This window comes from Acartia tonsa, chromosome 8, assembly GCF_053477335.1.
Source record: "Acartia tonsa isolate MP-2025a chromosome 8, ASM5347733v1, whole genome shotgun sequence".
NCBI lineage: Eukaryota > Metazoa > Arthropoda > Copepoda > Calanoida > Acartiidae > Acartia > Acartia tonsa.
This window is the reverse complement of record NC_137267.1, coordinates 45,757,616-45,901,794: the sequence shown is the minus strand read 5'-3', so window position 1 is coordinate 45,901,794 and position 144,179 is coordinate 45,757,616. Positions and strand designations below refer to the sequence as shown.

At 32.0% G+C, this 144,179-nt stretch overlaps 1 protein-coding gene across 2 annotated transcripts; it reads left to right on the top strand.

The window, feature by feature from the left end:
- Positions 1 to 24,465: 24,465 nt before the first annotated feature.
- On the top strand, positions 24,466 to 110,857 carry LOC145327100 (poly(rC)-binding protein 2-like). 2 transcript variants are annotated; one of them, XM_080170626.1, is made up of 17 exons: positions 24,466 to 24,697; positions 44,415 to 45,175; positions 54,295 to 54,351; positions 56,380 to 56,463; positions 59,738 to 59,797; positions 60,468 to 60,534; positions 65,648 to 65,703; positions 72,933 to 72,984; positions 74,303 to 74,358; positions 81,339 to 81,710; positions 85,285 to 85,384; positions 89,244 to 89,403; positions 93,540 to 93,625; positions 94,351 to 94,396; positions 100,489 to 100,525; positions 105,842 to 105,947; positions 109,131 to 110,857. In XM_080170626.1, exons 2-16 carry the CDS (start codon positions 44,516 to 44,518, stop codon positions 105,935 to 105,937), a joined length of 1,989 nt encoding a protein of 662 aa, XP_080026752.1. In that variant the 5' UTR covers positions 24,466 to 24,697; positions 44,415 to 44,515; the 3' UTR covers positions 105,938 to 105,947; positions 109,131 to 110,857. The 2 variants fall into 2 exon arrangements, with proteins under 2 accessions (XP_080026752.1, XP_080026753.1); XM_080170627.1 differs by lacking the exon at positions 100,489 to 100,525 and having other exon boundaries at positions 109,131 to 110,853.
- Positions 110,858 to 144,179: the final 33,322 nt, after the last annotated feature.

Genomic DNA, 144,179 nt, shown 5'->3' with positions numbered 1-144,179 from the left:
CAACCAACATTGCGGAGCCAGAAGTCCTGCGGCCTCTGCCGTTCGGCCTCAACATGATGGTAACCGTCAGACCGCGTCCCCCGAAGGAGGAGGTAACCCCTGTCACCCCCAGCGAGAGCCGAGGGGCGCTACCCAGCGCCACCGGGACGGTGTACGGGGAGGCCCTGGCGGCCGCCGAGCGGGAGAGGCAAGAGGCGCTAGCCAGCGAGTCTGAGTCGATGTATGGGACGCCAACCGGCGTCGCCACCTGGGAAGAACGAGAGGTGCTTCCCTGCACCACCAAGCTGATGTCTGGGGCGACAACCGTCGCCGCCACCTGTGAAGACTGGGGGGTGTTATCCAGCGCCCCACGCTGGTGCCTGGGGCGACAACCGTCGCCGCCACCGAGAGACCTGGACCCCTGTGAAGACTGGGGGGTGCTATCCAGCGCCCCCCCGCTGGTGCCTGGGGCGACAACCGTCGCCGCCACCGAGAGACCTGGACCCCGGAACGAGCCCGCAGCCCCAGAGGAAGGGGTGACACCCGTCACCCCCAGTCAGCCAGAGCCCCCAGCCAGCAGGGAGAGTCCAGCTGTCCCTCACCCTCAACTGCGTCCAGCTGTCTACCCCCCTCAACCAAGCCAGGGTAATTGTATTGCATTGGTGTACCAGGAAGTTTGTGCTTGGTCAAACTTGCCTGCGCCTCCTGCATCTGCCCCAGGAACCAGGATATCAGCCATTACCAGCCAACCTGAAGAAGCTTTGGCCGCTGCCTGGGGAGTAGCTCAACTAGATGCATCAAGTGCCGAGCCTAACCATAGAAGTAGAGGATCCCCAACAATTATGCCTACCCAAGATGGAGACGATGTGCCTGGACACCTTCATGCTAGGGGAGGAAATCCGGGGCCTTGTGCCTCCGGTCCACCAGCAGCAGTGGCCGTGGATTGGCCTGTCCCCCAGCCAATTAGAGCGGAGCCAACCTTGCAGATCCAAGACAGCCTCCGGCACAGGGGATGGACTGTTACCTTCCCCTACCCTGCAGGTCTGACTGCCATGCACCACCCTGCCAATGTCCAGGATGAGCCTGAGGGAGGCAACGTTCCTACAGTATGGCAACCACCACCTGCCCGCGTTGACAGAGACCCTGGAAGCAGAATGAACCTGACCAACCCCGAGGGCAAAGAAGCTGTGCCTGCATCCAGTAACCAGCCTGCCAGCAGCAAGGTGACCAACAAGATGGAGACCACCAGCCCAGTAGAGAAACCTGGAGAGAGGTATACCATGCGGTTGTTGGTCCAAGCCCCCTCATGTGCTGTGCCACCCCTGGAGGTTGCCAGGGTGGCCTCAGAAGTACACATCCAACGGCCAGAACATCCAGCAGAACCAGCTACTCCAGCAGATATAGCAGATCCCGTTCGACCTGGGGAAGGCTGGAGTCTACCACCGTTCAGCAGCTGGTGTCCTGGCGGACCCATTCCACAAGGAAAACAAACTGAAGGCCTCAACCACTGTCGGAAGTCTGGGGGTGCAGACAACCCCTCCCAGCCTTCCGAGGGGAGAGTTGTGGTATTCGGCAACTCTGGGCCATGCGGAAACCAAGATATTATAGTGATGCTACGCACCCAGCTAATTCTGTTATTCTACAATTGTAAAGCCACCTGCAAATATGTGAGATAACGGTATTGATTTCATCTCTCAGTTGTCCTGCAAGTGGAGGGAGGGGTGTGACCCCTCCCTCTCCCTTCTTAAGCACTGGAACCTTCCCCTTCAACCACCAAGTTATCAGCACCACCTCAGCCCTGAGGATAACGGTTCTAAGCCTTCCTTCACCCGATAGATTCACCACCCACACAGACTGTTGTTGTCATAGTAATCATCAAACCTTCCCTTTTAGTACCCAGACCTACTACTCAACCCCTCTATTCTTATCTACCTATTGTGCTGTTCCATGGGCTATCCTGCCTCCCCCGGACAGGGATAGCCATCTACCTAACCATTGCAACTATCTATGTTTTACTTGTATGATTTACCTTTAACTATCTCTATTCCTAATCCATATGTATTTATATTATGTTGTACATCTTTAGTAAACCTTAGACCCTGAATAAAGGAACATCTGAATAGACTCTGTTTATTATTTAGTGATTGCTAGAGAAGCGTAGCTTCTCTATAATATATGTGTCCACGTCTGTTCGCACTGCCGTAGTCATTTGAACTCGGGTGTCTGCCATTTAACCTAGGCGGATACCACAGATACACGCTAAAATTATTTTGCTAGCCTAATTCATATTATTTTTGACTCAGACGTGCAAAGGGTAATAGTAAGAGAGATGTTTTGCTTTTAACATTGTAACTTGTTGTAATAGTAATCAGTATTCCAAAAATCAGATGAATAGGAAAATTATATCACATAAAAAAATGTTGTTTAAAAAGCAACATGTTTTAAATGGATGTACGGACTTTCTGGTAAAGATTATAGATTTGCTACGCTTCTAGAATTGTACCTGTTATTGTAATTCTCATACAAAGTTTGAAATCTATTGGACAATATTAACATGTCTAAATTAACAAAAAGAGCTAACCTTTACACGAAAAAGGCTAACTGTCCCGGACGGAAAACTTCGCTTTTTAATAAAAAAAAACTTAGGTTGAATATTATTGGACTAATTATAAAGTTTGTCAAAAAATAATTTGCAAAGATTCCTTTGGTAGATTTGGATATTATGAATCGATATATTATTACTTGGATGTTGCACCATATTTTCATGTATTCTGATAAAGTGATGCTGGCAGCTGCCTAAAATAACGTTACCCCCCCCCCCCATCTATCCTATTAACCCCATCCCCTTCCCTTCTATTAAATGAACGAACTGACTAATAAAAGTTGTCCATATTAGCTATCCAACTTGATGACAACTTTTCCCCTGTAATAATAGCCATGTTTATTCTATATCCATAAATATAACTATCTTTCTTGGAGCAGCTTATAGTGCCTAATAAAAAACTAATTTTGATAGGCACTATAAGCTGCTTTGTCTTTCTTTGCCCTATGCTCTTCCCGCTATAAAAATGGCAAGTTTTGATGTATAGAATAGCTTCGCTGTTAAAATGTATGTACCAGGTACCAGTGGAAAATTGTCGTCAATTTAGCTCATACGGACCTCATTTATTGGTCAGATCGTTCATCCAGTAGAAGGGGAGGGGATGGGATAAAGGTGGTATTGTTATTTTAGCCAGCTGCGAGTCCTTTTCTATAGAATAGCTTCGCTTTGAAAATGTATGTAGCAGGTACCTTGAAGGTGTCAGACTTTAGTATGTAGTACACTTTGCAAAAATGCCAACAACAAACATATATAACTAACAAGCACGATTATTGACCATGATATCGTAGATAATAAGCTAACTATATACCAGAAGAAATAAATAAGAAGATTAAATTATGTACATGCATATTTTAGCTGGACATTGGGCTGTTTATTGCATTACTCCCCAAAGTTTTATAATAAAGTTTGTTAAAAAGTTTAAAAATCAACATGTTTAAAATGGACGTACGGACATTCTGGTAACGATTATAGAGTTGCTACGCTTCTAAATCGTACCTAACTACTACAGGAATCATCATGCAAATTTTGAAATCGATATTACAATTCTATCATGCCTAAATTAACGAAAAAAGCTTACCGTAACGGACGTACGGACTGACCCTAATTATAGAAAAGCTTCGCTTTTAAAAATGGCGTATTTTAATAAAGAAAGTAAAAATGGAAATAGAATAATAAAAATAGGAATGTATAGGCGTATAAATTTGTACGGAATGAGATATCAATATTTTTGTATGTTCTATAATGTCTGCCTTATTGATATCTATTGGACTATAAATACACACATTCACACACACACACACACTCACACACACACACACACACACACACACACACACACACACACACACCTTCTATTCTATTCCCATTATTCCCCAATTACCCTAAGCCTTCCCTTTTTTAAAAGTCTACTATAAGAACCCTTTTTTCTCTTCAGCAAAATGAATTTGTATTATAAAGACTAAAATAAGGCGAAAATTATTAGTAAGGTAATACAGATACTTTTATATAAATAAACTAACGGCTAAGCCCCTAGAAGCCTCTAGGGGCACTTAAGTTAGGAGGGGGAAAAGTCGACCTCATCCCATATTAAATTTGAGTTTCAAAAGAACTAAAAAATATTTTTTGCAGGGCTGGGGGTGAAGACACCCTTCCAAAAATAGTTTAAAACCTTCCCAGGACCTATACGAAGATTCACTGTAAAGGGGAACAATATCGGTTCAGCGGTTAGCGAGATCTTCGGGACAGACAAAAAAGCTTACTACTTTATTTAATAGGATAGGATGTATAAAAATAGATGTATAATCCAGACTTTTTTTGCCTCCTAGAAAATTGATTTATGTTCTTATGGTATAAAACAAAAAAAAATAATTTTACTTATCCTTCCTAATTGTGATAGACAAAATGAAACCCTTTTTAAGATTAAACTTATTTTCAATGTAAGTTTTAAAAGTTAAAGTTGAAAAAAAATAGAGGGGGGGGGTATTTTCCGGAGCGGATTTTCTTTGGAGGGTAAAGATAACCTCACCCAAAATAGTTATGAATCTCCCATGAATCTATAAGAATGAGAACCATATCGGTTCATCGTTCAGCGAGATTCTTCGCTACAGACAAAAAAAAAGCATACTTCTTTAAATGATAGGATAATTTCTATCTTATTTTGCAGAATGTCTATCCTTGTCCATGGTTTTATTCCTCTGCTGCCTGTCCATTCAAATTTATCATTCCAAATTCGGTTAAATAGGGTTAGTGCAAATATTTAAAACGTAGCTTTTCTTAGGGTTGTTACGTAGGTCCGTCCGTATTGGATAGCCATTATTGTTAATTTAGGCACGTTAGAAATGTACTATCGTTTTCAAATTCGACATAAGGATTTCTCTCATAGTTTGAGACAAACAGAAAGCTTAGCAACTCTATAATCATTGCAAGAAAATTCGTATGTACATTTTACACTTTTAAGAATACTTTTTTTAAAACAAGTACATTCTTTTTGTATAAAATACAGAAAATTTGAATTATCGAATATTTGATAAAACCTTGAATCCTAGCGTTAATCCAATCTTGTATTCTTATTCTCCGAGTGTTTTTGTTGGTTCTCTGTATGTGTGTATTTGTGTGTGTGTATGTGTGTTTGTGTGTGTGTAGGTTTTGAATATAGAAATATACGTTTTATTGTTTAGTAGCAAATCGTTTATCAATTAGGGCGTGTCTGGAGGCCCATCCTTACGGCGAGATTGTAAGATCTTACTTTATATTTATCACTAGCGGCTTCGCCCCTAGCCTCTAGGAGCTTAAAAATTAAGTACCTCAGGAGCTGCAACCATTACTTTTAAATAATTAACTGCCTAAAAAAATTTTGAGGATTTTTTGTTTTTTTGGGGGGTGTTAGGGGTGTCCCACCCCCAAGAAAATAGCCTAAAACCACCACAGGACCAATAGACATATTCCCTGAAGAGTAGAATCCAATCGGTTCAGTGGTTACAGAGATCTTAAGGGACGGACGGACGGACAGAAAGACGGACATGTATCAAGCTACATTGTATTATAGATATAAAAAGGGGCGTCGTAGCTCAGTGGTAACGCACTGAGTTACGATGATGAGAGTTCGAGTTCTAGTCCCCATGTGGCAACTCGAATTTCTCAGTTGAATACATTCACGCAACTTCCCCTGGTTGTGTAAAAAGGGGATTATTGAGTAAGTTTGGATACTCAATAGTCACGTACATGATATCAGTACTACCCTTATCCCAAGTTCCTCTGCGAAGAGCGTCATTCATTACGGTGACTTAATTTGGAACACCTGCCATACTCGGCGAGGGTGAGGTAATAATGAGTAGCTCTCATGAGTTAGCGGGTCAAGTCATAATGTGCTTGAACGTGGAGCTTGATAGCCCTAGTGGCTATACAAAAGTGTCTCAGCCTACTCCATGACTACTTAGGTCCAAACCCTAAGAAACTATGGCTAATCAATCAATCAATAGATATAAAAAACATGAAATTTCAGAAGTTTTTTAAGGGATAAGACAATGATGTAGGCACCAAATAATAATAATAATGAATACCTCTTTTGTAGATTAAAATATTCGTTGTAAAGTTGGACACTCCTAGTTAATGAACAAACCAATCAAAAATTAAAAAAAGTACCCAAAGTTTTTCAGCCAACTAATAAGAATGCATGAATATAGATTCTTGCAATTCCAGACTTTTATCTTAAATATCAACCGAAAATATTTCTCTATCAGCGGAGATTACATCTAGAATTGAAGATAAGCTTTGTTGCTAAAATAGGAGAGAAGGTAAAACTTTTAGGTTACACAATAAACACATTAAGCCTCTAAGATAAAACAAAATCTTGAAAATAAAGTTTAAGGATAAGAATTCTAGAAAAAATTTTTTAAAAAAAAGTGAAATAGAAAACAAATTGACGTACAAAGCAAATTACGTGTGAAGCTTTACAAGGTGTCTAAAAAATTCAGCCATGCGACGTCATTAAAATGAGGGATTATCCATTTTTTTAGCGGTTTTTCTTCCAACCTCTCCTGTCATTCCTCATTTTTATTACGTCACATGGCTGATTTTTAAGGCAATTTGTAAAGCTTCATTACCTGTAATTTAATGTTCATGGGAATTTGTACAATAAATATCTGACATCTATCTCTGATAACAGCGAAGAAAATCAAATTTCTATTTAAGAATTAGATATTTAATAAAGCTTAATGGACCCACTGCAGACAATGTTAGTTACAAAGTAGTAGATGTCCATTTTCTCCTCTAATAACCTTCTATTTTTAACAATCATATTCTTTTGCACCTATCCTTGAGAGAATCATAAAATATATAAAGATTAAGAATGCATAACCTGAAATTTCATGCACGCCTCTAACAAAAAAAAAAAAACAGGGGTAAAAACTCACCATGCTCAAACAAAAATGTTATGAACATTATATCTTCTTTTAGTTATAAAACCGAACCCTTAAAAAAACACAACAAAAATTTATCGAATTGCCAATTTAAAATGTAAGAATGTTTAAAATATATTTACTCTGTTCAAGAAAGAACAAATAAATATCCCCCCTTTAAACTTTGAAACGGGGTTAAAAAATTACCATATTTGATAAAACGCTTCTGCTTTTTTGTTAAACGGGCGCTATTTAAAACCTGGAATTACCCAACTACCTGGCCCTCTTTGTTGGGACCTCTTTCGTCTGCCATCCTGTTACTTTGTGCTCTCTTGTAGCTGTGTTAATATTTCCAACGCTTTTGGCTGATATTCAAAGAACCAATTGAAAGTCGGCACCATATGTAGATTTACATATGGCTCGTGACCCTCTATTATTTTACTTGAATCACAAAATGATTCATTGGCAAGTAAATCTAACTGAGGGTTATGACGCTTTTATTTTGAAAAAGTGAGAATGAAACTATGTCTCGTAAAATGCAAATTAGAAAGACTCTACAAACAAATTTAGTTTCCATAAACATTAAAGTATTTTTAGTGGCTAAGCTTCTCAGTAACTTCATTTATCCGTTTTTGTGTCGTTTATTATATAGACTGTTAAAAATGAAATAATTTGAATAGATTTAAATAACTTTAGGATGCTAGCGGCCAAACGGCTATTGTACATGTTTTACCAGCATATCGCTTTACGCGGCATGAGAAATAAATAACACGAAAAGTTAAGAACCAATTATACACAGGGAAAGCTTTACTGAATGAAACACGGTTAAAATATGGATGTTTCGCGCATTTATTTACGCTGCAAGATAATTGTGCATTGTTGAGTCATGGCTATTCCGATTATTTGTAAGCATCCTCTTATCTTAACCAGCTACATGTCTTACTTTATTAGAGTACATGAAAATCTTGTGTATGATCCAATTAATTGTAAATCGATTATAGCAGCCCATTATACAAACATATCTTTATGTCAAACGCTATTTTAAAGTCAAACTGACATTAACTGCATAAATTAATTGCAATTGTTTTATTGGTATAAAGGAATGGATAATAATATAGGATATTTCATGAATATATTGACAAAAAAAATGTTGTCAATCGCTTTCTTATATGGACCTCATTTATTGGTCAGTTTGTTCATCCAGTAGGAGGGGAGGGGATGGGGTAAAAGGGATTGATGGTATGGTATCGTTATTTTAACTAGCTGTGAGCATCACTTTATCAGAGTACAAGAAAATCTATAATACAAAGAGGAATGATGTCTGTCCGTCTGTCCGTCCGCCTAAATCTTAAGATCTCGGTAATCACTGAACCGATTCAGAAAATATACCTATTGATACTGAGGTGGTTTTAAGCTATATTTTTGTTTTTGTTTTAGTTCCCCATTTTTTGACTGATCAAACCCAGTTCATTATCTCATGGGGCAAAACCCCTAGAGGTCAAGGGCGAATATTTATAGATTTATATAATTTTAAATGAAAATATTTAATTAAATGTATATGATTTAGATGAATAAATTTTATATTTGTTTATTAGCATATTGGAAATTACAATTTCACCCTAATCTAATTTTACCATCACCAAAAACAGTAACATGGACAAATATTCTGAAATCTGGTAAGGTTCTGGAATCGATTATTTGTAACAGGAATTTTAAAGGCTGCCCTCCCCCAAAATAGTTATAATCCTTTTCATAGAATCTTCACTGTAAAGGAAAACCATTTCGGTTCTGAGGTTAGCGAGATCCTACGGAACACACTGACAGTAGACATCCAGTTACTTCAATATAAGGATTATAAAATTTAACAAAATATAATATATAAATTTCCTTATTTCCCTCCCCGAACCAGTTAATCTAATTAGTATTTAGTTCTTTAGTTTCAACCTTTTAAACAAACACATTTCCCTACATTAGGGATTTTATTTTGAATTTATAGATTTCTTCCGTCTAAAAAAAGATTTGGATCATGGAAAGAAAACGAAGATGCCGGTTTCATCGCATTTTCACAGTAGCTTTTGAAGGGTTATTTTAGGTTAGGTTAGGTTAAGTAGATGTTAATGATTGCCCCGCAGGATTAGAAAATATGCCCCGCATTATATTATTCGGCCAACATTTAGATAAAGTTAATATGAAGAACCAATGAAAAAAAGCGAATGGGGAGTGATAGTTTTTCTTTTGTTTGTGTATGACTTTTTGTTGGGTTTGGGTTAGGTTATATTTGGTAGCCGCATATGGTTATGACCTAGCAGGGTTATTGTTAATATGCAGAGGTTAGCCATAAGAAAAGCCATCTATTCCAAATTTTTTCAGTGCTCAAATGGCACTTTGTCTGAAACACTTTTGCAAAGGGAAGATGGATAGATTATGTTTATGCTTTGGTGGCTGATGAACATGCTGAAATTGGGTGGCAGCTGAATTTGCTAAGATTTGGTGGCTGATTTCGGCTGTAGCTGCAAAATGACGGTAAAATAATTATACAATTATTTCCAAATAAGAAGAATTTGTGTGTGTTTGATAGTAAATTGTTGAAATTTGAAAAAGAAGAAAAATATATTGGAACGGAAATTGAGATCCAGCATTTTTGTTCCGGTTATAGCTACCTACCTAACAATGGATGTAGAATATACGTGGATATTACGACAGGTAAAATTGGTCAGTAGAGAAAGTGGCTCAAAAAAATTTCTGAGGTCATAAAAATGAGGGATGAGGAGAGGAGGAGTGGGAAAGAAAACCCCAGAAAAAAGAGATGGATAATCCCTCATTTTTATGACGACACATGATGATTTTTTGAGTAACTTTCTTCACTCACAAAAATTAGGTTGCTATTTACCTTTTCATTTGTTGGTCAGTTCGTTCATCCGGTAGGATGTGAGGGGTTGGTGTAAACGTGAGGGTATTGGATCGTTATTTTAGCCAGCTACAAGTTTTATTTTATAAGAACTATGATAATCTGGTGTAAGATCCAAATAATAATAAATCTATTTACCTACCCATATATTCTTTAGCCAATTCTACAGTAGTTTTGTATCATTGTATCACAGTAACTATGTGTAATTTGTTTTCGTTTTTCCATTGGGTTATAAAACTATATAGAACTTCATATTTTTAAAGCGTATATCAATTTATATAGTTGTATATATTCAGTAAGAAAGGGTGCATAAACAAGGATGACAACATCCATAGAAGATAAGCTCTAAAATCTGACAGTAGGACACACGTATTATAACACTTGTAGAGTGTTAAAATATAATAAGCTGAATATAGATAGATTTACAGGACTAAAGAATGGATATTACGAAAAGTTACAAGGTTAAAACCAACTTTGTTAGCCCTAAGGGGCCGAAGGCTTGGGCTAACAAAGATGATAGTAATTTTATGATTTTTATTTAATTATTTATGGAAAATTGTTTGTAATAGTAATACAATGCTATACATGAATTTTCAGTATGGCTAAGAACCATTTTATTTATATTATATTTCTACATTGATTTATATTCTGCTAGCATAGAATAATAAATTTTGTGTCTTGTTTGATTGGATATATTATTACTTGGATCTTGCACCAGATTTTCATGTTCTCTAATAAAGCGCAACTTGCAGCAGGCTAAACTAACGATCCCCCCTTCTTCCGACCCCTTTACCCTATCCCCACCACTCCTACTGGATGAACGAACAGACCAAAAACGAGTTCCATGTTAACAAGATAAATTGAAGACGGTTTTTCCCCTGTCATAATATCCATGCATATTCTACATCCACTGTTGTTTGGTAATAATTCTTTTTGTCAGAGCATGCATAAGGTGTTCATTTGTTTAAATATTTCATTCAAAATTGCATATTCTTGTAGTACAATTTTTTAGTAGCGCAGCTACTCTTCATATGATTAGAGTACGCCTCAACCCACAAACAAGTTATTTTACAAACACTTACAACTTTATAATTATCAATGATTGTTTGGTTTGCTAATTGTTCCTTGCTATTAATTTTTACTATTTTGTTTATGAATTAGTAGCAACAAAATGAACATTATACAATTAAAATGTCCAGGAAAATCTAAAAATATAAAGATGTGCAGAAAGGGAAGGGGGAGGGAAGGAAACCTCATTAACCCATCTAAACCCCCCTTGACAAGGGTCGACACCCTCCCCCCCCCAAAAAAAAAAAAAATATTAAAAACTACCAGCGCAGCTACTCTTCATTTGATTAGGGTACGCCTCAACCCACACACAAGTAACTTTTACAGACACTTACAACTTTATAACTATCAAAGATTGTTTGGTTTGCTTATTGTTCTTTGCTATTAATTTTACTATATTGTTTATAAATTAGTAGCAACAAAATGAACATTATACCATTAAAATCAACCCATGTCCAGTAAAATCTAAAAATATATAGGTGTGCAGAAAGGGAAGGGGGAGGGAAGGAAACCTCTTATACCCATCTAAACCCCCCTTGACAAGGGTCGAAACCCCTCCCCTCCCAAAAAAATATTTAAAACTACCAAAAATTTATGCGCTGCGCTTGTAAATTTATCGATTAGATTGACGCTAGCTTGACTTTTGACTATGTTTTCTGTATAACAACCACCTAAAAACTCGCACGCCTTTTCTCTTTTCATTTTAATTTAAGTGGGTGTCAAAATTTTCGGAGGCATTTTGCGCACCTCCTTGGCAAGACCCTGTTCAATCCACTTCAAATAAACGTTATACAAAATAAAGTTACATCAAACTGTTAAATGTTTTCCTATTTTGCAATCAATATCTTAATTCCAGGGATCTAAAGGGATAAGACAATGGCCGATAAAATTATGTAAATCACCAATGAGGATACACAAAGTTACTCCTTCTTTTGATTGCAATTTAAGTTTGAAAAATTTTGACACTCAACTTGATGAACCAACCAAACCAATCAAAGTTCAATAAAGAAACCAAAATTGTTGTATTCCATCGAATAAGAGAACGTTATTATAAATCTTTGGGGACTTGTGTCCCCTCTTTCCCAGTCTTAATTCACTAAATTGACATTGCATTATGAAAAATAAAAATGAAAATCCTTTAAATGATTTCAATTTCTAGTTTTGAAATATCTTATTTGTTTTTGTTTGGAATAAGAATATATATTTGAATTTTACAAATGGATATAGAATACGTGGATATATTGACAGGAAAATTTTTTTCGTCAATTTAGGTTGCTACAATGGTCTTCATTTATCGGTCAGTGTGAAAAGAGGGGATGAGGTAAAATGGGTGGATAGGGATTATCTTTATCTTAGCCAGCAGCGAGTGTCACTTTATTAGAGTACATGAAAATATGGTGCAACATCCAAGTAATAATATATCGATTATTATACATCAAATATTGTTAAATATTGCTAATTTATTTTTATTTTCTATCAAGAATTTCAAATGTTTCATTTCAAAATATTTAACAAATGAAAAGAAAATAAATATATAATGTCTAGATGAACAATGCCTTGATCAGACCTATAGTAACACAGTGTAGAAACAATTTCACCAAATTAATGGCTAGAAAGTGTACCCTTTTCTAGTTATTATGCTATCGGTTTCCACTCTAGCACCTAGGGACTCAAAAAAGAAGGGGAAATGCACAAAAAAGCATAAATTCAAAGATTAAATAGCCTAAAACCATCCCGGGACCGGGAAACTCAACCGGTTCAGTAGATACAAAATCTTAAGCTTCAGACAAATACCTTACTACTTTATGTTATAGGAGAAGAAATTAAATTTTTTAGGATAAACCTTTAATTATAAATCCTTTTTTATGTCTCAATGAATATTTAGAGTAATAAATCTATTGAAAGGATATCTAATTAATATTTTATAATTGAGTAAAGGCATGTATGTTTTATATGGAGCGAAGCTAATTTACAAGAATGCTTGTCATTTTTGACACATCAGATTAGGCTATTCGGGAATAGTCCCTGTCGTAACATCGCCCCATAAGGGGCGATTCGTCGTATTTTTAAAATGGCTTTTTATAGGTTATTTTAGGTTAGGTTAGGTTATATTGCGTTAGATGATTGCCCCCCGCAGGGACTAAAAGTAGGAGAAAAGCTACTGTGAATAATACGAAGAGTCGCCCCATAAGGTGCGATGTTACGAAAGGGACTATACCCGGCTATTCTATATGAAAACTTAATGAAGACAAAACCATAATTAAAAGATTAGTAGAGGTCTCCCCAATATCATAAACGAACTATTAATGATTATATAATAAGGTTAGGTTATGTTTAGTAGAGGTTAGTTTCAATGAATAGCACTCTGTAAAGATAGGGCAACGTAGGGTTAGAAAAATGTCTAGAATTCAAAACCAACAAAAATATGCCGATGGATATCGGATATACGTGGATATAATGACAGGGTAAAATTTGTCTTCAATTTAGCTTGCTAATATTGACCTCATTCGTTCATCCAGTAAGAGGGAAAAGGATGGGGTAAAGAGGGGTGGATGGGGATATTATTTCAGCCAGCTGCGAGCATCAACTTATAAGAGTACATGAAAATCTGGTGTAACATCCAAGCAATTATATATCGATTAATATGCTTTATCAGGAATTACTAATGTGAGATAATTCAAATTTTAGTTATAGAAAAGCTCTACTTCTTAAAGTTATCACATAGAAACAAGGCATGTATTGATTTGTAATATTTTTAACTTTTCTTGTAATTTAATATCTATGAATTGTATAATACAATAGTTTGTCTATTTTTTCCTTTTTAATTGCCAATTTTGTACCTACTTTGTATTCTACTAGTTGCTTCTTCCCTAGCCTCTAGGGGCTTTGCCGCAAGAGGTAATTTAAAAATAAAATTAAGTACCACTGATGCTGCCTCCACTAATTTCAAATAATTTTTTTAAAATTGAGAGATTGTCCCACCCCCCAAGATAGCCTAAAACCACCACAGGACAAGTAGGTATATTCCCTGAAGAATAGAATCCGATCGGTTTAGTGGTTACCGAGATCTTAAGGGACAGACAGACGGACGGACAGACAGACAGACATCAAGCTACTTTGTATTATAGATAGAAAGAATATTTTAACAGATTTTGAACTTGTATTTGCTGAGTAACCTAGGAAATTTAAGTCTTGGGATGGTTTTAACCTAATATTTTATCTTTTAATACAGAGCCTCTAGATGCTAGAGGTGCAGTCACAGTAGATAGAGCAGATAAAGCAGATAAATGTACATAATGTTTGGACTTTTACAAAAAGATAATGTTTTTTTTCCACTATGGCTTCGAAACAGATTGATATCCGCTGTATTAGATCCGTTTCTCAGCCATACTGAAAATTCATGTATAGCATAGTATTACAGAAAATTTTCTACAAATAATAAAGATCATAAAATCAATTCCAGTTCTGTATCTCTGTCCTTCGGCCCCTCTGGGCGAACAAATGGCTATTCTAAGAATTTAGAATATTCTCAATTTTTATCCCCATCTTTGAATTAACTGCACCTTACCAAATATATTGAGTATTTAATTTTTAGTTACATGGATGGCTTAATGTGTTTTTAAGTACGTAGGGTTGGAGCTGAAGTAAATTTTGCTCTTAAAATGAGAATTAAATGGATTAAATAGGATTTAAAAGCCAAAAAACGCTGTCTAATTAGATAAATACGAAGATGATAAAAGCCCCTCAACAGATTATGACGCCATACGATAGAATAGCCAATGAGAGGCAAGTATGCACTGTAATTGACCAATGGTAAAATTTATGCTGGCCTCTCATTGGTTATTTTATCGAATGACGTCATAATCTGTTGAGGGACTTTAATCACCTTAGATAATTTCTCATGAGATATGCGATTTTATAGTAAAAAGACCTTATAACTTATTGTCTGTATAGTTGCCTTTAAAATTCCTAGTCGATTACAGAACCCCTCCACCATATTATGGAATAAATTGAAAATTTGGGAGGAAATGGGGGTATATTTTTATTACTTTAGTTCGGTCAGGTTGAGTTAGTTTATATTTAGTACTAGGTAACCCCGCAGGTATAGGAAAAAAAATTACACTCCTCATTGATTTTAATTCATTTCAAAAGTGACGGGGAATGGTTTTAAGTGCTCGATAGGCACTTTAAGGGAGAGCACCAGCTTTTCTCTTGATAACCTAGTACTCTAACTCCCTTCTCCGTGTAGGTGCATAATCTTATACTGTTTGTATCTTGCATGCAATAAAACTGTTCTACAGTTGTTTTACAGCAATAAATTTTCATATGCCCCATAACGGAAGTAAAAAAAAGTAGAAATTGTATCTTCTACGATTTTTATGCTCTTTAGCAATATATAAACATGTAAATAGCCAATTAGACATTAAAAAAGAATTATTTTTTTGGGATAGAGGTGGAGTTCGGCAGCCGCCAATTTTCAGTGCAGCTATAACTGCGGATTGTTGTAAAAGAGGCGGATTTGTTGCAAATATTTATAAATTGGTAGGCTTGGCGGTTGCTCAATAATAAAATCCTTATTTAAAGTAAAAGAATATCTCTGAGTCTGTCTGTCTTTTTGTACAGAGGTATCTCAAAAATCGCTAAACCTATATGATTTTCCCTTATAGTGTAGCTTCTCATATAACTCTCAGGGATAACAAAACTGGTGTTAATTATATGATTTTTTATTTTATTATTCGTGGAAATACGATGAGCAGCTTATAGGTACTACTTACAGGTTTTACAGGTAGAGTTGTATAAAAATTTACCATGCAATAATTATAAGATTAACATTCTACTATACACTATTTGATTTTATTTTTTTGCATTTCTAGGAATATGGAAACTTATTATACAAAAAGAAACACTAAATTAGTAAATATCATATTAAGATGTGTCCTTTTTATAATATTTTTACTAATGAAGGCATGCAGGCCACTGTTATAAATAATCCCAACTAAAATAAATCATTTACTTTATCATTTATGTTTCTAAAATTTCTCCTAATGGTGATTTAAAATTTTGATCTAATATTTTTTAGAATCCTTATTCGTTGTACTATTCCTTTTCAACCTTGTGCTTTTATCTTTCAAATGAGTTAATCAAAATCTAGCGGACTTACATTCACTTTACCTTTTTATACAGTCTATCTTGGTATTATTATCCGTTAGGGGAAACATCAAAATAGAGGAAATTGTCCACGAATATTAAAATAAAATCATAAAATTAATATCAGTTTTGATAGTCTGAGCCCCGGGCTAATAAAACTGGTGTTAATCTTATATCATTTCATTTTAATATCCACGGAAAGCTGTCTATAATACGATGCTATAAATACCTATTAGTAAAGCAGTAATATATAACTGTGTGACCTTGGGCCAAGATATTAGTTAGTTCACACATACACATAAATATTTATACCAACAATTTTAAAAAACAAGATCAACAGTTGACCAACAAAGCGAAAATGTTTTCAGCAAATGGCCAATAAAACTATTTTTAGAATAATTTACATCTAATGGTAAATAAAGTCATTGTTCAAGTCCCTTAGAGGCTTAAAAATATGCCCGAATCACAGAAATAATTGTATATTTTAAATTCTTAATTGTTTTGTGTCGTTTTTAAATAAAATTTTAATTTTTTGATGCTTTTAAATGTAAGCGTAAAATTTCTATAAAAAAATTTCCTGATTAATGAGTAATAGTATCTACTCTATAATACATCCATCCATGCATCCATCACGATAAAGTAAGAGGGGAATTTTCTTCAGGAGAAATATGATTTTTCTTTTTAACACAATATTTTAGTATGTCTGTCTATTTGCGCTGTTTTATATTTAGTTCTACCTGCATGCAGAGCATAAATAATATACAAATAAATCCCTGCAAGGGCTTGTACCACGTTTTTGTTGGTTTCTTTCACACAGACCAATTTCTTGACCACAGAAGACTCTCTCCCCCTTATTATATATATTTTCGGATCATGGATGGAAAGAAAACGAAGTTGCCGGTTTCATCGTATTTTCACAGTAGCTTTTGAAGGGTTATTTTAGGTTAGGTTAAGTAAATGTTAATGATTGCCCCGTAGGGCTAGAGCCCCCCGCAGGGGCTAGAAATAAGAGAAAGGCTACTGTGAAAAAACGACGAAATCGGAAACTTTGTTTTCTTTCCATGATCCATATTTTCTTTTTAAAAAACTTATTGCTAACCCTTGCTTTGGGCTATATTCCTAAGGGTTACTATTCCTGTGAATCTCTTCTAACCTTACTTAACCTAAAATAAGCATTAAAAATAAGTTTTTTTTGCCCTATAAAAATTCGATTTGCAATTCTAGATAGTAAGAAAACCTCATTTTGTTGCATTACTGAATTCTATCCAATTAAAACAAACAGCTGTTGCTTAAAATAAAATATTATCCAAAAGTTAAAGAGTCGCTGTAGCTCCTAAAGATGCAAATAAAATTTGTGTAAATATGCTATTGCAAGGCTATGCAGCTACTTTAACAACTCAAATGAATATTTATGTTTCTCAAATTGTAAAATTTAGAATATTTTCAATGCTTTTCCTAATTGTTTCTACTAATTCACATTTTTTCTTACCTTTCATAGAAAAATGCATACATATAGAATAAAGGCAGGTAGTGAAATATATATGATAATTATTTATAAACAAGATAAAAACTATTTTTAAATTTTAGTTTTACTGAATGTTTTTGGTTGGTAGGGGATGGGAGGGTTCAGTTTTCATTGGCGGGGGAGGGGGGTAGGTTTCAACCCCCTTTAAAAATAGCTTCAAACTTTGGTGTGACTAGTAAGTAAATACTCAGAAAAGCCCAATAGTTCCAGCTGTTACCGAGATCCTATGCTTCATTCGGAGAGACAGACAGACAATTTAATTGTCCGAATATTCCTGTTGATTGTGAAACTACACCTGAGCGCATAACACACATACATTTTTTGTAGCGAAGCTTCTGTATGTTAAAACATGTATTTTCCTATCTTTTTTGTGTTTCTATTTGTATAATATAAATTTATTAACATTATAGTAGGACACCTTTACAAATGCCCTGTTATATCCTATCCTATTTTAAAAAGTAGTAAGATTTTTGTCTATTATTACAGAATTCAAGTTGAATGTAATTTCTAAACTAAAATATTGTTTTCTTTTTTAGCTCTAATTTTATTTGACAAAATGATCCTTGTTAACTTTCTTTTATATCTTGCAATAAGTGCTCTCATCCGCATTTTATTGTCTCCTAAATGCAGTTTCAAAAGGCATGCAATCATCATTCTATCACAACACAGATTTTTCTTTTGATTTTATGGTTTCCATACATATAAAAACTCAAATTTGTATAGTTTTAGTATTTTCATTATATTTTCATGATGTAGAAAGATATCATAAAGTTAATTACATGGGCTTTTAAAGAAACTGTTTAAGTATCTTAGGTCGAAAAAGTTCTATTTTGAAAGCATTTTTGACAGAGTTATGGCCAAATACATGATCGAACATATAAAAACTAACAGACTTTATTTTATACTGAGCTGGATCTTTAAATCATTTTAGTGGTGAGCCAGATCGGGGTGAGCCAACTTTCCACCAATGAGAGCACAGCATTTTATGAAATGCCGCGCCGTGATTGGCTGAAATTCGGCTCACCCCGATCTGGCTCACCACTAAAATGATTTAAAGATCCAGCTCTGATGTAATAGCAAACTATAATTAGTGTAAATTTGCCTTTTAATTTCTTCTAAATTATAGCCAGCATTACTACTATGAACCTATATCTACCATAAAGCGCCATTCCAACAATGAATATGATAATCTTTGTATTACTATTTTATATGAATAAATTGCCCAGTTATGTCCATAATTTTAATTGGAATTTTATAAGTCCAGCCTCGCATTACTTCTATTGTTGCGTTTAAAAATCATAACATAGCATTTTTTGTAGCTCTTTATGGTGCCTAAAAAATATGACGTCATACAATACAAATGACCCATGATAGGCAAATACACAGACTAAATTATCAAGCATGCCTTTTCCAATAGATAATATTTTTTTCATTTTATCCAGAATGAGAGGGGACAATGGGCTGTTTATTACACAAGTCCCCAAAGTTTTATAATAACGTTTTCTTATTCGTTGTCTTACCAACATTGAGAGCTTTAGTAAATTGTGATTGGTTGGTTGATTAAGTTGAGTGTTCAAACATTTTAACCACAAGTTTAACTCCACATAAGAGGTAACTTTGTGTATTATTATTAGGGGATGTACATCAATTTACTAGCTTATTAGTCTTATCCTTTTAAATACCTGATGTTTATTCCTTATTCTTTTGTTGTTGTGTAACTATATAGTTTTACACAACTCTAGAACCCGTATCTGGAGTCCTAGAATGTGTATTTCAGGTTAAAATAGGTAATAGTCCGAATATTACGAGTTTTTCCCCCTTAATAACCTTTAATTTACCTAGGGTTATAGAAAATCCTACCTCTACTTAAATTCTTTTAAAAAAGACATTATGTGTTATCTGAGTGTAATACCGGTTGTGCTCCTAGCATTTAGAGGCTCCATATTTGATGGGATAGGAAAAAGCCTAGTAAAATAGCCTAAAACCTATCATCTAGGGGCTCTTATTGAATAGGATAAGAAATGTTTATTAAAATAGCCTAAAACCTAGCATCTAAGGGCTCTGCATTCGATGGAATTGGAAAAATCTTAGTAAAATAGCCTAAAACCAAGCATCTAAAGGCTCTGCATTTGATGGGATAGGAATATGCTTAGTCAAATAGCCTAAAACCTAGCATCTAGGGGCTTTGTATTTGCTGGAATAGGAAAAAGCTTAGTAAAATAGCCTAAAACCAAGCATCTAAGGTATCTGTATTTTCTGTAATAGGAAAAAGCCTAGTAAAATAGCCTAAAACCTAGCATCTAAGGGCTCTGTATTCGCTGGGATATGAAAAAGCTTAGTAAAATAGCCTAAGACCAAGCATTTAAGGGCTCTGCATTCGATGGAATAGGAAAAATCTTATTAAAACAGCCTAAAACCAAGCATCTAAGGGCTCTGTATTCGCTGGGGTAGGAAAAGGCTTAAAAAGAGCCTGAAACCTAACATCTAGGAGGTCTGTATTAGATGGAATATGAAAAGGCTTAGTAAAATAGCCTAAAACCTTGCATCTAGGGGCTCTGTATACGAGGGATAGGAAAATGTTAAGTGAAACTGAATCTAGTTCCCCATCTTAGAGAACTATTAGCTAACTGTTGAAAAACTTCATTATTTCATTATCATAAGAAAATTACAAAATTCTTCTACAAAGTTCAACAACTTTTTTTGTAGCAAAACTACACTATATGTTATATATGTTAGTCTATCTTTCGTTTCCAATCAAGAAAAGTAAAGATATTAAAATAAAAAATATTAGGATTGGAACTTAGTACCCTTTTGGCCAAATGTTCTTTAATAGCTTCTGATCGGAGGAGGAGGAGGGGTCCTCCTATACCCCTCCCTCCCCAATCAAAATATTCCAAAAAATGAATGTTGGGTTAAGGGAAGGGACTCTTGGGGCTAAGACACTTGAATCTTGGGGTCGAAGCCAGAAGAAGATTTGTAAAGAACAATTTTTATCTGTCTATATATGGCGCAGCAAAATATGGTAACAATGTATTTTTAAGAAAAGAGGAAATTTTGATGTTAAATAGAGAGAGAGAGAGAAATAGCATCGTATTACAGATATTTTTTCTAGTTTTAATCAAATAATATTAAATTTAATATTATCCGCGGAACGCTGTCTATAATACGATGCAATGGATATCTATTATAAAACTTATAATTGAGGAAAATGGTAGGAAATAAATTCAAACAAGAAAGAAAAACTGTGTCAAAGCGAAGGTTAACAAAGTCGGTGAATCAGGATGCTAGATAAGAATAAAAAGTGTCTCAAAAATCACCCATGTGACATATATTTGGGATGATAAGAGGAGAAGTGGGAAAGAAAACTCCTAAAAAAGAGATGGATAATCCCTCATTTTTATGACGTCACAGGGCTGATTTTTGAGACACTTTGTCCGCTTACAAGATATTGTATTTGATTGTAAATTATAGATATTGTTCGTTTAAGTGTGATAGTTTTAGAAATCTAACGACACAAAAATTAGAATTAGGTTTCTAATTTTAAAGTTTAAGAGAAGTTAAAGATACGCAGAAGAAGAAATTTTATTCTGACCCTATACAACCATATTTTTCTTCAAGTTGTTTTCCATTAAAGTACCGTGTTGAGTACAGATCCCCCCCCCCCTACATCATTTTTAATGAATTGAAAATAATGAGGGGAATAGTTTTTCTTTTGTTTTTTATTACTTTAAGTTAGGTTATATTAAGTACTAGTTAGCCAAACAGGGTTAGGGCACCGCAGGTTAATAATAAAAAACACAAAGGGGGGTATTTTTGTTGCTCGATAGGAATTTTGTAGGAAAGCACCTTTCCTTCTCTAAAATATTCAACCCATTCCCTTTTACTAATTGATGGATAAATCAAAGACAAGGACAGACAATCTAAAGGAAAAAATTTGGCTGCAACTGTCTTGCATTCAACTTTCACTTTTAAATAAAACATATTTGTTATATAATACGGTTGGCTCTAACCCTGCAGGGCCCTATCCCTATAAGGTACTAATCCTAGGGGGATTCTGCTAACCTTTACTTAACCTATACTAATTTAAAATAAACATTTAAAGTGTGTTTACACACATTCTTTTCGTAGACAGGTATAATTTTTTTTAATAAATCTTATAATGGTTGTTTCAACTAGAAAAGGTAATATTTAAAATCACTTGGGATGTACAAAAATGTATTTTAATTGTCTTATTCATTGAGATCCTTCATATAACCCAAATGGCATTTTTTTGTTTACAAATAAAATAAAAATTTTGTTACTGTTAGTAATATTTTTCAGAATGGAATTTCCTTTCCCTGGATAAAACCATTTTGCCGCCAACTTTCCTTCTTTTTTCCAAAGTTATAAATGCATCTCCAGATGGCTTCAGCTGGCAGGCATCAAGTCCACCTCGGATCTGGACCTGCAGTCTCTGAGCTGGACCAGTATCACACCACATTTATAGGATGTTTTAAAAACAATTTCTATTGTGATATTAATTCTCAATGGACTGAAGACCCAACCGCATGGTTCATGTGAAAATCTGTCTAATTCTCTCTCAGGCAATGTTCCACACTCCCCTCTCCTATTCCAATTCTTTCAGCAGTGCCTCATCTTTAACCCTTTTCTATCCTCTTTCCCGTACATCCTTGCCTAACTTTTATCTCTTCTTTTTTTATATCTCATGACAAGACTGTTTGCAGCAAATTTTATTGAAATAAAATTATCAAAATCAAGAAAAAATAAAATGACAGAAAGTTCTCTTTATCATTATGTAGAATTTTTTTTTATTTTCTTTATAAATTACTTTTATAATCAGATCAATATCAAATATTAGAAAAAACTCAAATAAAGAAATTGTCATGAGGTTTATTAAAAGTTTAATATTTTTTTTGATACAGTCCCATTTTCTATCCAAGTCCTATTGTTAAATGCCTACCATACCTTCCCCTCCCCCATCCCAAATTTATTTTATTCCCACATCTGTCTTTTAAAAATCAAGGTAAAAAATGCAGAAGTCAGGACAGGACAGAAAAAAAACTTTTGAATAGTTTCAGGTAATGTTACTTTTCTTTCCTAAGGTAAAGGAAATTAAACTATAATAAAATAAATTTGAAAACCAATTTCTGTATTTATTTTAAAATAAACCTTATAGTTTTGGTCTAAAAGTTATAAAAATTAATCTAATTCATGCTTAAATAATGACAATCATGAAACAATATTGAATAGCAAATCTGGTTACCTCCCCAAGGCCCCGCAGCTTAAGTCCCAGCTCTATAGAAGAGTTTTTCTTTACAAAGCAGAATATAATTTGGGCTAAAAATGTTGGGTTTACACTAAAAATGAGGAGTGTTTTTTTTAAACACCCTTCAAACCTTACTTAGAGTAATTAAACCTAAACCAAAACCCTTTAAGGCCATACTGGATAATAATTCTATAGACCCCCCTTTAATCTATACTTAATATACCCTAACCTAAAATTAACATTACACATATGCTTTGAATTCGACGTAAAGAATAGAGGGTCAGAAAATTAGTTATACCATTCTAAAATGGGATACACAATCCATCATTGGATAGGAAAACCTGAAGGACTAACAAAAATCCTTACTACTTTAAATAAAATGATTGGATCTTTCCTTATACCACTTAAATTTGGTTTGACTCTTTTAAAGATAGGTGTATCTTCTTTTTCGTTTACCTAACACATACATATGGATGGTTAGTTATTGAATAGTCTTACCCTTTTTCTCTTTCTTTTATTTTAAGTCTGCCTTTAACCCTTCCCTATCAATTTTCATCTCCCCCGTTTCTGCCTTCTATTATATTCTGTTATGGCATGGTTAACCAGTAGAAATCCGGGAATGCTTGCGACTCCGCTGGTGTGCACATAATTAAGCAAAATTTTGGTTGAAAAATCTGTTCAATTACTTTCACGATTCTTAATTTTCTAGCATAATAATTAGTTTTAAGCAAAATCAAATTTGTAAATAGATGTCTTTAAAAAATATTTTATTTTCTATTTAATTTTTGTTGTGATATTCCCCAACAATGTCCGCCAATATCTCCATTCCCCTTCAATTATTCCCTCCAACCATTTGCAATTCCTTTCCATTTTAAGAGGATTATTGTATTGTTACCCCTTTGTTACTTTTTTTAGCTCTCTCTCTCTCTCTCTCTCTCTCTCTCTCTCTCTCTCTCTCTCTCTCCTCTCTCTCTCTCTCTCTCTCTCTCTCTCTCTCTCTCTCTCTCTCTCTCTCTATTTCATTGTGTTTCCTTCTTATATTCTCTCCTCTCTTGTTCTATCATTTACTTTGATCTTAACCTCTGATTACAAATTGGAGGATTTATTTTTGGGACCTACATAAAAAATTATTCTATTTCTGTATAAGAAAAAAATGTAATCCAACATTATCCGTAATTTTTTGGAGAATATTGTTTTCGAATCATAATATTTAATTGTTCAACATATTTTTAGAATCCTCATAAAAACAATAAAGGGTGAAATATTTCGACTTTTTTATTATTTGACTGGGCCCTATGCTTGAATCCCCTCAAGACTTTCCTTCCCTTTATTTTATTATCCTGGCCCACCCCTTTAATGTCCTCGAGGCCCCGCCTTCCCAATCCCCGATTGTGCGTTGAGACCGGGAACGTCACACCTTAAACGGGCCTTGGCCTCGCATCCTCCGGTTACAACAACCTGCATTTCCCGCGCTTAAAACAATCGTCAGAGAATAAACATAAAACAGGAAAAGGGGAGGTGGGGAAGGCCAAGGGGGAACGGAAAAAAGTCCAAGTTTTGTATTTGCTTGTCAGTTGAGTCCTGTGTTGACCCTGTACCTGTATCCTTTGTGTGTGTTGACCAGCTTGTCATCGTAGCTGCGTGCCATAGTCCTGGCATAGTGCAGCAACACAGTACCATACCACCCCGGGTGTGACAGATTATCAACCTAGGAACCGCCCTTACCCTTTATCTTGCGACAGAACAACCCTCTTGTTTACCATATATATAGAATATATATTATTATAAACATTATTTACCCCAGGTAAGTTATTTTATTATTAATTTATTTAGTTTTTTTTATTAATATTACTAGTTTGTACAGTGTCAAATGCATTGTTTAAGTCAAAGAAACAAAAATTATTACATATTTAGTAGATTTTTGAATGCAGCTATTATTCAATTATCATTCTTGATTTTAAAGCTGGGATAAAAATGAATTATTTTTGTTTACAAGTTAATGCTAAATGTTAAAGATACCAACTATTACATTAAAACTTATTCATTTATTTATCTGTTTTGAATAAAGTCCAAGCTTAGAAAAAAAGGTTTCATACCAATACCTTGAAATGATTAGAAAATCTCTAAAAAATTTGCTCATAAAAAGCTCATTAACTTATTTTTACGAAAGTTTACTAAAGATTGATTTATATTATTTAAAAACGAGAAAATAACTATTAAGATCTACAATTCATGTTTCATTTTATCCAGAAATAATTTACTAAATAAGCCATTACTTCTTGCAAAGGTTAGTCACGCTACAAAATTAAACGTAAACAACAGACATTCAACATTTTTTAGCAGCTTGTATTCTAAACCATAACTTAAAAAAAGAAAAAAATAGTTTTAAACTACATTTAAGAGAAGCAAAGCAATTTTTAAAATTAAGTTTTTCCTGTTAAAATTTATTTTAATAAAATTAATTTGCCCTACAATTAGTTACATAATAATTAGTGCCAAATAAGCTAACGGCACAAAAGTTATTCTTTCAATAGGAAATCACTAAACTATTAATGCCAGAAAAAGCCAAATTGTACAATTTACCTTGAATCATTCGAAAGCATTGTCTAGTTACGTACAAAAATTTCTCACCTTTCGAAAATGTTTGAAAATGACAAAATATGAAAATATTAAGGAAAAAGAAAAATGAATTTTCCCCTCATTTGTGTGTCCAGGGTGGGAGGGGACAATCGTTCTTTTATTACACTAGTCCCCAAAGTTTTATAATAGTGTTTTCTTAATCGTTGGCTTACCAACTTTTAGGACTTTTATTAAATTTTGATTGTGTTTTTCCTTGAGTTGAGTGTCAAAACGTTTCAACCATTAATTGTAATCTAAAGAAGAGATATTTTTGTATCATCTTTTGGGATGTACATTAATTTATAGGCCATTGTCTTATCCCTTTAGATCCCTGGCTTGTATCTCCTCGTCTTAGCGCTCCAACAACGATGGACGTAGTAGGACTTGAAATGTCACGGAACGAATTATTTTAACCGAATTTATTTTTTTAAATTCATGTTAGTTACCCCCTCCCCCCTCCTTCATTCAAGCATTGTTATTTATCGCATCGTATTATAGGCAGCTTTTCGTGGGTATTAAAATGAAAAATTACAAGATTAAAACGAGTAAAAATTTTATTATTTTTATTTTAATATTCGTGTGAAATTGTCTATAATATTATGCTATACATATTTTTTCAGTATGACTTAGAACTGGCTGTAATCCTACGGATATTGATCGGTTTCAAAGCTATACTGGAAAACCAATTATGTATTTACAGCCAATCCAAGACTTTTAAACTCTAAATTAATACTTCCAACTGCTTTTATCTGTCTATCTGTCTGTCTAAATGCAGTAAAAGATTCCATTGCGGACAAGACTGTCGTGAAATGTTTAAGATGTTTTTCTTATTCTCCTTCGAATATTTTAGTTACTGTTCTTCTAGGAGTTTGGGGTTAAAGTTCATAATTTCAAATAATTTATTTTTCATTTTCTTTTAATTACGAAAATCCGCGAGAACCCACGTAATATTCCTACTACGCGCACGCCACTGAGAATACAAAGGTCTCCTGTTTTTATTTTCAAACTAAATATTCACTAACATTTTCAACTATATTCTTAACGATTCTTAACGTTTTGCATGGATATAGGTATAGTTATGTATTATTTTAAACCTTTTCTAATAAAGTTTCTTAGGTTAAAGTTTTGTGGTGTTTTTAATCATCAGCGGCTATAACCCTAGAAATCTTTAGTAGAACAGTTGAAAAAATACCTCCTCTTTAAACAGACTTAATAATTTATGTTTCTGATATTTAAATAAAACTTAGAATCAAAGTATGATGTTAAGATTGTGTTAAAAAATAAAGTATTAAATGCCAAGATTAAATGAGTGATCAAATAATGAACTAAATCAATTTTTTTGTACTTTTTTCAAGTCTTTATGGGAAGTTTTGATAGATTAGAAAAATAGCCTAAAATCATCCCAAGATAATTAAAAAATTAATAAAAATTACATCCAATTAGAATTGTATCTTCCAAGATCTTTAGCTTCTGATAAAAAACCGTACTACTTTATATTATTTTCAATAAAACATAGCAGTAAGCTGTTTGATAATTTAACATTTTAATTTACCAATAATCTCTAACAAAAAATACAGTTTTCTTTTATATCTACATAGAACATAAAAAATATTCTGAGTTGAATCTCTGAACTGCATAAAAAGCGTCTGTATTCATCACAATAAGCTGCAGAAACCTGAAATTTTTGCGCAAAAATATTTCGCTGAACGTATTTATCGTTCGAAATATTTAAACTGCTGTCGACTTGTTAATGACTAAGACAATGTTTTGAGAAATTTAGAAGAGATTTTATCTTTCTCTTTTGAGGAAAGATAAGTTTAAAGATTATGAAGGTTAGACATTGACTTAGTTTTATATTTTTAAAAGCGAAGCTTTTCTATAATTAGGGTCGGTCCGTCCGTCCGTCCGTACGTCCGTCCGAGATAGTTAGCTTTTATTAATTAATTTAGGCATGTTAAAATTGTCCTATCGATTTCAAACTTTGCATGGTGATTCCTGTAGTAGTTAGGTACGACTTAGAAAGCGTAGCAACTCTATAATCGTTACCAGAATGTCCGTACGTCCATTTTAAACGGTACTACGTCAAACCCTAGATACGTCAAACAGTAGATGCGACAAACGCTAGTTAGACAAACAGTAGACAGACAAACCCTAGACACGACATACGCTAGATACGACAAACGCTAGAATGCGACAAACGCTAGAATATGACAAACACTAGATTTTTTCTAAAGGCGACAAACAATAGACACGACAAACGCTAGAATTAATCCCTCCACCCCAACAAAAAAATTTATCAACCTCTTGGGGAAAATCTGCAGGGAAAGGGCAATGATAGCAGAGCGAGAGAAGACAATGGGCTGTTTATTACACTAGTCCTCAAAGTTTTATACAAACTTTTTTTATTCATTGACTAAAAACTTTTGTTATGTGAATTAATTTTGATTGGTTGGTTTAAAAAGTTGAGTGTTCAAACGTTTCAACCACTAATTTTACGGTATGTACATAGATTTTTCGGCAATTATCTTATCCTCTTAGATCCCTGCATTGATAGATTTTTGAATTTAGTATTTATGAACAAAAATATCTATGAATATTTTATAAGTTTAAATTCTAGCGTATGTCGCTTCTAGTGTTTGTCGCACTTTAAAAATTCTATCGTTTGTCGCGAAATTGAAAATTCTACTGTTTGTCGCAGTCTAGTGTTTGACGCATCTATTGTTTGTCTGTCTAGCGTTTGACGCATCTACTGTTTGTCTGTCTAGCGTTTGTCGCATCTACTGTTTGACGTATCTAGTGTTTGACGTAGTACCATTTTAAACATGTTGATTTTTGTACTTTTTTAATAACAATTTTATATGTGATAAAATCATCCGATCGATCTGATTTTTTGATTACTAATTCCTATTACAATAAGGTACAATATTATGAGCGAAGCATCTCTATAATCAAGTATTAAAAATGTCAGTATGTCTTTAAACAGAATTCTATATTTAAGAAGTTTTGCAACAAATTTACGTATAATTTTGTCAAACCTTTTATTTTCATATTTTGTATATTCAGTTCTGACACTCAACAAAAGTTAATGTTCGTTTGTCATATCGTTTCAGAGCTTCGCTTTTATGGATGTTGTCATCCTTGTTACAAAGTAAACATCTTGATAATTATGTTTTATATTAACTTTCTTTAGATTTGTAAAAATATAGAATATACGTGGATATTAAGAAGATAGGGGGAAAATTGTCGTCAATTTAGGTTGCAAAAATGGACATAATTTATTGGTCAGTTGGTTCATCCAGTAGGTGGGTAGGTGATGGGGTAAAGAAGGCGGTTGGAAGGATCGTTTAGCCAGTTACAAGTTTCACTTTATTAGAGTGCATGATAATCAAATTGAAACTTATCTTATTTTTTCTCATGCTAAATGAAACGGGTGAAATTAGAGCACAGACTTTAGAGTTTGAAAATAGATTAAATAGTGCATAATAAAGTTTAATGCTTTGATGTGCTAATGACCCGAAAAAAACGTTCTTGTCAATCCTTGGAGCGAAGCAACTCTACAATTGTTTCTGCCATTAATGGTTTAAATCTGCGGTTTCTCTCAAAGTACCAAGTCCAGCACAGCAAATTTTTATATTACAATATTAAAAAGAGGGGATGTAGTTTTTGTCTGATTGTAGTTTTCTTTAGATCAGGTTAGGTTAGGTTGTATTGGATGCAGGGTAACCCTACAGGGTTAAGACACTTCATGGGTATTACTATTATAGAATAAGAGTGAGGGGGGTCATCAGTGCTCAACAAGCACTTTGTGTGAAAGCATTGTTGCAAATGTAGAATTTCGCAAATTTCAAACATACTTTTTCTTGTTTTAACGAACCTAGTAAAAGTGTCTGACTCTGATTATGACGTAAAAAAATTAGCCAATGAGAGGTTACTATAAATTATACCATAAGCCAATTACAGTGTATACTGGCCTCTCATTGGCTAATTTTTTTACGTCATAATCAGAGTCAGACACTTTTACTAGGTTCGTTTTAACTGTACTTAATTACAATTCAATGTTATTTTAATTTGGCAAAAATTTTGTATCTTGTAAACCTAAAAATTCCCCGCCAATTTGTCGTTCAACTTTTTTCATTCAGGAAAAATAAGTTAAAATATTTCTGTTTGTCTGTCATGTTTAAAGGCGAAGCTTTTCGATAATTAGGATCCGTACGCCCGTTCGTCCATTTAAGATCATTTTAATGTGATATGATTATCCTATTTACATGTTTTTTGGATACTGATTCCTATTACAACAAGGTACAATGTTATAAGCGAAGCATCTCTATTATCATGTCATAGACTTATACATTTACATACTGCTCATTAATTTCTGACACTAAGAGGTTCGCTTTTATGGATGTTTTGATCTTTGTTTAAAAACTTTTTTGGTTTTATTTTATTCAGAAGTTGTACTACTATTCAACTTAATCATCTTTGTTAAAATTACTTTAAATTACATGTTCATAAAGTCCGTGTTAAGTAAATGTTACAGAACACAAATTTTTCTACTTTTTGTTGATTTTCTTGTAACGTCATAAAAATGCATACAAGTAATATCAATTCATCTTTAAGTGCATCCTACTCACATACAGACACACAACTACCGACAAAAACACATAAGATAAAAGAGATTTTGATTCTAATTAAAAAACTTTGTTAATTGTACAGTTATTCTATATAAATAAGACTTTAGTGTACCTTCTCTTAAAGTGGTTACCGAACACTAAATGTTTTTAAAATGTTGTTTGTCCTAGGCTTAACCCTGTTTTCATTTAGTAAAAGATGCAAAACTTTAAACTCAACCCCTGCAATGGTTAGACACCCTTAAGGTCTACAAAAGCTGCAATTACTTAGTCTTAAAACTTTAATGAAACAAAAATGAAGAATTCAAAATTCATGAAAAATGTTTCAATATTTTTACAAGAAAACATGTCTTTTTTCTTCAGCAATCGCTACACAAGAATAAATTTTTAGAGCAAAACTGAATGTGCATTTTATGGCACTATGTCATGCCTAATTTCACAATCAAACAAAAAATGCAAATTTTTAAATTTTTCAAATTCTTATGCACCCCCAAAAAATCAGACGGATTTTTAATTGTCGCTATTTTAATCTAATCAATCAAAATTTTATTTTTTAGTTGAGATAATTGATTAAATTGTTAAAAAAACGTTGAAGATGACAAAAATTTTATTTAAAAGCAAGGATAACAAAATTTATATGCAGCGAAGCATTAGTCTGAGGATTATCAAAACGAAAATGACATTTTTCCCTTATGATTTATCAACAGACCATAGATAAATTTTAATTAAATTCTGTATGGTAAATAGTAACATAAAATCTTTAAAATTACCCTTTCTGTAGATTACAATAAGTAATTGAAACGTTTAAACACTCAACTTAATGAAGCAGCCAATCATAATTACGTTTCATACGGAAAAACGGAATTTATAGATATAATCATAGAGGATCTTCGCTACTAATAAAAGATGAAATTGAAATGAAAGTGAAAAATACTTCTAATTTATGAACTATATTAATGCCAGTGCAATGCAATGTACAGTTAATAAATGAGTTTCTATATTTTGGATGTGAAAAAAAAGTTGTTATTTTTCTCCCCTCATCAAACTATCCCTCTCACTTTTTTTTCTCTCTTCAAGTCTCTTTCAGTTTTTCCTTCCTTCTACCCTGTTAACAAAATTTTTTTAAATAAGGAGAAGGGGGGCATGGATATCATTGCTTACTAGGGTACTATGTTTGAAAGCGCTAATTATGCTGTAATACTGTAATTAATTTTAGGCGGTGTCATTTTTTATCACCAAGCTAGATTTCAATTTTAATTCTGAAAAAGTATATAAAATCATATACAAGGTAGAAGATAGAATAAAACACAAAAATAATAAAACAATAAACCATAAATAAATATAAAATAACTTATTTCATAAACAGCTAAGAGAAAATTTTCATTTGGTTTCAATTGATCTTGAAACGGGTAAAAGAAAATTGTACAATTTTATAAATAGTAAACTGCTATGTAAATCGGATGTAATTAAATAGGTAAAAAAAATGTTAAAAATTTATGTTTCACTTTACAATGTCAACAGGGAACACTCTCTGGAAAACACATGAAATATTAAAATTGAAAACTTTTTACATTTCTCAGTTCTTATTTTTTTTCTTTTCTTACTAAACAAAATGTTTTCTACATTTGTTCCGAGAAACAAAACTTACTTTTTTAGTTTGTTTGTTTGTGTTGTGCATAAAATAGTATGAAAACAATAGATTGGTCATATTTTTATATCAATTTCATAATCATATTTTTATGTATTGAATATATATCAAAACGATTTAAACTTGTTGAAAAAAACCTTATTTTTTAATCTTAAGAACAACTTTTTTTTTTTTTTAGTTTAACTAATAACTATAGAAGCTATGAACCTAGGGTTTAGGGGCGATGTATTCAAAGAAAGTATAAAGAGCCAGAATAACATAAAACCACCCAAAGAATACAGTTTTCTTGGGCCTATGTAAAGCTTCCTTAAAATGGAGAACTCAATCGGTTCAGTAGTGTTCAAAATCTAAAGTTCCAGAAATGCGCCCCTAGCTTGTAATGGCTTTATATTGGAATATTTATAAAATATAGCCTATAACCATACAAAAAAAAATAGCCCAAAACCATCAGAGGAGAGTATTATACAATGATTTATTTGATGCTTATTATCATTATTTAATTTATTTTCCCCTATTAGATGAGAAGGTAAATTTTTTTAAGAAAAAAAGGCTGGCGAATTTAAGTTTGTTATGCCAAGGGAATATTCATTCTAGTTGTCAGTTCATTTCAGAATCTAGATAATGGGATTGGCTTATAAACTAAAAATCTTTACTACTTTTTACTTAACTTAACAATTATATTCTGTGAATCTTTTATATCGACTCTTTTTCAACCTCTGCAAGTCATGGATCTAAAGGGATAAGACAATGGCCGATAAACTGATGTACATCCCCAATCATGATACACAAGGTTACCCCTTCAGTAAATTGAAATTAGTGGTTTTAACGAAGGAACACTCAACTTAATGTTTCAACTATTCCAAATTCACTAGAGTCCCCAAAGTTGTTAGGCCAACGATTAAGAAAACGTTATTATAAACCTTAGGTTACTATTAAAATAAACAGCCCATTGTCCCCTCTCTCTCTGTCTGAAAGTGCTGTTATAATATCAACATAAATTTGTTGGTTATATTAAATTTATCTAAGAGATTAAAATAACTTTAATATCAATGCTAAAAATGGTATCATAGCACAATGTCAGTATGTCAATCATGACCATTTTCTTTTCCCCATCTTTTTACTTGTTCCTTTGTCCCTGATTTGAAAAGAGTATAGAAAAGTAAATCTTATTGTCAACAAAAGGTTAGGCAAAATCTTTGTAAAAATATCAGGAATTTAAGAACAATTGATTTTTTAAAAAAATATTCCTCTTCTCCCTCTTAGAAAAAGTCTATGTGAAAAGTTGGAAAACTAAAATGAAAATAAATCCTTATACTATAATAACAGGACGTCTGTCTGACTGTCTGTTTGAACAAATTGACCGATATGGTTTTCCTTTACAGTAAAGATTCATTTCTGTCAAGGGAGGGAAGTTTTAGAACTTTTTTGGTGGAGGGTACCTCCACCTTCCAAAAGTTTCCCCTGGAAAAAAATCTACTCTGCTCCTAAATTTTTTTTAACTTTTTCTTTTAAAAAAAATTTATAGTGGTGGGTTGACTTACCATGCCACCCCCATCTCCCCCCACTTCTTCCATTACTTCCCTAAAATGACCTAAGAGGCCTCTAGGAGTGTAGCCGCTTGATGTAAGTTAGAAAATCCTGAATAATACCTACCTTCCTGAAAAATATAGGGAAAGCCATTCAGATACTTTTGTTTCAATTTTAATCAAAACAAATTATCTCCTTGTTTGTAGTGCAGCTACTCTTTAATTAGAGCCTCTTTTTTGTTTATTGTACGACTTTAAAAATATATAAAAACATATGTTGAGTGAAAAATAGTTAGCTATCCATTTTGAATGTAATTTCGGTAATCTATAAAATATTTCTTCAAAACTTTTAAGCATATTTTTTCAAAATTATATATCAATGTATGTTGATCATTTATTCATCAAGGGCGTTAAAATTATCTGTACGTACTACGCATAGATGTTTTTTTTACCTAAACTATTATTGCTGAGCTTCATTTTCTTATCTCATGACTCATTTAATTAGGAATAAACATGATAATACCTTCATTCAATGCAAGTCAAAATTTCAAAGTGAGTTATTTCAAAGCATAGATGATCAAATCGAGGGGGGTGTTATATAGACAAAAGACAAGTGTCACTTAATTTTCAAGCATTCTTTTATTGCGGGGCCAATTACCTAACCCTGTTGGGCAATCACCTAACCCAATGTAACCTAACCTAACCTAAAATAACCTATAAAAAGCCATTTTAAAAATACGACGAATCACTATTCCCGAATTTTCGGGTATAGTCCCTTTCGTGACAACGTTCCTTAAGGGGCGATTCTTCGTTTTTTTCACAGTAGCTTTTCTTCTATTTCTAGCCCCTGTTGGGGGCTCTAACCCTGCGGGCCCAATTACCTAACCCTGTGGGGCAATCTAACCTAATATAACCTAACCTAACTTAAAATAACCTATCAAAAGCCATTTTAAAAATACGACGAATCGCCCCTTAAGCGGCGTTGCCACGAAAGGGACTATTCCCGAATTTTTCTGTTCTATAGCTGCCAGTGTTAGTGTACTAAAACTATGAGAAATTTGATCTCTTTATAGAAAATTGAATTTAGATGAGACATATTGACATGGTACAACTTTGTTTTAAAACAAAACTTTCTTACACCCCGACCAAGTTCAGAGTATTCACATTTTTCATAAACTTTTGCTGGACTTACATCTTAAATTATTTTGTAGAAAATGCAATTATCCTATAATCCTATTATATAAAGTAACAAGGTTTTTTGTCTGTAGCTTAAGATTTCGATAACTATAAACTGATTGAGTTTTCTTTTTTTTAAATGCGTTACATTAATACTGGGATGATCCGATTTGGTTCTTTATTTTAACTGCTGACCCGCATTGATTTTTTTTAGGGAGGCTTTTTGAATATCTTTGGGTGTTTTTAGGCTTTTTTCCTGACTACCTACACCCTCCTCTAGAGGCTAGGGGCGAAGCTACTAGTTTGTATACAAAGTAAAACAATAAAAAACAGTGAATTGTAAACAAAAATAGCTTGAAGCTATTTCAATTTTACCTTTTTTGCGCAGATATTTCATGTAAATCACTGTGGATGACTATGCTTTATAAATAAACTAGCGGCTTCGCCCCTAGCCTCAAGGGGCTTTGCCCTATGTGGTAATGTTTAAAAAAAAAAAATTCTGGTGCTGCGCACCAAAGTCTCCCCAGAGATTTTTTTTTTTTTGGGGGGGGGGAATTTTCATTTTAGGTGGGGTTGGGGTTGTCCCACCCCCCAAGAAAATAGCTTAAAACCACCAAAGGACCAATAGGTATATACCCTGAAGAGTAGAATCCGATTGGTTCAGTGGTTACCGAGATCTTAAGGGACAGACGGACAGACAGACATCATTCTACTTTGTATTACAGATTGTAAAATCAAAGAATTAACTACAAAAAAAAACAATGTACTAATGTTCAGCTTTTCAAGACATACACTATAAATAAACTATAAAAGCGGCAACTTTCTTTTTAAAAGACAGCATTTATTCAAAAATTTTTCCTTATAAAGATTGTTTAACAATCTGTTTTTACGCTTTCTTTTGTGTTTATTACCTGCTTAACTGTGTTTTTCTCTTTATTTAAGCAAATATTAGCATAATCATGCTCCCATTATAGTTTTCTTATTTTTACAGCAACTTAGTGTTATTACTTTTTCTATAACTAGCGGCTACGCCCCTAGAGGCCTCTAGGGATACGTAAAATTGTTTCTTTTTAATCTATTTTAAAATCAGCTATTTACGAAAAATATTTTTTTCTCTGATAAATGGTGTTAGTTAGTTATGAATTTAGATAAATTCAAAAATGTCCGCAGGGCGGCGTTTTTTTCATTTTTGTTGATTTCTCTTGGGACGGTGGTGGTACCCTCCCCCAAAATAGTTATAAACCTTCCCGGTACCTATGAGAAGCTACACTGTTAAGCGGTGAGCGAGATCCTTCGGTACAAACAGACAAACAGACATACAGACAAATAGACAAACAAACATCCTCTTACTTTATTATAATAATTAGGTTCGGTCCGTTCATCCGTTTGTCTATGAGTAAGATCATCAATTTAGGCATGTTAGTATTGTTCTATCGATTTCAAACGTGGAAAGATTTAAATTTAAATTAAAATAATTTTAAAGTAAATATTTTGCTACTTCATATTTGTCAATGATCGTTTGCTGTTAAGGATGTAGTCATCCTTGTTCATTTTAGAAAAATGTATTTACAAGTGCTATTAATGGCTTTGTTAAATTCAAAAAGACATAAATGAAAACCATATTTTTGTAAATATTGAGTAAAAGGCAAAATCATTTAATTTTTGCAATTATAAGTTTTCTTGTTAAAAAGAATAATTTTGAGAATTGTTATGCCTTGCTTCTATGAATTATTAACCTACGCGCATTTTCTTTTCAATTCATTTTGGGCAAATAATATCCCCCCCCCCCTCCCCCTAGTTTTTTTTATTTCTGAAAAGGCTTGTATATTTCCAAACATTTAAACTCTTTATCGTTTTGTTTATGTAAGCCGTTTTGTAACCTTTTTTTACTTGTTATAAGAGTTATGCCCTTAAACGACTTTAATTACTTAAAATACTGGACCATCTAAGATTTTCACCCAAAAACATTATTTAAAATATGTAAAATTGGGATGGGGTTAATAATTTATTTCCCCCTAGAAAGAAATTGTGAATACCTTAACAATGAGTTGACATTCTTCTACTAGAAACTAAATGTTGTAAAAATCAATGTTCATCAATTTGAACATTCATCATTCTACATTTTAACATGAACAGATACAAAATATCTGAATTTTTGTCGGAATAGTTATTCATCGCATAGTATTATAGACAGCTTTCGCGGGTATTAAAATGAAAATTAAAAATATTTAAACCAGTTTTGTTAGCCTTGAGGAGCCGAAGTCTAGGGGTAACAAAACTTTTATTAGTTTTATGTTTATACTTTGATATTCGTGGAAAAATGGCTGCAATAATAAGATGCTCTATATGATTTTTCAGAAGGGCAGAACCGGATCTTATCCAGCAGATATTAATCGGTTTCAAAGCCATTATCGAATAATGATTATTGGATAGTTTACATACATTGTAATCATATAAATAACCGAAAACCTGTAGTTTTTTGTAAGAGATTTTATATAACATGCGTCTAAACACTTACACACACACAAACAGCCAACTAATTTCGTGTAAATTTAGGAAAGTAACTTAATTAAAACTTAATTTATGCCGAAAAAGTGTTTAGAATATTATTTTTTTTTTAAATTTCGTCATTACTCTAAGAAATCTAAATTCTACCCACCTTCTCTAAACAGGAAATTAAACATATTTTAAAATTAAAAGGGTTAATTCTGACGTTCAGTCAAAAGGATGGTGATTTAAGTTCCTAAAGTGAGATTACATGTAAAAATCTGGGGTATTTTCTTGAGAAGGTTGACCTATCCTACCTAAAAATAGATCAAATCTGCAAATCATTTATAATAAGTTTCTGTGAAATGGAAATATTAATTATTTAGTGGTTAGCATGATCTTAAGATGACATCTAACGAACTACTTCTTGATGTCTGTCCTCCTGTCTGAAGCTTAAGATCTCAATAACCGCTGAACCGATTAGGTTCCGCTTTTTAGGAAATATACCTGATGATATGTGGTGGTTTTATGCTATTTTTCTTAGGATTTTTTTGTGGGAATAATCTTTTTTTTCTACAAATTAAAAAGAAAAGTTGTGCGAGGGGGGGGGGGGGGGTGGATTGCAAGTTAAATTGGGTATAGTCCCTTTCGTGGCAACGCACCTTAAGGGGCGATTCTTCGTTTTTTTTTACAGTAGCTTTTTACCTATTTCTAGCCCCTGCGGGGGGCTCTAACCCTGCGGGGCAAATTGCCTAACCCTGTGTTGCAATCACCTAACCCAATATAACCTAACCTAACCTAACCTAAAATAACCTATAAAAAGCCATTTTAAAAATACGACGAATCGCCCCTTAAGTGGCGTTGCCACGAAAGGGACTACTCCCGTTAAATTTACTTTACAATTATTACTATCCATGGGCGTCAAATGTAACTCTCCAAGTTAACAATGCGTACTTTGTATTTACAACAAGTCTTGAGTATTACATTACATACAAATATGTAGGTGTCAACAAAAATTACAAGTCTAACTATTTGTAGTAGGATATCCGTCAGTCTGTTATGCATCATAGTAAGTTAATCATAAATGCTTTTCCAGTATGGCTTCGAAACCGCTGGACTAGAACCGGTTCTCAGTCATACTTAAAAAATCATGCATAGCAGTGTATTAAAGACATTTTTAAACCAGTATTAAAATAAATAAAACATAGAATTAATACTATGGACTAACAACACTAGTTTAAATCTTATAATTTACATTTTAATATCGGAGGAAAGCTGTCTATAATACGTTGCGATGAATAACTTTTCTGTTTTTTTTATTTGTTAAAATCATAGTTTATAAAAGGTAAAAATAGACAAAATAAAATGTTTTCTGCACAAGAAGGTATTTAAGAAAAATTACCAAAAATAACTGGATGCAAATCTGTTTCATCCTTTTATTTATTTGTTCTAGATGTATAAAAGATTATTTGTCTACCTTATCTTTAAATCATTAAAGACGTGCTAATTGCCTCCAAATTTTCGCGCAACTTTGCCATTTTTTTTGCAATTTTCAGGGCTATGTAAAACTTAAAATTAATATAATAAACATAATAAAATTTAAGTCTAAAAAGCCTGTTTAATTGTGAATGAAGTTTTTAAAAAAAGAAATGTTTGTCAATTAAAGATGTAGATGATTTTAAAAATTACATTCCTGTCCCAAAAATGTTGTCACGGACAGGTGCAGGGAGACTCCCCCCCCCCCCCCCCCCAAGAATATAACAGGTGTAATCAGTCCCCAGCGGGAGGGAAGGGAAAAGGACAACATAAGAATACGTGGCCTAAAAGTCAAATCATTTGTTGAAAACAAAGTTTTTAAATCAAAGTAGACACTAATTTTAAAAATTAATATTTTTTTCTCAAATATCATATTTGTTACTCCTATCCAAAATACTAAAGTAATAGTATGCCTTCTCTATCAGACTTCCTTCCTGTATGTCTGTCTGTCCACTAATATCTTGAAAACGGCTTGAATAATACTCAGGGAAGTTTTGAATCAGGTCAGTGGTAAAATTTGGGCAATTTGAAGGCGGATTGGTCACACCCCTTCTAACGAAAAAAGAACTCCTCTCCCTCAATTTAACAACTCTAACTTAAAATAGCGAAGCCACGAGTTCTATAAATATTATCATCCTTGTTTTAGCGCATTTTACGAACTTATTTCCGTATAGTTCCTTTGTCCCTTTCAAACAAAAAATATCGTTTCTTTAATTTAAGAAAATTGGTGGAAAGCAGAAGCGGGAGAGAGGGAGAGAGAGAGAGAGAGAGAGAGAGAGAGAGAGAGAAAGAGCGAGAGAGAGAGAGAGAGAGAGAGAGAGAGAGAGAGAGAGATAGAGAGAGAGAGATAGAGAGAGAGAGAGAGAGAGAGAGAGAGAGAGAGAGAGAGAGAGAGAGAGAGAGAGAGAAAGAGAGAGATATAGAGAGACGGGGAGATTGCAGTGCTTACTTTTTTTTGTCAACGAAAGAATTTTAAAATAATTAGAATGCTGCATTGCAGATTAGCCAAGGACTAAAAGCGAACATTTAAATAGAATAAAAGAACTAAAAAATGTAAAGTTTATATGCAATGTACAATTAAAAGCATTTTAATCCCTTAACGCATAATTAATTTTAGTTCAATCGCATTTTTATTATGATAACTATGCAATTTCAAGCATTTTTGTACATTTTGCCCCTTTGAAGAAAATTAAATTGATGACCTATAATCAAAAAGTTTGTAAAATAATATAAATAATAGGTATTTATTGTATTTATTAAAGAACAATAAAATGAACAATAAGATTAAACCAGTTTTGTTAGCCCCAAAAAGGCCCGGGCTAACATTATATTATCATTTTTTTTTAATACTTGTGGAAAATTTCTTTCTGTTATACGATGCTATACATGATTTTTCTATATGGCAGAGAACCGGTTCTAATCCAGCGGTTTCGAGCTCATACCGGAGAAAATTTTCGATGTTTAGTTTAATTTATTTACAGGGTAAAAAGTTAGAGAGTAGGTGCACTATAAGGATAAACCTTGCGACATAAAACTAGCTATTAGTTCAAATACTTTCTCTATGCATAAGATAATTTTTATACGGTATATAGGATTAGGTATGAAGTATAGTAATAATTCTCCTTGTGAAAATTCATGTATCGTATTGATTCAGAGAAACAAAAATAATGTTTTTAGGTGCCTTCACTTGCGGCTCAATTCAAAGCAAGACCTATTACAGTTAAGAGGATGAAACCATTTTTATAAAAGCTGAAATGATTACGGTTTTGTCCTTCAAAAAAAGGGTAATTTATAATTCCATTTTGCCCTCTCTTCATAATGATATCATCTTGGCCGATATGGCTTTTTGATAGGGAGAAAACCGTAATCACAGATAATATTTATGATTTTATAAAAAAAAAAAGGTTGCCTTTATAAGATGAAATGAACTAAATATTTTTTTTGTTTTTATTTATATTTATTTTATATATTGACATCTGCTTACAAAAAATGTATATTTTTAATCATGTTTTGTAAGTTTATTTAATCTTATTTCTCTGTGTCTTTTTTACATAAAATGTGCATTTTTTAAACTGGCTGTTGTAAGGATTAAAAAATTTGTCATTGTTTCTAAGGAAAGAAAATGCATAGCGGATTCATTCAACAAATTGTTCCTTTATTTAATTTACGTCCTACATTATAATTCATTATTTTCTTGAGATTAAGTTCCACATTGATAGGTAATATATTCTTATAGTTAACATATTTGCAAGTATACAATTATAATAGATTATGTTAACACTAGCGGATACACCCCCCCCTGGAGGCCTCTAGGGGCACTTGAGGAAGGGGAGTTGAATTTGATTACCCATTTTTTTTAGATTTGGAAAGAAAATTTTCTAAAAATTGTTGTGGGATTTTTGGGGGGGAGGGGAGGAGTGGTTCTAGGGAGGATTTATCTTGGGAGGGTGGTGGTATCCTCTCCGAATATAGTTGTAAACCTTCCCATTACCAATGAGAAGCTACATTGTAAAGGAGAACCACATCGGTTCGGCGGTTAGAGTGATCCTTCGGTACAAAAAATTTTACAAATATACAGACTGACATCCTGTTACTTTATAGTAAGGATTTTAAATGGCTATAAATATTTTCATCGGTACCTAATGATTCAATAATTATATTGTATCTTTAAAACTTATATTGATGTAATATCAGCAAAAAAAATGAAAAGAATTTTATATATTAAAGAAAATCTTACTAGATAAAGATTTATGGATATTTATTTTTATTATCATTCTTTTTCATGAATACAGTTTAACAAGTATCAAACCCCTTTCTTATATCATAGAATATATACCCCCCTCCCGCAACCATACTATGTACTCAGGGATCTAAAGGGATAAGACAATGGCCAATAAATTGATGTACACCCTCAATAGTAATATCAAAATTATCCCTTCTGTAAACTATAATTAGTGGATGAAACTTTAAGAACCAAACAATCAAAATTCACGAAATTCCCCAAAGTAGTTAAGCCAACGAATAAGGAAACGTTATTATAAAAGTTTGGGGACTAGTGTAATAAACATGTCTTTTTCCTCCCTGCTATATACTACATACATATCTCAATTCTTTAATCTGAACAAATTCAGTTAATTTGGAAATGATCTTAGTTCTGATTTGATTAAGAATAGAAAAACAATATTGTTCCTAGCAGTTTCTGTCCCATGGGAGCTCAGGTGAGGGGTGGCTCTGCTGCCCCCAGCCTCTATTTTCCCCTTCCATTGAAATATTATTCCCCCTTCAAAGTTTCCCCCTCTTTCTCCCCTATTCTAACTCTCAAAGTCTAAATAATAGATATAGATTTTAGATTCTAACAAAAGTTATATCATTTAAAATAAATTCAGATGCTCTTAAATATTAATTTAAGTTTATTAGCTTTCATGTTATATTTTTTTAAAGATATGAAAACTCATTATTTATAAATCTCAGAAAGTTTCATTGTTAATCTATTAAAATCATGATTAGTCTAAAAAAAACACTAGTATTTTATAATTTTGTAAGAGTATTCATGGTAAATGGGGATGTACGGTTTAAGAATATTATCAAATAAAATAGAATTACATATAATTTTGACTTTATCTTAAGTAAAGAAGGATAAAGATAGTCTAAAAAAATCTATTTTATATAATTTTGTAATAGTGTTCATCTAAATAAAAGAATATATAAAGAAGGTTATGTATAATCTAATAAACTCTATTAAATATAATTTTGTTTGGGTGTTCATCTAAATAAAAGTATATATAAAGAAGGATATGTATAATCTAATAAACACTATTAAATATAATTTTGTGAAAGTGTTCTTCTAAATTAAAGTTTTTGTAAAGAAGGGTATGGATAGTCTAAAATAACTCTGTTGTTTATAATTTTGTGAGAGTGTTCATGGTAAAAGGAGATGTAAGGTAAGACATTCATTGGAACAACTTCTCTCTTTCTCTCTCCCCCCTCTCTATCTCTCTCTCCCTCTCTCTTCTCTCTCTCTACAGCTCTCTACTTTTTCTCCATATTATTTTATGTTCTTTGACTATATTATAAACAATGGACCATTTTGTGCGTTTTCAAAATAAAGTTAAGATTCTATTAAAAAGAAATTTTAAAAGATTTATTTAAATGTTTTAAATATTATGGGACACCCCAAACCCCCCCAAAAATGAAAAATACTCCCCCCCCCGAAAAAAAAAATTTCCACCCCCCAAAATATTTTTTATACTTTTTCTTTTAAATCTTAAATAAGAATTTTGGTTATCAAATTCGACTCCCCCTTCTTAAGTGCCCCTAGAGGCCTCTAGGGGGCGTAACCGCTAGTTTTAAATAAAACATTGAAACCAGTCACTTTTATAAAATAATTTTAAAAAACACATTTTTCATAATTTTTTTATGATCAAACTACTTTTAAAAACAACTAGAAATAAATTAGAATTTTAAACAGACTGTAATTCCCAAGAGTTTTTAAATCATCTGTGTTTAACTTGAAACATTATCAAAAATTCTTTTAGAATTCAACCAATCAAAACATAAAAAGATTATTATAGAATGCACATTAAGCCAAAAAAGTTCTGTATGATTTTTTTTGGAGGAAGGAGAGGTATCCGATTTAACACTTCCAAAATTGTTTGGAGCATAAATTTTTATTTGGGGAGGGTTTTAATCATTCCTTTGTCATTAAGCGAGAAAAAAAGATAGTTAGAAAGATAAAGTTAAAAAGTAAAAGAAATTAAAGGTGAAGAATTAAAAGAAAGTGAGAGAATGGAGAAAAAAAGAAAATTAAAGGCACAAAAAAAATAAGGTTAAGAAAGATTAATAGCACGACAGATAGATAAATTTACAGACAGACTCAGAAAAGAAAAAAGATAAAAGGCATTATCTTCTAAAACCATAAAGGAAAGAGAGGGATTATTATCAGATGGGAAATGTTATATTTTGATAGAATACTAAAAGTTTGTTTCTACTATAAATACAATATATCTTTATTATTGACAAATTATAGACTCACACAGGGAATGCACAATAGGAGTGGTTTCTAGACATATTTTAATTCCAAGAATAACAACTAAAATTAAAGCTTACAATACTAAGTCATCCTAAGATGCAAAATCTCACAGAACCACAGTAGATTTTTTAGGGATATTGGTATCCAGGCGATATGTTTTAACATTTAAGAAAAATTACAAAATAATTTTTTTTTAAATCGACGTCATACAATACAAATAACCAATAATAGGCCCATACACCGACTAAATTATCAATGGCAGGCCAGTATACATTTTAATTAACCAATGTTAAGCCAGTATAACGTCATTTTTAAAGGCACTGTATAATGCTTTGTTAAATGATGACTATTGCCCAAAATTATAAGAACTATTCAATGCAATATATCATCTATTAGCAAGTCCTTCAAAAATCAAATTAACCTTTTTTTCTCTTTTTTTTGTTGATTATATATGTTAGTTTGTTAAAACACCTAGTTCGAACAAGATTTAGATCAGCTGAAATAAATTTCCTATTCAAGCCCTAGTTTCCTAAAGTGTACAGCAGATAACCCAATTATTGCAGACCCTATTTTCAGCGACTCCGGTCAAATGGAAAAGCGATTTAATGTATAAACGATTTATACATTATACATTCAAAAATTTTAATTTTTCAAATTTTGATTTTTTTTGAAGTTTGAAGCTTTTTTAGCTAGTAGCAAATATTGAGATAGGACGCGGAAGCTACGCACACTTTCGGAAACTAAATTCAGTTCATCAAGATTTAGTATAAAACTAGAAAAAAATTAACATATTCATAAGTAGTTACATAAGTATTACATTGTTGTATTTTATCATTTGTTAAAATTGTTTTACCATTCTTTTTGCTTTTATTCAGATATCAGTTGAACAAACGAAAGAAATTTAGTGTTGTTTAAGACAATCAAAGACAATTAAGCAATCAGTAAATGTTTTGAGACTTTTAAAATTTGACCAATCATGGCTGCTAAATTAGTAACCAGTACAAACAGTGAAAAATCCTCCAAAACCCAGGCTGATAAAGCTAATAAATCAGCTTCATCCAGTCCAAAAACAGCTGACAAAAAACGCAGCAAAATGGAACAGCAAACTCAAACAGCTGTTTATCATTGTAATAAGTCACCGACTTGTGAGCAGCTATATTACACAGCTGCTAAAAATGACCTAGCACATAAACAGCCGTCTGAAAAAGATGTAACAAATAATTATGATTTTAAACCAAAGAAATTAGAACCAACTGCCAAAGAATACACTCCCAAAAAGCTGCAAATTCAGCCTTTGATAGATGACCAACCACTTAAGAAGCAGCACATCATGACTGTTTCAACAAATGAATTTATCCCCAGAAAACTACCTTCCCTAATGAGCCCTTGTGCTGAAATTTATGAACCAAAAAATTATCATCATTACAGAAATAGTTTTGATGATCTACCTCTTAAACAGCAGCAGAAAACAATAATACCTTTTGACCAATCACAGAGGTCAATAAATACACCCTTCAACCAATCACAGAAGATTGCAATGTCAGCTGTTAACCAATCAGAGACGTGCACAAAGCCAACATTCAACCAATCAGAGACTGAGAAGCCGCATACATTGAGATTGTTGATGCAAGGCAAGGTAGGTTGCACCTCACTAAATAAATTTCCCTCCCGCCCTCCCTGGACAAAAAAAATAAGACAACTTGTGGTAGTAATAACCCCTGTAATCCCTGAAAAATAATAATAATTGGAATCTCCATTTGTAATTGGGTGCATTTTTATGCCAATTTTCATTGATCAATTGGTAGATTTTTTAATTATCATACAAATGATTAGATAAATGTGTTTTTATATGTTTTGAAAAGAGAAGGTTTTTATGATGTAATATTTTAATTCAAATTTTTAGTTTTTCAACTTTGTTTTATGACTTGTTTGAACATATAGATAATTAAAAAGTGTTTTATTTTTCTGTAATAAAAAGTTTTACAATCTTTTGTGTCCTCTAACTATGTGAGCATCCTAAAAAGACATAAATGCAAATATTTTCCTCCCCTCCCCCTGTAATTCAAGACATTTGTATCTTAAAGCAGGGCATAAAAAAAACAGTCCCTCCCCCCATGAAAGTTGCCAAACTTTTGTTGCTTGCATGTGAAGGTGCAGCCTAGTCTTGCTTTCAGATTTATAATCAGACATTGGGATTCTAAAAGTTATTGGTTCATTTATATTTAGATTTTTTTTTTGACTATTAACTTTTAGAATTCCAAATGCCTGTCCCTAATAATTGTGTGGCATTAAATCAGTAAACAAATATGCAATTTTCTTTTTTTGCTGATTTACTACCACGCCCTTTTTAAATGTGTTTAGTGTGTAAAAGTGTTAAGCATTTGTTGATGTAAAACAATAAATCCGCGAAAAAAAAAGGAATAAAACAAAATATTTCTTTTCGAAAATTGTTTAATTTTCAATACAAATATTTACTACTTAAGTTTAGTTGTTAATAATTTTATTAAGATCAAAAATGAGATTGATCCCTCTATGGAATTTTAATTGGTTGGTTTATTAAGTTAAGTGTCCAAACGTTTGAACCGCAAAATGTAATCTACAGAAGGGTTAGTTTTGTATATCATCATTGGAGTTGTACATCAAATTATCGGCTATTGTCTTATCCTTTTAGATCCCTAATAATTTCTCTGCTTTATTTCTCGGAGTCTATTTCTGTATCCTAAGGGAAAAAAAGCATGTAATTTTTCTGCAGACAACACACCATATTGACAAATCTAAGTGTGTGTCAATTTCTCAACTCATTTCAAGCTTCAACTTTTTGCCTTCTCTCTCTCTCTTCTTTTTAAATGTGAATTTGTCACTGTCTGTCCACTCTCTCTCACAGCATTCCACTACAAAAAATGTTGTTTTCAAAACAGTTGCAAAAAAATTTGTAAATTTTTAGATTATTTTCTAGAGAAATGCTTTACATATTAATTTTTGGTTCTTTTCCCCAAAGTCACTAGCGAGCCTATGACCCCTACTACTTAATTTAAATCAAATTTAAAATAAGAGGAGGGTGATATTTTTACTGACCCTAACCCTTACGCGGGGTCTTAACCCTGCGGTGCATACATGTACCCAAGTTTCATCATAACCTCCTTTTATTATTATAAATTTTGTTAGCGCTTTATTGCTGCAAGAATAATGGACATATGTGTCTTTGTTTTTTCAGTGCTCAGTTAATGGATATATTATTAATTGGATGTTCAGATTTACATGTTCTCTAATAAAGTGAAACACGCAGCGGGCAATAATACGATTCCGCCTTCCATCCTAATTTATCCCATCCTCTTCCCAAATGTGTTCCATGTTAGCAAGCTAATTTGACGCCAATTTTCACCTTGTCATAATATCTAGTACATTTTACATCCATTGCTCAGTTGCACATTTATCAATATACATTTTCAATGGGTTGTCTACTCCTATTCTTACAGTTAATTATCCGGAAATAAACATCCATATTTCTTAGAATAATGATGTACATTCATAAAAACAATTAAAGTTTAAGAGAAAAGGTGAAAAAGCCATTAAATTGATAACAAACTTTGAGCCTTTTATATTCACATTTAAAGAAAAAAATTCTTAATAGAATTAATCAGTTTTTATAGGGATGGAGGTGTACATTCCCACATCCAGTTTATCCAACAGACAACCAACCCTTTGATTGAACGACCTTTCACTAGAGTTATAAATTTGAATTTTTAAAAATCTCTACTCTACAATTTTATATATCTTAAAGCAAAGACAAGGAAAAATCTAAGAAATTCAGAATTGTACATGCATTAGACTAAGAATTTTAAATATCTTTTAACTTTAATATTTAGTTTTAAATTATATTACTTCTTTCTTTGAGTTTTGATACTTTTAAACTTAAAAGCTAAAGATCTCAAAATTGGTTATACATTTTATTTAGGGATTTAAAGAAATAAGACAATGGCCGATGTACATTCCTAATAATGATACACAAAATTACCCCTTATGTAGATTAAAATTAGTGGTTGAAACTTTTTAACACTCAACGTAATAAACCAAGCAATCAAAATTCTGTAAAAGTCCCAAAAGTTGTAGAGTCAACGAATAAGAAAACGTTATTGCAAAAAAAAACTTTGGGGACTAGTGTAATAAACAGCCCATTGTCCCTTCTCTCTGCATTTCCTAGGTTAGCTTTACAAATATCTTGGTAGTGTTTTAAGCTATTTTCTGACCTCCCCTAACCTACACTAGAGGCTAGGGTGAAGCAACTTATATGTTTTCATAATTCATATCTAGCTTTTTTATTTGTAATAAAGACAAAGGTCAAAAATGTGTGTGTTACTCTTTCTGTTGAAAAAAGATGTAATTATGTGATAATGTTAATTTTCTTGTAAAAGTACACTAAAAAAAACAAGTGGAACTATGTCCATTAAAAGCACAACAGTTTCTTGTTTTATAAAATAGTAACATAAAGGGAGGGGAGATTGGACTGTAAATTACACTAGTACACAAAGTTTTATAACCTAGATATCTTGTTGATTGGTTACTTTTGATTTTGATTGGTTGGTTACAAACTAGTAGTGGCCAATCTCTTAAACAAATAATAACAACTTTTAGTACTTTTATTGCACTTTAATTGGTTGGTTCATTAAGTTGAGTGTCCAAACTACTAATTGTAATCAACAGAAAAATAAACAGCATCATTGGGGATGTATATCAATTTATCGTCCATTGTCTTATCCCTTATCGAATTTAAGAGCAGCTGCGCAAATCTAGAGTACAAGAAAATAATTTTAAAAACTTTTAGTCCTCTTACTGTAACATTTTTTTGTACGGCTGTCTCTTGTCCGAGTTGTAAAATGACATTTAAACATTTGAAACTAATTGTTTCTACTTTTCTTTTAATTTTAAGTCACAGTAATGAATGGATAATTTGAACAATTTATGTTTTTCTGTTTGTATTTACTGTAGCGCAGCTACTATAAATATAACTTATCCTAGGGGCCTTGTGGCACTGAAAAGAGCTACAGGGAGTCTTCACTTATTTAGTTTTTTTTTGGGGTAGGGATTTCTAGGGAGGGTGATGGTACCCTGCCAATAAAGTACTAAAAACTTATAGTGGGTTCATTAATGAGCAGAAACACAAATCAGTAGAATAACGTTACAATCTTAAACAATTTTTGTTCTTAACTGAAATCTATTCCTGTCCTTACTTTAACAAGAAAGGGAGGAGACATTGAGTTGATAATTACACTAGTTTTATGATAACGTTTTCTTACTCGTTGGCTTATAAACTTTGGGGTCTTTTTATTGAATTTTGATTGGTTTGTTCATTAAGTTGAGTGTTCAAACGTTTTAACCACTAATTAATCTACAGAAGAGGTAACTTTGTGTATTATCATTGGGGATATACATCAATTTACTAGTCTTATCCATAATTGTAATTGTAATCTACAGAAGGGGTAATTTTGTGTATAATGATCGGGGATGTACATCAATCTATGGGCCATTGTCTTATCCCTTTAGATGCCTAACTTTAACTAATATTTTTGCAAGATACACGCCTACCTTAAATTTTCATAAGAAAAGTCATAAATCTTAGTAGATCTTGTCAATAATGCAGAAAAGGATCTTTTTTAAGTAACATTTCCGGCTGCCAAAGTCTAAACAGCTGGCCTCTCAGCTTTTATTAGTTAAACAGCTCAACAAGGTACAAAACTAATCAGAAAAATCATTGAACCAATGAAAGACTTGGAACGCGTTTCTAAATTCATATTTCAACTGTTTCTAATAACTAATAATAGTATAGAACCAATTTTTAACATAAATTTATTTTCCTTTCTCGCGCGTTTATCTGATATGCGCACTACGGTCTCGTTATGTGGTTTCTAATAACCAACCGTTTATTCGTTGTGATTCTATTTTTAAAAATGCATTTGTCGTGTTTCTAACTTGATCCATTACCTAGCTAAAACTAAATGTTTGCAATAGGTGATAAAAACAATTCATAATGCCAGCAAAAATAACTGAGATTTTCACAAAGCTGGAAACTGCAAGGATCTAAAGGGATAAGCCAATAAATAAGGTACGTACACCAAACAATCATGATACACAAAATTCAATTACAATCAGTGGTTGAGACGTTTGGACACTCAACTTAAGGAACCAATAAATCAAGATTTTAAAAATTTAAGCCATCTTAAAACCTTGGAGACTAGTGTAATAAACAACCCTATGTCCCCTCCCTCCCTGGGAAACTAATTTTCTTTATCTTTTTTTCAAGGTTTATTTTGATGTTAAATGTTAAAACAATACTTGACAAAATATGTCAATAGTTTAAGTAAACAGTCTGAATTTTGAGGAAAAGTCTTAAGGATGGATTTATCAATACTTTTCTTATCCCCTCTTCTTCTACTGGATAAACGAACTGACTAATAAATAGCATGGGCAGTAGCAACTAGCAACCTAGATTGATGCCAATTTATATCCATTAGTCTAAGTTTAATTACATAATTTGACAAGAAAATTTCATGTGATATCTTTTAACTTCTTTTTTTAGACATACATACATATCTATAATACAAAGTAGAACGATGTATGTCTGTTTGTCTGTTTGTCTGTCTGTTTATTTTACTGTCTGTCTGTTTGTTTGTAGCGAAGGATCTCGCTAACCGCTGAACCGATCGGGTTTTCCTTTACAGGGTAGCTTCTTATAGGTCCCGGGAAGGTTTATAACTAATTTCTTTGGGGGTGGGACACCCCCAACCCCCCTTAAAAAATGAAAAATCCCCCCCCCAAAAAAAATTTCTTTTTCAAACTAAAATTAAATCGTGCGGTGGACTACCCCCTCCCAAAAAAAAAAGTTCCTCCCCCACCCAAAGAATTTTTTTCTTCATATTCTTATTTTAAATCTAAAATACAAAAATTTGGTTTATCAAACTTCTTGGGGCCCAAGCCCCTAGAGGCTAAGGGCGAAGCCGCTAGTGACTTCTAAAGTAGCCTCACTTATGTAGATCATTACTTAACTATTAAGTACCGTAGTTTTAGAAATGCAGCTACTCTATAATACGAGCATGTCCATGTGTCCGCCAATACGCTACAAAAGGTGAAGTAAATTTGACATTAAATTTATGGAGAAAAAAATATATATTAAGAAAATGACAATATTTACTAAATAAAGCTTGCTACGCTACTTGAAAAAAATTATCTTAATTTAAATGTAAAAGAATACCAATTAAAAAATGAAATCAGGTGTAGAAACAAAAATGAAACATTCTAGCATATTATATTTAACAATATTCAACACATCTTTAAATATTTTAGAAAATCTTTGCTTGGCTGCCTTTTTTCAAAAATAATTTGGTACTTTACCTTTAATTGCCTAGTGGGCCATTTGTAACCCCATTCGTTTTATTTCAATGTGGGGTAAAATTAGGGGTTTTAAAGGATTGAGGAGGGTAATCTAATGTATTTTTTAACTTTTAAGGGTGTAAAATTAGGTGTTTCAAAGTGTGAGAGGGGTAAACACCCCTTTATCCCATTTCTTGTACATCTATGGAGGGAAGGGTCAGAGGTTATAGGTTTCAGAAAACAATTACGGGATTTTACCAATAATTTTCCTAATTACTACATTTTTTCTCTTCGCATTTTTGTTTTTGACCTCTTGCTAGAATAATACTTAAAATTACATAATTACAAATTCCTAAAGTGCATAGGGGGCAATCAGGAAATAGGAAAATAATTAAACAAAATATCATCCAAATAATTCCAGGCAAAAAAATCTCTTATTAGTCATAATGTATTTTCTCGTATTCATTCGAATCCGGTGGATAGGAACCGGTTCTCATCCATACGAAAAAACCATGTCTAGCATCGTATTATATCCAGCTTTCTACGAATATAGAAATGTACAATCATAAGATTAAAACCAGTTTTTTTTAGCCGGTGCCTCCGGCACCTCAGGGCTAAAAAAACTAGTTTTAATCTTATAATTGTACATTCTATATCCGCGGAAAGCCGTTTATAATACGATACGAGAAATAACTATTCTCGTATCCATTCGAATCCGGTGGATAGGAACCGGTTCTCATCCATACGAAAAAAAACTATGTCTAGCATCGTATTATATCCAGCTTTCTACTAATATAAAATGTACAATCATAAGATTAAAACCATTTTTTTTGCCGGTGCCTTCGGCACCTCGGGGCTAAAAAAATGGTTTTAATATTATATTTGTACATTCTATATCCGCGGAAAGCTGTTTATAATACGATGCGAGAAATAACTATACTAAGTGCGAATATTTTATTTTTTAAAATCAAGAATAGATTTTTATATGGAATACTATCACCTTTATTTTAAATGAAAAATAATAAATTTATAGAAAATCTTGTTACATATTTAATAAGTCAAGCATAAGGAAAGCTAATCTTCATAGAATGGCTTTTTCGTAATAGCTTGTAATCAGTTGGGTGCGATATAGGAGCAGTAACACCAACCTTAAAATTATAATTGTGAAGGCCTTCCTACCCCTTTATTTCACCCAATAATGGTTTAATATCCCGCTAACAAATCACTGTTTGTTATTGAAACTGCTTAGAGAATATATTTGCCTGATGAACAGTCTAACATACAAATACTATAGTTATAGAGTACCTACGATAATAAGAAAAAACTATTTGTATTTCATAGCACATTATTTAGATATTTTAAATTCATGTATCAGCCATTATTATTTTCTCTATTTTTTAAGATACCTAAATAGTAAAAATAGGACATTATATATGTAGATTACAGTGTCCCGGATAAGAAAAATGTTGTTAAAATTTTGGCCTTCAGCCAAAATATGGTTGATTTATGCAAAAAAAAATGACCCATGCAAATAATTTTTCTGTAATGCAAAAATTGCGACAGTACAAGCACTTTGACATTTTTAGGCCCCCCTTATGGAGGTCAAAAATGGTGCTCCCAGGAAAGGCCTTGAGAAGTAGAATTAGGAAACTTTGTCCGTTTCAAAATATCTCATTCCTAGCCCTAGAAATGACTAAAAAAACACCATTTTTGAGAGTTTATTAAATTTTCCAATTTTAGAGGTTTTTTTTGAGATTTTCTCAGGCTAGGAATGAGATATTTTGAAACGGACAAAAGTTCCTGATTCTACTTCTCAAGACCTTTCCTGGGAGCACCATGAAGCCACAGTTTGGATGCAATGAATTTTTGACCTCCATAAGAGGAACCTCAAAGTGTTGTACCGTCGCAATTTTTGCATTATAGAAAACATATTTTGCATGGGTTATTTTTTGCATAAATCAACCATATTTTGGCTTGCGGCCAAAATTTTAACAAATTTTTTCTAATCCGGGACACTTTAATGTAGATGATACACACACCTAAAACACCTAGAAAATTATTCAAATTCTTAACATAAATACGTATTTGGCTATTTTTTAAAGCATTAAATACGAAGATATAAGACAAGAACATGACAGCCCATTTATTAGTTATATCTAGTTTTACTTAACTTTTTTTCAGACAGATGGACAGACGGACGTACATTTCTTATTGAGTAGCTGGACTTTTACTTAGCATTTAATACATTGCATTGTACAAATTATTTTCTATTTAAAATATTCTTAAAGTTATTGTTTTAAACACTAATCATTCCAAAGAGAGTGAGGAAAATAGACTGTAAGTGATTCTTACTATCAAATCTTGTAAAATTTTTCTGCTGTTCGTTAGCTCAAAATATTTGGGGGATGGTCTGGAATGGATTAATTGTCCAAACTAATGATCCATATCGACAAAACTCAAAAGTATAGAATTAATTTATCGTTAATTGTCTTATCCCTACATCCCTGAAATGTTCATATTTATGTAAATTTAAGTATAACACTCTCTTAAGTATTCTCCTGACTAATGTTGAAAATCAGGGATCTAAAGGGATAAGACAATGGTCGAAAAATTTATATACATCCCAATGACGATACACAAATTACCCCTTCTGTAGATTAAAATTAGTGGTTGAAACGTTTGGACAATAAACTTTTAATGTCCCCAAAGTTGATGAGCCAATGAATGAGAAAACTTCATAATAAAACTTTGGGGACTAGTGTAATAAACAGCCCAATGTCCCCTCCCTCCCTGGGTTGAAAATACTCCTAGCTAAACAAAATATGCCAACAATGAAAAGATTTAATAATAATGCAAACTTTGACAATTTTAAAATTGTTTACCATGGCAAGTATTTATTATAGTACAGGGCTTTCAATGGAAGGTGGATATTATCCAAAAATTCAGGGAGGGAGGGGACAATGGCTTGTAAATGTTATGTTCTCTAATTCGTTTCATCTAAAACTTTGAATACCTTTATTAAATCTTGATTGGTTGGTGTCTTGCAGTGTTTAAACTTTTAAACCATTAATTTCGTTGTCAATAAAGGCTTATTTTGTTTATCGTAATTTGGTATGAACACAAATTTATCGTCCAATAGCTTATCCCTTAGGATCCATGTGAAAATTAGTTCATAAGAAATCTTAAACATTTAAAATAATTTTTCCCTGTTGATTATACATGTTAAGATGGCAAAGGAACTTACGGGATAGGGCAATAAATCATAAATCGATACACTTCGAATTAGGATAAACAAATTAATCACTTCTGGAAAAATTTTCGACATTAGAGGTTTGTAAAACTACAGTATACAAAAAAACTCTTTATTTAAATATACTTTTTTTATTTCAGGAAATTGGTGCAATTATTGGTAGAAAAGGAGAGATTATCACGAGAATAAGAGAACAGGTACAAACTTACCTTTAGGACCTACATTCCATCTTGTAAGGTAGCTTCAGTACTTTATAGCAGAGAGAGAGGGGACATTGGGCGATTAATTGCACCAGCCCCTAAAGTCTTATAATAACATTTTCTTATTCATTAACTTAACAACCTTGGGGAACTTTAATGCATTTTACGCTTTTGAAACGGTATATTTGTGTATCATTATTAGGGATGTAACATCAATTTATCGGTCATTGTCTTATCCCTTTAGATTCCTGGGTAAAAACTAACTGTTAGAACGTACATAGATGTTCTACTTTATAGACTACACAATAAACGTATGCTAATGCTAATATACGTTTTGTCAAAACATAATTATACAATTTCTTAATTTCTAATTCTTTTGCTGTGGGTATAGTAGACTAATAGTGACTTCATAAGATGCTTAAAATAATTAGTTACACCACTTTTTCTACATAACTTTGTCTGTCAACATACTGTTAAATGTGTTCTAAAGAAATCGCCTTTCCACTTATGCAAATTCTTTTTAATAGTTTGAAATTCAAAGCTGACGTCATAAAAAGTTTGACAAATAAAATGTGAGCTTGTCAAAAGTAATTTGTATTTGATATTTTGCTAGAGGGGTATTTCCATAATTAATTTAAATAATTTTGTTGTTATGTTTTTATTAAAATATGAAAATTTAACATAACTTTATTTACCGCAGGCATCCTTATCATAAAGTGACAGGATCTGGGTATGTATGTTTATACTGAAAAATCTTCCTAACCGCTGAACCGATAAACTGTTATATTTTCTAAAGTCTAAAAAAATAAAGTTGTTATGGTTTTAAACAAATAAAAATAAGATAAATCAATAAACCTGCATGTTTGTTATTAAATTAACAAAATTACCTCTTCTGGTGATTAGAATTAGTGGTTGAAACGTTTGAACCAATCAAAATTCTATAAAAGTCCCCAAAGTTGTTAAGTCGTCGAATAACAAAACGTTATAAAATACTTTAGGGACTTGTGTAATAAAAAACTCAATGTCCCCTCCCTCACTAATTTTAACACTTGGTCAAAAGCCGCGATTACACACTATAAAATATTTGTATACTCCTATTTCCTCTCCCTGGCATCCCTACCATCATGTTGAATATCCACTCTGGAAATATTTGTATACTCCTATTTCCTCTCCCTGGCATCCCTGGCATCCCTACCATCATGTTGTGTATCCACTCTGGAAATGATGTTGTAAACGTATAAACTTATTAAGTTCCTTTCATTTGTTGGTGACTTTAATCTACATAATTTGTTTGCTACATCTAATAGCTTTGCATAATTTATGCCAAAATTTTCCACTAAACTAGAGAGAGAGAGAGAGAGAGAGAGAGAGACCTTCAAATCAGGGATCTAAAGGGATAATACAATGGCCGATAAATTGATGTCCATTCCCAATGATGAGTAAAAAATGAGACTTGCTTAATAATTTACATAACATGTTTAGAATATTTAGCAATTTATATACAAGCGGCTACCCCTGTTATCTAGGGTCTCTGTATTTAAAGGTGAAATAGTAGTTATTGAAATATTAAGCTTTACACAAAAAATCTTACTACTTTATAAAAGAGATAAATAAATTATAATGGAAATTAAAAAATAAGCCTTAAATTTGGTTTGTATTTATCTGTCATTATTAGATCTATACAGTATACATCCATCTGTCTATATAGCTATCTCTTTATATAGTTATTTATCTATCTAACTTTACATATCTATCCATCTATCTATCTAGGGGAGGCCCGAGTAAATATAACTGATGGTGGAACAACTATCTATCTATCTAGAGTGATAGGCTATCTATATATCTACAGTAATAGGCTATCTATCTATCTAGAGTGAGGCGCGAGTACATATGACTTATGGTGGAACAACTATCTATCTATCTAATAACTATAACTATCTATCTATCTAATAACTATACCTATCTATCTATCTAATAACTATACCTATCTATCTATCTAATAACTATATATATCTATCTATCTAGAGTGAGGCCCGAGTAAATATAACTGATGGTGGAAGAACAAACCGAATAGTTACAATCTCTGGTTCTACAAATAATATTATCAAGGTAACCTATTTTCAGGGTTAAGACAATGGCTGATGAATTGATGTACATTCCAATAATGATGCATTAAATTACTCAATACAATTAGTGGTTGAAACGTTTGAACACTCAACCGATCAAAGTTAAATATAAGTCCCCAAAGATTAGACTACTCAAACTTTTGAAAATCCTCAAATTATTAAGCTTGGGCTATTTGTATATATTTTTGTTTATGCTCTATGTAATAATCTTTAGAAATATGTTTATTGAAATCTATACATTTTTCCATCACATATTTTTCATGTTTTATTCATGAATAGAATACATATAAATATTACTCAAACAAGGATGACAACATCCATAAAAGGAAACGGTAGGATAAATGAACATTAAAACTTGAAGAGTGTCAAAACTGAATAGACAGAAAAAAGTCTAAACAAAACTGTAAGTAAATTAGATGAAAACGGCTAAATACAGGATTCTAGGCTTTCAAAATGGTAGCTAGCTAATCACCTTGCAAAGTTTGAAATCGATAGATCAATTCTTATATGCTTAAATTATAGGTAAGAGCTATCCGTTACCTATGTATGGACGGACCGACCTTAATTATAGAAAAGTTACGTTTTCAAAAAGGAAACATTTTTAAGTAGAGGGATATTTTCATTACAATATATTTTCTCTAAAAAAAAGATTTTTTAAAATCTTTTTTTTTGATTATTTTGCCTTTAACTTTTTTGTAAGTCAAATTAACTGTTTTAAGTTTTATATGCAATTCTTCATTCTAGTTAATTAAAAGTATCCTGTAGTATGTAAAATGTACATTGTTTTATGGTTTATTCCTTTTCTTGAAGCTAAACATTCTATATCTTCTTATTAATACTTCATTTATTCTTTGATTATTTATAGTGTATGTGATCAGTCATTAAAACTTCATAAACAGTTCATAATTTAACAAACAAACTTAAAATAAATCCTGTTTGTTTTTCATTGTGAAGGTTTTTGCAGATACATAATCCATAAGAGAAACTTTACTGGCATTTGACACATGAAGATAAATAACTAGAAACAAAAGTTTTCAATAATGTTTTTCAATGTTCTAAACTTGAAAATAAGTTTCTTTTTTCTTGGGTTACAAAGTTGGAGCTTATAAAAGTCAAGATGCTCTCTCCAATATGAAAATGAAGAAAATTAAAGTGGTATGCATATTTCTTTGTGTTTAGCGAATAAATGTATAAGTATAGATGTATAATACAGACAACTACCTGGCCAAGTGGTGGAGACTCTTTTTGTCTGCTAGTTACTTTCTGTTTATTTTTTTTTGTAGGGATTGGCTGTGTTTATATTTCAAAGACCCAATACAAAATAGTGCATGTCCCCTTTATTCTTTTACTTTAATGTTTAGCGCAACTTCTTTATAATCAGTTCTAAGCATTTTGTACTCATTGAGACTGATATCAGAAAAAAGATAAATTTTAAAAGCAATAAAGTGCAATTTTGAATGAAATGTTTAATTTGATTATAATATCTCCTCTTCTATGGTCTGTGCATCTTAATTCCACCTTGAAATTCAATAATTTTCATCACGAACCCCCACCCTTCCCCCAACCATATAGATTATGCATACCCCCTTATAATTCTTGATGCCAAATTCCCCCCTTTATCCACTTTTAACCAATAATAAAGAGATAGGTAAATACAGATTTTATGCAAATTTAAGTGATGATTAAAAAATTTTAATGTTATATGATTATGTTCTCTCTTACGTCGTAGGAAGTTATATTTATTGATGGATTTTAAAAATTTAAATGACATAATAAGTGATTTGTTGACATTACGGGCTCTCTTTCCTTTTAGGGCTCCCTTTAAAAAGTTAATAGTTGTTCATCGCTTCGCATTTAACCAGCTTCCCTCGGACATTAAAATGAAAAATTATTGAAAACCAGAATTGTTAGCCAAAAGCGGCCGAAATCCCGAACTAAAAAAACTGGTATTAATTTTATGATTTTATTTTAATAATCGTGGGAAATTGTCTGTAATTCGGTGCTATACATGGTTTTTCAGTATAAAATTTAATTATTGCTTAATTCTTGCCGTTTAACTGAATGTAAATGTAGAGCTTTAAAGTATTGATGTAGATTAAGTTGAAATTAAATATTCTGGCATACACACACACACACACACACACACACACACACACACACAAACATAAATGCATACACTAACACTACACACACACACAAGCACACAGAACCGCCCACACAAACACACACACACAGGATGAAAGTTTGGCAGGAACTTTGGCTGAGCTTAGCATTAATCTGGTAAACTTTTGCTGCGTCTAGGGCTAACAACATACTCATACCCTCCCCCCCCCCCCCCCCCCCAATATTCATAGGATCACAGATTAAAATTCTTAAAGATGGATATTTTAAGAAAGATTTTTAATGGGTATTAGAATTATCATTTAAATAAATTACATGTTACATCGAAATTTTTGGTTTGATTTAAATAAAAAGGCTTTAGATGAAAAAAAATTGTTATCCTCAAATTGGCAATAATTACTTTAGGTCAAGTTAGGTTAGATTGTGCTAGGTACTGGGTAGCCATGAAAGATTTTGAAATCGTATGTAAAGTCTCCGCAGGGTTATGGTCATCTTGCAACATCAGCTTTTTAATTAGGAATTATTATATCTATCCCTGTATTTAAAATGCCCTCCTAGCCTCACTTTATAAAATTCAAGCTTTAAGATCGATCGTTTCCAAATTGTACATCAAAATCAGTAGGTTACATTCTTGTTCCTTTTTTAAACTGTTAATTTATTTTTCATTAATTCTTCAAAAAAATACATAATTTGTATGCATTCTTGATATTAGATAGATATAGGGCCAACTGGCAATGTAACTTACCCCCAAAGTAAGTTCTTGATCATATCAGGAAAGGATAGTAAATTAATTATACGTCCATTGTCCCGTCACTTATGAAAATGGATCTATTATTACTTGGATGTTACACCTAATTTTCATGTTCTCTATTAAAGTGAAACTTACAGCGGTAAAATAACAATACTCTCATCCACTCCATTTCCCCCATCCCCTCCTACTAGATCAACTAACTGACCACTAAAGGATTTTCAATTTAGCAACCAAACTCGACGAAAATTTTCCCCTATCAAAATATCCACTTATATTCAATACCAATTCAATAGTGTCTCTAATAACTATTCAGAATTAGTGTAGGTTTGACATTGGCAAAACGTTTGACAGTCAAATTTAATCTAAATTAAATTTTGTTTTTCAGGCGATTGAATTGATTTGCAACAAATTTGATGAGGATCAGAATAGCTTGCCCGGAATAAAGGTACCATTTTTCGCTGTATCGCTGGTGAGGCAAAATTGTATCTGAAAAATTCTCCAAAATCACAGAAAAAATCTACAAAAATTATATAAAATCCTAAGTTAATAACCATGTCCTTTACAGTAAAAAGTACTTTATTTTGTATTTAGCTCAAGATCTCACTAACCACTGAATTGATTGGGTACTCAATTTTAGTTCCCGTTGTGGTTTTAGACAGTTTAATTCTTCGATCTAAGTCTTGGGATGGTTTTAGGATTTTTTTCCTCCCTTTTTTACCCTTTTAATACAGAGCCCTTAGAGACTAGAGGCGCAGTTGCTCGTTCTATATTTACAAAATGTCCCTCTGTTTTTTTGTGTTCATTGTGATTTTCTCGGGTGCTGTTAGCTTTAGATGGAAAGATATGTTGTTTCCAATTACAATTGCGCGTCCATACATTACTCGCTCTGTTCATATGTCCAGAGAAAAGTTATTTACTAGGCTTCTATATGAGATAGACTTCTTTGCAAGATTATCTGTACCAATTAATGATTATAAATCTTCCGATATTTACACTAAAATTATTAATAATATATTGTTTACAATTTCTTTATTATTACTGCTATTACTGTTATAAACATCGTTTTATCGTGTTATAAAGTTTTTTTTTAAATGACTAATATTTCTTTTTTTTAGTTAGTTGGTAAGGCGCCCATCACTTTTAGAATTATTGTTCCAGCATCGTTGTGTGGATCATTGATAGGTCAGTTATTTAGCAGCAAAGCTGTTCTACAATTAGGACATGTCCGTCGTCCGTACAGTATATCTCTGTTGCATACTATTGATTTCAATCTTTGTACGGCTTAGCACCTCTGCATATATTAATTACCAAAAATAACATTTGTCCATGTTAAAACATGTTAATTTTTAATTGTCCTGTTGTAATGTGTTTTTTTTGTTTAAATATAATTCCTATAAAGGGTAGGCACCATGTAATAAGAATAGCATTACTATTTAACTAATTCTAAATACGTTAGTAGGCATCCTGTATCTAAGTATATCAAAATATCAAAAATAAGTGAAGTTTCATGAAATTGTTTGTGTTTAATTCTTTATTATTAGTTCTTTTAGGATTTCTTTTCTGATTGGTTAACCAACGAAAAAATTACGTGTTAATTTCATTGAAAAGATTACTTGAAGAAAAAAATATAATTTACGTTTGTTTTTAAATATGATTATTTAGAATAACTAATTTAGAAAATTAATTCTAGATATGTTAGTTTTGAATGATTACTGATTTTCTGCAAAATGATTTGGTTTTGTTATCTACCTAGAATTTTGGGGAATAGTTCCTTTCGTGGCAACGCCCCTTAAGGGGCGATTCGTCGTATTTTCATAATGGCTTTTGATAGGTTATTTTAGATTAGGTTAGGTTATATTGGGTTAGAGCCCTCCGCAGGGGCTAGAAATAGGAGAAAATATACTGTGAAAAAAAAACGAAGATTTGAATCTTAAGGAGCGTTGCCACGAAAGGGACTATACCCGAATTTTGAAGTAAGTATTTCAAAGATGGATAAAAATGAGCAGCTATACATGTTTCATATTTGTCAGCTGTCCCTTGGAATAAATAAACTTCAGCGGCTAAAAAGCATAAAATAAATACAAAATATAATTGTTTAATCGACGTTACTTGCGATATAAAGAAGTAAGGTTATTTTGTTTACCCATAAAGATCTCATTAACCACTGAACCGAATAAAATCTTTAATTAAGGGATGTTTTAAAATAATCCCGATTTTTGAATTCATTAAACAGTGCTAAATAAATTCAACCCTTCTATAGATTAAAATTATTGATATCAATTACGAATGAAAGAATTTTAAAAGTTCTCCCTTTAATTAAGTGCTTTAAATAAATAGGGTCGTCGGACAAAAATATCAAATCAAAATGAATTTTCTCAATGCCTGTTAAGAAAATATAAACCACGATAAAGAGAGGGGTAGGTTTCTGGTAGAATCCGTAAAGGTGTGTTTTTTAAGGCTTGAAAATAGTAGTAGAACGATAATATTCATTAAATATGTGTATTTCTTATTGAAAAGAACTATAGACAAAGTTTTTTTTTTAAAGTTAACATAAATTTATATCTTTTTACTACTGTTTTTTACTTATAACACATAACCTTTACGGATTTTACCAGAAACCTACCCCTCTCTTTGTTTTTATCCTAAAATATACTCTTTATAAATAGATGATAAGATTATGAACACCAGTTTTATGCTTTTTGTTCATAGTTTTTGTTATACAAGAAACTTTTACTAATTTACTTTTTGTGAACCCCTACATATTAATACACACCAGAGCTGGATCTTTAAATCATTTCAATGGTGCGCCAAATCGGGGTGAGCCAAATTTCAGCCAATCACAGCGCGGCTTTTCGTAAAATGCTTTGCTCTCATTGGTGGAAAGTTGGCTCACCCCGATTTGGCGCACCATTGAAATGATTTAAAGATCCAGCTCAGAAGATAAATAGATACAAAGAAAGATATATAAAAGTAACAGGATGTCTGTCTATTTTTAGCAAAGGATCTCGAATTGCTGAACCGATAGGGTTCTCCTTTACAGTATAGATTCTTGTAGGTTCAGGAAGGTTTATAAAGAAGGAGGGTGGATACGGTACCTCCACCCTCCCAAGAGAAAAATTAACCCCTTTACCTACTTTACAGTTAAACATCTTACAGGTCATGGAAAAGTTTATTTTAATTTGGGGGGGGGGGGAGTGGGAGACGGTACCTCCAGCCTTTCAACAGAAATCCTATCCCCTCTACAATATATTCATTTTTTAAAGCTGAAATTTGGGGTGGTAAGTCAACTCACCCGCCCCTAGATGCCGAAGCTAGTGAAAGTGGCTGACTCAGTTTATGACGTCAAAAAGAATTAAACAATGAGAGGCCAGTATACACTGTAATTGACCAATTGTAAAATTTATAATGTCATCTCATTGGTTAATTTTTTTGACGTCATAATCTGAGTCAGCCACTTTTACTAGCTTCCTAGAGGTCCCTAAAAGCGCAGCTTCTTGTAAAATAAAGAAAGAAATATAAATGAAAACTAAAAAACATTGTGTTTTACATATGTGTATTGTATATGTTATATATGTATGTAGGTACATGCATTTCAATTTGTTACAAACATTTCTTCAAAATTAAATCTACTCACAGACACACACACACAACCCCACACACTCACATATACACACACTCACACACACACACACACACTCACACACACACACACACACACACACACACACATACATATATTAAATTTGTCTAGTTGTTTGTAGTTCCTAATTACTAAATTACTTGATTACTTTTTCTTTTAACAATTTGTTTATCTTACACTTCTAGATAAATCTAATGCTGTATTTACTTTTTAAGAGCATGCCATAGTCTTAAAAAGGTTTTTAAATTAAATTTTCAGATTTTCTTTCATTTCATGTTATTTTTGTTTATTATTTCTTTTACTCATTTTCTCTAACTCTTACTATTTGAGTAATGTTTTTTTTCTACTTCTTTGCGGCACTTTAAAAGTTTTCTTTTAAAATATATAATATAAGAAATAATAAGACATTTCTTTTCTAGTGGCAATTCCACTTGGGAGGATGGTGATTCCCTCCCCCCACATTCCGGGACCTACGAGAAGATGTATTGTAAGAGAGAACCATATCGGTTCAGCGGTTATTAAAATCTTGGGTTTCAGACAGACACAAACAAAACCTCTTACTTTATTATTAGGATTGCCTATTATTAAGAAAATTAAGAAACTTTCTCGAAAAAGAATTCTTTATCTATCGCTCTTAAAACTGAAATTCTCAATCTCTGCGATATTTAAGTCTTTAATTATTTTTCATTTTTACTTTCTTTTTTTGATTTTATCTCTTTTACTGTCTATCTATCTATCCAAGTTTAAAAACTATCTTATCATTCCCTGAGAACCCAGAATATGGTTCAAACATCTTTCTAATTTTATATTTACAAACTTATTTCAACTCTGGGTAGATGGGTTTATTCATAAAACATCCCAATATATTTTATCTTTGAAAGATTGTATTCATCAAATCTCATTTAATATTATAAATCTTATATGAAATTTGGCAAAATAGGTATATTCATTAAATAACTTTTAATATTTTCACTCTTATTTAAACTTTGTGTAAATGAGTATATTCATTAAATATATTTTTATATATTCCCAATCTCATATCTCATTTATATTGTCAATGTTATTTTTAACTTTTACAAAAATGGGTATATTCATTAAACATTATTGAGTGATATCATTTCTAAAATGATAGCCTTATCCTTAGAAATTCAGATATTTTCATTGACCTAATGTAATATATGGATAAAATTAAAAAAACGCCTTCTAACCAATAACAGTGTTGGATTGTTCCTATATTGTGTTCTTTTTAGTGATCTGGGGCCTAGGACAAACGCAGGAGTCCCAAACATCGGAGTGGTCAAACGCAGGAGTGGATATTTAACCTAACCTAACCTATTTTAAACCATATTTTAGTTTTTTATTGCCTAACCCCTGCGGGGGGCTTATTTATATATTGATATCTTAACCTAACCTAACCTGTATAGAAATACTTACTTAAATTAATATCTTAAAACTCCTGCGTTTGTCCACTCCGACGTTTGGGACTCCTGCGTTTGTCCACTCCGACGTTTGGGACTCCTGCGTTTGTCCTGGAACCGGATCGGGATCTACCGTATCTATTTTATGAACTTTTAAAAAACTCCCCTTCGTGAATTCGGACCTTCTTTTGGTCTGGAATAGTTTGTAGATTAATATTAATCTTTTTGTATGGATCTAATGAAAATACATTATGCGCCAGGCGGATAGGTCAAAGTTTATTTTAAAAGGAATCGGATTTTTGGCCGCTCTTTTTTCTTCTTAAAGTACCTTTTCTTAGCTTTGCACCAAGATTCTAGTAGATGTAGGGTTATCTACTATGAAACTAAAAAGGATTTCTTAAAGTTAGCTGTTTTCTTGTACCATATCTCAATATTTGGGAGGGAGGGGGGGGGGGGGGCTTCTTTCTCCCGAACAGACTTAAACCTGTCCCGGATAAATAGAAAGCTTTCACTTAAAATTTTGTATTTATCTGCTAGTAAATCATCTTAAGTAAAACAGTTCACTCACATTTTATGATTTCTCTTTTTAACTTTGTGACGTTTCTTTTAATACTATTAAGAAGAAACTTCAAAGTGAATCAATAACTTTTTTTTTTACGTTGGAATATACAGACGTAGTATTTACATAAGCTTTTGGGGATTGGTCATGAAATCATAAGATTAATTAGAAAAGCAACAAAGCCTTTCTGAGATATCAAGAGAAAATTTTAAGGCAGCTTTATGTATTAACTTTGTGCTATAAGACTAACAAGACAAAGGTTACATTCTTAAACGCTAGCAGACTGACAGACAGACACTAAAGAGTTATAGATTAGATCAATGAAAATCATTGTCTTATGTAAATAATGTGCAAATTCCTCTTAATTATGAAAATTTAATTAATAAGATATTTGTCATTTAGACTGAAGATGGGGCTATTTTGTTCAACGAATTATATTACCAATTTATTGCTATAAAAAAATACATTAGTTTCACTCTGGTGAATTTTTCAGTAATTTCTTTCAGGTATTAAAGTAAAACAGTAGACTTTCAATTGAGTCTTTTGAATATAAGCCAATAGCGTTGTGAATATTAACACATCCAAGTAGCTACAAAAGAGTAGAAAGCAATTTGTTAGCAGATGAAGAAGTATTTTTCTGTTTTGTATATCTATACTTATTATACATTTATTTTTCAGGTAAAGGAGGAACGAGGATTAAAGATCTTAGAGAAAAAACTGGTGCTTCAATTCAGGTAAATTCATTTGCCTCTTCTGCCATCTAGTGGCAAATTTTTACACTAAAATCTTTAGTAATGAAACCCCTAAGCGTTATCAGACTCTTATGGCATCTAGTGACAAGTTTTTACACTAAAATCATTAGTAATGAAAGCCCTACGCGTTATCAGACTCTTGTGACATCTAGTGACAAGTTTTAACACTAAAAACATTAGCAATGAAAGCCCTACGCGTTATCTGCCTCTTATGCCATCTAGTAACAAGTTTTTACACTAAAATCATTAGTAATGAACCCATTCTCGTTATCTGCTAAATATTTCCATTTAGATATTAGAATAGAAAACTTTTAGGGTAATTGAAAAAAAATTCTAATCTTTAGGATTATTTTCTAATATATATTAAGATGAGCTTTAACTCAATTTGTAATAGCTCTTAATAATTCTACAGAATAAAATTGGTATTAGCGTGTATTCAATATCTTTTATTCATTACAAGTGAAACTACTCTAAAACTCGTGTATGTTTCTACACAAATTTTTACGTCATTTAAAGTTATTTAAATATGTAAATCCAAATCAAATCAAAACATTCATATCCTCTAATTGTGTTTGATTTTTTTTTGTAAAACTACCGAAAAGGAAATCTCTTACTGAATGATAATACTGAATTTTTTTATTAAAATATAAAACTAGAGGGGCATGAAATTTATGTAACTCTGCCCACAGGGTGGAGACCCTGTCTTGATTTTATATCGAGTCTTTGAAATCAGCTAACAAAGCCAATGCATACAAGATATACGTGGATATACTGACAGGGGAAAAATTTTCGTCAATTTAGCTTAATAATATGAACCTAATTTATTGGTCAGTTCGTTCATCCAGTAGGAAGGGAGAGGATGTGTAATAGAGGGGAATAGGGGTATTGTTATTTTAGCTAGCTACAAGTTTCACATTATTAGAGTACTTGATAATCTGGTGTAAAATCCAATTAATAATAAATCCATTAAATCGAAGAATTACTACTGACGTTTAAAGCTCAATGTAAGGAATTAGAAAAAAAGGTTTCATTTTAACGAAAATCCTTACTTATTATTTATATTTCCTATATGTTTAATGTTGTAAGTCTTTAAAGTACTAATATTTACTCAAACTTCTAGTCAATTGCACTTATTAAGTTTAACTGTTGACCAAACGCATAATATAATTGTACGCATATTTAAAAATAGTTTGACCTAATAAGCGCATTTGACTGGAATCTTGACTCACAACTTTACTATTCACTTAATTAAATTTTAATACTTGAAACTAATTACTATTTTTTTATTGGTTTATAAGACTAAATAAAAATCTTGATACTTTCTTATTGAGTTACAATAAATTGGGACAGCTTTTTTATTATCTCTATATATATAGTCTTAAGATAATCCATGCGATCACCTTTTTATCTTATGGGTAGAATCCCTTTAATAAACCACTGGAATACATATACCCTACCACCTCTGGATCAACAGTGTCATTAGACTATTCTGAGATGATAATGAATTTCTTTAAATTTAAGAAATAACGAATGATTTTTCTGCTGCCATATTTTGAATATTATACTCATAAATTGGCGCAACAATTAAATAATATATCTATATTGAATAACAGCCGAGAAAATCACATTTACCATGTATCGTTACGGACTGACGGACGGACAGACAAAGTAAATAATTTTGCTTATTACATAAACAAAAAGTATGTAAAGAACATTATTGAAAGATAAATATATTTACACCTTTTTGCCAATCATGAATTTAATACCTCGATACATCTTTTTATCTTCACAAGAAAATTTATGTATAACCTATTAGACCTCAAAGAAGAGTATAATTCAAATGCAAAGCTTTTATATAATTAGAGTCGATTCGTCCGTACGTAGCGGTAAGCCATTTCGTTAATTTAGACATGTTATAGACTTCTCCTATTAATTTGAAACCTTGCATGATGATTTTTATAACAGTTAGGTACGATTTAGAAAGCATTTCAACTCTATAATCGTTATCAGAAAGTTTGTGCGTCCATTTAAAATATACTGTTGTTAAACTTTTTGACAACAACTTTTTATATGTTATAGTTATTATTACAAGTTTTTTAAAGCCAGCGAATGAGAGAATGTGTTTATTAAAAATTTCCAGTCCAATGTCCCCTCCCTCCCTTCCATGTTGTTATTTAACTCTCTTGCTCTCAGTTATTAATATTTCATCATGTTTTTATTTCTTATAATTCCTTCGTTGGAATGGAATTATTTTTTTTCTAGGGTATTTCTTATTCTTACTAGCGACTACGCCCCTAGAGACCTCTGGAGGGAAGGGCGGGGCAGAGTTGATCATCCACTTTTTATTTTAGTTTAAAAAAAATATTTTTTTTGTATGTGTAGGAACAGTTTCTTTTTGGAAGGGTTCTTCCCCAAAACGATGTATATAGACCTTCCTTGGACTTATGAGAAGCTTCACTATATGGGTGAAGTCTTAAGCTACAGAGACACAAAAAGATAGATAGAGAGACATCCTGTTACTTTTATATAAGGATTTAATTCTTAATGTTAGGTTATGTTTCCCTTATATCGCAAATGGACTACAAACGAACAAATTACATACAGGCGAACGTTCTGTACATTATAGATCATTGTTTAATAAGAAAAACATCAAAGTACTCATAAAGAAATCTAGGATTGATAAATGATAAATTATCTACCATATAACTTTTTATCTTAGTCTGTTTAGCGTAAGTAAATAAATAATAATCTCATTTATTATTAATGTTCCATACTTACTTTTTTCAGTTTTTTTTCCAGAGTAAAAGCATCGACTAGTGCAACAAAAAAAACACATTTTGGTTCTGAATGAATAAAACAGTAAAATATTATACAGAAAACTGTTAATTCATATTCACTTCACGTAATACCAATTGTTATAGAGTAGCTATGCTCCCTGCAAAATATTAAATTATAAAGGAAAGATTATTAATCTATTTGCACAGCTAACATTCTTCCTTACTCATATGATTTAAAGATCATTTTTCATATTGGAGGATTTTTTTTCATTATTTATTACATTTTAATTTGTTCTTTACAAGTTTGAATTAAATTAGATAAATTAAAAGATAAAGATGCAAATACAAAGTTAAGTAAAAGTTATCTCTCTCCCCCCCCCCCCCCCCCTCCCTCGCCCCTGTTTCATTTTCTTTTGGTAGTTCTTGAGACTTTGGGTTCTAGGTACATTTGTTCTATAAACAAAATATTATACATAGATTATCTTTATTAATAAAACTGCTGAGCTCATAGCATCTATGGGCTTTCCATTTAAAGGGCTAGGGATGGTAGACAAATAGCCTAAACCCATCCCAAGATTAAAATCTAAAGTAGAATAATTTTAAAAATTTTAAAAAGCGAAGCTTTTCTAAAAGTTAGGGTCGGTCTGTACGTCCGTCCGTCACACACGGATAGCTTTTTTTGTTAATTTAGGCATGTTAGAATTGTCTTATCTATTTCAAACTTTTAAAGGTGATTCCTTTAGTAGTTAGGTACTATTTAGAAAGCGTAGCAACTCTATATTCATTACAAGAATGTCCGTACGTCCATTTTAAACATGTTGATTTTTTACTTTTTTAATAAAAATTTTTATGTGATCTAATCATCCGATTGATCTGATTTTTGGTTTGTTGATTCCTGGGACAACAAAGTATAATGTTATAAGCGAAGCAACTCTATAATCAAGTCCTAAAAATGTAAATATTGTAAGTTATATTCTGATTATTCAGTTCTGACACTATACAAGTGTTAATGCCCGTTGTCCTACTGTTTCAGGGCCTCGCTTTTATGGATGTTGTCATCCTTGTTTTTATATGCAAATCTAACATGAAATTGTTTGGTCCTTTGTTTCAGCTCCTTTCAGCAAAAAGTTTTGAGTTTTGTGTCCTAAGGGATTGTAAACTGTGGGCAAGGGTCGAGACTTTACCTCAAAGGAGTTCACAGCGGCTAATTAGGCTTTTTGTGCTGGTTCTATAATTAATTTTAATCTTTCTATCTTACCAGGGAGGGAGGACACACTGGGATGTAAATTACACCAAAGGTTTATAACAACATCATCTTGTTCGCTAATTCCAAAGCTTGATTTTGATTTCAATTCATTGTACAAATTTTTTAACTATTAATTTTAATCTACAGAAGGGGTAAATGTCACCGTGGTTGCATATCTTTTTATCATTCATTGTCTTATCCCTTAAGATCCCTGCTTTCTATCTCTCTCTTCCTATTTAAACCTTCTTTTTTTCTTCTCTCTCCCCTTTCCCTGACTTTTTTCGCTTTCTTTTTCTCTATTGATAAACTTCTTGCCTTCTCATCTTAATTTACCAAGGAGAAAGGATTTCAAAACTTAAATTTCATTATATTTTTAAACAAAAGTAAAATACAGTATTTATTTTTACAACATAAACCCCTATTTCTTATTAGTATAGAGTTTGATAAAAAAAAAAAGGCAGAGAAAGAACAATGAACTGTAAATTGTACTGGTACCCAAAGTTTATCATCATTGTGGATCCATATCTATTTATCTTCCATTGTCTTATCCCTAAAGATCCCTGAAGAAAATCCCATAAAGTTTTGACAATAATTGACTGAAAGGCTGCACATCCCTTGAAATTCCCTAATTATACCCCTGCCCCCTTTCTTAAAACTTAATTTTTATGTAAACTTTTAATATGTTTAAATAAAAAGATTATTTAGGGATATTAACTTTTCATTAATTAATGTTTACTTCAAATGGATTTATAAGGACAATTCTGTCCATTAGAAGGAGAGCTAACAATATTGTTGAACTTGATGAAAACTAGTAAATATAGATTTAAGACAAACCATAATACCCTAGTTTTGAAGTGGCCCCGCATCTTACAATCCATATGAAATGAAATGAAATGAAATATTTATTTTATGACACATAGTAAAATAGGCATACATATATACATGACATAAATAATCACAAACAAGCAGTAAAATTGATCATGATTAATTAATTACAGTATAATAACAAGGTTAATAATATCCACATAAGACAAAAAAGTTAATATACGTGTCAAAGGACTAAATAATCTCTCTCGAGGTGATATTAGATAGCCTTTGCAAATATCATAGAAAAATAAGCTAAAAGGTAGTGTGAATCTTTTTATTAAAACGAGAAAGTAAACATTTTATAAGGGTATATTACAGGGATATGAATAGAGAAAGGATTTGCAGACGGAAATGGTAGGATGATTGTGTGAGTGTGTGTGAGTTCATATTAATGATTAAAATACTTATAATTAAGTAAAGAATGGAGAATTGATTAATCTAAGGCTTGTAAAACAGACAACATAGAGGTTTTACATTCTTAGGTGGCAAGAACGACAAAGTAGTCTATTACATGTTATATCTATTCTTGAGAGAATACATTTTTTAAGCTGCTTCTTAAATTGATTTAGGTTTAAGGCATTTTTTATATTGTCACGGTCATTAAAACTATTCCATGTATTAGGTAGAGAACAAAGAGGAAGCCTCTCTACTAAGTTGATTCTGGAAAAAGGAACAGTGAGATTATTATTGTTCCTCAAATTATAGTTACCATTTAATTCCCCCCTTCTTGGCCACATATTATTAAAAGACCTGGGCAACAAGTTATTTATGTACTCATAAATAAATTTTAATTTAAAATAAAGTGATAAAGATTCAAAGGGTAAAATATTGAGCTCTTTAAATAAAGGTCGAGAATGACTATAATAAGTTGCTTGCTTAATACATCTTACAGCCATTTTTTGTTTTGTTATGATACCAGTAAGATTTGAATGTGATGCACACGAATAAATAAGGATTCCATAAACCAAATGACAATGAAAAATAGAGAAATACAGAGCCTTGAGGGCTTTTTCAGTAAGTAGACTTTGGCATTTTCGTAGACAAAATAATGATTTAGAGAGTTTTTTGTTCAACTCATTTATATGAACTTTGAAATTCAAGGCTGGGTCCAGAAAAATACCTAAAAATTTTATAGCTGGAATATCACTTTCATGGTTGACAAAGTCAATTCTATGTCTAAGTAAAGGGTTAGGGTAAAGGGTATTTGGTTCATTATCATCAAAATAGAGATTGATTTCATTCCAAGGAATAAGAGAGGGGGTAGGATAAAATATAGTGAATTTTGTTTTGTTGGGATGTAATGACATTTGATTAGCCCTAAACCACTGGGAAATATTTTTGAGTTCTGCATTAACAAATTCAACAAGCTCATTCAGGTTTTTACCAGATGCTAATATAGTGGTGTCATCACAGAAGAGAAGGACTTTTAAAAGTGTTGTTTTAGGCAAGTCATTAAAAAATATAAGAAACAAAATAGGACCTAATATGCTACCTTGGGGCACTCCACTATCTATCTCTAATGGATCAGAATCAAAAAGGCCAAATTTAACAAATTGATTTCTACCTGTTAAATATGATTCAAACCAATTGAGCATATTGCCATGGATGCCAAATTTACGTAACTTCATCAGAAGAGTATTTTTGGGAACACAGTCAAAGGCTTTACGAATGTCACAAAAGATTCCAATTGTATACTCCTTGTTATTCATAGCTTTACTAACGTGATTAAGTAGGTGAATCATGGGATGAAATGTTGAGTTATTTGGCTGGAATCCAAATTGTAGTTCATCAATAAGATTATTTTCAGAAAGATATGCTTGCAAGTTAATAGCAATAAACTTTTCTAGAATTTTTGAAAATATAAGAAGTAGAGAAATTGGCCTGTAATCATTAAGATTAAAAGGGTCTCCGCCCTTTTTGAAGACAGCAGTTACTTTTGCAATTTTAAATTGGTCAGGTACCGAACCAAGTTCAATTGATTTATTGAAAATATGGCATAAAGGATCTAAAGGCTCACATAGAATGAAAAACCTTTAAAATTATTAAAAACTTGTTTTTTTATTGTTTTGCAACGAAAAAAAGATTTATAAAAAAACTGATTCAAGTAAAAAATAGAGAATAATATATTTCATAATATTCATAGTAATATGTCAAGATTTTTGATTTCTCAAAGACAAATTTAAAACTTCAAAGTTAATTTTCAAATATTAAAAAAGAAAATTATCCATAATATTTAATATTTAACTCCTTCCTTATTAAAACCATTTAGAAATTTGAAATTACCATGAAACGGGTAGATATATATATATTTTTTCATTTAGGTTGGAACTGAGATGCTACCAAATTCAACAGAAAGAGCCGTAACTGTTTCAGGTGAGTTATTCATTTTAAAAACGTAGCTTTTCTACACGAATTATTGTTATATCAATTTTTTGAATAAATACAGAATATACGTGGATATTATGACAGGGGAAAATTGTCGTCAATTTAGGTTGGTAACATAACACGAAACTCTCGTATTGGTCAGTTCGTTCTTCTAGTAAGATGGGAGGGTATGGGAGGGAGTGGAAGAAGAGGAATCGTTATTTTAGCCCGCTGTGTGTTTCACTTTATCAGAGAACATGAAAATCTGGTGTAAGTAATAATACATCTATTACTTTATGTATGACTAGCGGCTACGCCCCTAGAGGCCTCTAGTGGCACTTTAAATGTTGTTGTTTGTTAAAGTTAATTTTTTATGTAAGATACCACCTTATTTGACGTTGAAGTCTCCCCTAAATTTTTAAAATTTTTGATTTTTTTGTCATTTCTCTTGGGAGGGTGGTGGTACCCTCCCCCAAAATAGTTATAAACCTTCCCGGGACTTATGAGAAGCTACCCTGTTAAGGAGAACCCGATCGGTTCAGCGGTTCGCGAGATCCTTCGGTACACACAGACAGACACACATACAGACAGACAAACATCCTGTTACTTTAGAATAAGGATGTAAATATTGAGAGTGTAGAAGGAATGTCTTGACCAAAGTACAGGCATTACACACAAATAAACAATAAATATTTTAATAAACACCGTATGTTGTTGTTTAATTTACACAAAGTCAAAGATCTAATATATCCTTTTTTCTCACGTAGCTTAGAACATGGAAGTCCATGTTTTTATTATTAAATAATCGTCTGTTTATTAAGAAAACCAAAATAAAAGAGTTTACAAAAAACAGATTATATCAATTCGATGTAAGTTAATCATCTACATAAAGAGTTTTTAAAGAAGAGATTATATTTTTCAATGTTAATAATTGGTTAATAACTCTGAACTCAAATTGACCTAACCTAACCTTACCTAAAAAAAACAAGCACACAAACAAATAAATCTCAACACCTTTCAAATTATTAATTTATGTCAAAATCAGAGGATCGGAGTAAGATATCAAACAGATAGCAAGATATCAATAGATAGCAAAATATCAAATAGATAGCAAGATATCCAATAGATAGTAAGATATGAAATAGATAGCAAGATATCAAATTGATAGCATTATATGAAATATAGTAAGATATCAAACAGATAGCAAGATATCAAACTGATAGCAAGATATCAATAGATAGCAAAATATCAAATAGATAGCAAAATATCCAATAAATAGCTATATATCAAAATTGGTAGCCAGATATTTAATAAAGTGTATGTTTAGGTGGAAGCGAAGCTATCACACAGTGCATTTACAACATATGCAACATTATGACTGAGGTAAATTTTATGAAGTTCAGATTAAGCAGGGAAGGGAGAAGACATTGGACTGTAAAATAAACTAGGCTGAAACAATAGAACTAAAACATGAAACTATTTTATGAATGTAACATAAAAGTGAAGCATTATAAGGATTTAAATCATCAAAATATGTATACAAAAAATCTTTTGATCACACGAGCTTCATAACTAAAGGTGTTAAGTTAATCCTTATAATAAAGTAACAGGATGTCTGTGTGTTTGTGGGTCTGGTTTTTTTACTTTTTCTTTTAAAATATAAAATAATAAATTGGGTTATCAAATTCGACCCCCCCCCCCCTCCTCAAGTGCCTCTAGATGCCTCTAGGGGCGTAGCCGCTAGCAGTTCAATATAGCAACATTAAATACACAAGACTCGTACCTAAAAACTCTAAAAATTCAAATGAAGTTAACTTTTATTTAGAAAAGCATTGAATTTTATATTAATTTTTTTATATGTAATTGATATTTAAAGCTTTAATGACAAACTCATACAAGCTTTGAATTACTACATTGAAAAAGTAAATATGTAAAAACATTTTTATGTTCTTTCCTCTAAAGTATGACAATGTCATGTCAAACATAAAATCTGTTGTAAACTCTCATTTTTTTACATTTTTTGAAGCGTAGCATTGCTGCATGCAATGTCAATGTAATTAATATTCAATGTGTTTAGCGTTTAGGAAAATTCGCAAATAATTTTTATTTTTTGTCCATTCTTTTTTGTTATTAAATAATTCTTTTGATTTCTCATTTTGGAAGCCGTTTGGTGCCTATAAAAAAATACGTCATATAATAGAAATTACCAATGATAGTCGAATACACAGACTGAATTGCCACTGGCAGGCCAGATTACTTTTAATTGACCAATGGTAGGCCAGTATACATTTTAATTGACCAGTGGTAGGCAAATATGACGTCATTTTGTATAGTCACTATCAAAAGCTTCTTATTTTGTATAACTATGCTGCTAAATAACAAGTAAAAAAGTCTGGGTATAGTCTCTTTCGTGGCAACGCCTCTTAAGGGGTGTTATGTCATAAATTAACAGTAGCTTTTCCCCTATTTCTAGCCCCTGTGGGGATTCTAACCCTACAGGGCAATCACCTAACCTAACTTAACCTAACATAACCTATAAAAAGCTATTGTAAAAATACGACGAAATGCCCCTTATGAGGCGTTGCCACGTAAGGGACTATACCCACAAGTTTTAGTGTTAATGACTATAACTGCAAAGAATCAGTTGAATATTATTTTTTACAGATGTACTATATACTTTTGCTATATTATTGATATTTTTAATTCTTTTCTGTTTATGGTCTTTATGTTGCTTGTTATTTTTGCATACGGGGATAAAGTAATGTTTATAGTTTGCAATGTTATGTCGACAGATATTATCACATATAACATACAACAAATATTTGTTTAAAACATAACATCAGTCAATAAATAAAACAAAAAGGGTTTTGTATTCATCTTAAACTTTAAAGTATGAAAATCTAAAAACAAAAGATTTTTATTAAATTCATTGCGTAGGAGAAAATATAAGGATTTTAAGTAGAAGGAAAAAACAATGTACTATAAATTAATGTACATCCCTATTAATGATAAACAAAACTACACTTTCTGTAGAGTGGATTGGTTGAAACGTTTAGACACTGCTAAATCTATTAAAAGTTTTTTACTGTAACAAGTTTTCACTTTTATTTAAAGACTAGAGTTGGCTCGATATAACTATCTTGCTATTGTCTAGTTTTCTATGAGTACATATCTATTTATTTATTTCAATTTTCCTCCCCCGCCATTACTTTCTAAAAGAAAGAAGTAAATATTTAATAATTTAATGATTTTAAAAAGATTTTTTCAAGTATATTTTTTTCACATTACCATCACCAAAGGGTTAATATTATTAAAATTTTAGTTTTAATATTTGAACACAAAGGAAGTGTCGCCACAATCAAATTCTTTTAAAACAGAATTTTCTTACATTTACTATACTATGAACGTATATTTTTAGTAGCGAAGCTACTCTATAATTCACTTTGTCCGTCCGTCAGTCAGTCCGTCCGTTAGTCAGTCCGTCCGTAACGCTATGGGGGAAATGGGATTTACTCAGCTCCTATAAAAGATAGAATGCTGAAATTTTTTGACAACATTCCCATCATTAAGGAGCACAATTGACTATAAAACATCATTGGCGTTCGGACCGATTTTTAGCAGGTTTTAGGCTATTTTTATATTTTTCACATTTTTCTCCATATCTTCAGTGTTTATGGTCCGATTTTCAAAATTTTTTCAGCTACAGATATCAAAATTAAAGAAGGTGTATCAACTTTTTCACTTTTTATTTAAGATAGCTAGCCGGCTCTTTTAGTAAGTAGTAGATGTAAAATTTTTCATAGAATTCAGATATGCAATCAGGTTTTTTGTAGACCTCTTATTTTTTAAGTAATTTAAGTTTTTAAAAAAAATAATTAGGTCGGTTTTAAGGTACTAAAACGCAACAAAATAAAAGAAGAAAATGGCCAGTATGAACAAAAATAGTAAGATCTTTAATTTGACACCTTACTTTTAAAATTCTGTTGAGTAATTTTTGAAAAAATCAATTTTTTTAATCTTGGTTTAATACAAACTTTAAACCTAAATATTTTATCAAACAGACATAAAAAATATGGGTTCATATATACCTTTAGAATCAGAAAAATATTACTAATCCATTCTAAGCGAAATTGAAAAAGTTTTAAAAAATTGTAATAAAAAATAAAAAAAATAAAAAGTTTATTTTAAGAATTGTAACTACTAAACTAGCCAATCACAAATCGCGAAAATTGACGAATCGCGAAGCTTAACCTATAAAGTTAACCAATAGAATTGCCTAAAAAAAAGGAGAACGTTCATACAATTTATACAATAGATACTACAATAAATATAGTGATATTACAGAACATGTAAAGAATGAAAAATTATGAACAAATATGCATCAGTCTGTTTATAAACTTCAAAACAATGCAGTTAAAAATACATTATTGTTTCTTGTGTTTAAAAAATATCTGCTACATTGCATTGTCTTTTGTTTAGGTTTTGTTCAGGTTTTATTCAAGCTAACCCTTTAAAGCCGAAAATTATGATTCTTAAAATAAACTTATATTTTTATTTTAGTTTTATAAAAGTTTTTCAATTTTGCTTAGACTGGATTCGTATTATTTTTCTCATTCTAAAAGTATATATGAACACATACTTTTTATGCCTGTGAGAGGATATTTTTAATTTCAAAGTTTTGATTAATCCGAGGTTAACAAAATAGATTTTTTCAATAATTACTTAACAGAATTTTAAAAGTAAGGTGTCAAATTAAAGATCTTACTATTTTTGTTCATACTGGCCATTTTCTTATTTTATTTTGTTGCGTTTTAGTACCTTAAAACCGACCTAATTATTTTTTTTTAAAACTTAAATTTCTTAAAAAATAAGAGGTCTACAAAAAAACCGATTGCATATCTGAATTCAAAGAAAAATTTTACATCTACTACTTACTAAAAGAGCCGGCTAGCTATCTTAAATAAAAAGTGAAAAAGTTGATACAACTTCTTTCCCGTCGTTTAAAGGAACAACCATGAAGGCCAGACTGCCTTTTTAGCAGGTTTTAGGCTATTTTTATATTTTTCACATTTTTCTCCATATCTTCAGTGTTTATGGTCCGATTTTCAAAATTTTTTCAGTTATAGATATCAAAATTAAATTTCCCGTCTTTTAAAGAAAACAATCATGACGGCCAGACTGCCTTTTTAGCAGGTTCTAGGCTGTTTTTTATATATTTAACATTTTTCTCCATATCTTCAGTGTTTATAGTCTGATTTTCAAAATTTTTCAGTTATAGATATCAAAATTAAATTTCCCGTCTTTTAAACAAAGTAACCATGACGGCCAGACTGCCTTTTTGGCAGGTTTTAGGCTATTTTTATATATATAACATTTTTTTTCCATATCTTCAGTGTTTATGGTCCAATTTTCCAAATTTTTTAGTTAAGGATTTAAAAATTAAATTTTTTGTCGTTTTAATAAAACAACCATGACGGCCAGACTGCCTTTTATCAGGTTTTTGGCTATTTTTATATGTTTTACATATTTCCCCATATCTTTGTTTATTTTGATGCAATTTTCAAACTTTTATGGGATATCAGTATCAAAATAATTTTTCCCATTGTTATGAGCATCTTTAATATAATTTACTTTGACCATCGTCATCAAGCAAAATAAAACAAGGTTTCATGTTTATTTTATCCAATAAATCTATTCTTGATTTTAGTAAAAACCTTTTAAATCTAGCTGTACGTATTCCCATCGACGATTTTTTGTGCTTCACTACTTATGGATGTTGTCATCCTTGTTTGTTTATTAATTTAAGATTAAATACTTCAATGTAATTCAAATATCAACATGAAGTAAAAAACTTAATTCATTCCATAAACAAATAGAATAAAGGCCTTTTAGCTTTGGTCAATGAGAGTTTGATGAGTTTAATGTAAGGTTGAAATAAACCATTCTGATAATAATATTTGAGAAAACGGATTACAATGCTTCATGATTTTAAACACAAAATTTAAGAGATATAAACAGTAATAAAAACTATAATAAAACAACAAAATATTAAGTTTTCTAGAGAGAGAGAGAGTAGATATGTGAAACACAAAACCCAAAGGGATTAATAATTAATGTATTTCATTATAATTTATAATAGAGAAAGAGAGATAGAGAAAGAGTGAGAAAGAGAGAGAGAGAAGAAAGAGGGAGTGTGTGTGAGAGAGAGAGAGAAAGAGAGATGTAGAGAGAGTGGGTAGGGACAGAGTATATTATTACAGTAATCTACAGCTCTTTCTTTCCTTCAATAAATTGGTCCACCACAATGGCAGGCAGAATATAACCCTCCTACATATCAAGGAGAAGATTAATTTATCCTTCATTGTTCTATCCCTATATCCTTGTGTTTTGGCATTAGTATCATTGTTCTATCCCTATATCCTTGTGTTTTGGCATTAGTCTCATTGTTCTATCCCTATATTCCTGTGTTTTGGCATTAGTCTCATTGTTCTATCCCTATATTCCTGTGTTTTGGCATTAGTCTCATTGTTCTATCCCTATATCCCTGTGTTTTGGCCTTAGTCTCATTGTTCTATCCCTATATCCCTGTGTTTTGGCATTAGTCTCAACTTTTATCCTTCCTCTAGAAACTATGTTTTCATCATCATTGAAAACCACCAACCCATTTAAAATGGATATAGTATATACGTACATATATTATGATAGGGGAAAAATTGTCTCAATTTAGGTTGCTTAAATGGACATCACTTATTGATCAGTTCGTTCATCCAGTAGGAGGGGAGGGGATTGAGTAAGGGGTTGTTTTTAGTTATAATTGTTATTTCAACCCGCTGCAAGTTTTACTTTATTTTGGTTGAATAAAATTAGAATTAATCCAGGGCCCAAGGAAGGAAGGTATGTTGGTTAATATGTGTAAAAAGGGATAACTAAAGTAAAATCAATACCCCTTTCCAAAATGATTTGTAGAACAATCTGGCTATTAGAGTTAAGTTAGTAAAATCCCGGGCCCAGCAAAGCAGGAATTTTGGTCAATATGTTAATTTAATATAAAGTTATATAAATACAATCCATAGCCCAGGAAGGAAGGAAGGAATGTTGGTTGATATATATATATATAAGAAACATGGTTATAGTGAAAAGTTAATTGTAATCCTGGGCCCAGGAAGACAGGAATGTTAGTTGATGGAAAGAAAATATAATCCAGGGCCCAGGAAGGAATGTTGGTTGGCATGTAGATTTGGTTATAGTGAAAAGTAAAGATAATTCTGGACCCAGGAAGACAAGAATGTTGGTTGATGAAAATTAGAATTAACCCAGGGCCCCAGGAAGGAAGGAAGGATTGTTGGTTGATATTTATAATAGATATGGTTATAGTGAAAAGTAAACATAATTCTGGACCCAGGATGATGTGGGTTGATGAACAGTAGAATTAATCCAGGGCCCAAGTAAGGAAGGAATGTTGGTTGGCATGTGTAGATGTGGTTAGAGTGAAAAGTAAATATAATCCAGGGCCCAGGAAGACAGGAATGTTGGTTGATGAAAAGTAGATATAATCCTGGGCCCAAGGAAAGAAGGAATTAAGGAATGTTGGTTAATATGTGTAATATACAGGAAAGAAGGGAAAACTAAAGTAAAATGCAAAATGAATTGTAGAACAATCTGGCATTTAGAGTTAAGACGGTGAAGGGATGTTTGTTTATATGTATAATATACAGAATTATGGGAATTAGAAAAGTAAATTCCTGGGCCCAGAAAGGAAGGAAGGAATGTTGGTTAATATGTGTAATAAACATGGATATAAGGATAAGTTTAAGGGCCCAAGAAAGAATGAATACTAGTAAAAATAATTAACGAAAAAACCATGGGGGAAGAGGACATGGGAATGTAAATTACACTGATATAAAAAAAATATATAACCACGTTATCCTATTTGTTGACTTAAAAACAATGAAAGCTGATTTGTTGTTTCCAAACTAGTAGAGTCCAGACTTTTCTACCATAATTTCTTACACAAAAAAAGGGTATTTTTGTCTATCATTAATGGATCAAGTAATCGTTCATTGTCTTATCTTTGCATGATATTTTTTTAGTTTTATCCTTGTCTCTTTACACCTGTAAATATATGAGGGTTGGATTTGGTTAAAATTACTTTACATGGTTTTAATCCTTTATGCATACTCACACACACACACAAGTAAACAGACAGGGAGTAAGATTTGTGTTTACTTTATAATTACAAACACACGTAAATACATTTACATCTATTTAGAGAAATTATTTGATTTAATTTTAGAAAACAAGTACACTTGTACTCAAAATAACATAGTTAAGACTGTTTGAATAATAAATTTATAATGTTTCAGACCTCCCCTAAGGGCCCTAGCCTACCCTACAAAGCCTCAGCCTACACCGTACCACCCCCAACCTCTTCAACCTCCCCAATGTTGTCCGACTCCCCCGCCACCCTGTCTACCCCCTACACAAGCCCACCTCCCCCCGCCCCTCTGCACCAGGTGGGCGAACCTCTGCCCCTGATGCCGCAATTCTTTTCGCCCTCCCCGCTCCTACAGCCCACCGCCGCTCAGTTCGGCCCTGTGAATCCGGCCACCTGTGCGGCTGTCAGATACACGGCGGTGCCCATCTCGCCATCTGCAATGTTTCCGTATTTGACGGCGGGCGGCGGGGATCCACACAAACAGCCACAGGCGCTGTACTGCAACCAGGCGCCAATTGAGGTGAGTTTTTAAGATATCTTATTGCCCTTAAACTTTTATTTCAAAAAGTTCCTTTTACGCCAATAAATTAAAATCATACAAAATATTGTGATTACATTATCTAAAACAATTTGATATTGTTTACAAACAAAATAAGTTAAATTTATTTTCAATGCATATATGCAAAAAGGTAATTTTTTTGCAAGGATATATTTCATAAATATTTAAATTGAAATTTGCATTATCTTACAAGAAAGAAATTCATGATACAATATTACAAGCCTTCCATAATTCAAATGGAGAAAAAAATGAGTAAACTGAAATCACTTTCCCATGAGTTATGACAACTTTTAGACACCTAAGATAGAAAAAGGATTAGATTCAGCTTTTTATTTTTAGGGGGTAAAAATGAGGGGTTTCTAAGGTTTGAAGGTTTAAGAGCTTTCACAAGGAAAAATCTGTCCACAATGAGCTCAGCAATAACAAACTAACACTTTTTAAAGTAGTAAGATAATTTTCATTATTGCCAATAAATTGCTGATTTTGACTTGAATATGAACTGTTAGATGTCCAATTTAATGTAAGGCCATAATGTGAATTTAAAAATTCAACTATAGACAAGACACAAACACTTTGTATAACTTTGAAACCGATTAATATTCGCTAAATTATAACCGGATCTCAGCCATACTGAAAAATAATGTATAACATCGTATTACAGACAATTTCCCACAAAAATTGAAATAAAAATCACAAAATTATTACAGTTGGGTTAGTCCGGGCATTCGGCTACTCTGGGCTAACAAAACTGGTTTTATTACAGTTGGGTTAGTCCGGGCATTCGGCTCCTCGGGGCTAACAAAACTGGTTTTAGTCACCGAAAGCTGTCTATGATACGATGCAATAAATAACTATTACCAGAGTGGTTCATTAACAGACAGGTTTTCTTATATTTTCCTAGTTAAAGAGTAGCTACACTACTAAAAGTAGAAAGGAAACAAACTAAAGTTGGGGTTAAACTACATGAAATAGATATTGTTAAAACCTTATTTGTAAATGTAAAGAAACTGGATTATCCAGGGCTGTTAGATGGACATTCTATCAAATAATAAGCAGATTAAATGTTTATAGTGATTTTATTTCTTTTCTGTAAAATTAAATTATTTCTCAAATTACTATTCCTAAAAGATCCTATCTTTGATGAAAATTAATCAAATAACATTTTTCATAACAATTTTTTTTTAATAAATATTCTCCAGAATGCTAATACCTTACCTGGAATAACCGTGGTCACTCTACCCCATGGCCTCCAGAGAGGTTTTTAAAACACAAGGGTTTACACTCTGTTTAGTTTACATTACATATTCAATGCTTTTTAAATTTACAATTCTTATTTTAGTTCTTTACTTTAGTTTTTTTTTAAAACAAGAATAACATAATTCTATACTTCTAATTAAGTAAAATATGAGTATGTCTGTCTGTCCGTACCGTAAGATCTCGTTTACTGCTGGTTCATTCGACTCCTAGAAAGCTTTGAATATGTCAGGTGTTTTGGAGTGATTGGTCAAATAAAAAAATTCTTGATTACTATTTTTTCAACCAAAATATAGTTTGGTAATATATGTCTTTTGATATTATCTCATAGCTACAAAAAGATCTCTTTTAAGATAAGAAAGGTTTTTAATGCTAAATTTAGAACTAATTCAGTATAATTAGTTGAAAAATAGGTTCTAAAAATAAGAGTTAATTTAGCTATTCTAATAAATATAATAAACATCATATTATTTCTTGCAAGGATATCCAAATTTTTGGAGGTGGAAATAGGTGAGGTTTACATTCCAAAGGGGGGAAATAGGGACTAAAGGAAAATATCCTTGTTTAATTCATAAACTGATGCATCAGAAGTTTTGATATCTTGTCAATTAACTACATATTACATATTTATTGACTTAACAAAGGCATTTGATTGCATACCATATTTTTTTCAATTATAAAAAGTGCAACAGAGAAGTTAGCCTATAATCTCAATTTTTGCATATTTCAAATACCAACTAATTTGAATTTATTATTGAAAGTTTGAATAACGGATAGATTGAGCAAGGGAGATAGAAAGAGAGAGAGAGGGAGGGTGTGTGAGAGAGAGAGAGACAGAGAGAGAAGAACCACAATTTACATTATACATTCATTGATTTCTGGAATTGTTTCTCTTCCTCTCTCTCTTTATCTCCCTGTATGTATCTTTCTCTATCTATGTTATAGAACAAATTGAAATATAAGAGCAAATATTGAATATACATCAGGATACAACCAAAGACAAATATAAAGATTCTAAAGAAAAGACATTATGGCAAAACAAACACACTTCAAGTTTTCTTATTAATTTTATTTTACAACATTGCATTAATAACACTTTTCTTATAAACCTTAGCTTTAATAAACAAGGTTTTTTCCGTACGCCTTTGACTTAAAGTAAGTTAAGACGGTTCCACTTTCTGATTATCTATCCTATTATATAAAGTAGTAAGGTTTTTTGGTCCGATTCTATTGTACTTTTCGAGGAAGCGTTATAAATGTCTTTGGGAGGTTTTAGGCTATTTTCCTTGCATCCTTAGCCCTGCCTAGAGGCTAGGGTTGAAACAACTAATTCTAATATAAGACAAGAGTTCTTAGATTATACCTATATGTATATTTAAACCAGTGTACAAAATTGTCCTTCATGAATCCTGATCCCTTTTTTTCTATTTCTATGAATATGGGAAGGAAAGACTAATATATCTTTATCTACATTCTCTTTTTCTTTGTTTGTATTAGCTCCAGGCCATCCTATAATATTTCTTCATTCTATTGTACTCAGACAAGGGCTAGGGGCGTGGAGACAAATATTATACCAACTAGATCTTCTCAACAGAGAAAGAGGAAAAATTTCAATAGATATCAAATTATAAAATAACTAGCCTCTAAAAGCTCTGTATTTTAAAAGGTAGAATCGAGACTTGTTTTATAAAAAATACCTAAAACCACCCCAGGACCTTTTTTAAGCTTCTTTTAAATGGATAACCAACGCGGTTCAGTGGTTAATCAGATCTTTAGCAACAGACAAAATAGCGTAGTATGATAAAGTAAATGTTATATTGCTTGTTATAGCTTATAGGTTTAGGCTATTTTCTAACTAAATATTTTTAAAAATAATGATTTCTTATAACTTATCCGTGCAGCTGATTGAAACACATTATTTAGCTTTTTATTCCATCCTTTTATTCCTACATAAGACGGATTTTTTAGTTTTATGTTCTATTTAGAAAATTAAGATTAATGTTTATTGGGGATATATGCAGTTTTTCTATAAGATAGATAATAAATTCCAACAAAATTGGGCTGGGTTGCCAGACAGAAAATAGACTAAATTTAGAACTAATAATCAAAGAAAAAAAGACTTAAAGGTGGTTTAATTTTTTAAAAATAATTATTTACTAAAATCATAACAGTTTTGAATAAAAATAATGAAGAAAAACAAAATGAAAAACATATAGATTTGTTTTAATATATTTGATTTAATCTGAAGGCGATTACATAATATATATTTATTTATTTTCAGTACCGCAAAGGACTGGTTCCAGCCGGATACAGCACAGTGAATGGTATTCCAGGTGTCCAGGCTATACCTGGTTTCCAACCCGGAGTTGTTAATCATGCAGGTAAAAAATTTTTTGTGAGGGGGCGGGGATAGGTGGACTTTTTGAATCCTTTATGAGTTTTGAATTTTGATATCATTTTTCTATAATAACAAAACAAGGCGTTTTAAGTATATGGTGATTTATTATTTATTCTCTGTGAATAGCCAAACCTGACTCTTATTATCCCTTATATGAATTCTAGTGGCTACACTATGGCATCTAGGGGCTGCGTATTCTTAGAGGGAGGTGTTGGGACATTAATATAGCTTAAAACCATCTAACTACCATGATTTATAAATAAAGCTTTTCTAAAATAGAAAGACAGTACAAAGTAGAATTTTTTTTAAATTTAAATAAAGGTTTATCTCTTACTTTTATTTAATCTAATTAAAGTTTATTAAAATATTCAGTATTAAACTGTGCATGTAAAAGAAATGTCACAATTATAGCACATCTCACATGTTTGCAAAACATTAAGTTTTACTAACAATTTATAAATGACGCATACGAGAATTAATTTTATGCATCGCCGTTACCTGCTTTTTTACGCGCAGAATGTGTTCTATGAAACTATTTTTAAAAAAAATCACTTTCTTTATTGTAAATCTTGAAAGATATAGAATTTTAAAGATTGGTATTTTTATGCCTGGCCAAAAAGTTTGGGGCAAAAGTATAAGTATAATAAGTACAACGATCTAAAAACAATTTTTTTTTCTTTTTCAAATCCTTTATTGTCTTGGAGGTTTTTATCCTTGCTCAAAGTCACATTTTGAAATTAGAATAAAAAATGCAACTGAGGAAAAAGTGACCGCGCCTGAGCACATTTTTTATTGTCTTAGATAAGGGCGTAATTATTAATAAGTATACCCAATAAATTGTTTGCATAGTTAATGATCAGAAACAATTTTTTCTATGAATTTTCAATTGCGAAAATGTTGGAGGCAAACTTGTTTCATTGTACTTTTTTAATTTATGATTTTTATCTTATTTATAGTGCTTTAAAAAGGATGAAATATAAATAACAATAGTCTATATATTGGATGTTGCACCAGATTTTCATGTACTGTGATAAAGTGATGCTCGCAGCTGGCTAAAATAACAATACCCCCCATTGATCCCCATTACCCCATTCCATTCTACTGATCGTTCAATAAGGTCCATATTAGCAAGCTAATTTTATGATAAATTTTTCACCTGTGAATATATCCATGTAAATCTTATATTTGCAAGAACTTATATTTAAAAAGTGAAAGCACTATTGGGTGTAATCATACTTGTTTTTTTAAGAGACAGTTTTATAAGTTTGAAAGTGTGTGCATAAACTTAAATTTCAAAACACTAATGCAAAATTAACAAAATACAAGGCATAATACATCAAACTCACGAGAGGACGAAAAAATAACCCCCCTTTAAACTTTTCTCCCCGTGTTTCTAGTCCCATTTTGGAAGATTTCACTCTATATACGGTGCCCCCTTAAACCACTAATAAACAAAATATAATATTCAACAAGGATGACAACATCCATAAAAGCAAAATTCTTAAACGATAGGACAAACGGACGTGACACTTGTATAGTTTCAGAACTGAATTATCAGAATATAAATGAATAACAGTCAAAGCAAAATTGTGAGTAAATTTGTTGAAAACTTCTTGTTACAAGATAATATTTATGTACTTACATTTTTAGGACTTGATTATAGAATTGCTTTGCTTATAATATTGACCTTTGTTGGCCCAGGAATCAGTATACCAAAAATCAGAACAATCGCATAATTAGATCACATAAAAATTTGTTGTTTAAATTGGACGTACGGACATTCTGGTAATGATGATTGATTATAGAGGTGCTACGCTTTCTAAATCGTACCTAATTACTACAGCATTCACCATGCAAAGTTGGAAATCGATAGGATATTTCTAACATGCCTGAATTAACGAAAAAAACTATCTGTCTCTCTCCGACCCTAATTATAGAAAAAGCTTCGCTTTTAAAAAGCATAAAAAACTACACTTTGATTTATAGTGAAATCTATAATACAAAGTAGAACGATGTCTATCTGTCTGTCTGTCCGTACGTCTGTCTGTCTGTCCGTCCGTCCATCCCTTAAGATCTCGGTAACCACTGAACCGATCGGATTCTACTCTTCAGGGTATATACCTACTGGTCCTGTGGTGGTTTTAGGCTATTTTCTTGGGGGGTGGGACACCCCCAACCCCCAAAAAAACAAAAAATCGCCCCCATTTTTTTTTAATAGAAAGTAGTGGGGGTACTTAATTTTTTTAAAATTACCTCTTGGGGGAAAAAGCCCCTAGAGGCTAGGGGCGAAGCCGCTAGTAGTCATATAAAACGATTAGAAAGAGCTATTCATTATGCATCAATTGTCTTATCTCTTTATCCCTGATGAATAGTGCAGTCAACCTAAGGATATATAGATAGGTAAATACACGAAAATCATAATTTCCTTGGAAAAAGGGAATTTATGTAGAATTTTATACTTTATTTCAAAAAATCGATATATTGTTGCTTGGATATTGCACTAAATTTGCATGTACTCTGATAAAGTGATGCTCGCAGCTGGCTAAAATAACTATACCCCTAATACCTATACCCTCCCCTCCTACTGCATGTACAAATTGACCAATTAATGAGGTCCATATTAGCAAAGTAAATTGACGACATTTTTTCTCCTGTCATAATATCCACGTATTTTCTATATCCATTGAATTATTAGAACATTAATTTATCTTGTATTTACCAAATCCTTAATCCCTGTATGTCAAACAGTGTTTTAATTTTCAGATTAACATGTTTATTACAATTGATAGCTACATTTATATGCTAAAGAACTTTAAAAATTAAGGAAGTTATTACTAAGAACTATTTATATTTTAAAGGACTAGGTGCTGCGACACTAGCTTCGCATTTGACCCTATAGGCCTCTGTGGGCAATTGAGTGAAGGAAGAGAAGGGTAGGGAGTCGACCCTACACTTTTTTTCTATGGGTGATTTCACTTAAAAGCATCTTGGTACCCTCACCTAAAATAGTTTTAAACCTTGAGAAGCTTTAATGTACAAGAGATCCTTTTTAGTTCAGCGATTAGCGAGATCCTTCGCTCCAAACGCACACACAGGCACATTCTGATACTTTATAGAAGGACTAGCGGCTACGCCCCCTAGAAGCCTCTAGGGGCACTTAAGGTAGAAGAGGGAAAAGTTGACCTCATCATATTTTAAATTTGAGTTTCAAAAGAGTAAAAACTTATTTTTTGGGGGGAGGGGGTGAAGACACCCTCCCCAAAAATAGTTTAAAACCTTTCCAGGAACTATAAGAAGCTTCACTGTAAATGAGAACAATATCGGTTTAGCAGTTAGCGAGATCCTTCGGGACAGACAAAAATGCTTACTACTTTATATAATAGGATATGTGTATAATACTTCAGGAAGGTAGAGGACACTGGGATGTTTATTACACTAGTCTCCAAAGTTTTTTAATAACGTTTTTTCATTCCTTAGCTTAACAACTTTGGGGACTTTCAATGAATTTTGATTGGTTGATTTATTCAGTTCAAAAAGAGTTTTGTGTTTTATCAATTGGGATGTATATCAATTTATCGGCCATTGTATTATCCCATTAGATCTGTTTAGATCCATTAGGCTGTTTATTACACTAGTCTTCAAAGTTTTTTTAATAACGTTTTTTTATTCCTTGGCTTAACAACTTTGGGGACTTTCAATAAATTTTGATTGGTTGATTTATTCAGTTCAAAAAGATTTTTTGTGTTTCATCAATTAGGATGTATATCAATTTATCGGCCATTGTCTTATCCCCTTAGATCCCTGATAATATGTTGATTAATATATATTCCTATTTTTTTAAGCCTTGGCCGCTCTGGCTGGAGCTGGTGCCGGCGTGGGGCAGGCTGGAGCCAGGAACCAGAACATTGTCACATCCTCCCACCAGACTCACGAGATGACTGTACCCAACGAGATCATTGGGTGTGTCATTGGCAAGGGTGGCTCCAAGATTGCTGAAATCAGGTAGGTCTTGTTTTGCTGTTGCCTGGGGAGGGAGACGACACTGGACTTTTAATTAACAAAGTTTTATGAGGAGTAGTTTTGTTCATTATATATTGTTTAATTGTAGTTTTCTGCCGTTTCTGTCGGTGGGGTTCAACAAATTGTAGAATTGTTAACCTCTACACCTGCTCCCCCCCCCCCAAAAAAAAAAGGAAAATTATTTTAGATTTATTTCGCTTGTTGGTTATAATTTATACCTAATGGTGATTGCCCAAAATCTTTTTAAAATAAAATTTATTTTTTGAGGGGTGAGGGTGGGTGAAATAATAACTAATAAAAAAAGAGTTATTTGTTAACCAATATTATTTCTGCGCTTTTGCCAATCTTATTACTCTTGTTTCCACACAAAGACCACCAAAACAAAAGTAGAATAAAAGTTAAAAAACAATTATTCATATTGACCTATTTATTCTTCGGAAGATTTTTTTGCTGTATTATAAACATCTATTATTAAAGAAACCATTTATATTTTCTTTCTTAACTTTGTCTTCTTTCTCAATATTTCTTTTATTTGTTATTTTCTGTTTAAATTAGATAAAGGGTTGATATTATTTTTTAATCTGTTATTGATTAAAGTGAAACATTAAAATAAACTTATTGATTAATGTAAGAGCAAATTATCGTTTTTTCTAGTCAAAAAATTAATTAAATCAAAATAAAAGTTCTTGACAGGGAAGCTTCTCATTAATACGGAAGAAATATATTACAATAGACTGAGGCGTAATTAATATTAATAAGATTTAATACCAAATTTTAACCGTTAAAAGTACTAGAAACACTTTAATACATTTTTTTAAAATTCAAAATTTAGTCTTAGAAAAAAACAGAAAAATCTAAATTAGAATTGAATCTACAAATATGTAAAAAGTATTGAAATAAATTCGTTTGGACTGAATCTTTTAAGATTTTTGACAAGCTGCAAATTTTGAAATTCATGTTTATGCAAATTCAAATAAACATTTTCAACAATCCGTGCATTTTAAATATTTTCAATGGGAAAATTTACGCGCCTCGGCCAGGTTAGGGATAGGGTTAGACATTCATATAATAAAACAAAAAAGGACAACATCCATAAGCAGCGAAGGTTGGACAAACCGAAAAAGTGAGTTATAAAGCAGATGTTCAGTGGTCATTAAAGAAAAAAAAGAAAGTGAACCTTTAAAATAATTTCAGCCCTGGTGTATTCTCAGCCATACTGAAAAATCATGTATCGTATTGTATTATAGACATTTTCCGACGAATATCAAAATATAAAATTTTATATATCTTATTATTAATCATTTTAATATCCGCGGAAAGCTGTCTATAATACTTATCTATGTTAGTGAGGTCAGGTCGCATTAGGAAAGATAGGGCTTGATTCAAAAATGCATAAACTATAAAAAAAATCATTTTATTTATATTTATCCTCATTTTTTCAAATCACGACAAATTTCTAAACAATTATTAAGCTAGCATTAAAAAACTATTATTTTTCATTCAAGGAAGCTGCATCCTAGTCATTTGAAGACTTTATATTATATTTTCTGATATAAGGTAGAATTAAAGAAACATTCGTCTTCCCCCCCCCCCCTAACCTCCTCACAACTGTACGACTGTATTCAAAGGAGTATAAAAAGGCTGGAAAATAGCCTAAAGCCGTTCCAAGACTTTAATTGAAAAAAAAACATCTTACCTTAAATGGAGAACTCAATCGATTCAGTGGTTGGCGAGTTCTTAAGCTATAGACGATAAAAACATTACTACTTTATATATGTAAAAAGAAAGATAAATCTTTTTGCAATATAATTATTTTTAGAGTGTGATAGTAGGTGTATACACAGGAAATGCTTGTACAAAAGGGCGTGGTCAACATAAATTTAAAATGTTAGGTGTTGAAAACAAACTAATTGTAGATATTTGATTATATTATACACAAAAATATTATAACATTTTACCCAGGGAGTGTGTGTTGCACTAGTCCTCAAAGTTTATAATAACGTTGGCCTAAAAATTTTGGAATATTCTATTGAATTTTGATTGGTTGGTTCATTAAGTTCAGTGTCCAAACGTTTCACCCACTGATTTTAGTATACAGAATAATTAATTTTGCGTATTATCATTGGGGATGTACATTAATTTATCAGCCATTGTCCTATCCCTTTAGATCACTAATCTTGCCATTGCTTTAACAAAACATTAAGAACACTCTAAATATTACTTTATTTACTCAAAAATCTGTTTATTTTAATTGTAAAAAGCGACATTTACATGTACTTTTAAAAGATACAAAAATTGCAATTTTAAATTAAGTTCATTTCCCCCCTTTCCTACCTTTCTTCAGGTATCTAAAGGGATAAGACAATGACCGATAGAAGATACACAAAATACCCCTTCTGTAGATAACAATTAGTAGTTAAATGTTTGAACAATCAACTAATGAAAATTCTAAAAAATCCCCAAGGTTTTTGAGCTAAAGAATAAGAAAACGTTATTATAAGACTTTGGGAACCTTGTATTATACAGCCATTGTCCCCTCCCTCCCTGACTTTTCTTACTAAGATATATTACGAACAAAACGTTTCATTAACAACTAAATTTATTTCTTAAACTGAAGAAAAAAGTAATAAATTTTCATTACCTTCCGGGGAGAGGAGTTTATTATAAAAGTATTTTGTTTATTTTGGATGCAAGAGTTAAAGGGGATGTGCCAGGGAGGGAGGGAGGAGACATTGGGCTGTAAATTATTCTGGTACCCAAAGTTTTATGGAAACCAGAGGTGGATTCTTAAAAAAATTTTCCCCACTAATCGCTAAGTGGGGCAAAGTTGTTTTCGTGAAAAATCCTCCAAAATCACATAAAAAATCTACAAAAATTAAATAAAATCTTATGTTAATAACAATTTTTTTAAGAATCCACCTCAGATATCATTTGTTGGCTTAAATACTATTGATTAAGTTATACAAACTTTCAGTATCCGAACTTTTCAACCAATAATATATATTTAGTAGTAAGTTTGTTTATCGAAAATTGGGGAGTACATCAATTTAACAAACATTGTCTTATCCCTTTAGATCCCTGCGATATGCAGTAATTATCTTCCTATATATAATCTTTGAAAATAAAAGATTTGGCCTTCCATGTCATTTAAAAAAGAGAAGATTTTCTCGGCTGCTATAAGAGATAAAATTCTAAATTATAAATGTATAGATTATGATATCCCTAACTATAGAACATTTAAAGCAATTTTTTAGTCTGTATCAATGAGAAAGTTGATTTATAAGGGCTTTTTGGGTTAAATTAAAAAGAATATTGACAAAAAAAATTTTAAAATACATTTTAAAAGTAAACATTTAGGTTTATTTGTGTATGAGTTAAGTATTTGTTTTTAGTTTGTGTGTTTTGGTATTTGTGAGAGAGTGATTCTGAATTATATATGTTGGCTACTTGTCTTCAATTAATAATTCATAGTATCCAGGGATCCAAAGGGATAAGACAATAGCCAATAAATTAATTGATGTATATCCCCAACCCTGATTTCCCCTTATGTAGATTAGAGTTTAATGTTGAAACGTTTGGGCACTCAACTAATGAACCAATCAATCAAAATTCAATAATAAAAACAATCAAAGTACACAAAATTTAACCTTAGTAGATTACAATTTAATGTTAAAACGTCTGTTTACTCAACCTCATTAAGCAAATTATCAAAATTAAATGAAGTGCCCAAAGTTATTATAAAACTTTGGGGACTAATAAACAGCCTTATCTTCCCTACCTCCCTGCATAGTCTCAGCACTTTCTCGCCAAACGCTTTGCTTTGGTCAAACTGTTTGAAAATGATAATAACTATTTTTACCAGGAATGAAGGAAAAATTATAGTGGTAACCAAAGTTTTTCTTCAAAAATATTAAATATCTTATTATATCTTGATACGCTGGTTCAAACTAGCGTTTTTAAACTATTCTACTTAAGCTTCAGACGGACAGACAGACATTGCTCTACTTTGTATTAATGATATGGTATTTGTAGGCAACTGTCCAGAGCTATGATCCGTAGACAGACGAACAAACAAACAGACTTCCTGTTACTTTATTATAAGGATATGATATTTGTAGGCAACTGTCCGGAGCCATGATCCGTATCTCTAACTGTGAGGACAAGGATGCTCCAGCAAACCTGGACAGAACTATCACCATCTCAGGTATGCGCAGTGCCAGTATAGCTTCCAAACCGATTAATATCCGCTGGATTAGAACCGGTTCTCAGCCATAATTATAAAATCAAGTATAGCGTCGTATTACAGATACTTTTCTACAAATATTGAAATTAAAATCATAAACAAGCCTGGGCCTTTGGGCCTCTTAGTCAACAAAACTGGTTTTAATCTTATAATTTTTAATTCCAATATCTGTGGAAAGCTGTCTATAATACTATGCGATAAATAAATACTTTGGCATTTAAGAAATTAAGTGGCTTTGTCTCACGAGGAGAAATTGGGTTGTCCCTTCGTTTAAAAGATTGTTCTTAATTTTTAAAATTGTTTCGGGGCCATACATAGGATCACGACTCCCCTCTTTTTTAATGCAAAACCTGCAATAAGTAACAATAATTAGGTACTGTAGCAAAGCTACTCTATAACTTACATTGCATGTTTGTCAGTCCATTAGTACGTAAGAATGCTGATTTGTTTTGTAAAGAGTTTGCTAACTAATGAGCATCTATTCTAGTCGGTATACCTGCAAGACTCTGAATAAGTGCCACACAATTTTCTTTAAAAAAACAATTATTTTTCTTGAGTATTATAAAAGTTGAATTTTGTAGTGAAGATTATGATGACCCATGAATATCTGCTCAATAATTCACTCTGTCCGTCTGTAAGTCAATTGAATAATCATTTTTATATTCATAATCGAATATTTGTTTTAGGAAATTGTGAGTCTGTGGCTCTGGCACAATATCTGATCAACATGAGGTAGGAATTTCATAAAATAAAATAGTTACTCTTATAATTGGTAACCTTAAAATATAAATCAGTAAGTTGTTTTTGTTTGAAGCTAAGGATCTAGGGGAAAACTGTGTTGGGGTGGCTTTATGCTATTTTCCTGACCTCATCTGGTGTCTCTTAGAGGCTAGAGACGAAGTAACTAGTCTTGGTATAATGTGCTTTAATTAGAATAAAAAAAAGACTATCCAAGACCAATCTTAACAGCGATAGACAACCAACACTTTTTTTTGGAAATGTATTCTCTTTTAATAGATGGATTGTCTGTTTAAGACATTCAGCTGAATTTTAAAGTTCTAATAATACGGCTTTGTTGGGCTTACATACGGCTAAAAAAAACGAGCCGTAATATGCTTAAATAAAGAAATTTAAAACAAAATATTTTTTTATGGGTTTTTAAAACTATTTATAATTATACATATTTTTACCACGCATAAAACAAGACAAAACATAAATAAAACTCTAGAACAGGATACCCCGACTTGAAACTATGCTTTCAAATGTCTAATCCTAATGATCTTTGTTTTCTAAATAGATATATGATTACTTGGATGTTGCACCAGATTCTCGTGTACTCTGATAAAGTGAAATTCTCAGCTGGCTAAAATAACGATTCTACCCCATTCTCTCATTTAACTCAGATGAAGGAATTGGCCAATAAATGAGGTCCATATTAGCAAGCTTAATTAACGACAAATTTCCCCCTGTTATTTTATCCACGTGTATCTTATATCCATTGTTTTGCTTCTCAACGATAATCACATTAAAATTCCATGTCAAATATCCAACAAATCAATGGGCGGTTTCTCAGAACGATTTGTCATCTTATAAACACAGTTTAATGTCAGACTAATAGGACTAATACTCTACTGTAATATAAGTTTTACTAGAGGAACTCGAGAATATTTGCGTATTACATACTACTATACCTACACATTTTTAGTTTACCTGCCCTACTAAATATTAGTCTGTATATACAAGAAGCAATATTAAGAATACAGGTGGACATGGACGACAAAGCTTCTTTCGATGGGGGAAGGGGTTTTGGGTTCAGTTAGAGAGGGGTGTTTTTAAAGACAAACATCCTTTTTAATTTTTAAATTTTCCCTACTAAAAACTCTGTTTAAAAATAACTCATATTCACACATATTTTGTCAACCTTGATATAAAATATTGTGTATATGTGTAGTTTAGCCACTATGCCAGGGCCTTATATAATGAAAGACAAGAGAAAAATTTCAAAATTCTTGATTTGTGCGTTTTCCGGTAATTTCCCGATTTTAGCCATTGAAGCATTCACTATCCCATTCCCTATTTCTACAATAAAAATTTGTGCTATGCTTTTAGGTTAGGTTAGGTTAAGAAAGGTTAAATAGATTGGAAAAAATGTATTAATTGGGTAGAAGGTTATTGTTGTGGTCGATTATAGAAATTATACTTCAAAATTAAATATCAAGTAAGAAAATAAATAGATAATAGGCAAATTAAAACTATTACAACGCCTATTATTATAGTTATATCATACTTTTATAGTATAATGCTTCAAAGTACATGTAGAAATCATAATTTGGGGTTTTCATTCATGCCTATAAGTGGACCACAAAAATGCTTCAAGCCTCTAAGCTTTGGAGTGCTATACCTAAGTGGAACTATCCTTATAGGGCTCTTCTAGCCCTTTTCTTAACCTAAACTATACATATAAATAGCCTTTGTTGGATATTACAGTATTATCAACTAAATAGTAATAGTTATTTCTCGCATCGTATTATAAACGGCTTTCCGCGGATATAGAATGTACAATTATGAGATTAAAACTAGTTTTTTAGCCCCGAGGGGCCGAAGACACCGACTAAAAAAACTGGTTTTAATCTTATGATTGTACAGTTTTATATTCGTAAAAAAGCTGGATATAATACGATGCTAGACATGTTTTTTTTGTATAGATGAGAACCGGTTCCTATCCACCGGATTCGAATGAATGCGAGAAATATATTTAAGTCTCTTTTAACCATACATTTAGATAAGCCAATGTTTGCCAATTCATAACATCCCTCTCTTCTCATTAATATACAAACTACTAAAGGCAGATTTTCACAATTGGTAATTATTAGTAGATTATTTCATTGTTGCATAGCCTATTCCTTTATCCCTGAGGACTGATTGAAAAATATTGTCTAGGATCAGAGTTATGTTTGGTATGCATTCTAATAAATTACAAACAATATACCTGCCCTGCCCCAGGGAGGGAGGGGACATTGGACTGTTTATTACACTAGTCCCCAAACTTTTATAATAACGTAATCTTATTCGTTGGGGACTATTATTTTTGATTGGTAGGTTTAGGTTGAGTGTTGAAACGTTTCAACCGCTAATTGAAACTTACAGAAGGGGTAATTTTGTGTATCTTCATATGGGGATGTATACCAATTTACCAGCCATTGTCTTATCCCTTTAGAACCCCTGGCTCTGCCCTGCGCTTGCTTTTAAGTCAGTAGCGTTGCTAACTTTATATTTTGGAAGTAGGTCGATTAAAATGGCTTAAAGTGTATGAGAATAACCTATAACTTTATTATAATTAATTCACAGCCCTATCATAAGCATAGAAAATAATATTCAATAAATATAGAAAATAATATTCAAATAATATTCAATATTTTAAATTTTCAATTAAATTTATTGGGTTAAGGTAAAGCTTTTAAATAGACGCTCTAAGATCTGTTTTGGCTTCTTTTACACTTTAACCAAACAAATACAGAATCTGTCCTGTAGAGATGTATGTTTGTGAACACAGATTACAACCAAATTATTGTTTTTTTTACAAAGTTATCTTTACTATTGTTGATTATTGTTGCTGCTCTAGTTAAGAAAAAAATTGGCATTGCCATTGTCGTACTTGATTTCTTTACTTATACAATGTTTTATAACTGCACAAATCGAAAAAAATCCCCAAAAAAGTCTGAAAATTATCATACTAAGGCTAAAAACAAAAAAGGTTTAATTCTATGAAATTTATGGTTTTTGAAATAACAAAAAAATGTTAGACCAAAAAAATGTTTTTAATTTATAAGATTAGCATGTTTATCTCGCTTTATTTTTAAGTTGTTCAACATCTAAATACTTTTTAAAATTTTGTTACCTTATCCTGTAACAGGAGAATGGATATAGGATGTAAGTGGATATATTGACAGGGGAACATTTGTCGTCAATTTAGCTTGCTAATATAGATTTTATTTATGGTCAGTTCTATCATCCAGTATTACATGAGGGGATGGTAAAAGGCGTGGATGTGTGGTACCGTTATTTTAGCCAGCTGTGAGCATCACTATTTCAGAGTACATGAAAATCTGGTGCAACATCCAAGTAATAATATATCCATTAACAGGACGCAAAAGGTAGATAGATAAGAAGTGTGTTGTGTAGGGCGAAAAAGGGGAAAGGCTAAAAAAGTGGACTGTAAAATGGCAAAATGCATTTAGTCTATTCGCGAGCAATTAATTGAAAATAGTTTACCCTTTCACAGTTTTTTTAAAAGTCCGTAACATCACTATACAGAGATTCTTCCCTTCAAAAATATATTGTATGGTGCAGATAATATTGTTTATGATCAGTGCAGCAAATGGAAGCTAAAAAAAAGTTTATAGAACTGTAAGAAACTAAAATAAAAGAAAAATTGCATAAAATTGTCTTTCTTTAATACTAAAATTGGAAAACGGTTGGGGGGAGGGGGGGTATTTATTTTTCCTATGCATGCCTTACCCCTGCGGTGAGCCTTAACTCTTCAGGTCTACCCTGTACCCAAATTAACCTGGCCTAAAGTAAAAAACAGACAAACTCTCACCACCTTCTTTTCAATATTTTAAAAAATATGGAAATGGGGGGGGGGGTAGTTCTATGCTCGACTAGTCACTTTGAAGGAAACCAATTCTATTGTTATGAAAATTTTTGTCCTTGTTCTTTTTCTGTATTTTGCAATCAGGTAAAGTTACTCAACTAACTCCCACCAAGGTCACAGAAAACAAATATTTTACAAAACCTTGATATTACAATTGTATTATTAAAGATCTCAGTAACGGCTGAGTTAAAGATTTTTACCTTTAGATATTTATATGAGGAGTAACATAACAATACTTTTTCCAGTATGGTTTCGAACCCTATTTATGTCCACTGGATTATAACCGGTTCCCAGCTGTACTGAAAAATCGTCTAAGCATCGTATTATAGACAGTTTGCCAGTAATATTTATATAAAAATCATGAAATTAATACCAGTTTTAATCTTTTAATTTTTATTTTGATATTCGAGAAAAGCTGTCTTTAATACTATGCTATATTTTACTATTATAAAGTTTAAGATGTTTTTACACTTACAGAAAAACAATTCTACCTCTACCTTTTCTGTCTTTTTCACTGAAATTATGTAATAAAAAAGCATATAAAAGTTGTACAAGTGGGTTTAATGAGTCTTATCATAGCATCTGAACTGGGATATGGTTCATTTAAATTTATGCACCTTGTAGCAACATCTAAACATATAATATAATAGTTGCAAATATTTCAGGCATATACAGAAAATATAAGCTAACTTAAAGTATAATTGTTCACAGATTTTGTCTCGAACAAATTAAGTTATGAAATATGGAATTAGTCTTTAAAATTCAAGGAGGGAGGGGTTATTAGCTGTTTATTACACTTGTCCCCAAAGTTTAATGAGAACGTCGGCTTAAGAACTTTGGGAAATATTATTGATTGGTTAATTAAGAATTAAGTTAAGTCTCCAATGGTTTCAACCACTAATTGTAATCTACAGAAATCATTTCTTGTAATATCATTGGGGATGTACATCAATTTATCGGCCTTTGTCTTATTCATTTAGATATTTCTTAGAAGTAGATTCTGAATTGTCATGCTATTTACCTATCCCTGTTACTATAAGTATAAAAGGAGAAAGAGAAAGAGAGAGAGAGAGAGAGAGAGAGAGAGAGAGAGAGAGAGAGAGAGAGAGAGAGAGAGAGAGAGAGAGAGAGAAAATGGTGCATAATAGTTGATATTAACTTGTCATGGTAAATTTGTGCTCATGCCTGCACCTCAATTAAAGGCATAGCATTTTTATTTAACTCTTTCTCAGAAACAGAAATTTAAGGATAAACGGATGTTAAAAAGAATTTTTTCTACCCTTAGCCCTTCAATAATTTCCCACTCTCTTAATTAAACCACACCCTTTTTTATTTTCTTTCTTTAACAGGCTTGGTATTGTCGGTTTCGTGGCTTTGCCTCTTAAGAAGCGTTTCGTCGTATTTTCACAGTTGCTCTAACCCTGCGGGGCCAATTGCCTAACCCTGCGGTACAATCATTAACATTTACCTAACCTAAGATAACCTATCAAAAGATACTTTGAACATACGACGAAACGCCCCTCAAGAGGCGATGTCACGAAACCTAAAATATCCCAAAGAATTGTATCTAGGTATTTGAAGTATGTTTGTATAATACTGATTTTAATAGAAATTTTTAATTATTATTCAAAAAAAATTTACTACAAAACACACAAAATAACAAAACGGTTTTTTTTGTAAAATAAGTAAGTCACACATGCAATCGATCAGTTTTGTTTATTTATCTTTCTCTTAATTCCTGTGCACACCTGACAAATATTGTTACGGGAGCACTATATTGAAATTGCAACAATTTTTTTATAAAAATTACATCATCCGTAAAACAATATCATTTTTAAAAAGATTTAAAGGCATAAATTGCTTTTTTGACTAGTGAAAACAGCCCAATTTATTCATATCTTTTCAGAGTACTATTTCCTTTTTATTCCCATCCGGGGCATTTAAAGCTTTGATTCAACCTAACAAAAGTAACAAAAGTATCAAAATATAATAATTTCTTTAAGAAGTTCGTTTATAAGCAGATTAAATGTTTTGTTAACAAAATATAAAATACAAAAAAATAATGTATGAATTAGCAAAATGTTAAGTCTGCAATGGATAGCCTGATCAGAAATTAATATATTTGGGTAAAAAAGATCCTAAGTGCTTATTTAAATATATCTTATTAAAGCATTGAGATACATAGAACGAGTTTACTTAACCAAGAGGTAGGTCCATAGACAAACAATTAATAGAACATTTTTAGATCCTGACAAACAGAATATCATAGACGAGGCATAATCATCCTGATCCTGGTTTTGTTCATAGACAAAATATATTTATAGATTTTTTATTAAGAGATATTTCCATCCTGGTGATCTGTATCTTTTATTCTAATGAATAACAACTGAATAATTTTTAATGCATAATAGTTATCTATCGCATCGTATTAAAGAAAGATTTCCGCGGATATTAAAATTAAAACAATGTTTGAATTCCAAGGCGTAAAAAGAAGAAAGATTTACGCGTACCAAACTGGTATTAATTTTATGATTTTTTATACTCGTGAAAAATTGTCTGTAATTCGATGCTATACATGATTTTTCAGTATGTTATTTGTAAGAAATAAAAGATACAAAGAAATAGTTTCAGAGATATTAAATGATATAGTCTTTTATAGAAATAAAAACAAGAATTTTAAATCTTGTTAGATTTTTATAGATTTATAGAATGATTATATCCAAAAAATCTTTCAGTATATAAAATTCTTTACAATTATAGATAGGATATAAAAAGTTTATAGAAAAAAATGATAATAAAATCCTTAAACATTATAAATTCTATTATGTTTTGTGAAATAATGTATTTCTAATTTTCAGGATAGAAATGAATTTAATATAGTAACTTTGGGTACAGTCCTTTTCGTGGCAACTCCTCTTAAGGGGCGTTTCGTCGTATTTTCACAGTAGGTTTTGTTAGGTTAAGTTAGGTTAGGTAATTGGCTTGCAGGGTTAAAGCCCCCGCAGGGACTAAAAATAGGAGAAAACTTACAGTGAAAATACAACAAAACGCCCCTTAAGAGACGTTGCCACGAAAGGGACTATACCCGTAACTTTTTTTTATTTTGTAGTTGTATAAAATATTGGTTTAGGTTTTGGAACATGAAAATTTTATTTGACGAAATTGATATTACTTTTGAAGAAAATGAGTTTAATGGAAAAAAAGAGAATTTATACAAATATATATAATATATAGAGAAAAGAGATGTGTTTGAAGTTTTGATATCACTTTAACATTTCATATCCTTCCACTAAATTGTTCCAAATCAGTTTTTAATCTCATATTTCAAAGGTTTGCAGCCTCTTCTAAAAGTACTTTTTATTCTAAAATACCTAGAAACTATTTATATATACAAAAATAGCAGTACGCCCCCTAGAGGCCTCTAGGAGCAAATGGCAGAAGAGGTAGAAAGTCGACCCTCCAATTTCAGATATTTCGGGGGAGGGGTATATTTTTCTATTGGGAGGATAGAGGGAGGTACTATACCCTAAAAATAGTCAAAAACCAAGAAGCTTAGATGCAGCGGTAAACGAGAATGAGATCCTTACCTGCACATAGGTAGACATCCTGTTACTTTTATATAAGGCTAGATTGGCTATTCCTAAAATTTTTATCATGATAATTTCCTCTACTCTAACTAAACTTAAAATTACTGCAGGCTTAAAAATAAAAAAATAAAAATTTTATTTCTTTTTTTACCTTGGCACCTTTTCCCTTTCCTTGTATTGACAAATTCAAAATTAAAATGGACATTTCTCTTTGTGTGTTGTATTTCACAAACCAGGGAGGGAGGGGATATTGGGCTGTTTATTACACTAGTCCCCAAAGTTTTGTAATTTCTTATTCGTTGGCTTAACAACTGTCAAGACTTTAATGGAATTCAAACGTTTCTGCCACTAATTTTAATCTACAGAAGGATTAATTCTGTGTATTATCATTGCGGAATGTACATCAATTTATTGACCATTGTCTTATCCCTTTAAATCCCTTTTCACAAATACAATTTAATGTTTTCCAACATTTTAATGGTGACACAACCTTCTGTCTTTCTTTTTCATTTTCCCCATTTTTTATCTCCCTATCTTTTTAAAAGCGAAGCTTTTCTATAATTAGGGTCGGTCCGTCCGTACGTTCGAGACAGATAGCTATGTTAATTTAGGCTTGTTAGAATTGTCCTATCGATTTCAAACTTTGCATGGTGATTCCTATAGTAGTCAGATAAAGCATAGCAACTCTATAATCATTACCAGAATGTCCGTACGTCCATTTTAAACATGTTGATTTTTTAATTTTTTAACAACAAATTTTTATGTGATCTTATCATCCGATTGTTTTGATTTTTGGTATACTGATTCCTGGGACAACAATATTAGAAGCGAAGCAAATCTATAATCATAAGAAGTTTTTCAACAAATTTACTCACAATTTTGCTTTGACTCTTATTCATTTATATTCTGATTATTCAGTTCTGACACTATACAAGTGTTAATGTCCGTTTGTATTACCGTTTCAGAGCTTCGCTTTTATGGATGTTGTCATCCTTGTTTTTTTTTTTAAATCCCCTGAAATAAGGGATCGTCAGCCGCCTGACAAATTTTAGGGCGACTGGGCCGATAGATTTTTTTAAAAAGCGGCTTGATAGCTGTTAAGTAAGAAATGTTGAAAAGATCTTTGAAAAACTTTTGTTATGGTCGCGGTATATTGACTTACTGCAGCTTGTTTAAAAAAACTGCAAAACTCGACTGCACCTGCCCAGCCTAGTCTATACGAGTGCGCCTGCCTAGCCCTCTCCAATATTTGCAAACTAAAGGAAATTGTCCATTTACTTTAAGCTTAAGCTGTAAACTATAATTTAGCAATGCAATGTTCTAATTTTAAATTTGCCTAGGTAGGGCAGGGAATCAGAGAGGGAGGAGACATTGGGCTGTTTATCGTTTTTCGTTGGCTTTTCAACTTTGGGGACTATTATTGAATTTCATAGGTTCATTGGATCATTTAGTTGAGAGTCCAAGCGTTTCAATTGTTAATTGTAATCTACAGAAGGGGTAGTTTTGTGTATCATCATTTGAGATGTACATCAATTTATTGGCTTTTGTCTTATCCCTTTAGATCCCTGGGAGGGAATTAATACTTTCTTTCATCTAAATTTTATCACTGTTTAAAATCATAGATTTTAGGCTAAATTTTCTTTAATTATTTGCCGGATTTTTATTTCTTCAAAAACATTCATTAAATAATGCTTTTTATAAATCTTTATTCTTCATAATAAACTTGATAAAAAAAAACAATAATTAAAAGGTTTAAAAAGAAAAAAACCTTTAAAAACATCACCTACCCACGTTAAAAACAAACAAAAAAATTAACATTAAATGAAAACATCAAAAGTTAATCTATTAAAAAGAATTATAAATGAACAATTAGTGTAAAGACGGAAGTAAAACTAAGAGCAAAAGTCTGTTAAGCGCTGAATAATCTAATGAGATGATAATTAATCAGGACATTTATCTAAACAATTAGCGAAGCAATAACAAACCAATGATCTTTAAAATAACAATAAAGTGTTATACAATTAAAAAGGAATAGTTTCACAATTATTTTTTAACAGATATTGTCAATAAACTAATAAATAAAGTTCTTTTTTTAGTGATATATTTTTTTTTTAATTTTAAAATCTGCGAATAAATAAATTTTTCTGGATAGACGGACGGACGTATAACCAAAATTCTAGAATAGCAGCACCAATTGCAAAGGACATGCAATAAGATACCAATAAACATTTGTACTAACAGCACAGCAAAATACTAAAAGATATTAACTGGGAGGGTGGAGGCATTGGACTGTAAATTATATTTAAAAACACGTTTCCTTATTCGTTGGCCCAAAACTTTGAGTAATTTTATTAAATTTTGTACATTACAGCAGTATCCAAACTTTTCCACCTATAATTTGTAAGCAAGAGAAGAGATGATTTTGTTTAGCTTTTTTAGAAATGTACATCAATTTATCGTCCATTGTCTTATCTCTTTATCCTTATGGCTAACTTTTGTTCAACTGTTTATGAGGATTCCTGTGAATATCCTAGAAAAAGACAATAATCATCCTCTATAATGTGTACATAAAGCTTTTATCCTTATCAATTAGAGGCAGAAAAATACGAGATAATTAGTTTGTAGCAAATAAATAAATAAAAATGATAATAATAAACATTATTCATTAGTTTATAGGTTAGAGTGCTTTTTTTGAACTAGGAAGAAAAAAACATTTTTGCAATAATGAGCCTTTTTAATATCATATTTTTTTCCTTTTTCAGCAAAGCACTTTATTTAATTTTGATATATACAAAAATGTGTAAATAAGTTTGAGTTTTCATTTATAATTTTAACATTTTAAAATATGTACGATAGAAACGCAATTTTTGAAAATCATGTTTTGTGAAAACTACAAAATTTTATCTTTAAGATAAGATAAATAGAAAAAATTTAACTTTATCCTATCATTTGAAAATAAATAGATATACTAGTGCAATAGTTAAAATTAAAAGCTTTTATGAATTTGTTATAGTGAAAAGCTTTGTAACTTAAGTTTATGATTTCATCTCCAAAGACATTATGTATGCTACATTAATTCAGGTAGGGAGGGGACATTAGGCTGTTTATTGCACTAGTCCCCAAAGTGTTATTTTTAATCGTTGGCTTAACAACTTTGGGACCCTTTATTGAATTTTGATTGGTTGATTCATTTAGTTGGGTGTCCAAACGTTTCAACCAATAATTGTAAACTGCAGAAGGATCATCATTTGGATAAACATCAATTTATCGGCCAAAATCACTAATTTTTATTTTTTAGAAGATGCTTTAGAGATGAAACCATAAAACTAAAATGTTTGGTTTAACCTTAATCATTCAAATAATAATAATCATTAAATAATTTTTATATCAAATATACTTTTTAAACTGTAATTTTTATGTAAATGAAAAAAGACATTCTAAGAACTTATTTTATAAATAGCTGATGATTTTTATAGAAAATTAACAAAAAATTATAGAAAGATAGTTGATAAACAAATCATGGAAAAAGAATTATTTTAAATAAAAGTAAGGATTTGGTAATTTTTGCATAAGAATATTTGGGAATAGTCCCTTTCGTGGCAACGCCCATTAAGGGGCGATTCGTCGCATTTTTAAAATGGTTATTTTAGGTTAGGTTAGGTTGTATTGGGTTAGGTGATTGCCCCACAGGGTTAGGCATTGGGAATTGGCCCCACAGGGTAAGAGCCCTCCGCAGGGGCTAGAAATAGGAGAAAAGCTACTGTTAATAAAAAACGAAGAAACGCCCCTTAAGGAGCGTTGCCACGAAAGGGACTATACCCGAATACTTTTATTTGAGAAAAACTAGTTAGATAATTACCAAATTCTTAATTTGAAAACAATGTTTATTCCATGATTATAATTGTACCTGGGGCTAATATTTCTTTTTAATTTTAGAATCTGTATGGAGACGGCGGGTATGGGGGGTGCTATACCAGCCCAGGGTATGGGGGGTGCTATACAGCCCCAACACTTCCAGTACGTTACACATAACAACCTTAAGGTAAAAATTTTACAATTTTTTTTTTAACTAATAAAATCTATGTGTGTCTGTCACTAAGTTCACGAAAACAAAATCAATTTTCTTTTTCAAGGTAGCTTACAATAGGTACTTGTATGGTTAATCACTATATAAACAGAATATGTGTCTGTCTGTGTTTACCTCTGAACCTATATGGTTACAGTGAAACTTCTCATAGGACCAGGCTACCACCACTCTACCAAGATAAATCCCCACAAGAATTTTTATATTTAAGATAAAAAAAGTTCTAACCTCCCCCCCCCCCCCTAACTCAACCCTTTTAGTAAAGTGCTCTTGAAGCCCCTAGGGGCATAGCCGCTATTAAAAGAAATAAGAGAGCTCTGCTAATATACATAGAAAACTATTTAAATGATGAAAGTAGCCTTGTATAACTAATTTACATCCAAATAAGCAGATTAACATAGTATACAAATGTATATTTATTAATTATAATGGCTTTCGAATGTTGAATTTTTAATCATATTAGTTAGGCTTTGAAATATAAACTGCTCAACTAATTTAGTCCCCCTCATCCCCATGCTTTCCAACTCTCACAACTAATTTTGAGATGGGGATAGAGATATTAAAAAGAATAGTTTAGGCTAAAATATCAAACAAATATTTTTAAGGCCAACAGTTGCATCTAATACAAAAGATATTTAATATAGCCATTGGGTTACAGGACAAACACAGGAGTGACAAACGGCAGAGTGCACACACGCAGGAGTGTCTAGTATATTAGGTTAATGAAGTATCTCTATACAGGTTAGGTTAATATATAAATATACCAATAACCCCCCCCGCAGGGGTTAGGAATTTAAAAAACCATTAAGATGGTTTAAAATAGGTTAGGTTAGGTTAAGTGTCAACTTCGACGTTTGTCACTCCTTCGTTTGTCCAGCCATTGGACATAACAGAAAGAAAAAGATACAACTTAACTCAGTCGAAATTCATTCACGCAACTTCCCCTTGGTTGTGTAGGAAGAATGATATTTGGGTAGTTTGGATACTCAATAGTCAAGTAAATAATATCAGTACAGCCCTTACCCAAGCTCCTCTGTGGAAAGCGTCATTCATTATGGTGACTTCAATTGGGACACCTGCCATACTCGGCGAGGGTGAGGTAATAAAGAATAGGTCCCTTGAGACAGCGGGTCAAGTACTTGTACTTGAGCGTGGACACTAAGGAACTATTAATACACACACACACACACACACAGAAAGATACAACAGGGATGAATTTGATAGGACAATAACAGACAAACGAAAAAAACCCATATCTTTTAGAGTATTTTTGAATTTTAGAATAACATTCATATTTAGGTGTCAACCTATATTTTGTGAATAGAATATATCAAAATTTACAAGCTTAAAGTTACAAAAGAGCAAACAACACAACACCACTATGGCTTTTAATATTTTGTATTTCAAATAGAATGGCTACTCTATAACTAAGAGTTGTATTTTTTATATGTACTATGCATTTCATACATATCTAAACAGATTTTGGGAATAGTCCCTTTCGTGGCAACGCCCCTTAAGGGATGATTTGTCGTATTTTTAAAATGGCTTTTTATAGGTTATTTTAGGTTAGGTTAGGTTATATTGGGTTAGGTGATTGCCCCATATGGTTAGGCAATTGGCCCCGCAGGGTTAGAGCCCCCCACAGGGGCTAGAAATAGGAGAAAACCTACTGTGTAAAATACAAAGAATCGCCCCTTAAGGTGCGTTGCCACGAAAGGGACTATACCCCACATTTTGAACAGGTCTGTACAGAAGGACCTAAACACAAAAGCAGACACTTTAAACAGCTATTCTCTAAAATCTATATTATTAATGGACCAAAATACAGTCAAATTATTGATATAGACGTTAATTTAACTATAACAATTTATAAAAATCATGGCTTAAGTTAATCTCAACTCTTATGAATAGCACTGCTATATTTGTTGATTCTTTTGCTTCTATTATTAGTTTCACATAGTTTTAAAAAACAAATATTTCATTACATTTTTATTAGCATGATTAAAGAAAAATCTAAAGTACATAAAAGAACAGTTTTATAAGTGTGTTTTAATAATATGTAAATTTATGTTTTCCCCTGCATCCCTTAGCCTGGTGAAAACGTTGTGCCTGTTTGAAAGTTGGCAAATATCTCTGAAATTCTGATTTGCCGTGTTCATCAATATTAAACTCCCTTTTTCCCCCCCATCACAACATCACTTCTCCCTTCCAACTTCGTCCACTTTCAAAATAGATAAAATAAAAAAATAAATTAAAAGCAAAACGGGCTAACTGTATTTTGGAAATCAATGTCTTGGGATGGATTTAGGTCATTTTCCTGAAATCCCCCACCCTCTCCTAAGAGCTAGGGATTAATCTATATATATAATAATATTTAAAAAACTATTTTGACCAGCAAAAAGTATTAACTATTAAGAAAAGTTAGTTTTTGTTAAAAAAAAAGACGTAATAACATTTCCTTTATGTAGAGAAGCTTTGCTACTTATAATTTATAGAAATTTAAAACCATATCTTTGTAGTCAAAAAAAATGTTTGAAATATAAATCTGATCCTTGGTTAATTATTAGTTGTTTTTGTATCACCCCAGTCCATCTTCCAAATAAACTGATGGATAGATGGATTGACTTCAAACTTTGACAAAATTTGCTCCCTGCGCTCTCTTCTTTGACTTTCCAAGTCATTTGACACATTTCTATACTTTTGAAGTGTTTCTAATTTCATAGAAAACTTTCTTTGATTCAGGAACCCAATAAATTGATGTTTAGCTATATTTGTATTTGTATTTCACAAAATAGAACATTCTCAAATAAAACTTCATCTCAAAATTTAAACAAATTTTATTTATTTTCATTATAAGGGATTTTATTGAGCCCATAAAAGTAGAATCCAAAAAAGCTATTAAGATTATGGTTTATTTTGACCTGAAAAAAATCTCAAATTCTAATAGAAACTAGCGATGGCGCCCTTTGCATCTAGTGAAGGACGGGGTAATAGCCTAAACCATACCAAAACGTTTATTAAGCTTTCTTGTTAAGTACATTCAATGCGGAACACTATTTTCCGTGTTCTTATGCTTTACGAAAAAACCTTAAAACTTCATATCAAAGGATAGACAAATAACTAATCATTGTCTATTTTTAGGCCCCTGTTCATTGACCCGCATAAAATGGGCGGGCTGACCAGTCCTACTGGCTGTCAAGCTCCAGTTATCCAGGTATCAACACTCTGACTGGTGGCCCTTTCAATCTTTATCTGATGTAGGGTATCTTCATTTCCGAAAGAAAGTGATTTTATATCCGATAAATGGAATACTAGATCTAGTATATATGGTCTGATGGTCAAACCAGAAAAATTCCAGCTTGACTAAAAAATATTCTTAAATTTGTACATACATAATACAGTAATTAACTTTGGCTGCTAGAGTTGTGATTGAATAAAAAAAGGCGTTTTATATCATAAACAAACTGAAAAAGACATATCAAAAGCATATCTTTGCAAAAGTGAAACTTAAATCAACAATTATTTAATGCGGAATTATGTATTATCTGCTTACATCTTTATCTATTTTGTAATTAAAATTATTAATAAGCTTACTCAATATTTCTTTTTTGATTAAAAAAATAGGGGAAATTAATCTTCTTTAAATCATTCCGATGAAAATTATATTGAGTTTTAATTGCAACTATATAAAAAATCTATAATTTAAACAAAATTCGCCATCAACTCAACTGGAATGGAGAATCAGGGTCAAAATCGATAAGCTAAGTATTTAGATGTTTGTTGTTTCTTTGTTTTGAAATATAATTAACTTACTTTTAAAAATGCTCCAAAGCACTCTATATAATAATTATTAATTTAATAAGCTTTGAAAAAAATATATATAAATTTTTTGAAGAATAATTCCAAAAATGAATGATTTGGTTGTTCATAAGTGCTATACCAACAAACATACTAGGAGGACAAATGTAATAGGGGATAAACACTAGACATACTAGTGCGACAAACATACTAGGAGAATAATACATAGGGGTCAAACCCTCTAGGGTGACAAACATACTAGAGGATATCTCTTCAACTTTTACATTTGTCCCCGTAATAAGTTTGTTGATGTACCATACATATGCAAACATAAAATAAACAAAATAGCAAATCAAATGAATTACAACTCAAAAGATAAATGAAAAAATCTTTATTTAATTATAGATCATGAAAAGAAAAGAAACTTTTGATAGTTGTTTAACAAAAGATGCTAATTAAGCAATCTTTAAAAAAATTATTTGTTGAGTATAAGAAAATAGTATGTAAAAGTATTAAAATATATTTATTTACAAACTTAAATTAGTGTCTATCTCTTTACTCTTAATGTAGTCAATTTATTCTAAAAGTATAAAATTGCATAACACATGTGAAAAAATAATTAAATGTTTGTTTAAAAGCTTTTGTAATGCAAAATTATGATAATAACAATGTAATATATATTTATGCTTTAAATTTAAAATAAGTAATATATATGGAGATGAAATATTGTACAATGTTGTTTATAAAAATAACACATATTCTAATTTCATAAATAATCTGGAATTTTAAACAGAGCTGGATCTTTAAATGTGTAGCTGTTGCCATAGCCGTAGTCATTGCTGTAGTTGTAGCCGTAGCTGTTGCCACTGCCAGTGCTGCCAATAAAACATGGATTTTAAATGTTTGAAGTGTTTATGTATTATTACTATTATCTTATTTCATATTTTTACTTAAAATTCAAAAAGTGGTTGTGATTTCAAGATCGCATATAGCCATGGCCACGCTTAGCCAATTTGATTTAAAGATTGCTATTAGGTTAGTGGCTGTACCTCTGGCAGCGGCAACGGCAAGTGGTTGTGATTTTAAGATCGCATATAGCCGTGGCCATGCTTAGCCAATTTGATTTAAAGATTGCTATTAGGTTAGTGGCTGTACCTCTGGCAGTGGCAACGGCTAAACATTTAAAGATCCAGCTCAGAACAATTGTTAATTAATATTATCTCATTAGAAGTATTGTAACTTTTATTTATAGTTGTAAATATGAAGAAAAATTTTTAAAATGATGTAAATTGAAAAGAGTAGATAACATTATTCGTACAGCATATTCACCAAATTGCCAACAAATTGGATCAAAAAAGTGCCAAAATTGAAAATTTTTATTTTTAAATGTTTGTAGAAGATTTTTTCTTTACTAAAATGTTCTTAGTGTTTTTAATAATTTTAAAACGTCAAGTGCCAATTATGAAGAAATTAATACTTTTATTCCTTGATTGTCTTTTTAGATTTTTATTAGTCTTTTCTTGTAGATGTAATTTATTCTACATTATTATTAATTATTGGCCATATTTATCGACTGTATATCTATGGTGTAATCTTTTATCTATTGTATGAACGTTGCATAAATCATATATTATAAAATATATCTAAACTTAGAGATGTAAAATTTAACAAAATGTAAATATTATAATTAATTATAAGTTGTATTTATATAAGAACGATCATTAACTTTGAATCAAATAATTTTAACTAAATCAGTGTTAATTCTGGTTTAAAAAACCAAAACATATCATAAACATATCAAAATGATGAAGCAATATGTAAAAGACATATCTAGCGTATATTAAATAATTGTATCTAAATTTTATCAATTTTAAACTAGTAAAAACAAGAACATTGTTAATAAAAATATTCTTATAATAACTACTATAGATTTAAATGAAAAAGAATTGATGGACTTGTTTTAGCTGGATTTAAAATGTTTTGTATTTTATAATTGCCTGGTCTTTGTACAATTTTAGTGAGGAAAATTTTAAAAAGGAGATTACATTTAAACTGCTACAAAAAATATTAAAAATACAAATTGTTATGAATTTAATGTAAAGATATTTATATAAAAATGTTTTACTTAGGCATCTTTTTATATTTCTAGGCCAGGCTAAACTGATATTCTGTAGTGTATCTATATTCTATATTGTAATGTAAATTTAACGTGAAAATATTCTAGATTTAATAACTGATTCATTTTATTAATTTATCTACAGTTACTTTTAAATTTTCCAAAGTGCGATTTAGAGGCCAAAGAAATTTAAAACTCCAATGCAATCTTAAAAGTATTATTTCTTACAAAAAAAATAACTCATTCTACAAAATAAGAATGACAAGATCCATAGTAGCAAAGCAAATTTACCATAAGCTTGAAAATAAGAAATTAATAAAAATAAAGTAATTGGTGGTTATATTTTAATTTCAAATTATTGGTTTTTGTTAAATCAGTTGAACAAATATTATTCCATAATTTCAGGGTAAAAAAGATTTATTTATAGAGTAGCTGCACAATAAAGCAAATAAGAACCAGTACTCGGCAGCCGCGCGTCAGCCGCTAATAAGCCTCAAGGAAATCAACCTCTTACAGTTTTAAAAATCAGTTTGAAGTCTAAACCTGACTGAAATATGGAAATGCCGTTTTCAAACCATCCAAACGGGTTTAAATTTTGGGCTTAGTCACGACTGGCGCGCGGCTGTCGAGCCCTGATAAAAATACATCTGAATATTATAATTAGTTTTATACTAAAATTTAGAAATTAGAATTAGTAGAAATTAAATGCAAATTTTACTTTAAAGGCTTTTGCATTTTTTATGAGATGCCGCGAAACAAAAAGAATTAAAATTACTTTTTATTCAAGTTTATTAAAGTTGGATAAAACATTTTTAAAAAATATTTTATCCAACAAAAACTTGAGGTACATTTCAAAGTAATTTTAATTTAATTTTGTTTGAAATCTCAGTTTATTGTTGAGTTTTCTGTTGACTTATAGTTTAATTAATTTTATTGCTTTCATTCATCATTATATTATGTTAACAAATTATTCATATAATTGTTATTTTTAAATTTCTTTATTCGATATTATTTCTTAAAATATGTCTAATATAAAGTAATGTTAATTAAAGTACTGAAACAAATGTTTTGAACATTAAATTCTTTTGAACCTCAAATTTTATCAACAAAAAAAAAACACAAAAACAGTTCAAATTTAAATTTTTTTATAACAAATTACTTATTTGAGAATAAGTTTTGTTGAGGTTCTTTTAGAATTTATTTGTATGCATGTATGAAATGTATTCTTATTATTACAAAATATAAATTGATTCTTAACTTGACTTCTTTATTGAACACTAGCGGCTTCGCCCCTAGCCTCTAGGGGCTTTGCCCCAAGAGGTAATTAAAAAAAATTGGAGCTGCCCCAGTATCAATTTCAAAATTTTTCGGGGAAAAAAATTGGATCTGCCCCAGTATCAAATTCAAAATAAAAAAAATTTTAAAAATGGGGAGGGATTTTTTTTGGGGAGGGGGATAGGGGTGTCCCACCTCCAAGAAAATAGCTTAAAACCACCACAGGACCAAAAGGTATATACCCTGAAGAGTAGAATCCGATCGGTTCAGCGGTTACCGAGATCTTAAGGGACAGACGGACGGACAGACAGACAGACGGACGGACAGACAGACAGACAGACGGACGGACAGACAGACAGACGGACAGACAGACAGACAGATATCGTTTTACTTTATATAATAGGATAAATTTGGACTTTCATTAAACTTAGGAATGAGAGAAAATCAAAAATATCTCCCCTCTATTAACTTTCAAATATCAATGTATGGTAATTTAATCATTAGATTTTAGAAGTACAGCTAATCTATAAGTAATGTTTGCTTTTGTACAATTAAGTTTTTTTATTTTGTCCTTTTCTTTATAGAAACCAGATCAAGGCTTAAATCTAATAATCAAATATCCCAAAAACATCTCCGGGCCTATCTGAAGCTTGCATAAAACGGAGAAACCAATCGGTTCAGTACTTGTTGAAATCTTAAGCTACAGACAGAAAATCTTTAATACTTTATATTGTACGATTGTTATTATTTGGATGTTCGAATCCAAATTTGAGAATTTGTCATAACTAACAATGATGTGCTTATAACTTAATTTGAAGACAAAAATGAATTCTTGAATTTTATTATAAGATGCATATAAAAAGATTAAAGATTATCACAAATCATTAATATAATGTAGAAAAGAGACAATTAATAGGATATTTTAGCAACACAGCATTGATAACTTAGCTTTTAATAAGAATGTAATAAAGTTGTTTGAAATTCCCGAGTAAATTTATTGTAGAACAATGGTTTATATTGGTTTGGAATGCGTTCTCTTTGGTTGGAAAGGTTGCGTGAATTTATTTATAGCAGTTTGAACTAATTAAAGCAGGGTTCGGAAGCCGCGCCTCAGCTGCGCATAAGCCTCAGTTTTAAAACTGCTTGTGAGCAGAAAAAAGAAATTTTTGAAAGAAGGATTGTCTACTAAAGAGACAGTTTTATACATCTAGCTAAATTTTATAGTGATAAAATTATGATTTCACTGAGGCTTACACGCGGCTTACGCGCGGCTTCCGATCCCTGCATTAAAGCATTTGATACTAATTCTGATAATCTTACTTATTGTCTGAAGCTAAAGATCTCAGAGATTGTTGGCTCAATTGTTTTTTTTTCTATGTAAAAGTAAAAGGATGACTGTCTGTGAGTCTGTATTAGCTTGAGATCTTTGCTATCCGTTGGACCGAAAAGGTCCTATTATACAGGGAAGCTTCCTTTCGGTTAAGAGAAGACTTACAACTATTTTGGGGAAGGGTACCTCCATCCTCCCAAAAGAAATAGTCCCTAAAAAACACCCCTCATAAAAATTTTTTTGAATGAAGTGACGACTCAACTGCAACTAAAGAAATAAAATTACCCCTACTTTGCAAAAACAAACAAAAAAAGTAAATTATTAAAATTCCATTTAAGATTATGGTAAAGAAATCCATGAATGAAATAGAATCTCTTCTAGTTTCTATTTCGAGTTTTTGTAACAAGGATTAGAATATCCAAGCGTAAAATTCTAGCAAAACATATAGAGTATAAAAAATGCTTTTTAGAGATTTTTTGAAAGGCGGTGTTAGGTTTTATAAGTGTCATAGATATAGGTCAACCTAAATGGGAAAAATTTTTCTTTTAAAAATGATAATAAGATGGAAGTCTCAATAGTTTAAAATAGGTCAAATGTATTAAATAATAGGCTTGTAGTTAAAATATACTGTTGCAGAAGTGCTGCGACTCTAAAAGCATTTGCTTATATTGTGTTTTTTAAGCAAAGCTGTTCTATAATCTAACAATAGTTTTAACTTTAACATATATTCATAATAATTTGATATTCATTGAAAAATTTTTCTGGTTGGCTTAGATATCAATAACTGTTTGGCACCTAGACTCTTAGAAAGGTGTCATAAAAATAGCATAAAACCACCTCAAGACAATTATAATGATTTTCATTGAAGCCTGACCTATATCACACCAACCAATAACGAGATCTTTAGCTTGAGACACAAAGACTTTACTACTTTTGCACAACGAAGGAGCCATAGAAGGTTAACAAGGATTAGATGTAACTGATCTAAAAAAAATATTCCTACTTTCGAAATGTGTGTTTTTTTAAAGAATAGTCTTTTTTCAACAATAACATCGTGTATTGTTTTTCTTTAAATTAAAGGATAACCGACCAGCACCCTCCCCTCCCCCCCCCCCCCAAATCTTTTAGAAAGTTTCTTTATTTTTTTCAATGTACGTTGCTGTATTAACCCGAGGTAACCAAACCTTATAATTCTATTGGAAAGGGCTATTTAAAATAAATTACTATTTTTTTTCTGTATATCCAAATACAAAGTAGCTTGATGTCTGTCCGTCCGTCTGTCTGTCCCTTAAGATCTCGGTAACCACTGAACCGATTGGATTCTACTCTTCGGGGTATATACCTACTGGTCCTGTGGTGGTTTAAGGCTTTTTTGGGGGGTGGGACAACTACAACCACCCCCCCCAAAAAAAAAATACCCCCACATTTTTTTAGGCAATTAATTTAAACACAATTTAGAATTAATGGTCGCAGAACCAGAAGTACTTCATATTTTTTTTTAATTACCTTTTTGGGCAAAGCTCCTAGAAGCTAGGTGCGAAGCCGCTAGTATAATATACTTTATCAAATCCAAGTTTAAAAAATATTTAATTTATACAATATCCATGCTGCCACAAATATTTCCCTCCTTGTTAACATTAGACTTTCTAGACAATTGCAATTTTGTAAGTTACACTCGCTGGATAAATCCCACAAATTGAACCCCCAGATATTATAACCTCCCCCTTTAAATTTCTTTAAATTATATATTTAAGTGGATTCTTTTAGTATTAAGTAATTATCCCTAAAGTAGTGTATAAGGTCTCATATACCTACTTTAAAAATAATCAAAAACAATATGGGGATGGGGTTTTTTATTAGTGGTCCATTAGACATAGCATGGAATTTAGCTTCTCGCTTTTCTTTTTATAGCGGATGTTATCTTTTACCTTCGGTTACAGTTACAGTATTTAACAATAGATTAACAAGTTTTCATAGATGGTAAATTTGTACTCTGTAGTGTCTGCTTAGGTCGGTAATGCTGCTCTCGATTCGGTTTTCTCTGAGATATAAATACAAAGCAACTCCTCTAACTTCTTAAAGTAAACTTAGTACCGAATCTTCTCTTTAAGTAATTATTGTTTTTAATCTGTTGCTATTTTCGCACTTTCTTTTCTTCAACTTTTTCTTTGGGCATAATGCATGTACTAAAATGCTCTTTTAAAAGTCTCACATTAATGATTCATTAGTTGTCTCGCCCCTAGCCTCTACGGAAAGGCAGGGTGGGTCAGGAAACTAGTGTAAAACCACCCCAAGTTTATATGCAAAGTATAATACATTAATAATAATGGCATTTTCTGAGTCTTTAGCTTCAGACTTTAAAGTAAAGAATTATAAAATTCAAAGTTGAAAAACAACAACTCTTATGTCTATTATAAAGGAAAATGAGTTTAAAATTGTATTTTATTGTTGTATATATGTACATACTACAGATACATAGTTGTTTACCTGCAAAATTCCAATAATTTCAATATCCTATGCTAGAGATTTTTTAGGCAATTAAATTTCCAGTTAATCTAATACCTTTTACTTTTATACAGAGCTAAATGTATGGGCAAATAAAGAAATATCTACAAAAAGCGAAAAAAAAATGAATAGAATGATTATTTAAAGTTTATACTACAAAAAATTGGTAACTTCGCCCCTAGAGGCTCTTTGACGGTGAATGGAAGTCTAAGAAATAGTCTAAATCCAGTATAATATTCTAATCAAGAAATAAAATAGCCTAAATCCATTCCAGGACCTGTAAAATAGAGGACTTTATCTGTTCAGATCTTTTAACGGAGAGAAAAAAAAACTTAAAATTAAAATTGGATAAGGAGTTTTTAAGTTTTTAGGCTAACAAATTATAAGATTATTATTAGTTTTTATGATTTTTATTTTAATATTCGTTGAAAATTGTCTGTTATACCATGCTATGCATGATATTTTGGTATGGCTGAAAAACCGGTTCTAATTCTAATTTTTTAAAAACATTTACTTTACCATTTATACCTTTATTTTTTGTGTTTGTGTACAATTCTTTTAAGCAAAATATAATTGTCATGGCTAATTCAATTATTTAAACAAACTTTAGTTACATTATTTTTACTAAGTTTACAAAAGTAAAGCTACTCTATAACTTGATTTAAAAGTCTGTATGTAATTTTATAATAATCCCAAAATATTATAAGGCATAAATTTTGTGTATATGATAAAAATTCACCAAAACTGGCATGATAAAGTCACCAGATTGATTGAATTTCAACATTTAATGGCGATTGATTTTTTCTTGAATCAAAGATTCAAAAATAGTATTGTTAATACTAATATAAGACAAGCTTTAATATATTAGCTGTATAAGTCAAAAAGCAAATGATATGTAAAATAATCTACACAACCTTAATGGGTAGGTCGGCCTATCTAAATTTTCTCATACCTACTACTTGTCAGTGAGACACCTGGCATAATCAAGACAAGTGAAGCTTTTTTTTGGTACTAGTGACTGCGCCCCTAGCATCTGGGGTCTCTGTATTCAGAGGGATAAGAAATATTGGAAAAATATCCTAAAACTATATTAATATTAAGAACTAAAAAAAAATAGCCAAAAACCATCTTGAAACATATATAAAGCTTTCCTGAAAGGAAGAACTCAATCGGTTCAATAGTTTTCTAAATCTTAAGCTTCAGAAAACACTGTACCACTTTATATAATACTAGCGGCTTCGCCCCTAGCCTCTATGGGCTTTGCCCCAAGAGGTGATCTTCTACAAAACCTAAAGGAGCAAGGAAGTCTTCAGCAAAAAAAAAAAATGGGGGGGGGATTTTTTTGTTTTTGGGGGGGTTGGGGGTGTCCCACCTCCCAAGAAAATAGCTTAAAACCACCACAGGACCAATAGGTATATACCCTGAAGAGTAGAATCCGATCGGTTCAGTGGTTACCGAGATCTTAAGCTTCAGACGGACGGACGGACGGACAGACATCAAGCTACTTTGTATTATAGATGATTTAAGTAATATTTTGCAGTGCATCGCATACCTATAACTTGAAGTAAACACAACAGATCTATAGTATAGATGTATAATTATACAGACAACTACCTCCATTCTTTTTTCAAAGACCACTTTCTTCTGCTACTAAATCATTTTCTGCTTCTTGGCTGTGTTAATATAAGCGACATATTGGTGACAAATTACAAACTTTCCCGATTTTGTATTACTTTAGAGGAACATGATTCCAGTTACGTCATATTTTTCTTTCCCGAAAAAGTGAAGGGGGAAAGAAAAAAAAGGGAAGGGGGGGAAGAAAAAAGAGATGGGAGAAAAGGGGATTTTCCCCATCCATTTTGAAGAGATTTTCCTCCCCCCTTCCTTTTTTAGGGAAAGAAAAATATGACGTAACTGGAATCATGTTCCTCAAAAGTAATACAAAATCGGGAAAGTTTGTAATGTGTCCATATTGGTTGATTTTCAATGGCCCAATAGTAAGGTTACACAAAGGTTTAGAACATTAATTAGAATTCAGTTGCGTATTTATAGAAGAATTTAAAGTTACAGATTTATTGCATCTAGTGACCTATCTAAATATTTTATTAGTTGCGAGGCTGCATTAAAAGTCGTATAGCCTGAAGATAGCCTATGAGGTTTGGATACACTACGAGATCTTATTTTGGTGCACCTATGAACCGAATCTTGCTATGCATGATTAAGGACTGGATACACTACGAGATCTTATTTTGATGCACCTCTGAACCGAATCTTGCTATGCATGATTGTATGGTTACACGCCTTAAACACAACCAACCCTTTGATTGCACAAATGAGAGAGTAGACATTAGTGATCTAAAGGGATGATAAATTGATTTTCAATGATGATACACAGATTACCCATTCTGTAGATTACAATTAGCGGTTGGACACTGGTCTAATGACCCAACCAATCAAAATTCAATGTAAAACCCCTTCCTCCTGGTAGACACACTAGACTAGAGAATTTTAAGGTAATGAAACTTTAAAACTAGAACATTGATATTTTGACATAGCAAAGCTAGGATTAGATTTTTTAGGTTCCTCGATAGCATATTTCTTAGGTTAGAAATAGATTGGTAATTGTAGCATCGTATTATGGACAGTTTTCTGCGGATAGTAAAATAAAAAAATATTTAAACCAGTTTTGTTAATATTCTTGGAAAACTGTCTGTCAGAGATGTTAAACAAGATTTTTCAGTATGGCTGTTGAGAGCCGGTTCTAATTCCAGCGTATATCAATCGGTTTCGAAGTCATATTGGAACAAGGGGTTTTACTTAAGTAGTAAAATTAAGTCAGATTAAGTAATATAAAGTTTTTTTTAATGCAAAAATCGTACACTCTAGGGTTTAATATTAGAGTAATATAGATTTGTTGGTTTAATATTGATTTGCAGAGTTTCTTCGCAATTAAAAATAAGGAAAATGGGAAAGCAGTAAAAAGGGAAGGGTGTAGTAATTTTGTGACACATCGGGACAGGTGAAAAGCAGAGATAAAGGGAAAAGTTTTATATAATATTTTAATACTTTCACACAAAGTGCTTTGTTGAGAACTTTTTGTTGAGATCGAAAATATGCAAGGCGGTATATTTTTTTGTTTGTTTTTTACATTAAGTCAGGTTAGGTTATAACGGATACTATAGGTAGTACCACAGTATCTTGAAAACACCTGTATAGGCCCCACCAGTTAATAGCTCCACACAGGGGTTACACATAGGGAAAAGAACTACCCCCCTCCTTTTTTTCAATTAATTTCAATAATATTATAGGGGTTAGTGCTCAGAATGCACTTTGCATGGAAACACCCATTATTTTTCTAGTGATTTTTAAAGATATTTATTTGATATCTAAACATCTTTGGTTTAAAAAATTTACTTCAAATATAATAAGTCTTAATGTAAAAAACTTTTATAAAATAATATTTGATATTTCTCTTAGACAAAAAAAAGTAATATAATCTCAATTTGAAGATTTCTACAATGGCTAATTTAACAAAACCCCCACACAGCTCCTTTAATCCCATCACCTACCCTCCTGAATGAAGTTACTAATAAATGAAGACAATGGTAGCAACCTATTTTGACAATAAAATTTCCAAGTATTATATCTATTTTTATATTGTTATATACTTATAATAACTTATGTAACCTTAATCCATGGTTTGAGGTAACATACATGCACAAATATAGTAACAGGTAGGATAGGAAGCAATAGTAGTAATGCCAGGAAGGGAGTAAACTGTAAATTACACTAGTACCCAAAGTTTAATAACCACATTGAATTAAAACTTTCATTAAGCTTTAATTTGTTGGTTTTAGGCTATTAGTTACAAAATTATTAACCTATAACTTTAATGTATAGAAAGGGGTAATTCTGTTTTTCTTCATTTAGGGTTTGTATAAATTCATTGCGCATTGTCTTATAATCTTAAGAGGGAAAGTTGTTGAGTAACAATTTTTAGCAGGGATAGAGGGGAAATTGTGCTATTTATTACACTAGTCTCCAAAGTCTTATAATAACGCTTTCTTATATGTTGGCTTAATTACCACGGGGACTTTTATTGAATTTTAATTGGTTGGTTGATTTAGTTGAGTGTCCAAACGTTTCACACACTAATTCTAATCTACAAAAGGGATCATTTGTTTTTCATCATTGAGGGTGTGTATCAATTTATTGCACATTGTCTTATCCCTTTAAGATCTCTGCAGGAAAGTTGTTGAGTAGCAATATTGGGAGACAGGTATCCAGGTAGGTAATCTGATAACACAGGAAAAGGAGAATTGTCATGCCTGACCTAGCCATCAAGATTCTGTACAAGTTGTAGTTTTAACAAAAACATAATGACAAGAAAATTGCTTAATTAGTTGATTACTTGAATTTATTTGCAGAGAACATTGGACTTTGAATATAAATATTTTTGCCTAATTCTAATATCTGACATTTTCAGGGAATTTAATGAATATAACAATGAACAATAATTGATGTACAACCTAAATCATGTAGTTTAAATTCTACACTAGATTGGAAATTTAATACAGTACCACAAGATACTCATCTAACAATAAAGATAATGTGGTTTTAAAACTTTAATGTGAAATTTACACTTGAATATCCCTACAATCCCTGTTTATGTTTCAGTCCTAATTTAAAAAAACACTTCTTGAGTTTTGGTTTTATGGGTATTTACATCTAAAACAACAACTAAGACATAATCACACTAGACTCGTGTTTTATAATGGCTTTGTTATTGCTTAAGTATTTGCAAAGAAAATTCAGCTTGTTTACTGAATATACTATAAGAGTTTCTATATTACATTTTATTCCTATTCTCTGTAAAATGTTATTTTCCCTTTTAAAAAGATCTAAAAACTAAACCTTGTATAATAAAAATGTTTGCACATATGTAGCCCTGGCGCAGACAAGAACATTTTTTTGTTTCAATTCGTTTTGTAATCAGGAAGGACTTGACATTCGAGAAAATGTTACACTGATATAGGCATATGCATATGATTTAAAAATTTGCAGCAATTGCTAGATTGCTGTCCTTGGGCTGAACCCATATTTTAGTGAATAACAAATTCGAACCAAATTTCTTATGCAAATTCAGGAGAAAATTGTTCTGATAGTTTCTAGATCATTTTGAAAAGAATTTAAGCATTTCTATGCTACTGGAAAATATTTGTAACAATTTTGGTCTGTTTTGTCTAATGTCAAAAGCTTCTACAACAGCTGACAAAGCTTCCTTGAAAATTATCGGTTATCGGTTATCGGAATATAGCAGGCCTCAGGAACTTGGGCGGCTTCGCCATCTTGTCCAAGGCAGGGACCAAACTTATGCTACGCACTTGTCCACAGACCCATCTGCTTTGTTACCACTGTTCTTGGCTAGCAAACCTAAATAGTATATGTTAGCCTTCTCTTGTTGTGACATGGTGTCCCATGTCCGCCTACAATATATGTTTCTCTAAACTTGTGGTTTTAAACTCTAAATTTTCCTGTTTTTTTTAATAAATTTCAATATGTGCTTAAGACTTAAGGTATGGAAGTCTTTGGTCCGTATGGTGTTGTTACCAAATAGCTCCAGCCTGAGCTTGTTGTATCTGGGGCAGTAGCCGATGAGGTGTTCGATGGTTTCCTCATGGAATCCACACTGTTGACAGCCTGGGTTGTCTGCCAGGTTCATTCTAAATAAGTGTTTATTAGTGTTAGCGTGGCCAGTCAGGATCTGGCATGCATACATGACATAGGTCCTGTTTTTGTTCTGGATGAGTTTCCAGACATTGTTTCTGGCTTCTTTCAGAAACATTCGTGTTTGTCTGCAGAATCTTGGGTCAGCAGGACTCATCCACTTCTATTGATGAGCCCTGTCGGCCCATTCTTTGATTATACCATTGATGTATGATGTAGGAATGGGTGCATGTGGTTCTGGATAGATTACCTGTTTGTTGTTCATTGCGGAGCCAAGTTTGGCGAGGCGATCCGCAATTTCATTACCTTTGTGACCTACATGTGCTGGGATCCAGATAAGTTCCACCATATTTTTCTTACCTAATCTGTTTAGTGCCTGTTTGGCTCTCGCCACGCAGGTGCTGTCCACTATATACTTACTTGCAGCTTTGATAGCTGCCTTGCTGTCAATATGTACTTTAATATTTTTACCTATGGGGTTGATTTCTAGTAGATGTTGTGCCGCAGCTTCCATTGCCAGGATTTCCGCTTGGAACACTGTGGCAATCTTACCTAGGTGCCTGTATCCCTGTTGTTTGATATTGATACCTTTGGTTGTGTAGCCAAAACCACTACCTGATTTGGTTTTTGACCCCTCTGTGTAGACATGAATGGTGCTGTCATTTGATGGAGTGAGCTTAAACTGATATTTGTTCAGCTCATCTTTTGTTTTTATGATACTAATAAAATTACACTCACCCCTTTGCTTGTTGATGAGCTTGTCTGATGGCAGTGATAGTTCTGGGAGTTCTTTTGCCAATTTTAGAACTCTGTTGGTGTGGTTTTCAGGTTTTGTGACCTCTCCTTCCTTGTGTGACCAGTTACCATTCCTTGTCAACCTTAGGTAACTTTTCAGTGATAGAGCCTTAATATGAATTTCTATAGGATGTAGATCTAAAATAATTTCCATGGCCTGTGTGGCTGTGGTTTTCATTGCATTAAGAGAGGCAAGGCACCCCCTGCGCTGGACCTTTTCTAGTTTTTTAATGTGTGTGGTTTTGTAGGCACTGTTTAGCCAAACTAGACATCCATATGTAAGGATGGGTCTGACTAGACTAGTGTACATCCACCTACACACTTTGGGTCTTAGCCCCCAATTTTTCCCAAGCATTTTACGACATTGGTTCATGACAATATTGGCTCTCCTGGTGATGTTATCTACATGTTTGGTCCAGGTGAGTTTGGAGTCTAGAGTGACCCCCAAGTACTTAAAGGTTTTAACAACTTCAACTAACTCACCATTTACCTTGACTATGGGGTTTCTGATGTTGCGTTTGCGGGTGAAAACCATAATTTTGGTTTTTGAGGCGCTGAAACTAAGGCCACAGTCTGTGGCCCAGGTTTCCATTACCTTTGCATCCTGGTTTAGGCGATCCTCTATGGTTGATATATCTATACCTGTGACTAAGTCCACTAAGTCATCAGCAAAGGCATTTATCATCTGGTTCTAAATTCCAGAAGATGATGGACATAATGCCACCTTGTGGTGTCCCCCTGGTGGGGATCTTTGTGACACACTCACCGTTTAGCGTGGCTTTGGCTATTCTGTTGGTGAGCAGGTGTTCTGACCATTTTATAATAGCTGGATCTATACCTTTCCTTACCAAGTTGTTGATAATGCTGCTTATGCTGGCTTTAGAGAAGGCTGCATCAATGTCTAGAAAGAGGGCACCTGTGATCTCTTTCTTTTCGAGTGATTTTTCAACCTTGTGTACTAACCTATGGAGAGCATCTTCTGTAGATATACTTTCCCTGTAACTGAACAAGTTCTTATGAAGCTTGTTGTACTTGAAGGTGGTCCTGTTGAGATACCAGAAGATGAGCCTTTCAAGCCCTTTCAGGAGAAAGGATGTCAGGCTGATGGGTCTGAGATTTTTTGGGTTACTATAATCTAGTTTACCAGCCTTTGGTATGAAAACTACTTTAGTTCTCAACCAGCTTTTAGGTACTTTACCTTGTGTAATACTTAGCTTGTAGATATGTGTGACTAGGTCCAGAATGGCATCTGAGCCATGTTGTAGCATGGCTGGGTAAATGCCATCTGGGCCCGGGGATTTATATGGACTGAAACTTTTAAAGCATGCCTTAACTGATTGTCTGTTCACAATGTTGTCAATATCTAGATTACTTACACCAAAGTCTCTAGGGACGTACTGTTCCTCCTCTGGTACACTGGGGAAATGTGTGTCGAATAATACCTTTAAAGTTTCTTCTGGGGAGCAGGTGAAATCACCTTGTTGGTTTTTTACTGTACCTAGTTCAATCTTGTTGCCCTGGGCTAGAACTTTTTGTATTCTGCTTGCCGTGGTGAGATCTGAAAGTTCGTCACAATGACGTTTCCATCCCTCAATTTTAGCTGTTTTGATGTCAGATTTAAATTAAAACTAGTGTTTAGTTTTAAAGGGCAAAACCAGACACAAGTGCATATGATAATTTATGTAACCCACAATTTGTAAGTAAATTGAATTATTTCTGTTTGTCTGTTTGATTATTTTTTAGTCAAATTAAGTTGTTTTGTGTGTGGTGTATAAAAGGTGTCAACACAATTGAATTGGGAATGTCTCCTATGAGGATTACACCCTCTAGCACAACCCTGAGCTCGCCACTAATTTTATTTTCATGAGCATCGCTGTATTCATATACCATTCTTGTTTTTTGAGTATATGTAGCTCATATATTTTTCATTTTATCCCAGAGAAATGCGTGTTCAATTGAAATGGAGAATAAACAAGGAAAACAACATCTCTAAGTAGCGAAACACAAAAAAATATAGATGGACTAATGTACAAAGTGAGTTATGAAACTGATGTTCATTTGTCAAAGAAGAGAGAAAGGTAAAGAAGGGATATGATAAATAGTTGAAAATCACGAAGCCTTCATACTTAAGTACATATTTATTAGGGTTGGGCCGGATATTTTAATATCCGGACGAATACCGGATATTGAAACAATCCGATTACTGGATATCCAGCTGATTTTTAATGACGGATATCCGGTTATTCGTCCGAATATCCGGTAATTTGCCGGATGTTGAACGTTGCCTAGATATCCGGCATTAGAAATCAGTCGGATATCCGGTATTCGGTATTCGGCCAAAAAAATATCCGGCCCAACCCTAATATTTATGTCTTTTGTAGCAGGACCGACTAGATTCACAGAAGTCTTTAAGAAGGAACCATTAAAATCACATGCCGATACTTTCTTACGGACGGACTAACGGAAGGACAGACAAAGTAGCTTCGCTACTAAAAAAAAATGGAAAGATAGAAAGTGGGATAGTTAAATTACAGGTATACTCAGGAATATAGGGAGGGGACAATGGATTTTAAATTCTTAAATATCTTACACTTTGGGTACTAGCGCATAGAGAGCCGCTGAAAAGTCATGTTCAAAGCAGACGGAGCTTGCTAAACATAATCAGCACAAAATATTCAAGTAATGAGTTTTTAAAAGAACACTTATAAACATCAATATGCCAACTAAAAGTAAAAATGATTATTTTTTCTATATTTTTTTATAATCTACTTTTTAATCCTTCTTTAATCATTATTATATATAAAAACCCAACTTATAAAGTTAATAATTTTCTCCTTTAAACTCTATCTTTTATGTTTCTTATCCTATATTTAACAAAATTGGGTCCTAGGACAAACGCAGGAGTGACCAACGTTGAAGGAAACACTTAACCCAACCTAGCCTATTTTAAACAATCTTACAGGTTTTTTAAATGTCCAACCCCTGCGGGCGGCTTATTTGTATATTCATATTAAAACATAACCTAAACTGTATCTAATACTTAATTAACTTAATATTTTAGACACTACTGTGTTTGTCACCTCCGGGGTTTGTCATTCCTGTGTTTGTTCTGGAACCAAAAATTGCACCCTTAAAATTATTAGAATTTTCTAGATAAATACGGGTCTCAAGTCAATCAAATTATAACTCTAAAAAATAATCAATTGTCCATTGTCCGACCCCTATATACCTGGGTATACTAAATCAGTTCTAAATAAATGAAAAAGTTAATGTTACATAACTCTGACTAATTAGTATGTATGTATATACGTTAATTAATAGATTTAGTTCTGCATGTACTAAATTAATGTAACAAATGAAAGCGTACTTTAAAACACTAATGGCTTACAAAGGATAGCTGTATAGGTAAAAGATATGTGAATATATTCTAAATTTAGTAGAAACTATACAATACCAATATAGGTATGCCTACATTTTTATGTAAAAAGAAAAACAATTGTTAATATAGAAAGATAGAGAAAATTAAGAAAAAGATATTTAAAAAATAGAAAAGATATATTATGTTTCCTCAAAGAGCACAGAATCTCCCCCCCCCCCATCCCCAAAATATTGATTTTTAAAATAAATTGATAATTTACTTTAGTTCAGGTTAGGTTGATTTCAGTTTAGTCGTGTGTAGCCACCTAATATTAGGGGACCGCAAGGTTTAGGCTTTAAAAGAAAAACACCTTCCACTCATTATTGCGATTTATCTTATCTTAACAAAAGGGGATTTGAGCTCGATCGGCACATTGAGGGAAAGCACCGTAAAATGGTATAATGTGTAAATAATATCGTGGTAAGCAACAATTACCATGAGGAACCATCTTATTACATTACCAGATGGATAATTATATTAACCTCTTCGTTTTATCTTGTTATCCTTACACACACACACTCTCACACACACACACACACATACTCACACATACTCACACATACACACACATACAAAAGCAATTAAATAATTGTTTTCCTACAGTCAAATAATATAAGTGGTCAAAATTTTAACTTTTGAACATAGAAAAACAAAATTTCCAAATATTAACTTTTCAGTCATTTTCATTCAAATAAGAAGCTGTTATCAAGGACTAACAAATGTTAGGGGTGGGGGGCGGGGTCAAAAAAGTTATTAAATTTGGACATATTTACACCTTCTTGTACACCTCATTTTTACCCCCCGTAGTAAAATATAAAAGAGGGTGGTAATTTTCTGTGATCAATTTTAATCTCCCCCCCCCCTTCCCATAAAAGTTGTATAACCCTTTTATTGAGGCCCCATCCCCCTACAAAAAAATGGATAAAAGCTTGGATGTTCTTTACCATACCACAATTTTAACCACACAGGTAAATAACTTTCATTTATTTTGTCTTTATTTTGCCTCCAAAATAAAAAAAATATATGACGCAACCAGAAAAATGTTTGCCACCAAAATTTCAACCAAAACCGTTTCAAAATAAACAAGGATAACAATGTACATATGTAGACTAGCAAATATAATTTAACAACATCATAATTAAAGTAATAGGGAATTTTGTCTGAAGCTTAAGATCTCAATATCTGTTAAAGGGATTGGTTTCTCTATTTTAGGTAAGTTTCACATAGGTCCTGAGTCAGTCTTAGGAAATTTATCTTTTATATTTAAGTCTTGGGATGGTTTGAAGCTATTTTGCGAATACAAGGCCCCTAGATGCTATTGGCATAGCCGTATATTATTCAAATTACTACAATAAATAACAAAATATGACAAAGATTATATCATTATAGTATGGACATTGGCTAGTTATACGGTAGCTGCGCTATTAAAAATTTTGAAACGGGATATTAGGTTTCAAATATTATTGAATTTTTATTGAAGATAAAATCTCTCCATTTCCTCTCTCTACGTATATGTAGTATAATATTCTACTCATATTTTCTTTATGTATGTAATCTATAATACAAAGTAGAATGATGTCTGTCCGTCCGTCCGTCTGAAGCTTAAGATCTCGGTAACCACTGAACCGATCGGATTCTACTCTTCAGGTAATATACCTACTGTTCCAGTGGTGGTTTTAGGCTATCCCCCCCATTTTTTTTGCTGAATATTTCCCAGGTCCTTTTATTTGCTGAAGATTTCCTTGGTCCTTTTACGAATTTTGCCTTAATTTTTTTTTTGATCGCCTCTTGGATAAACTAGACCATCCTAATACTTGATTCTAAAAAATAGTCAAAAACCATCCTTATACCTGTATGAAGCTTGACTCTTAACTGGATTGGTTACGTATTTATCACATTTTTAATCCACGGACAATAAAAACTTACTACTTTATAATAGGTTACTAAGCTTATTACTTAAATTTTTTCATAACTCGAATGAAATATTTTCCAAGTCTTAGTACATCAAATTTTCAACATATGGAATACAATTGAAAAAAAATTGGAGACAGTGCAAAATGGCACCAAAAAAATTATGTCAAACAATAAAGTTGTCCAATGAGAGGCCAGTATACATTGTAATTGACCAATGGTAAAATATATAATTGCGTCTCATTGGTTATTTTATTGTAGGACGTCATGTTTTTGGTGCCATTTTCTCAAGAAATTTCATTATTAATGAAAATTATTATATTCCTGAAAGATCCTTGCGCCTATTGTAAGATATTAATATTAATTTATAACGAAAAACTTTTTTTAGCCAAAATATATTGATTTTCAATAAAAATCTTAATTTTTTTTTATTGATAAAAAATATGGGGTTTCCTCAAAGGCTTTGCTAAATTCAAACTGTTGCTTAATATAACAAAGCTTGGTTTTAGGAAATATTTCAATATCCTATTGTGTTTCCCTTTATTTTAGAGTTTATTATGTGAACAAAACTTTAAATAAAAAAGAAAATATTTTATATAGGATATGTTGATACAAAATCACAGCATTTTTTTGGCAAAATTTTTTATAAATCATAGCTTTGTCTGGAATTCCGACCTATGTCTGTTAATGAGTTGCGTATGTTCAAAAGCCAAGGCATTCCCCCTTCTCTTACTCGCGCACCTGACATTGATGCTGTAGGTACCATGTTAAAGTCTCTAGCGTGACGTTGTGTGGTCCAGACTAGACCCGACATTGACAGCAATCCTAAACGCTCATTACGCTCATGCCACGGGTTTAAAGGTGCTATAGTAACTTTAATAGTTTGACATCAATAGGATTTTTCTAACTAAAAGAGCTACCAATTGCGTAAAGACGTACTCTATTTATAAGTTTATCGGTATAGAGTGCATTATGTAATTTTGTAGTACAACATTTGAAATATAAATATGAAAGAAAAGGTTGTAGTTTGTAGGGGATCAGGGAGAAACTGATCTGTAATAGTATATATTAATGGTATATATTAATAGATTGATTATTACTTTTGATCTTACACCAGATTATCATGTACTCTAATAAAGTAAAACTTGTAGTGGAAAAAATAACAATCCCCCCTTCATCCCATTCCATAACCTCCTACTGGAAAAACGAACTGGCCAATAAATGACAGGAGGATTAGCAACCTAAAATTAATACAATTTTCCCCAATCATAATATCCGCGTATAGTCATAGCCATTTATATATTTGGGGTAATAAAAAAGTCAAAAAAATACTTTTTGTATACATTTGTAATCAGTATACCTAAATATCATGAAGATAGGCAGGGATGTCCAAGCTTTTTATTTCGAGGGGGATAAAATTAGGGGTTCTAAAGGTTTGAAAGTGGTAATCTAATATATTTTTAAAAATTTTGAGGGAGGTAAGATGTGGGGTTTTATAGTTTGAGGGGATTAAACTTCCCTTTAGTTCCAACCATTGGATGTCTATGATGCTAGGGGCACTGGAGAGAAAATGCGGGAGCACATGAATATTCAAATGTCAACCGTCTACTTTCAATTTTAGTTTTAAAAAGAAAACTTAAAAATAAATTTTTCATGGGGTATATTTTCTTGATAGTTTGGAGAGACCCCCCAAAAAATATGTAACCTTCTCTAGACATATAAGAAGCTTTACTATAAAGAAGAACCATATCGGTCCAGCGGTTAGTGATATCTGAAGCTATAGATCGACACAAACAGATAGGTAAATGTAAGAGATTTTTACATTAGCTTTTTCGCTAATTTAGGCATGTTAGAATTGTCCTATTGATTTCAAACTTTGCATGGTGATTCCTGTAGTAGTTAGGTAAGATTTACCAGAATGTCCGTACGTCCATTTTAAACATGTTGATTTTTTTACTTTTTTAACAACAAATTTTTATGTGATCTAATAATCCGATTGATCTGATTTTTGGTATACTGATTCCTGGGACAACAAAGTACAATATCATAACTGAAGCAACTCTATAATCAAGTTCTAAAAATGTAAGTATGTCCATAAACATTATTCTGTATCAAGCAGTTTTTCAACAATTTTGCTTCGACATTTATACATTTATATTCTGATTATTCAGTTCTGACACTATACAAGTGTTAGTGTCCGTTTGTTCTACCGTTTCAGTGCTTCGCTTTTATGGATGTTGTCATCCTTGTTAGTATTAGAGTAAAACAAGAGTAGGAAAGGGGTTACAGAACTGTATGTTCCCACCTTGTTTAATCTGTGCCGATTTTCAATTGGGTCTTTGAATATCAGCCAATAGCGTCGGGAATATCAGCCAAGTTGCTACAACGGGGCAGAAAGCAATTTGCTAGCAGACGAAAAAGGTCCCCAACACTGGATCCAGATAGATGCGTAGGGTTATACATCTATATTTATAGATTTATTTTTTGCAAACATTTGTATACAACGTTGTTAATGAACAGCTATGCCACGATTGTTATTTAACCCCAAACAAATCTATCCCTTTTCCCTATATTTTATGGGGAGGGAATGTAAAAATGCCCTCGGCTAACGTCTGGAAAAAGATTTACTTAGGATATTGAAAACCAGAAACACAGAACAATACATAAAATAAAATTATTCTTTTTCTTTAAATTATTTGTTTCTTTATTTTCCTTGAAAATTATATGTATGTTTGTGTGTCTGCTATAAGCAGATATGGTTTTCTATTTTCAAGGAAGTTGAATTTCGAAGAAAACAATTTCCAGTAAGGCTTCGAAACCGATTAATGTCCGCTGGATTAGAACCGGTTCTCATCCATAATGAAAATTCATGTATAGCATTGTATTACAAACAATTTTAAATATAAAAATAAGAATCAAAGAAATTCGGCCCTTCAGGGCTAACAAAATTGGTTTTAATATTTTAATTCTTTATTTTAATGTCCACGGAAAGCAGTCTATAATACGATGCGATAAATAACTAATAAAAGCTTATTAACTGAAATAATTAAATTAGAAACAACAACTTAAGAAAGTTGTTTATAAAGAAATAGGTTTTATAGAAATTTATATTTTAAAAATAACCCATAAGCGGTTTCCTTTGGGACAAAAATTAGCCAAACTTTTTGCATAAATTATTGACCATTGTTTGTACCTTAGGGATTTTAAGGGATTAGACAATGGACGATATATTTTTGTACGTAAATCCCCATTAATGATAATCAAATTTACCCCTTCTAAAGATTAAAATTATTGGTTGAAGGGTTGGGCACTTACTGTTTGAAACCATCCTGTCAAAATTTAGAAAAAATAACCCAAAGTTTTTCGCCATCATATAAGGCCGCTTTTTGACCTAACGCGCTCTTTTTAAAAGCAAAGCTTTTCTATAATTAGGGTCGGTCCGTCCGTACGTCCGTCCGTCACAGAGAGATAGCTTTTTTCATTAATTTAGGCATGTTAGAATTGTCCTATCGATTTCAAATTTTGCATGGTGATTCCTTTAGTAGTTAGGTACGATTTAGAAAGCGTAGCAACTCTATAATCATTATCAAAATGTCCGTACGTCCATTTTTAACATGTTGATTTTTTTACTTTTTCAACAACAAATTTTTATGTGAACTAATCATCTGATTGATCTGATTTTTGGTATATTGATTCGTGGAACAACAAAGTATAATGTAATAAGCAAAGCAAATCTATAATCAAGTCCTAAAAATGTAAGTATGTCCATAAACATTAAACATTATCCTGAATCAAGCAGTTTTTTTCAACAAATTTACTTACAATTTTTCTTCGACCCTTATACATTTATATTATGATTATTCAGTTCTGACACTATACAAGTGTTAATGTCCGTTTGTCCTACCGTTTCAGTGCTTCGCTTTTATGGATGTTGTCATCCTTGTTTATGTTTTAAATTATAGCTGCTATATAGCTAGTATCTGTCTTCTATATTGAGAGCAGCTATTTATCTTAAGAGATTTTAAACGTTTATGAGCATAAATTGCTCACAATTTAACATACTTATTTGTGTATTCACATTACAAACATGTAAAAAATTAAAAGCAGTGGTCCGTTTCTACCATCGACTATGTCGTAACACGTTCCGCATCCGCTTGTTGTCGGGATGGTGATAAGTTCAAATATCGGCCCAACATAACCAAAGATGTTAAAAGTTGTTCCTACTGGTTGGCAAAGGGGTAATGCCGTGGCCCAAAACAGACGCAAATCTTAATCATGTACAGTTAGGACTTCCAGGCAAAAGTCATGCAACCAAAGGGTTGGTTGTCTGAAGGGTGTGTGGTCATATACATCATGCACAGCATTTAAGCAAGATTTGGTTCTAAGATGCATCAAAATAAGATCTCGTAGTGCATCCCGTCCTCTTTAGGCTACTTAAAACCATCAAAAATTTATGTTTCTTTTTCACAAAATTGTTTTAATAACCCTCTATCAATGGATTTATTTTACTTTTTGTCTTACACCAGGTTTTCATGTTCTCTAATAAAGTGAAACACGCAGCGGGCTAAAAAATGATTAACCCCTCTAACACCCTTTACCTCATTCCCTCCCCTCCTAGTGCATAAACGAACTGACCAATAAACGAGTTCCATGTTAGCAAGCTAAATTGACGACTATTTTTCTCCTGTCATAATATCCACGAATATTCTACATCCATTCCTCTATCCATGTGACGCATCTATTTTAGTAAAAATATTAGGTATAGTCCCTTTCGTGGCAACGCTCCTTAAGGGGCGATTCTTCGTTTTTTCCACTAAAGATTTTCTACTATTTCTAGCTCCTGCGGTGGGGCTCTGACCATGTGGGGCCAATTGCCTAACCCTGTGGGGCAATCACCTAACCCAATATAACCTGACCTAACCTAAAATAACCAATCAAAAGCCATTTTACGACGAATCGCCCCTTAAGGGGCGTTGCCACGAAAAGGACTAGTCCCAAAATATTGAACAACATTGAACTGTTAACAAAGTTTAAAATTTTCCTAATAAAGTTGCAAACTTTTGCTAAAATTGTTTCTCTAGTCTCATGCAGGTATCTAAAGGGATAAGACAATGGTTGATTAATTGATGTACATCCCCAATGATGATAGACAGAATAACCCTTTTTGTAGAGTACAATTAGTGAACATTCAACTTAATGAACAAATACATCAAAATTTAATAAAAGTCCCCAATGTTGTTGAGCCAACGAATAAGAAAACGTTAATATGAAACTTTGGGGACTAGTGAACATATGTGATGAAATCGCTCAAAAATCAGCATGTGACGTCATAAAAAATGAGAGGGTGAGAGGAGACGGGTGAAAGGACCCCCCTAAAAAAAGATGGATAATCCTTCATTTCTATGACGTCACACGCTGATTTTTTGAGCGACTTTCTTGACGTACCTAGTGTAATAAACAAGGCAATGTCCCCCCCCCCCTACCTGAATCTGATGTCCCGTACTTATCTTTTAATTTTAAATTTCATATTATTCAATTTTTAAACTCGTCGGCTATATTTCGCTTCGCGTCACATTAAAGATATTAAATATATATTTTTTCTTACAAGCACATAGAATTAATCCTATGATATATAGTAGTAAGATTTGTTTAAAGATGTAGATTTTGGAAATTCCTGGTCTGACTGGGGTGTAGTTTTCAGGGATTCTTTAGATATGTTTTGGGGTAGTTTTATGCTATTTTTTCTTACTTTCTCCGCCCTCCTCTAGAGTCTATGAAAGAAGCAACTAGTATCTATATAAGGGAAGCATGACAAAGAAATGTAACCCTAAACATGTCTTGTTAAAGTTAAAGCAAATAAAAAAGAAAAATATTAAAATCACTAAATATTTAATCTTATTAGCTCTTTATAAATGACATTTGAAGAAAAAATTCTCGAATTAAAAATCAATATTTTCTCACACCATCTATCGCGGTTTTTTTTTTCAACGGAATGATTTTTTTTACACAGATTTATAAGTTTGCATCAGAAACCATTTGATTAAAATCCATTTTATTTAATAAACCTTTTCGTTTAGATTCTGGAGAGGTTTTAAGCTTTTAAGTAAAACTGTTTACACAACAAGAAAGATATTACAAGAAAAAAGTTACACTCGTCAGTAAATATTTGTTTTAGTATTGCAAAAATTAAAATCTGAGTGATAAAATTATATAAAAAGGTAAAATATTGAAAATTTATAATCCTTTGTGAAAATTTAGCAAATTTGCCCTTTATGAAAGAAGTTTACATATAGGGAGAGAGAGTTACTTTAGATCTAGTAACATTTTGTTTGAATTAATTATTTCCAACTATAAACAATACATTTGATAAAGTGTTTAAGATTCATTTTTGGAATACTAACTCCTAGGACATCATAGTACAATGTTTTAAGCAAAGCTTCTCTATAATCAAGTTTTAAAAATATGAATTTGTCCTTTAACAGTATCCTATATCTAAGCAGTTTTGCAACAAAATTACTTAATTTTGTAATACACTTATACATTTACTTCTGACACTCTGCAAGTGTTAATGTTCGTTTGTCCACCCAATTCAGAGCTTCGCTTTAATGGATTTTGTCATCCTTGTTAAAGTAAATATTATGTCAAAAAAAAAGTATGTTTCTATAATTTAGTATAGTTTATTTTAAAACTTTTATATGTTAAGTTATTTTTAAAAGTATACTTTTTAAAATTTTTGTTGATAAGTATATTAAATTTGATTAAGGAAAAAATTATTGCTTTTTTAGGGTACCAAATAAGTCTGCACAAAAAACAGGGAGAGCCAAGACATTGAACTGTAAATTACACTGGTACCCAAAGTCTTACAACTCGAAAATATCAGAAACTAACTATTTACCGGTTAAGTAGCTTAACCCTTTCTTATTATATATAGTATATTATATACTCCAACTTAAATATAATCTACATATAAATGTATAGTTATAAAGATCAAAGTCTGGTTATGCATGCTTTCTTTGTATATAGCAAATTATTACCAATTGATATATTATTACTTGGATGTTGCACAAGATTTTCATGTACTCTATAAAGTGATACTCGCAGCCGGCTAAAATAACGATACATACTTTACCCCATACCTTCCTACTGGATGAAAAAACTGACCAATAAATGAGGTCCATATTAGTGTGATGTATAGTCCCTTTCTTCCTGACTTGAGAGCAATGTATGTATTTTGTATATTAGCTTTTGAGTTCTTGTGTCAACCGTTTCGGAGCAAGACTTTGCTCTGCAACTCGGCACGAACCTAAAAGTGAATACTTGCTATTATATTTAATATTATTATTGTATGTTTAACTTGTCTTGAATTAATACACTTTATTAGAATATTTAGCTGTTTATTCTTGCTATTACTACACGTCATTTTGGCGCAGTAGTGTAGTACGAATCTACGGCTCAGATTTTCTTTTAATTGTATTATTTCTTTGTTTTAGTTTTGTTCAGGAATTTTTGGACGCCATGAAGGTGGACGTTGCTTATTACAGGAAGTTGTCCCCGATGGAGAAGGAGGAGTATATGCTCGAATTGATGGCCTCGATGCAGGGTGATATTCATTCCATTGGGGATAAGCTAGCATCTGACTGGACGAATGGCGCCGCTGGAGGCGAAAGTTCAGGAGTTGACGGATAATGTTGATACTAATAGTGCTGCGGTTACTGGACTGGCTACTCGGATGGACGATTTAGAAGATCGTCTTAATAAGGTGGTAGTGCCTAGTGTTGATAATGATATCAAAACCGAGAATGTGACAGTTGTGGATGAGTTTATGACTGGCCAGCAGCGAATTCTGGAAAAGATTGCCCAGCAGAATAGTTTGAATGACCAGCAGAATGGTTTGAATAACCAGCAGAATGGTTTGAATAACCAGCAGAATGGTTTGAATAACCAACAGAATGGTTTGAATAACTCTATGCTGTGGCAGAGGACGGCTGGAGGATCTGGAGGATCAGAGGAGAAGCCTAAATTGTTTGCTAGTGGTTCTCGAACTATTTTTGGTGGATTGCAAGATCATGAAGATAAGATCATAAAACTTTGGGAGTTGTCTAGGGTTGATGCTGTGGATAATATCTACAATGGAGTTCTCATGTGGTGGCCAGCCCTTTCTGAGGTTAAAGCGGAGGATTTTAATACGCTCAATTTTTTTGAAGCTGGACTGAGTGAATCGCAGGTTAGTTGGTGTAAATCTCTTGTTTATGTACCAGATAGATCTTTGTATGTTTCGCAGGGGGAGGAGAATGTTCATAGGTACAATGAAACGTGTGCTAAGCTTGATGATCAGTTCAGAAAAAATGCGCCTGAATTTTTGGTAGACGATGATGTGATTTTCTTTGATGATTATTTGGAGAGGTTTTGGATGACTACTAGACGCTATCATATGACTAATCATCAAGTGTGTAAGGAAATTTTGTTTGATAAGTGTGTGGGTGTAAGAACCGCTTGTGGTTATACACTAAAACCTGCTGATATGGAGAATAGACGATTAACATTAAAGGGGTACTTGTGTAAGATGCGAGAGACATTTTTACCACCCGACATGAAAAATGTGTGTAAAGATGCGTATTTGTGTGTTAAGCAACATGAGAATGATAAGATTGATGCATTTTTTGATAAGATATTATCATTCTGGAAACGTGCGTATCCGAAACCAACTGATGATATGTTTATGGATTTCTATTCTCAAGTGTGTAATGTGATTTTATCTCCACTTTTGGCTAATCAGATGCGTCAATTTTCGTTGGATTTGGAGCGTGACGGACAAGTGCGAATGATAACGAAGTTTCGGACAGAGTTAATAGTTAAAGCACAACTGATTGTTAAAGGGCTACAATTTAACCAAATTTCAGGGTCAATGGCTAGAGGATGTACAACAAACCAGATGGCTTTGGCTAAAACGATGGTTTGTGGCGTTGGTTCCAAGTCAAATCCTGTAACTATTGATCAGGTTAGTGATGAAGATAATTTGTCATACGAAATAAATCAATGTGAAATTGATTTAGCTGATGAATTTGGCGGACCAGCTGAACTTATTCCTTTAATTGGCGCAATTCAAGGTGGTTTTATTTGTTATTATTGCAACAGAAAAGGTCACATGATGAGGGATTGCTTTGATATTAGAGATAAAAAGTTGCCTAATCCTAAAGGAAAATACTTTTTGCGGTGGGGAAACAAGCCTTTTGTTCCTTATAAGACGGGGCAAAAGAGTTTTAAAAAGAATGAAAATAGTATTGATAAAAAGAAATTGGTTGGTGAAATTGAAGGAGAGGTGAAAGAAGAGGAAGATACGAAGGAAGTGGCGTATGTCGATGGTTTAGGGGCACGCGATTATGAAGATGATCTTGTAGCGGAAGTCGAGGCATGGAATAATGCTATTATAGATGACATTTTATGGTATTAATGTTTTGTATGTATTATGATCATTAAAACCTTATTCCATTTTCTACTTGTTACGCGGCATTGTTTTGATTTATGCGCATTGTAAATAAACAACAACAAAACAAAATTAATGATAAAGAGTGAACGAAGCAACTCTAATATTGTGACAATTTATTTTGATGGTTTATTTGAATTATGAAAAGATAACATATTGTTTATAACCGTATATGAAATTATGAGATTATGTTATAATAAGAAATCAAAATAATTAATTTAGTTTTTGATTATGTTTTGTTGAAATTAGAAAAATTCATTTTTGTTTCAGACTGTTGTGGAGTCTAACAGAGATAAGAATAATAAAAAGTGAAAATGGAAAAACGAATTAGGAATACAATTTTGTAAAATTGCTATTGAAAGAATATTAATTTGAATTTAAAATTGAATTAAATTTGATAAAAATGTGAAATTAGATATTTGAAAAGTATTAAATTTTGATGAAATGTGGAAAATTATTTTAAAAGTTGAGTCAGTTATTGTGGTTTTAAGTATTTAATTTTAAAACAATTATATTGCGATTTAGTAATGTTGATTCAGCAAAATTTTTTATGAAGCTTAGAATTTCATGAAGCAAAATTGTTAAAATGCATTAGATATAATCGAGGAGTAGTCTCTCTTTATGAAGGAAGGGAGGGGTTGTCTCTCGGAGTTGGTATGCGCGAATATGGTGGAGCTGTCTCTCTTGTTTGAGGAGAAAGGGGGAGTGAACATATTTGCAAAGAAGTTTGCACTATCTCTCAGAGCTGGTATGCGCAAAATGGGGTGGTGTAGAGAGGTAGCTGCAATGATTATCAGGCGTGGGGCGTTCCATGCGCAGAAAGTTGAGCTGCGCACAGAAGCAGAGCTGCGCAAGAAGGTGCTCTCAGGTATGGAGATATATAGTTAGTTGGATTTCAACTTTCAAAACTTTCATACATCAAAGTAGTGTGCAGGAGATCAGTTATTAACCTGATAATAATAGTTTTATTAGGTAATATTTTATTGAATTACAAAAGAATTGAATTTATGGTATTTAGAAAGATTAATTTAGTTGTTTGTTCTTGCTATTACTACACGTCATTAGCAAGTTTAATTGACGACAAATTTCTCCTTTTAATATATCCACGTCATATATCCTATATCCATTTTATTACCATAGATAGATATACACAAAATATTTAATGACGTACGATATAATATACATTACAAAACAAAATTTTACTGATACCCAAAGTTTTATAACCATGTTCTCCCATTTGTTGGTTCCAAAGCTTTTTATCAATATTATCAAAAGCAAAAATAAAAGTTTTATATAAACAATCTTTTCCTAACTATCAGAATATATGGGGTTATTAATTATTTATATATTTTTACTATATAAACTATTGAATATTCATGGATGATAGCGTCATGGTAAAAATGAAATCTTTTTTGTTAAATCAAACTGCAGGTTTATATTTTTTAAAGCGAAGCTTTTCTATAATTAGGGTCGGTCCGTCCGTCCGTCTGGAACGGATAGCTTTTTCGTTAATTTAGACATGTTAGGATTATCCTATCGATTTCAAACATTGCATGGTGATTCCAGTAGTAGTTAGGTACAATTTAAAAACAGCGTAGCAACTCTATAATCGTTACCAGAATGTCCGTCCGTCCATTTTAATCATGTTGATTTTCAACTTTTTAACAACAAATTTTTATGAGATAAAATTATCCAAATAATCTGATTTTTGGAATACTGGTTTCTAGGACAACAAAGTACAATGTTATGAGCGAAGCATCTCCATAATAAAGTCCTAAAAACGTAAGTATGTCCTTAAACATTATCCTGTACTTAAGCAGTCTCAACAAATTTACTTAGAATTTTGATTCGACATTTATGTTCTGATTTTCAGTTCTGACACTCTACAAGTGTTAATGTTCGTTTGTCCTAACGTTTCAGAGCTTAGCTTTTATGGATGTTGTCATCCTTGTTAATAATAAAAACAAAATTAAGACTGCCAAATATTTTTCCAGTATGGCTTCAAAATCTTTTAATATCCGCTGGATTAGAACCAGTTGTCAGCCATACTGAAAAATCATGTATATCAGGTATAGCCTCGGACTTCTGCCCCTCGGAACTAACAAAACTGGTTTCAAGCAAAGCTGTCTATAATACTAAGTGATACTTTTAATTACTTCTTAAAATAAAAAATGAACATTATTATCACTCTATTATTTGAAAATTAAATCTCTTTTGTCAATAAAATATTTGCATATCATGAAAGTTGGATATCACATAAGAATTTTACTGAGATTTTTCAACCTACAAATACAATTTTATTACTTCTAAGTTCCCATTTCAGTTTACCAGGAGGAAAGAGGCTTTGGACGCTAATTTTACTGTAACTAAAGTTTTAGAAACACGTCTTCTCATTCGTTGGCTGGAAAATATTTGGTATTTTTATAAATCTTGATTGGTTGGTTCTAACTAGCAGTATACAAGCTGCAAAAGATCGCCCCTACCCATTTTTTATTTCAGTTCAAAAAAGAAATAGTTATAAACCATCCCATGAACTATGAGAAGCTTTATTATATAGGAGAACCATATCGGTTTAGCAAAAGAAAATAGTTAAGATTTTGTAGTAGAAAATAGTAAAGATTTTGTCGTAGAAAATAGTAAAGATTTTGTCGTAGAAAATAGTAAAGATTTTGAAGTAGAAAATAGTAAAGGTTTTTTCATAGAAAACAGTAAAGATTTTGTTGTAGAATATAGTAAAGATTTTGTATGGCAATGAAAAGTTAAGTTGAAATAGATCAAAATTTGCTAATAATTCCTTCTCCCCCATGCCACCTTTTCACAAAAACTTAGGGATCTTAAGGGATAAGACAAAGGAGGATAAATAGATATATAGCCCTTATAATGACAAACAAAAATACCCCTTCTGTAGATAAAAATTTTTGTTTGCCAGTTAATAAACCAACCAATCGAGATTCAATAAAAGTTTCCAAAGTTTTAAGTATACTAATAAGATAACGTGGTTACAAGACTTTGGGGACTAGTGTAATATAAACAGCCCAATGTCCCCTCCCCTCCCTGGAGAAACTTTATTACAAAAAGATGGAGGGTTTCATTTTAGGTGTAGTTGTACCTTTTAGGAGGGGGCCATAAATATTATCTATGTTGCTCATGGATTTAGGTTTTACTTTAAACTATTTCAAGGATGCTACAGATTTGAAACGGGGACAGGGACGTCCAAACTTTTTTATTTTAAGCGGGTTAAAATAAAGATGTTTCAAAGGTTTGAGGGGGGTACTCTAATGTATTCTTTTGAATTTTAGGGGGGGGGGGTAAAATAAGAGGTTTCAAAGATTGAGGGGGTAAACATCCCTTTACTCCCTCCCCCCTTGGATGTTTGGTATTTTTGCTATGCCTTACCCGTGCAGGTGGTCCTAATCCGTGCGGACTATCCAGTACACAATATAAGTTAACAACCTGGCCTACAGTAAAAATCTAACAAGCCAAAATCTAACCTTTTCCCCCCTATTTTCAATTTTAATCAAAACAAGGAGTCGGAGAAGGAGATCTGTGCTAAAAAAAAAAAAAATGTATTCTTAACTTTAGTGTACTTAAAAAAAACGATTTAAAATTTTTGCCTTAATTTTTGCATCCTGTATATATCTACAACATTAAATTTCAGGAAAGGTTATGTTTTAGCTTGATTTGTGATTTTTTTGATAACTATTAAAGTTAAACAAAATTAGAATTAAATTATCAACCTATTCCTGTGTACGCCTCTGTGGGGAAGAGAATGGGAGGAGGAAAATTGGGGGCTAAGTTTGTTTTGGAAGTTAAAGGAAACAGGGATCTAAAGGGATAAGACATTGTTCAACATCCTCAATGATGATAAACAAAATTACCCCTTTTGTGGATTAATATCATAGGTTGAAAAGAATGGACATTACTGGTTTGGAACCAACCAATCACAATTCATTTAAAGTACCCAAAGATTTTGGGCTAATACATAAGATAACATGGTTATAAAACTTTGGGTACCAGTATAATTTACTGTTCAATGTCCCCTTCCTCCTTGATTAGGAAAGTTTTCGCAAAGGAAATGTGGGCTCTATTTCAAGTCAGAACAGGGTGTCTACAATATTTATTCTTTTTGTTAGTAGCGCAACTACTTTTTATTTGGCACCCCCAAATTCGTTTGGGGGGGGGGGGTAATCACCCCTTTACCCCCCCCCCCCCTCGGACGTCTATGCATTGTCTTATCCCTTTAGATCCCTTAGTTACGTAGAACAATAAAATTAGGGAATAAAGATAATAGTAATTACATTATCTGTATTAACAATTAGAAAAAGTTAATTCAATTAATTAATTAACTATAGATCAATAAGTGAACATTGTCATAATTAACACTTTCATGTAAATAGACAACAATTTTAGACAAAAAAAAACAATCTATAATACAAAGTAGAACTAAGTCTGTCTGTCTGTTTGTCTGTCTGTTTGTCTATCTGTTTGTAGCGAAGGATCTCGCTAACCGCTGAACCGATCGAATTCTCCTTAACAGGGTAGCTTCTTATAGGCCCCGGGAAGGTTTATAACTATTTATATCCGAAGAGAAATTCAAAGAAAAAAATTTACGTGGAGACTTGAACGCATCATGTAGAAAATATTTACATATTTGACATAAAAAAAAACATTTCAAGTGCCACTAGAGGCCTCTAGGGACGTAGCCGCTAGTATATTATAATATACGAGATTATATCAAAACTGTTAGCATTCTATCGATTTGTAATTGCTTAACGGTTTATGTCGACTATATAACTTTAATAAAAAGTGGATGTAGCTGAAATAATATCGACATTATATCTATACTAGCGGCTTCGCCCCTAGCCTCTAGGGGCTTTGCCCCAAGACGTTTGATTAAACCAATTTTTAGTTTTTTAGATTTAAAAGAAAATTTTTTTTAAAAGATTTCTTTGTCTGGTGGGGGGGGGGGAGCACTACTTTAGTTTTAGTTTTAAAAAGAAAAAAAATTTAGGGGGGGGTATTTTTCATTTTTTTTGGAGGGGGGTTGAGGATGTCCCACCAGACATCGTTCTACTTTGTATTATAGATACTTAGTGATATAAGATTGACATAATAACGAAAAAATAGATTAAAGTCATATCAACTTATTCTGACTGAGTGAAGTAGCTGGGATTTAAAGGGATAAGCCACCAATAGCCTGTGAAATTGATGTACATCCCCAATGATGATATACAAAATTACCTCTTCTGTAGATTACAATTAGTGCTTGAAACGTTTGGACACTCAACTTAATGAACAGACCAAAAAAAATCAATAAAAGTTCCCAAAGTTGTTAACCCAACGAATTAAAAAAAAACTTTGTTATAAAACTTTGGGGACCGGCCCTAGTTCAAGAGAAGATGCGCAACCATAAAATCAATATTATTCTTTTCATCTTAAAATGTAAATAATTTCTGCTAATAAATAAATGATTAAACTGCTATTATAGGGAAAATATGCTCCCTTTCAATATTGATGGAAAGAAAGTTTGTTTTTGGTATAAAAGCACAAGTTATACACACAGGGATAAGGGACAGATGAATGCGCATTTTATAGAATTTTTTAAAGTAGCAAAGCTACTCTTGAATTTACATATAATTGTATGTGGTAAAAATGTTGATATATGTATTTGGTGCTGTTGAGCGCTGCAATTTAAAATAACTTAAAAATAAGGGGGGGAGAGTTCTTACTCCGCAGGTAACCTATTCCTGCGGGGCCAACACCTGTGATGCTCTAAACAGTAAACATGCGGGGCTACTTAGTATATACCCAATATAACATAACCTAAGCTA

Coding starts and splice junctions, on each gene's coding strand:
- LOC145327100 (XM_080170626.1), top strand. CDS start 44,516: ATGGCTGCTAAATTAGTAACCAGTACAAACAGTGAAAAATCCTCCAAA. Junction 54,352..56,379: donor TCACGAGAATAAGAGAACAG/GTACAAACTTAC, acceptor CTATCTATCTAG/AGTGAGGCCCGAGTAAATAT. Junction 59,798..60,467: donor ATAGCTTGCCCGGAATAAAG/GTACCATTTTTC, acceptor TCTTTTTTTTAG/TTAGTTGGTAAGGCGCCCAT.